The sequence below is a fragment of the Oryctolagus cuniculus genome, chromosome 1, assembly GCF_051225735.1.
Source record: "Oryctolagus cuniculus isolate XC-2025 breed Fujian yellow rabbit chromosome 1, ASM5122573v1, whole genome shotgun sequence".
Lineage (NCBI taxonomy): Eukaryota > Metazoa > Chordata > Mammalia > Lagomorpha > Leporidae > Oryctolagus > Oryctolagus cuniculus.
Window position 1 is genome coordinate 28,309,960 of NC_142867.1, and position 144,179 is coordinate 28,454,138.

The 144,179-nt window shown below is 37.3% G+C and overlaps 1 pseudogene; it reads left to right on the plus strand.

Annotated features, from left to right (window-relative positions):
* The first annotated feature begins 35,675 nt into the window (after positions 1-35,675).
* On the plus strand, positions 35,676-86,404 carry LOC127485806 (eukaryotic translation initiation factor 3 subunit H pseudogene; annotated as a pseudogene).
* The last annotated feature ends 57,775 nt before the right edge of the window (positions 86,405-144,179 follow it).

Sequence of the window (144,179 nt, forward strand, 5' to 3'; positions counted from 1 at the left end):
AAATGCCAGGACTCAAGAATTTCCTGGATATGTAAATTATATTACCATTTCAGTATGTTTGTTTTAAGTGGAATTTTGAAAACATATACTTGTTTAATCATATCTAAAACTTGAACAAATATATTATACAATCCAAATGTTCCAATTGGTGCCAACATTCAAATATCTGTGTAAAACGGAGAAGAATCAAATATGTCATGTCATTTAAGAAAGCCAAAGAACTGGTAAATAAGCAACGATGCACAAAAGCATTATATTTTTTCTCTCTATAGCAAAACAATTTGTTACATTCCTAGAAAAGGAAATGCATTTTTCTGATCAAATTCCTAATGCAATAAATCTTTCATCTGTCAACTTTCAAAGGAGCTTTGATGAAAAAGAAGTTTCTTTCCTTATAGCTTTAATTAAAGGTCAGTTCAGATTTTCATAAGCAACTCCTGAAGTTTTCTAATCTTGGTTTATGTATGAAGATCACAACTGCTGTGCTGTAATACCCACTGTTCTGAGCCTCGATCTGCACTGTGGTCTGCTCCACATAGCTGGGAATCTCTCCTTAACTCCAGGGCATCCCAGCGAGTGAAGAGCACACAGAACTGTTCAGAGAAAGCTAGACCATCTGCCATCTGTCTTTAGATGTTTTCTTTCATAAAATAAGAAGGAAAAATAATTGGTCACTAAATAGAAATATTTCACCTTTGGAAGTCCTAAGAAGAAAAGAAAAACAGGTTTTCGGTGAACTAAGTATACTCTTCACAATAAACTCAAGTCCCATTCTACTAAGGTTTGTTTTACTTTCTCAAATATACCCCGTTCGACTCCAGCTTTTGTCATTTACTTTCAGCTTACAGCACACTTTCCAGAACGTTGAGTTTAGCTTACTAAATCAGTTTCTTGGATATCTCAAGTGTTGGTCGGTTTGACCCAGCTGTGTCAGCTGCTACATCAAGCCTTGTAACGCAAAGGGGCCATTCATAAAGTCTCTTCAGGGTTCTGCTCAGAATGTTTGAGGTTCAGAATCATTGGCCCTATTTCAGTGCTAATAATTCTCCTGTGCACCAACTTTGCTAATTTATCATTACCCCTTTAATGCTAAACTTCCTTGTCTCAATTTGATCTTCTTTTCTTTTTATCTATGTTTCAGATAATCCACCCTAATCATGTACATATTGTCTGTTTTGTTTTATTTTGTTTTTAAAAATTGTATTTATTCCTTTGAGAGGTAGAGTTATAGACAATGAGAGGGGGAGACAGAGAGAGGTGTTCCATCCACTAGTTCACTCCCCAAATGGGCACAATAGCCAGAGCTGAGCCAATCTGAAGCCGGGAGCCAACGTCTTCCTCCAGGTCTCCCATGTGAGTGCAGGGGCCCAAGGACTTGGGCTATCTTCTATTGCTTTCCCAGGCCACAGCTGGATCAGAAGAGGAGCAGCCAGGGCTAGAACCGGCTCCCATATGGGATGCTGGCACCTCAGCTGAAGGGTTAACCCCCTGTGCCACAGTGCTGGCCCCCATATTGTTAAGTGGCTGATAATGGCTCCAAGAAAAATTCAGTATAGAAGTTTGGGCTTTGGGGCTGCAATCTGAATTGTCGTCAGAACATTTATCTCCCTGTCTCCATCTCTCATCAAAACCTGCCTGTGTGTTGATTTTATTCTCTTGTCAAAGCTCTCCATAGTGGGAATGGGAAAAGGGTTACCTATAATACATTAGAAACAGTAAACACAGGCGAAAAAAGAGTTTTTAAAAGTCATTTTGACAAAGGAGCAAGGAATTACCACATTTGTTTAGCTTTGGTAAGAGTTTCACTTCAGAAGTTATTACTGTGGTCATAATGGAGTCTTCCAACTTCCCAGTCTTGGTTACAGACGCTCTCAAGGGATGAGAGCATAAGAGTAGCCCCATTCTTATCGCAAGGATTAAATTGGGAAAGACGCTGAGGCAGGCCAAAGATATGATTAAGTTAAAGACAATGAGAGTCAGAGATTAATTTAGAGTACCTGAATGGGCTTAAAACAAGCAAAGGATGATTACAAAAGGGTATCAGGACAAAGATAATAATGGAAGCATTGGTTAGAAAGATGCCCTTCCTGGAAGAGTCCATGAGCCAGGGAACACAGGTGACCTTTGAACACTGGAGAGGGTAAGAACTGGTTTCTTTCTTTCTTTTTTTTTTTTTTTTTTTTTTTTTTGACAGGCAGAGTGGATAGTGAGAGAGAGAGAGAGAGAGAGAGAGAGAGAGAGAGAAAGGTCTTCCTTTTGCCGTTGGTTCACCCTCCAATGGCTGCCATGGCTGGTGTGCTGTGGCCGGCGCACTGCACTGATTGGAAGGCAGGAGCCAGGTGCTTCTCCTAGTCTCCTATGGGGTGCAGGGCCCAAGCACTTGGGCCATCCTCCACTGCCTTCCTGGGCCACAGCAGAGAGCTGGCCTGGAAGAGGGGCAACCGGGAAAGAATCCGGCTCCCCGACTGGGACTAGAACCAGGTGTGCCGGCACCGCTAGGTGGAGGATTAGCCTATCGAGCAGCGGCGCTGGCAAGAACTGGTTTCTTCCTAGAGCCTTCGGAAGGAAGGAAGTCCAACAAAGATCAGAATTCCAGCCAGTTGAAATTTATTTTGGACTTCTGTCAGATAGAAATGTAAGATTTTCAACTCCATTAAGTATGTAGTAGTTGATTACATGGTATTAAGAAATTAAAACATAGAATTCTTCCAAAAAATATTGGGCAGAAATAAACATATATTCATTAAATACTGATAGTGTTTTTTATGTTTCGACTGTCTCAAAAAGTATATTTAATTCAATGTTGCCATTAATATGAGTTAAATTTTGAACCCAATTAAAAGTTGACACTATGATCACAGCTTTATCCTTCAGAGAAATCTGGTCCACAATCCTGCATACATAAATGCTATTGAAATATACATGGAACTGACTTCATTTGATATCAGATAATCTCACCTACAGTGAAAATGACATTGATGCCTTTGTGCTGTTTTTAGCACTGTTGTGTACAAGAGTAGAACATGCATTATGAAAAATAAATCTGAGAAATATAGAAGTAGGTAGAAAGTGGAGTAAACCAGAGTTAGATGAAACAAGACTATGTCTCAAAAGCACGTAAGACCAGATCTCGGGAAAGAAGCTAGTACTCATGGTTGTGTAAGCATCCTTGGGTGGGATTCCTTACAGACAAGAATAAGATCTGAAATAGATTTAAGTGAATAGCAAAAAGTATACATAATTGGGTGGTGGCTTACAAGAAAAGTAATATGTCAGTGGTCCTTAATTTTGTTGCACTTATTTCAAAGCACACATTTCAGATGGTACACCATCACCCACAGATATTATGCTCCAGTGGGACCAATAGAACATGCATTTTAACAAGCATAGCAGCAGCTTTTGATCCTGATAATCACTGGATGACTTTTAAGAAATAGTGCTACGAGCAAAGGCAGGCAGTCAGAGAGGAGACAGGCAAGGCAGTGTGTATGAAACACAGAAATATATGTAAAAATCAGTGACCCAGATCAGCATTTCAAGCAGACTAGGCAATTGGGGATTTAAAAATTAAATGATGCTGCTGAGGCATTTGTGTTCTCCCTTAGCCCAATAAGTTGGGATTCTCTTTCCAACAAGGCAGAATCCAGCTATAAAGCAAAATCAAACTTCTCCTCAGGAACATATGATACGAAAATCTTTGCCAATGGTATGGCTCATGGCCTAGTTTCATCAGCATTACTTGAAAGCTTGTTAGAAATGTAGACCCTCAGGCCACATACAGATACACTGCACCAAATTTACACTTAAGGGAGAACTCAAATGGATCCACATGCTCACAAAAATTTAAGAAGTAATGATAAGCAGGCTAATCAACTCCTTCATTATTAAAACTCCAAAGTGTATCACCCAGGCTGCTGATTCCTGGTAGAGTCAGTGAATGAGGTATATAATAAAACAGGATATTGACAAGACCCATTAAAAATTTATCATCATTACAGATATTAAATATTAATCAGAATGGAGAACAGTATTTTAAAAAGAATAATAATTTCAAAATCATGTTCTCCATGCCCCAACCATTTCAAGAATGAATCATGGCTAGCGCCATGGCCCACTTGCCTAATCCTCTGCCAGCGGCACTGGTACCCTGGGTTCTAGTCCCGGTTGGGGCTCTGGTTCTGTCCTGGCTGCTCCTCTTCCACTCCAGCTCTCTGCTGTGGCCCAGGAAAGCAGTGGAGGATGGCCCAAGTGCTTGGGCCCTGCACCCGCATGGAAGACCAGGAGGAAGCACCTGGCTCCTGGCTTCGGATCGGCGCAGCGCACCTGCCATTTCAGCCATTTGGGGAGTGAACCAACCAAAGGAAGACTTTTCTCTCTGTCTCCCTCTCTCTCTCACTGTCTAACTCCGACTGTCAAAAAAAAAAAATGAATCAGAATGGATGAACTGAGTACTCAAACATCTACAGAGAATCTTTTTCTTTTAGTAATACTGTGAGCTAATGGCTTTAAGATAAATCAGCTTGTCCTTCATGACTTATTTGCATATAGTAATCCTGTAGTCCTAAAAGGAACCTTGATTCTCCTCTTGACTATAGAGGTTAGGTAACTTAAAATCTGAAATAATAGTATGTTGACCCCAAAATAAAATGGCAAAAGAGATATCAAGGTGTACCTTGGCTTGGATGTCATAAAGAATATATGAATGTGAAAAGTTAGACATCAAAACTCTAACCCCTGCCCCACATAGAATAAAATGGATCTCTGTAAACTGGTATAATAAAGCGGCTTTGCATTTTTTTAGGTATCTTTGGACCCACAGAAAGGTGTAACTGCCATGATGAAGAAAGTGGAATTAATTTCTTTGTTCCATTGTTTTATAAAATCTCCAAGTGATTCATGGCTTAAGGATGCTTAAGTACTGTGGAAAACTTGTTTCAATGTCTTGGTTATGAGATAAAAATAAATGTAACCTGAAATATTGCTAAAACAAATATGTTTCACTCTGTCTCATTTAGTGAGCACCGGAATAGGGGAAATTGTGCAAAGGATGAGCATACAAAGGTCAAAAGAAAACAGGACTCACTACAAAATGCCAGTAATTTAAGATAGGAAACAAATCTACATAGTCAAAAAAGTAAAAATCAGACTCTCAATAAACCAAATACTGAATAAAACATTCAAAAAAGAAAGAATTGAGAAAACAATCAGGAAAGCACTATTTTCTAAAAGAAAGATAAGGCTTTATTAATACAAGTTTTATAACATAATTCAAATTTCAAGAAGTAGAAAATGTAAAAGATGACATGTGAGAAATCCCTGAAGCATGGATGTCCCTGCCTGGAAAATGTATGGAGAAGCTAAGGGCAGGAACTTTGGTTAAGCTAACTCTGCTCATCCTTCATGACTTCCTTGTATACCATAATCTTGTAATTCTGAAGGAAGCAAAATTCTCATGTTGACTGTAAAAATCTGGCTACTTGAAATCTTCAAGAACTGGATGTTAACCTCATGAAAAGGTAAAAAGACCCATAGACATGCCAATTATATGATACATTACCAGTAATCACATCTGATCTGTTAAGAAATAATTAAAAACAAGAATTCTTAAAAATTAAAAGAAAAAACATTTGCAGGTAATAATGTGAATAGAGAGAAACTCTCATATACTCTTGGTGGGAATCTAAATTAATACAGCTATCATAGAAAAGAGGATGGAGGTTTCCCAAGGAACTATAAATAGAATTATCCTATGATCAATCAGTCTCAGTACTTGGTAAATGAAGGGTCTTCAAAACATTCATGGAAAATGTGCATTATCTTTTCATTCCATTTTTTCCATGAAATTTTTGAAGTCCTTTTGTACTTCTTTTTTAAATATTTATTTATTTATTCATTTTTAAAGAGTTATAGAGAGGAAGAGACAGATAGAGAGAGATCTTCCTTCCACTGGTTCACTCCCCAGATGGCTACAATGGCCAAAGCTGAGCCAGGCAGAAGCCAAGAGCCTGAGACTTATGCTGGTCTTCTAAATGGGTGTCAGGGACCATTCCTGGGCTGAATTACCCAGGCCATTAACTGGGAGCTGGATCAGAAGGGAGCAAGGGACAGGAAGATGGTGGTATAGCAGCAGGAGGTTCTGAGTCCTTTGGGGGAAAATGGATAGTTAGCAGAGGGGATACAAGCTGGTGGCAGAATCATGAAAAGTTCACAGAGTGGCTCAGGAGTCCACGAGAGACTACTCAGGTTCACACTGGGGGAACAAAAGGAGGGAGAGATGGCAAACATGCAGCAAAGAGAGATGCAGGGACCAAGTGAGAAGATAGGTGCTGCTGCCCCCAGCAAACCATGTGAGAGGTAGCAAGTGTATGGAGCTGAGCAGAGTGGCAAGCAAGGAAGCTTGGTGAATCATACTGCACTTGAAACTCCAAGCAGGAAGAAAGAGAAATTTTAGGGGAACGAGCGGAGAGGTTGGGCACACCATGTCCTTCTGTGTCTCACCCCCTTTCCCCAGCTGGACCTACAACTGCTGGGAAGAAGCCATATTGATTGTTTACATTTTTGAGTAAGCAGGAGACTACCGTGTCTGCCTCCTATGCACACACCTATCAATTACAGGGGCCACCTAACAATACTTCCCACCTGGGAACAAGGATCACATTTCCTCCCCACCAGGCAAGCTATACAACAAGGAGTAGTCCTAAACAGTGAAAACCCAAGCTCATTTCATGCACCAGTGAGAAGTGGCCTGGCCCCAGTAGGTGGAGCTTAGTGCTTCAAAGCCCTGGTACCTGCCCCCATCATGATCCAGAAGTAAACAGAGTTCCAGGAGGCAGAAGTGTATGCTTCCACTTGGAACACACAGACACACAGCAGCTCATAGCAGAGGGAAATCAATTTAAAAATAAAATCAACCAGAAATCAAGCAGAAATGCCAAAGGACAAAGGAAAAATACTGAGTCAAAATAAGGAAGACTTTATGAAATCACTAGAGGAGCAATACAAATCCTCAATAATAGAGGCTGAAGAAGGGATAGAGGATACACCAGAAAACAAATTTATAAAATTAATAGTCAGATTACTTAGAAGTAATTAGAAACAAATTCATCATCTAAATGAAAAGCACTCCCAAAAAATTGATATTTTAAAGAAAAAATATGAAATACCGGAAATGAAGAATTCAATAGTTGAAATTAAAAAATGCAGTGGAAAGCATTAGCAATAGAATAGATGAAACAGATGAATGAATATCAGAACTAGAAGGCAAACTTCTGGAAATAATACAGACCAAATACAAGAAGAAGAAATTAGAAAATCAAAAATCACAGTTGGAAAGTTACAAGAGTCTGTCAAACGACTAAACTTATGGATCCTAGCAATTCCAGAAGGTATGGAAAGAGAGAAGTGATTAGCAGGCCTTCTCAATGAAATAATAAAGGAGAATTTCCACAATATTTTACCCTGCAAAACTCTCATTTATGACTGAAGGAGAAATAAGGATCTTCCACAACAAGCAGAAATTGAAAAAATTTGAAAGTACTACAAAAAGATGCTCAAGGATGCACACACAGAAACACAGAAAGAAGAACATCACTACAAAAGAAGATAACTGGGCCTGAGCTCACTTGGTTAATCCTCCACCTGCGGTGCCAGCACCCCGGGTTCTAGTCCTGGTTGGGGTGCCGGATTCTGTCCCAGTTGCCCCTCTTCCAGTCCAGCTCTATGCTGTGGCCCAGGAGTGCAGTGGAGGATGACCCAAGTCATTGAGCCCTGCACCAGCATGGGAGACCAGGAGAAGCACCTGGCTCCTGCCTTAGGATCAGTATGCTGCGCTGGCCGCAGCGCGCTGGCCACGGCGGCCATTGGAGGGTGAACCAACAGCAAAAGGAAGACCTTTCTCTCTGTCTCTCTTTCTCTCACTGTCCACTCTGCCTGTCAAAAAATTAAAAAAAAATTAAAAAAGAAGATAATTGAAGAAAATGACCTTAAAAAGTACAAATGAAATGCAAAATACATAAGCAGGACTATTTAAGGAAACATGACAGGGCAAAGATGATATTTAACAATAGTCACAGCCAGCGCTGTGGCTCAATAGGCTAATCCTCCACCTGCAGCGCCGGCACCCCAGGTTCTAGTCCCGGTCGGGGCGCTGGATTCTGTCCTGGTTGCCCCTCTTCCAGTCCAGCTCTCTGCTATGGCCCGGAAGTGCAGTGGAGGATGGCCCAAGTGCTTGGGCCCTGCACCTGCATGGGAGACCAGGATAAGCACCTGGCTCCTGGCTTTGGATCAGCGCAATGCGCTGGCCACAGCATGCCGGCCATGGCGGCCATTGGAGGGTGAACCAACGGCAAAAGGAAGACCTTTCTCTCTGTCTCTTTTTCTCACTGTCCACTCTGCCTGTCAAAAATTAAAAAAAAAAAAAAAACAATAGTCACACTGAATGTAAATAGTCTCAGCTCCATTATTAAAAGAGCTGGCTGAATGGAATAAAAAAGTAAACCCATCGATTTACTGCCTACAAGAAATACACCTTACCAACAAAGACACTCATAAGACTGAAAATGTAAGGATGGGAAAAGATAATCCATGTGAACAGAAACCAAAAAAGAGCTGATATGATCATCCTAATATCAGACAGAATAGACTTCAACACAAAAACTAATAAAAGAGACAAAGAAGGACACTATATAATGAGTAAAGGATCAATTTAACAGGAAGATATAACTATTATAAATGCATATGCACATAATAACAGAGCAACTGGCATTTAAAATAATTACGGTATTTAAAAGGAGATATAGGCCGGCGCCGCTGCTCACTAGGCTAATCCTCTGCCTTGCAGCGCTGGCACACCAGGTTCTAGTCCTGGTTGGGGTGCCGGATTCTGTCCCGGTTGCCCCTCTTCCAGGCCAGCTCTCTGCTGTGGCCAGGGAGTGCAGTGGAGGATGGCCCAGGTGCTTGGGCCCTGTACCCCATGAGAGACCAGGAAAAGCACCTGGCTCCTGGTCCTGCCATCGGATCAGTGCGGTGCGCCGGCTGTAGCGCACCGGCCGCAGCAGCCTTTGGAGGGTGAACCAATGAAAAAAAGGAAGACTTTTTTCTCTGTCTCTCTCTCTCTCACTGTCCACTCTGCCTGTAAAAAAAAAAAAAGGGGGGGGGGAGATATATAGTAATCTCTATATAGTAATAGTAATGAGGGACTTCAATGCCCCACTTTCAGCAACGGACAAATCAAACAACAGAAAATCAACAAGGAAACAACAGAGCTAATTGACACCATAGACCAAATGGACCTAGCAGATATCTACAGAGACTTCCATGCTACAGCCACACAATAAACTTTTTTTCTTCAGTGGATGTGGATGGAACTTTCCCTAGGATTGACCTATGTTAGGCCATAAAGTAAGTCTCCATAAATTCAAAAAAATTGAAATCATACCATGCATCTTCTCAGACCACAGTGCAATGAAGCTGGAAATTAACAACTCAAGAATCTCTACATCATATGCAAACACATGGAGAATGAGCAGCATGTTTCAAATGAATAATGGGTCACAGAAGAAATCAAAAGAGAAATCAAAAAAATTCTGGAAACAAATAAAGGCTGCAATACAACATACGAAAATATGTGAGATACAGCAAAAGCAGTGTTAAGAGGAAAGCTTATAGTAACTGGTGCCTACATCAGGAAACTGGAAAGGCAACAAATAAATGAACTATCTATGCACCTCAAGGATCTAATAATACAACAGCAAACCAAACCCAAAACTAATAGAAGAAAAGAAATAATGAATATTAGAGAAGAAATCAACAAAACTGAAACCAAAAAGAATATAAAAGATCAGCAAAACAAAGAGCTGTTTTTTGAAAAAAAAAAAAAAGAAAATTGACACACCATTGGCCCAATTAACCAATAAAAGGAAAGAGAAGACCCAAATCAATAAAATTAGAGATGAAAAAGGAAATGTAACTATAACACCACAGAAAGAAAAAATCCCTTAAAAACCATTACAAAGAGCTATATGCCTACGTACTGGGAAACCCAGAAGAAATGGGCAGATTTCTGGACACATACAACCTACATAATTTGAGCCATGAAGACATAGAAAACATAAGCAGAACCATAGCCAAGTCAGAAATTGAATCAGTATTAAAGCCATCCCAACAAAGAAAAACCCAGGACTAAATGGTTTCACTGCTGAATTCTACCAGACATTTAAAGAAGAAATAACTACAATGCTTCTCAAATTATTTTAAAAAATTGAAGAGTAGGGAATATTCCCAAACTCTTTCTATGAAGCCAGCATCTTCATCCCTAAATCTGAAAAAGATGCAACAAAGAAAAATAACTACAGACCAATTTCCCTGATGAACAGACACAAAAATCCTCAAAAAAATTCTTGCCAATGAATTCCAACAACACATCAGAAAGATCATTCACCTGGACCAAGTGGGATACATCCCTGGTATACAGGGATGGTTCAACATTCACAAATCAATCAATGTGATTACACCACATTGACAAACTGAAGAACAAAAAACATACGATTATCTAAATAGATGAAGAGAAAGCATTTGATAAAATACAACACCCTTTCATGATGAAAACTCTAAGAAAATTGGGTATAGAAGGAGCATTCCTCAATACAATGAAGGCAATTTATCACAAACTCACAGCCAGCATCATATTGAATGGGGAAAAGTTGGAAGTATTCCCACTGAGATTTGGAACCAGGCAGGGGTGTCCACTCTCATCACTGCTATTCAATATAGACCTGGAAGTTTTAGCTAGAGGCATTAGGCAAAAAAAAAAAAAGAAATCAAAGGGATAGAAATTGGGAATGAGGAAGTTAAATTATCCCTATTTGCAGATGAAATAATTCTATATAGAGGGGATCCAAAAGACTCCACTAAGAGACTATTGGAATTCATAGAAGAGTTTGGTAAAATCGCATGATATAAATTCAATACACATAAATCAACAGCCATTGCATACACAAACATTGCCATGGCTGAGAAAGAACTTCTAAGATCAACGCCATTCACAATAGCTACAAAATATGAAATATCTTGGAATAAATTTAACCAAGGAAGTCAAAGATATCTACTATGAGAATTATAAAACATTAAAGAAAGAAATAGAATAAGATACAAAAAATGGAAAAAATCTGCCATGTTCATGGATTAGAAGAATCAATATCATCAAAATGTCCATTCTTCCAAAAGCAATTTACAGATTCAATGCTATACCAATCAAAATACCAAAGACATTCTTCTCAGATATAGAAGAAATGATGCTGAAATTCATATGGAGCCACAGGAGACCTCAAATAGCTAAAGCAAATCTTATACAACAAAAACAAAGCCAGAGGCAGCACAATACAAGATTTTATGACATACTACAAGGCAGTTATAATCAAAACAGCCTGATATTAGGACAAAAACAGATGGATAGATCACTGGAACAGAATAGATAGAGCAGAAATCAATGCAAACATCTGCAACCAAGTTATATTTGACCAAGGAGCCAAAACCAATACCTGGAGCAAGAACAGCCCCTTCAACAAATGGTGCTGGGAAAACTGGATTTCCATATGCACAAGTATGAAGCAAGGCCCCTACCTTATACCTTACACAAAAATCCACTCAGCATGGATTAAAGATCTCCATCTATAACCACACACCATCAGATTAATTGAAAAGATTGGGGAAACCCTGTGAGACATTGGCACAGGCAAAGAACTCCAGAGACACAGGCCAAAATTAACAAATGAAATTACTTCAAATTGAAAAGCTTATGTATCGCAAAAGAAACAATCAGGAAAGTGAAGAGGCAATCGATTGAATGGGAGAAATTATTTTAAAACTATTCAAATGATAAAGGATTGATAACCAGAATCTACAAAGAGATTAAGAATGTCCACAACAACAAAACAAAAAAACCATTAAGAGATAGGCAAAGGACTTAAACAGATATTTTTCAAAGAGGAAATCCAAATGTCCAACAGGTACATGAAGAAATGTTCAGGATCTCTAGCTGTCAGGGACTCAAATTAAAACAATGAGGTTTCACCACACTCCAGTTAGAATGGCTCTCATACAGAAATCAAGAAACAACAAATGCTGGAGAGGATGTGGGGAAAAGATACCCTAATCTACTGCTGGTGAGAAGGTAAACTGGTAAAGTCACGATGGAAGACAGTTTGGGGACACCTCAAAAATCGGAAAATAGACCTACCATTATTACCCAGCCATGCACTCCTGGGAATTTACCCAAGGGAAATAAATTCAGTAATGAAAAGAGCTATATGCACCTCCATGTTTATTGAAGATCAATTCACAATGGCTATGACATGGACTCAACCTAAATGCCCATGAAATGAGGACTGAATAACGAAATTATGGTATGTGCACACTATGGAATATTACACAGTGGTAAAAAATATATGAAATCCAGTCTTTGGAAACAAAATAGAGCAATCTGGAAAACTTCATACTTAGTGAAATAAGCCAGTACCAAAGGGAAAAATATTATATGTTCTCCCTGATGTGTGAGACTCAATAGCACACCTAAAATGAAAACTGTTAAAATGAAAGTGACACTTTGAGAAACAATGACTTGAACAGCCCTTGTCTTGATTGTCAAGGAACTGTTTTTTTATTTTTATATTTACTTTTTTTAGTTTTTAGTTCTTTTATTTTCTCTTCTTCATAGTATATGTTGAACTCCACTTAGCAGAGTTTATATATATATATATAAATATATATATATATATATACACACATATATATAATGTCAATTGAAAATAAATTTCAGTAAAAAATAAGAAGAGGAATAAGAGGGAGGAAGAAGTTTGTAATGGAAAGCTGTAAAATGCCATCTTAATTATTAAAGTCATTATATTAAGTGGTAAAGTGAACATATAGATAGGATTCAGTGTTAAAAAGACTGTATAAATATCATCCAGTACCTGTACAAATAATAGACAAAATTAAAAAGGAGGGAATGTCCAACATGGGAAGCAGTCCACAAGTAGACTCATAGAATGACAATCACTTTAAGTAACAATCTGACCTCAGTATCAGCCCTTTATGCATTTGGATGTGGCTGAAAAGCTCATGAGAACAATGCAGGCTTGGAAAGCCAATAAACTGTGGCAAAAAATATATTACATGAAGGATCTCTGTGAATGAGACTCCAGTGGAAAGAAATGCCATCAAAGAAGGATGTGCTTTTCTCTGAAGGGAGGAGAGAACTTCTACTTTGCTTATAGTTTTGTCTAAATGCTGATGGAGTTTGTGGTCACAAAAGGCTTCCATAGCCTTGGCAGCTCATGGAAAGAGCATCAGGTGATCATTGATGTCATAAATAAGAATGTTAATTGTTAAATTAACAACAGAACTCACTGTGCACTTACCCCTCATGTAGGATCTCTGTCCTTAATGAGTTGTACTATGATAATTAACTGCAAAATTTGTTCTCAACCAGTACTTTTTATGCTGTTTGTGTGTGTGTGTGTGTGCAAATTGTTAAAATCTTTACTTAGTACAGAGTTTGTCTTCTGTATATTAAGTTAATTAAAAATGAATCTTTTTTTTTTTTTTTTTTTGACAGGCAGAGTGGACAGTGAGAGAGAGAGACAGAAAGGTCTTCCTTTGCCGTTGGTTCACATTCCAATGGCCAGTGCACCGTGCTAATCCCATGGCAGGAGCTGGGTGCTTATCCTGGTCTCCCATGGGGTGCAGGGCCCAAGCACTTGGGCCATCCTCCACTGCACTCCCTGGCCACAGCAGAGAGCTTGCCTGGAAGAGGGGCGACCGGGACAGAATCCGGTGCCCCGACCGGGACTAGAATACCGTGTGCCAGCACCGCAAGGCGGAGGATTAGCCTATTGAGCCACAGCACCGGCCAAGAAATGAATCTTAATGAAGAATGGGATGGGAGAAGGAATAGATGCTGGGATGGGAGTAGGAGTGGGAGAGGGAGGGTGGGTATGGGGAAAAAACCACTATATTCCTAAAGAAGTACCCATGCAAATTATACTCATTAAGTAAAAATTTTAAAATAAAAATGGAGCAACCAGGACAAAAATTGGCACCCATTTGTGATGCTGGTATCATAGTTGGCAGCTTTATCTGTGCACCACAACTAGCCCCTTAACAGAATATTTCAAAATAGCCACAAGAGACTATTTTGAAGTTGTCTAATAGAAAAAAAAAGAAGTATGCCTAACATAACAGATTTTCCAATCATACTGATCTTATCATTGTACCCTGCATACTTTGAAAAATTTGTGTAAAATGAAATAAAAAGATAGTTTATTTTAGTGCAAAATTTTGTTACACATGAGTATGACATGTCTTCAGAAGTTTCTATGAGAAGTTATACATGGATTTCAAACTTTGCATCCCAGTAAACTTATGCTGAATCATATTTGTCCATGTGTGAAAATGTCACAATGTTCCTCATAAAAACAAATTATGATCTGTTAATTTAAAAAATTAAAAAACAAGATAAATAGCACAAAATCTCAGCAATTAGAAAATGTACAAGCCCACTAATGTTAAAGCTCATGTTCACAAAATACATGCACACAGATGTTTATAGCAGTCTGATTCATAATTGTAAAAATTTGGAAACAACCAAGATGTCCTTCAGTAGCTGAATGGATCAATAAATAATGGTGCATCCAGAGAATGGAATATTCTCCAGTGATAAAAATAAATGAGCTATCAAGCCATGGAAGCACATAGATAAAACTTGAATGTGTATTACTAAATGAAAGGAGCCAATCTGAAAAGGTTGTATACAGTAAGATTGCATTTGACATTCTGTAAAGGGCAAAAACATGGAGAGAGTGGTTTCCAGAAGTAGAGGGAGGGGATGACTAGGTTGAGCACAGAGAATTTTTCGCTGCACTGAAACTAATCTATGTGATGGTCTAATGGCATAAGTGTCATTATACATTTGATATAATCAATGAAATGTTCAAGATTGAAATGTAATATAAAATATGTGCATAGAGTGATCACAATGTGTCAACACAGGTTCTTCAGTTGCAACAAAAGTACCAGCAGTACTCAGGTGTAGAGATGCTGTTACTGCATGAGATTATGCAGGTATGATGATATGGGTTTGGCTCAATTTTGCTAAGATTATAAAATATCTCTATAAAAGTAAACTCTGTTAAAAATGTACAATTGCAACAAAAGGACAAAGATACTGAGCATTCACTATAACTCATGTTAAAACAAGAAACACATGTATACTCATACTCAGAAACTGATAATACTAAATGTTGGTAAGTACAGCAATAAGAATTTGTGTATATTGCTGATGGGTATAAATGATAATCTATTTTAAAAAGTTAGATTATTATTAAAGTTATGTGTGTATCTGTCTTATGACCCAAACATTAAAGTTTCAGGTATTTATCCAAAAGACATGAAAATATATTTTCTTAGAAAAATCATAGATGAAATTTGATAGCCAGAAAATGGAGAGAAGCTTGTTAACGGCTGAATTGTTTCCCCTACAGCCCCCCAAAAATTATATGTTGAAACTGCTACCTTCAGGTACTTCCAAATGTGAACTCTAATTAGAGACTGAGTCTTGAAAGATGAAGTTAAATTATGAGGCAAATGGGGTTGGTCCTAGCACAATGTGACTGGTGTTCCTATAAGAAGAGAGGATCAAAGTGCAGAGATGCTCAGGAAAAGATCAAATGAAGGAACAGATTGCCATTCAGAAGACGAGGACAGAGCCTACAAAAGACATGAACTCTGGCACTACTTTACCATTGACTAGCCTCCAGAATGTGAGAAAATTAATTTCTACAAGTTAAGGCATGCAGTTTGTGCTGTCATTGTGACCTACCTAAAACTTTAATTGAAATGCATTAGCAGGTGGTAGATTAAAAATTAAACAGATATCTATATAATGGAACATTATTAAATGATCAAAAAAAAGAATCAGAGTCAGCATTTTGGTGTAGCAGTCAAAGCAGCCACCTGTAATGTGGGCAGCCCATATGGGCACCAGCTTGTGATCTGGCTGCTCTGCTTACAACCCAGCTCCCTGCTAATGGCCTGGGAAAAGCAGTGGAAGACATTTCAAGTGGTTGGGGCTCTGTCACTCACATAGGAGACCTGGAAGAAGCTCCTGGCTCCTTGCTTGGGCCTGACTCTGCCCTGGCCATTGCAGCAGCTTGGGTAGTGAACCAGTGGATGGAAAATCTGGCTCTATCTCTCCCTCCATTTCTGTAACTCTGAAACTTCAAATAAATAAATAACTCTTGAGAAAAAAAAAAAAACAAAGAGAATGAGCCATTGTACATACAACATCAGAGATAAATGTATCTAAGTATTTTTCTTATGTGAAGAAAGCCAGATGTCCCTCTAAAAATAGAAGAATATGTTGTCTATTGTACCATTTACATAAAACTATAGAAAATACAAACTAACTTACAGTAATAGTAGACTGGTAGCAGGGGAGGTTGAAAAGGCAATGGGGAACAATGGAGGAACTACAAAGGGCACCAATTATACAGATATATTCATATGTCAGAATATCTCATTCTGAACCAAATGTGTACCATATCTAGTGTGTTTCAAGTATTTTAAATGAGAAAAAATAGTGTTATATTGCAAATGGTACATAGTAGTCTTTAAAGTTAATTCTTTTCAAGACATTTTAAATGTTACATTGTTATTGACAGCTGCATTTCATGTGTTTCATCCAGTATTTGTAAAGAGATAATTTCAGATATTTTTCTATAGTTTTCATATATTTCCTATATTTTTCAAAGATAAATTTGCTATACATTTCAGAGATATTTTCCTATAATTTATCCAGTTCACCTATATTTACTTGATATTCACTTTTCCCAAAGAATATGTATCACTAGAACTTCAGACAAATGAAGATAAAAACTATTTCCCATCTAGGTACTAGAAAACTCTTCTCTGTTTAAGATCAAGTAAGAATGGACCTCACTGAATGTTTCTATATACTTTTTTCCATCAGTTCTCAAAATATTGTACAAGACAATGTATTTTAACATGGTGAAAATATGGATACAGAGCAGAAGAAAATGGAGAAATCTACTTCTGTATTAGCAGAACTTGTAAGAAAGAAAAATTTTCAAAAATATGAAAGCTAGAAAAATGAGTCTAACATTTTTACCTCCAGAGAGCTCATTTTCCTTTGCAAACATTTTATGAACGTCGTAAAATTAGTTGACTTAAATGATTTTTCTTCTGGAAGATTATTACAAAGAGACTTACCAATCCACTTACCTGCTTCCATATCCCTGTGTCACAGACCTACCACGCTGTGTTTAAAATTGGCTTGCCATTGGTTTTGATATGGCCACTGGTGTCAACAGAGTATACTACAGTGGGAGGCAAACACTTATTTTAAGGATATTGTGAATGTAGTAAAATGCATACATTTAAAGTATTTGAAGAACTTGCAACTGATATTTGAAGCAAAGCAGAAGATTCTTGGTGTTTGATAATCCACACAAATATTAAAGTATTTATATGTGCTCTGCATGAAACTCTAAGAAGTTAACAATATGGGATTTTAGGGAATTTATAATAGTGTATAAAGTTGAGATAGAACACCCTTCAATATCTACTCCTATCTAATTTTCCATTGTTGTTTCTCATCCCTTTACCTTTTATATGCAGCATAAGTCAGAGACATAAGATGTGTCTGAATAAGTCATTTTTTGCATCCTAGAAAACACTCTCTTGTCTTTCCAGCATATATCTCTTATTACTCCTTTTATAGTTAATGTTTTTTATCTTTCAAATCACAAGTCTAATATCCTTTTTCTAGGGCATCCTAAATCTCCAGGTATATCCTGCCTAGACAGAATTAATCATCCATCTATTTGTATTTTCAAGAATATATTAAGCCATTTAAATTCAGCACATACCACTTAGAGTCTCTAGTGTATCAGAAGTCTGATTATTTTCTTTACAAATATGTCTTTTCCCACTAGATTGAAAACTTGTAGAGACTAATCAGTGTACATTCTTTTTGTCTTCATGATACATAGTACAGTGCCTGGGATTTATTAGCAATTAATGCTTATTAAATTTATCCATTTATGTATTCTTTCAAATATTGGTTATTTTTCACTGCACAGTATTCTGCTGATAGTTTATGCTTCTAATCACCAGGATTCTTTGTAAAATTTCTAAGTGACAATAATTTGGTTCCATGACGTATCTAAAAATTGTATATTCTTCATACGAGAACCAATATGAGAAAATTACATCTTTTGTTTACTTCGAGTTTGACTTCTACCTGTGGATACTTTCATAAACTTTCCACAATTTTAATGACGCTCTTGGCTTGTACAGAATCCTTACAGGGAATTGGTTTAGGGTTAAAGTCAGGGAAAAGTATGTTCATAGTCCAATTGTATGACTTTGTAGCATATCTTTTGTGTGTAAACATGTTTGCAAGTTGTTTTAGCTCTCTACATTTAATTTCATTCATCAGGAAAAAAAGAATATCTGATTCTTGCTTTATTGATGTGAGCATTAAATGAAATTTTATGTGAAGTACTGATATAGAAGCTGCATGTAAAAAGTATTTGAACACTTGAAAAGAAAGTATCTATTCACTATAATTGTTTCCACAACTTTGTGCTGACAGTGTTCAGGAGACCCAAGATTTTTTAAAAAAAAAAAAACATCTGTATTATTGATCAGCAATCTAGCCTAGTAGTAAAGACATCAGCATTCCACATTAGAGTATCTGGGTTTGATTCCTGGCTCCCAATTGGGAGACTGAGTTATGGCTCAAGTCATTGAGTTATTTCTACCCATAAGGAGATCTGAATTGTTTTATAATGTTTTACCTGCTTCTGGCTTCAACATGGTCCAACCTTGTTCACTGCAGGCATTTGGGAAGTAAATCAGCAAATGAGTCCTTTCTCTACCTGTCTTTCTTTCTCTCCCTTTCTCTCTTTTCCTACCTCCAAAATAAATAAAAAAATTTGAGAGTAAATAACATGTGATTTCTCAAGAAATGTATAGCTATAGTCCAGCTAGAAAACTAAAATGTGACCATAGTAAAACATTAAATAAAACTACAGGGTTTAATTATAAAATATATGAAACTATTTTAGAAAGTTCATGGAAAAATCAAATTGAAAGGTTCGTTTATTTTAATGTGCACAGATTTCAAAATACACATATAGTTTTTTCATGAATGCACTTTCCATGAACTTTGTGAAGAGCCTTTGTACATATATATTTAAAAATTTTTGCACAAAATAAGCATCTCATTTCATTCAATTTTCCCTGGGCTTTGTAAAGTACCTCCATACTTGCAGATTCAGAATATAGAACCAGTGAAGTTCACAGAAAGGAGAGAAAATTGTGAATTATAAGAAAGTTTGGGGCCGGCGCTGTGGCTCACTTGGTTAATCCTCTGCCTGTGGTGCCAGCATCCCATATGGGCGCCGGGTTCTAGTCCCGGTTGCAGCTCTTCCAGTCCAGCTCTCTGTTGTAGCTCGGGAAGACAGTGGAGGATGGCCCAAGTGCTTGGGCCCTGCACCCTCATGGGAGACCAGGAGGAAGCTCCTGGCTTCGGACTGGTGCAACGCCGGCCGTGGCAGCCATTTGTGGAGCGAACCAACGGAAGGAATACCATTCTCTCTGTCTCTCTCTCTCACTGTCTATAACTCTACCTGTCAAATAAAAAAAAAAAAAGAAATTTTCTTTATAATGAGATAGTACAAAAGAATGTTGTGTGTTTACCCACCTGGGAAATTTAACAGAAGGAGGAGAAAATAGGTTGAGTCTACTGAAATATTGTAACAAAATAAAACAACTCATAATATCGCTTCCTTTTTGTCTCTCTTAATCTACTGGTGATACTATGCTTTTAAGTGTAATAGAACAACCACACTCAATAAAGATATTATGTTATGTTGGTTTAAATCCAATTAATCCACATAGGTGAATATAACTACATCATTTGCAAAAGCATTTACTAGCTATGTTTTATCCATGCTCTGATACATTTCATGGAGAAAACCAGAATCTCTGATAAACATTAAAAAAAATAGATCACAGTTATTTTCATATTTTCTCAAATTTTAACTTATTAATACAAAAATAATGGAAATGTAAATGATTAGTTTTATTTTCCATTTATTATTCAAATATTTATAAATCAAACATGAAAAGTCTATGGAATTTACTGTAGACATTTCTTAGGAGATTCATGAAGAGCTTGGTCATTACTACATAAAAAAATCATATTGATCGGATTAAGGGAAAACTCATATGGAGTTAAATGCTAATGTAACTTATAATTGATACTACATATGTATTTCGGCTTATACTGAGTTCAACTAAACACATATATTTTCACAGATCTTGCCATCAAAGTTTGTTTGGACAGGTTAGAGTGGTCAATTAGTTCTCATTGTACTCCATTATTTCACTTTCTCTCTTCTAGTAAGTAGCTGTTTACTCATCATCATGTTTCATAGGAACTATATGATTGATAGAAAAGTTGACATTAAATATAAGACATACCCTTCCCTGGCTATTGTTTCTAAAAGCCCACCACCTCTAGGGAGAACACGCTTCCATGCAGAGAAGTATTTAATGATAAACACAGACCTATAGAAGAATTGGAGTAGAACAATGAATATTGTTCCAGGACATTGCTTCCAAGAGGGAATCCAACTATAGCCCGGAAGACAGTGTGGTAAACTTAGGGAGAGTTCCCAACCTCACTGTGACCCAAGAGTGGCACAGAAGCAACAGATCTAATAGACCTGAGCACCATCTACAAATAGGACAACCAAGTGGTATCTGCAGCACCAAAACAATAGCTCTTTACTTTCAGGATGCTGGAACCCTAAGAATATCCAGGCCAAGTTTTCCAAAAATCCAGAGGTGTAAAACTCAGAGTCAAAATTAGAGCCAAGACGTAAGTCTTTTACAAACCATTTTGTAACTGAAACCACTAGTTCCAAGGTTGGTCATTATGCACCCTTATAATAAAATGTTTTAGTACTTTTAGGGTTTCCTTAAGGAAATGTTGCCTTGAATATTGGTGTTCTATCATTTTACCCAGCAAACTGAAAGGAATTAGTGTCTACCTGCCACCTGCAAAGTTAACTTCTGAGTTTCATTTTAGAGAGATCAACAAAGATAATCAAAGGCTTTTTCACAGTTTACATGATAAATTCAGTCAGACAGTAAGTTATAAGGTTTAGACATTTTTCAAGAACAAACCATGAAACATGCAATTAATGAGTATGTGGTTTGGCATTAACAAATGCCAAAATGGCAACAAATGAGTGTAAAGCATTTCCTTAAAATTTCTACACACCAGTTACTGTGCAGTAGGTTACTATCGCAAATTAATCTCTGCAAGTATCCATGTTTATCTGTCAGGAACATTCTTCCCTTAGTTATTGGCCACTCCTTAACATTTTACACAGTGTACATTTTTAGTGAGGCCTTTCCTGGCTACCTTAGCTAGAAATTTAATACTCCCTGCCAATTCTTCCCATTTTCCTCTGTAATTATTTTTTTCTCTTTAGCACTCACTACTAACATATTATATATTTTATCCATCTTGTTTGCTGAGGTTGTACGATTCTGGAAGCAAGGATTTTGACTATTTTGAAGAATCCTGTAATCTCAAACCTAGAGCCACACAGTATAAAAGTTTAAGTAGACATTCTCTTGATGGAAAATGAGTTAATATTTGAATAACTCACAAAAGAAATGGCAGCTATTAATCCTCATTTTGCTAGATAAGAAAATCAAGGTTAATATAGATTCAGTAACTTACCCAAGGTCACATGGTGAACTAAAATTTGAATATGAATGCATTTGACTCTAATACTTCTCTATTAGCTGTGACAGTTTTTCATTCATTTGAATTAATGTTGTTTGAGCATGCATTTATGTACCAAATAAGGTGCTAATGAATAGGTGATAAGTGGGTGACCAAGACCCTATTTTCTACATTGAGCTTACACTCTACAGAAGGAAAGAATGAAGAAGGAATTTCAACAAAGAGAGAGGCAGATTGTGGTAGGATTAAATGTTTATTGATGCATAGCAAAGGGACGCTTATTCTAGACTTATAGGTATGGAAAGCTTCTTACATTTCACCTATGACTTGAAGGATCAATAACAGAATGGCCGGCACTGTGGCTGACTAGGCTAATCCTCTACCTGTGGTGCCGGCACCCCGGGTTCTAGTCCCAGTCCGGGCGTTGGATTCTGTCCCGGTTGCCCCTCTTCCAGGTCAGCTCTCTGCTGTGGCCAAGGAGTGCAGTGGAGGATGGCCCAGATCCTTGGTCCCTGCACCCACATGGGAGACCAGGAGGAAGCACCTGGCTCCTGGCTTCGGATCGGCGCAGCGCACAGGCCATAAGGCACCAGCTGTAGCGACCACTTGAGGGGTGAACCAACGGAAAAAGGAAGACCTTTCTCTCTGTCTCTCTCTCAATGCTTAACTCTGCCTGTCAAAAAAAAAAAAAAAAAAAAAGAATCAATAACAGAAAGGGAAGACAGAGAGATTGATGAAAATTCAAAAGGTGAAGAGAAGCAGGTGCAGTATCAATGATGAGCAAGTATAGCTAATGTATAGACGGGTCCATAACAATGACGACATGAACAGTTCAGTGGAGCTAAAAAAGTTTTGGGTTAGAGTGGTTAAAAAAAAAGATAAACTTCCAGTAATTAGGCTGTACTACAAGCAGAGTGCAGAAAAGAAAAAAAAAATTTGCTATAAGGAATTCATCCAATAGGACAAAGATGAATATTTAAAAGTGTATATATAGCAGTTTCTTGAATTGTTGATGTTTCAGTAACTACTCTATTTTCTACTTTAAAAATGAATAAACCACAAAATATCTTTAATTATACTCCTATTCATGGTTTATTAACTAGCTGGGGAGGCAGTTATTACATTTTAGAGAATATACTCCTTGATGAAGTTTTTTGGGGGGGAATCTTCTTTTCATATAAATTAGTTCTTTGAGAGAGTATATTAGTTATATACTACTGCAAGACAAAATGACCACAGAAATTTCAATAATGTCATAAAAGTGACAAAACCATGCACATTAATTATTGTATAGTTTCTTTGAATACAGAGGCTGGGAATGATTTGCATATGTCTTCAATTAACAATACAACCTCATGAGGTAGCTGTATCTCATCTGAGTTTCCACTAGGGAAAGATGTGTCTCATAACTCACACAGGTGTTGGCAGAATCCAACTCCTTGCACATTGCTTGACAGAGCGCTTCAGACTTTTGCTGCGTGTCCTATTTGTCCTCAGCTCCTGGTTGTGTGACCTTCACCATATGGTAGTTCACAACATGAATGTTTGCTCCTTTAAAAGCCAAGCATGAGAAAATCTTTCATGATGAACATTATAACTTTACCTAATGTGATTATATTCATGCTATCATGTACATCTCATCAACATTGCTATAACCTGTTGCTTATAAGCATTTACAAGCCCAACATACACTCAATAGGAGGCAAGGACACAAGGGCATGAACACAATGAGATAGGGATCTTATGATAGGAATCTTAAGGGGTTATATAAGAGTCTTCTGGAGTTTTCTTTGTTAAACCTCAATCTGATGATTAGTTAATTATTGGACTTCACTGAAGTGAGCATGTAGATAGTTTCATCAAAATTTAGAGGCTGCTTCCAAGACTCAGTATATCTCTGGAAAAAAAATCCTGATATACAAATGAAAGTGAAATGCTTGATTGATCTCTGGGATAAGGTTATCACCATTTCACAATTGGTTAGAATCACCCAAGTCCAAGAACAATTCCCATGATTTTACATCTTCTCTATTTGCAGCCTTCCTTCCTTGATAAATATAATTTCATAGTCAAGAAAGTGCTCTGCAGATCTGGAGACCAGCTGTGCTATGTAGCTATGTAAAAATTGCCAGTAAGAAGAGGTCAAAAGGGAGAGCAGGAAGCCAGCTTTTCCCAATTTACGTGAAACCTTTAACCCACAAAGACCTCATCGGCAATTGTTTTGTAAAAATGACATCCAAACAGTTGTAACTGCCAAGAGCTATTTTATTCTTGACATCAATTTCTGAAAACGTCACCTGTGAAAAGTTCAACAGTTAGCATTTCCTATTGTTTTCCATTTCCTTTGAGTACAGTTATAGCTCATGTGAAAAAAAAAAAAAAAAAGTGCCATTTGGAGAATAGAACAAATACTGATGACCCCTAGATGAGATACAGGGATGCAGGAGATGTAAGGGGGCATGACTGCAGACTTTGGAGTCAGGTGACCTGTGCACCAATTCAGGCCAACTGCGATTCCCAGAAAGGCAATTAACCTCTTGGACAACTGTGTCTGACGGGTGCAGTGAGAAAAATAGATGCTCACACCAGTGCTTTGATAGTTTTTGAGGAAAAAGTAAGACTTTAGCTAAAAGAAAGAGAAGGATCCTTGCTATATTCTCTAGATCTGATTATTTATTACTATTTTTTTTCAAATATGAGGGCATAAATGAATAAAAGCGTGAAAAGGGACTAAATATTTACAGAATTAAATCTAGTTACAAAATGATATTTTGAAGCCATTTCTCCAAGTCGATACAGTGATATGCTTAGAAAGCACATTAGTGTAAGTCAGGGAATCTGAAACTACTAAAATCTTCTGTGAGAACCACCTGGGTTTTTGCCAGGACACAGGTTACCAGATTCCATTTTCGGATGCTCTTTATTAGGAGGTTACAAGTGGGTCTTAGTAATCTGCATTTCTAGCCACTTTCTGCTGATGAAGTCTGACACAGCTTGTCACTAGACCACATTTACCCACAGACTTACCGAAAATGACAAGAATTCTCACCACTACTCCTTGGTTTCCTTCCGAGCCAAGGTACATTCCCAAAGCACCCTTATACGAACTGTGCCATCCACCTTGAACATTATCCCTGCCCTTCTCTTCCCCAGCTCACTTAGATCATCTTCCAGCTTTCACCTTAATGTCACTTTAGCTATTGAAATCCTTTCTACTGCCTCAGACTTGTTTAATTAGGTCTCTTTTATGCATTTTTGTAATGCCATGCACTCCTTCAGTATAATTACTGTAATTATAGTTAATTAATACACATGTAATTATATATGTACTGTTTCCTCTCCATGATTTCAGTGAGTCTAGAAACTATATATTTGGTTCACTAGAAGCAGGAAAAATGGTTTAAGCATAGTAGGTGCATCATAAATATTTGAGGAAGTAAGGAACAAAAGATTTGTAACAAAATGTTATTTTTGGCCGGTGCCGCGGCTCACTAGGCTAATCCTCCGCCTTGCGGCGCCGGCCCACCGGGTTCTAGTCCCGGTCGGGGCGCCGGATTCTGTCCCGGTTGCCCCTCTTCCAGGCCAGCTCTCTGCTGTGGCCCGGGAGTGCAGTGGAGGATGGCCCAAGTCATTGAGCCCTGCACCAGCATGGGAGACCAGGAGAAGCATCTGGCTCCTGGCTTCGTACTTGGGCCATCCTCCACTGCACTCCTGGGCCATAGTAGAGAGCTGGCCTGGAAGAGGGGCAACCAGGACAGAATCTGGTACCCCGACCGGGACTAGAATCCGGTGTGCTGATGCTGCAGGCAGAGGATTAGCCTATTGAGCCGTGGCACCGGCCATCTTTTAGGTTCTTTGGGGAATGAGTGCTCAATGCCACAGAACACTTTATGAAGGTAAAAGTAATGATATTTTTGGACAACTGAAAATGGCATCTGTGAAAATCCTGAATACAATATGTGAGAATCAAATAACATGATGTGTAAAGGAGCTGGCACCGGAGAGTAAACTACCAGTGCCATTTCCTTCCTTTTATATCTACTGACTGGCTGCAGACAACAGGCAAGTCATTTAACTACTTTCATCTTCACTGCTACAGTACTTACAAAAAGCATTTTAAATTAAATGACCTTTAACCTACTTCATAGTTCTTTAATATTATCATTTTATATGACAATATTCTTTTTCTTAGGAAAATAATCTATGGTATATTATACTTTGGCCAGTCATTTCTATACATTTCTAATTATTAGGTGCTGAGTCCATTACTAAATAGCAATATGTACATAACTAAAACATTCATCTGTATTTTTAAGTTTAGGAGATGATTTATTACTGACTAGGTATCTATAATTACAGAGTTTAGCATCCTTAATAGGTGGTATTTAATGACCAAACTTCATATATGATTTTCAGTTATAATTGGTTCCATAAAAATCAAAAAAAGAGGGAAATTTAAACCATAGAACTGCAGGATTAGAACAGACTAAAATTGTGTGCCCTTATCCTTTATTTCAGGAGACAGGAAGCATCTTAGGTAATGTTATTGAGGTTACACAGAAAGTAACAGAATCTTGGCTTTATTTCAGTTTTTTCCATTATATCATTAACTTAGAAGCCAAATAACTAATTGTTTGCATGACAGGATTGCGTTTTGAAAGATGCACAATGTGCCATGAATATCCTAAACAAAAGAGGAAGCAAAAATGGATGAATTAAAGCACTTTCATTTGAGAAATTGTCAAACTAGGAGAGTTAGCCAGACAAGCAAATGCAGATGCAATATGTGAGAAATGTGTAGGGAGGCAAGTATAGCCTTTTGTGAGAGCCTCAAGAGAAAGAATTAATTTACAGTGATAAAACCTCAAAGGTTTCCTCTTGGAAAGAAATTTGAGTTTGGAAAGTTTTATAAGAATCACCAAGGTAATAAATTCCTGAAGAAAGTAATGACAAGTATCCAATTTCCTGCTGTATAGACAGAAGAATATAAATGAAACATTTGTAGAAATAATATATTTTTTATTTTTTTAAAGATTTATTTTATTTATTTGAAAGCCAGAGTTACAGAGAGAGGTAGAGACAGAGAGAGAGGTCTTACATCCACTGGTTCCCTCCCATAGCTGCAACAGCCGGAGCTGAGCCAATCCGAAATCAGGAGCCAGGAGCCTCTTCCTGATCTCCTACCCGGGTGCAGGGGCCCAAGCACTTGGGCCATCTTCTACTGCTATCCCGGGCCATAGCAGAGAGCTGGATCAGAAGAGGAGCAGCCGGGACTAGAACTGGTACCCATATGGGATGCCAGCACTTCAGGCCAGGGCATTAACCCACTGTGCCAAAGCACCGGCCCCAAAATAATATATGTTTACATTATTAGTACTAAAATCTATTTTACCCTATCTTACTGTTCTTAATTTATGTTTACTGCTTTCCTAAACAAAAGAGATAAATGGCTAACAAATACTCAATTTAAACTTACTCTTTGAAAATAAATACATTATTTTCAGAACTCAAGCATTTTTCCCCTATTACAATAGAAGAAACATTAATACATTCTTTTTGGGAGAAGAAGAAAAATGTGTTAGTAATTCATTACCACCTCCCATTGCAATCTTTGGCCATCTCTGCATTACGTTATGTTCCGGAAACTTGACATCTACAGACTGCATCATGCTTTCTTGCTTGGAGTCTTCTAAGAGTTCAGACGCTAGGGGACTCTGGAAGGAGATCAAGTAAGAGGAGAAAACAGTAACTTGTCCTTTCCAACTCTACTTTGGCTACTAGTCCTCCACATTTGTCGCTTCCCCTGCCAGGCAGCCTCTCCAACTGGTTCTTGTTCTCACCAGCTTTCTAACCTGGTCCCTTCAGCTGTAGAGGTAGCTATGGATTATTTTTGGAACTAGTAAATGGATATCTCATTATCTTTTGCTTACATACTTGACTCTGACCTCACCTCTCCCACATGAAAATGTCATTTGTCTCATGTGTTTCTTGACGTTGACAAAGAGCATAGATGTGATAGGCACAATCATGAAATAGCTTAGAAGTCACTGACATTATTCAAAGGAGTGAATTTAATATTAATGTGAAACCATTTGTTGTGCTTTCCTCCAAATTTTCCAATGTAGGGATCCATGTGTCCAAAGGTTTCATCAGGTAGCTTCAGGCCTGGCCTAGGATTTGGTCTTTACTGTTGAGACCTTGCTCACAAAGATAGGTGGCTGATATCACTGACTTACTGTCTTTTCTAAAGTAGTACATCACGTCCATATGTAATTCAATGAATATAGCCTTTCACATCTGCTAAACATGAGTTTAGTTCCATCTGTGCTCCTGTATTGAAATACCCTAAACTGGGTAATTAAGAAATTTACTTCTAGGCCGGCACCGCGGCTCAATAGGCTAATCCTCCGCCTGTGGCACCAGCACACCGGGTTCTAGTCCCAGTCGGGGCACCGGATACTGTCCAAGTTGCTCCTCTTCCAGTCTAGCTCTCTGGTGTGGCCCAGGAGTGCAGTGGAGGATGGCCCAAGTGCTTGGGCCCTGCACCCACATGGGAGACCAGGAGAAGCACCTGGCTCCTGGTTTTGGATTAGCGCCATGTAACGGCTGCAGCCGGCCATTGTGGGGTGAACCAACAGAAAAAGGAAGACCTTTCTCTCTGTCTCTCACTGTCCACTCTGCCTGTCAAAAATAAAAAAAAAATGAAGAAAAAGAAATTTATTTCTTGTAGTACATAGTACTAGAGGCTTGGTAGTCCCAGATCAAAGTGCTGAGGCTAGTGTCTAACGAATCCCCAATCTCTGCTGCCAAATGGTGTCTTTACACCTGTGCCTTCACTTGGCAGAAGATACAGAATGGACAAAAGGGGACAAAATCATCCCCAAACCCTTTCCTAGGGGCACTAATTCCATCTGTCAGGGTATTGTCTTCATGGCCTAATAACCTCCTAAACATCCCAAAATTAAATACTCTTCAGGGAGTAAGTTCAACATGAATTTTGGCTAAGACACCAACATTCAAATCATAACAAACTGGGAGCTTGTATTTGTTCACTCATAGTTCCACTTACAAACAAAAACAAAAGCAATGACCACAAAAATACTTAAATTCGAAACACTTAGTCTTCTCATCCAAAGATCTAGTGCTGGCAGGATGCACCATGATCTGATTTGTCACAATTATAATTATATTGGTTACTGGAGAGCACTCCTAATGTACACTACTACTTAAGAACAAACCCTTTCTTTTTGTTTTTTTGTTTTTTTTTTTTGTTTTTTTTTTTTTTTTGGCCAGGCACAGAGTTAGACAGTGAGAGAGAGACAAAGAGAAAGGTCTTCCTTGTGTTGGTTCACTCTCCTAATGGCCGCTATGGCCAGTGCTGTGCCAATCCGAAGCCAGGAGCCGCAGAGGATTAGCCAAGTGAGCCACGGCGCCAGCCAACCAAACCCTTTCATAAGTAAGTTAAATTCCTTTATTCTGAAGTTAGTTTGCATATATATTTTAAAGAAATTAATGTTTTCAAATTTCCTCCAAGCAACTATTGATTATATAAAAATAGTACTATAAAATGCAGTAGTGCCATAAGATTGCCATAGCATTATCAGAATCTTAGTGGCCAAAAGCAACAGAAACTTATTCTCTCACATGTATAGGACCAGGTGTCTGAAATGAAAGCATTGCCAGTGTTATTTCCTTCTGGAGGCTCTGAGGAAGAATCTGTTCTTTGTCCCTCTCCCAGTTTCTGCCAGAAATACTTGGCTCTCCTTGGCTTTTATCTTCCTTATTATAGCCTTTGTTTCTATCATCACATGGTATTCTCCCATAAGTATCTCATTGTCTCAAATCTCATTTTCTATTCTTTTATAAAAACACTAGTAATTCCATTTAGGGCTAATTCTAAGTTCCAGGATGATCTGATCTTATGATCCTTACTTTAATTCATCTGCAAAAGCCTTATTTCAAAATAAATTCTCATTCATAGGTACTGAGGGTTAGGACTTGGCTACACATTTTGGAGGGACACTCTTCAACTCACTACATATAATTACACTACATGTGGTTGTATGCTATAATTTCCTCAGGAATCATACTGCTATAAATAATTGAGCCATTGAAATGATAGCCAGATTTGATTATGCTAGGAGACTATTTCCTGAGAATGCTAAAAACTTTCTCTTAGTGGAACAGATTTTTACCTCAATGCATGAACATCTGCTCCTGTCTTGTAAAATAATTTGTGCTTTTACAAATGGAAAATGATCATGAACTCAGACAGGTGGCTTTTCCTGTGGGAAAAGATTTGGAACTCCCTAAATTTCACTTTAAGACTCTATCGATGTTGAAGGATAGCACAGTTTGTCATTAGATTGACATATTGTCTTAGAAAAACACTATGTGTGGCAGTTTTGAGGTATATGGCTGTCCATTATTAGGTGTTCTACTTTTTTTGTGTTTCAGGTTATCAATCTTCTTCATTCAGAAGCCATCTATTTCCATTATAGAGCCATTCAATTTCTCTTGACTCCTATTTGCATCTACAGTTCTTTGATCTATATCTCAGTAAATGACTTTATCAACAACTAGCCCTCACACTGGTATGTTCACTATGATTCGCAGTGACATTAATTATTTATAAATGGATATTTACTCCACATTCTTCTTCAGTGAAGACAACAAGATGATAGATATGGTGATTGATTGACTTACACATTTGCATGTGTTAAAAACACAAAGGTGAGTCTCAAAAAATTTTAAGCTGGGGCCAGCAAATGTACCACAGTAGGTACATAGTAGATACATATAAAACAAAATTCAACTTAATAAATGTTTTGTGGGTCCAGTACATGTAATATTTGTAGGAAAGTTAATAAAATGTAACACCTTTGAAAAATATAGTGTGCACTGATTCATCATAAATCATATTTGAATATTTATCGTCAGCTTTATCTCAAGCAAATCACTTTTCCTTGTTGAAATCCAAGTTTTCCTAATTTTTAAAATAATGAGTTTGCATTAGGTGATTTCTGGAGTCTCTTAGTTTTTGATGGCTTATAGACAGATATTTGTCTATACGTTAGAAACGAAATTCAGATAGAAAATATTCAACCAGAACTTCTGATACCACTGACAATGTATATTTGCTTGGTCATGACTTGGAAGTATTATTCTAGTCTCATTGATACTTATAACCACTTGAGTCTCTCTTATCCCTCTAAAACCATCGTATTACTGAAGGGCTGGATTTGGGATTCTTTTTGTTATGAAAAGATAAATACCAGATCCTTTGGAATGTATAATATAAAATACATGGAAGCACAGTTTCAAACACCCCTTGATTATTTCATACTGAAAATGCCAGATGCCTTTACATACACAAAGTGAAATTTAATATTCTCTATGTATTTGTACAAGTCCTCACTTAATTGAGCATTAATTAACATATAAAATTAATTTGTGTTTGTTTTAGAATTAGCTGTAATTCCTGGTTTCACTTCTAAAGAAGTCCAAAGAACCATTCTTAAGATTTGCTTCCAATAAGAAATCTGGAATTAACTAATTATGGCATTGAATACATTGAAGGTAGAAACAGAAAACTACAAAAAACATGTGTCAGAATTGAAGCCCTAATCCTTTTCCTCCAGGTCTTTGTTTAATGGCTATCTGGTCCCAAGTTATCTCTTAATAGCTACAAACATTCTTAGAAAATTATTTTTGTTTCCTTTAAATTGTTTTATTTGCTTAAAAATCACTTAGAATTTATATAATTAAAATGTTGAAATGTAATTTAACTAATCATTTTTAGTGGGTAATGCAAAAACATGTCATATTCTTGAATTCCTAGAATTTATTTATTGAAATAAAAAGAAGCCAAAAAACTAGTTATACATAAGCAATAATCATTCAAGTGCTGTCTGGAGAAGAGGAACAGATAATGTTGTAGGCCTTAAGGAAAGAAGAGATGCATGTAGAGAAGACACCCATAATATATATATATATATATATATATATATATATGGGAAAAGTGACAGATGTTCTGGTAGTTGAAAAATGAGTATAGTTCAACAGACAACAATAAAAAAGTGGTGAAAACTTGCTATGAGTAGATATGATAGATGGGATGTGTTTTGGAAAGTGAGACTAAAAAGATAGATCATAATGAAGAAATAGATGGTCTTGAATGCTATGCTAAGCTCGAGAAAATTACTTCTGAGGCATTTTGAAAGTTATGTTGATTACGGAGGCCAATAGTTTTTGTAGCATTGGAAGTGGAAAGGAGGATAAATTCAGAAGAATACTGCAGAAGTGAAATCAGAAAGAAATAAAAATTGCAGTTGTACATCTTGTCACACACATTTGCATAATCATACATTGTACACTATTATTATTTCAAATAATGTTTTTCATCACTGAGTGCTTAATAAGCACTCATTAAGATTAATAAGTCAGACAAAAATGATATGCAAATCGCAAGTTTTCAGGTGCATTGCATAAATATAATTTTCCCTGCTGTGTAAGTGTTCTCAGTGCTTTCTAAAACTTTCATATTTAGGAGACACTTGTAATTTCTTCCCATTGTTGTTTAGTTTTTCTGCTGTATGATAGTTTCCCAGGACAGCCGTCTATTATTTCTCAAGAAATCTGTGCTTGGGAGTTCAAGATTTGGTGGAGTGTTTAATGGTGATGTCTTTCTATTTTCTATCATTGTTTAGGTTCTACATCTTGGGTCATCTTCTAAGATATCAACAGCATTAATAACTGACTTTCCCTCAGGGTTGATAAACAGTCCTTCCTTGTTGGGATAGGGAAGTAAATATTTTGAATATATATATATATATATATATATCTTATCATCACCTGCTAAAACAATTATTGAACTAGAAAATAAGAATTATTACTTCAATAAATTTCAGAAGTCAGTACTTTTAATATTTCCTTCTCAGTCTCCATTTTTGTTAAATTTTTGTCGTTGCTGAGTAACTGCTTGCTCTTATAGCAATAGTGAGGATGTCTTGCTATTACTAAATTGGAAATAACTAATGTGTTAGGCATCCTGAGACAGAATACTTCTTGTTTCTTCTTTTGGATTTCTGCTTGATAACATACACAACTCCTAAAACAGTACTTACACTGGGGGCATTTAAGAATACCTTAACAAATTGATTGAGCTTCAAATGCATGTTTTAGCAAAAATTGCTTTATGCAGCCGAGATCAGGGGTAAGGTTAAAGTGGGGTTTCCTATTTTCTTACACTGGAATTGAAAACACTGCAGCTGAAGCTCGGCCTGACTTACCCACTCAGTTATAGACGGAGGAGCCTTTGGACCACTATAGTATATAACAAGTTAACCTCTGTGGGGAAGTCTTGCCTGCTCTCCTTAATACAAAGAATCAGGAAGTTCAAAGGAACTGAAAAGGGAGAGACAGAACTCCTGCTGTGGCAGAGCACACACAGATCATGGTGATAGATAGTTCTTGCCCTAACAGAATCACAAATCTATATCCTAGTAAAATAAGATCTTATCCTGATTTAATGAAAACAATTAAATTAGTTATTCCTCCAGGGACTAAAGTATGCAGTGGAGGGAGCAGCTTCCTTCCCAGAACCCTCTTACCCCACAAGAAGATGAAAGCCTCATCCTTCTAGAAGATAAAACATGGAAAGCATGTGCTCATTTTCATATAATTAAGTAAAAGTTGATAAAATCTTTGACACATGATATGGGAAGATAAATTTCCACAGACCTCAGGTTTCTACCCAAGTATTAGCCAATTTTCCTCAGATTTCCCTTTTCAGAAATGATTGTGTGAGCAAATGACTTTGAGAAAATAGAGGCAATGATGTCTTCTCAGCAAATTTGGTTACAGTCCATGAAAGTAAAGATAGAAATGTCTCCTGGGGCCAGCGCTGTGATGTAGAGGGCAAAGCCACCACCCGCGATCCCTGCATTCCATATGGGCACAGTTTGTGTCCAAGATACTCCAGTTCCTATCCAGCTCCCTGCTTGTCACCTTGGAGGGGCAACAGAAGATGGTCCAAGAGCCTGGGCCCCAGCCACACACATGAGGTACCCACATGAAGCTCTTGGCTTCTGGCTTCAGCCTGTCCCAGCCCTGGCAATTGGAGCCATCTGGAAAGTGAACCAGTGGAAGGAAGATCTATCGCTGTCTCTCACTCTCTGTAACCCTTTCAAATATAATAAATGAATGTTATAAGCAGAGACCACTTCCTTGTTTTGTTGTTTTTAGCACAAATATTTCATTTCAATTAAAAATAAAAATGTTAAAAGTATTATGTCCTGTGCATAATTAGATAGCTGTACTTCCATATGACTGGTAGCAAGTCAGTTTGTTCACAGCATCACCAGAAACACATCAGCATTGTTGCATATATGTCATTGTGCTGACAATGACCCAATGCTGGCAATAAGAATTTTTCAGCTCCATTATAATCTTTCAAGATCAAAATCAAATGTGAAGTCAATCATTAACTGAAATGTCATAATTCAGTATGTGACTGTAGGAAGTTTTTCCACTGTTAGTGATGGTTCTCAGTAGAAACCCTGAATCTCAGAGAACATTTTTCATTATCTGCAGTTGGCCTTGGTTGTCCTGGCTGGATGGTGGTGGGTGTGCTTTTGGCAAGAAAGTGTACATGCCAGGAATGAAATATTCTACTAACCCCTGCTAAACATTCTGCATTGCTCAGGACAGACATCCACAAACAGAAATATTCAACCACAAATGCCAAGAGCGTCAAGGTTGAGAAGCCATGTGTACAGAAATATCAAAAAGCATTTCCCTTGTAATGAAATATCAAAAATGCTCAGTAACATCACTCCCAGGGGCAGTGAGTAGAACCCCAAACAGAGCAAGACATTTCCAAGAGTGTTGACATTTTTATCCCCTTCCTCTCCAGGACAGATTTCTGAATGTTCCAGATAGTAAGAATAAGATCATTCTCTCCACAGATTTGCTAGAAGCCCTTGTATAGGTTTAGGATTTTCTGATACCGAGGCTCCTCTCCTGCAAAGCAACCCCACTGCACCCGCACGTACAGACAAGATCCTGCTGTCATCACCTAGCACTTTGGGAATTAGGGAATAGAGGAAAAAGTATCAGGATGATACCTTGGCTAGTGTTTTGCTGTCAGTACTAAGCAGTGCTTTGTAAAAAAAAGATTCATTTTTTTATTCACTTTATATTTGTGAGAAAGAGAGAGAGGGAGAGAAAGAGATGGTGGTGAGGGGATATCTTCCATCCTCTGGATCACTCCCCAAAGGATCACAAAACCAGATCTGGGACAAGCTTTGAAGCCAGGACCAAGGAACTCAATCATAGCCTCCCACATGGGTGGCTGGGACCCCAGCACACAGACCATCTTCCACTACTTTCCCAGACCCATTAGCCAGGAACTGGATTGGAAACAGCAACTGAGACTCAAACTGGCACACTGATATCAGATGTCAATATAGCATCTACATCTCAAGTGGCAGCTTATCCTATTGTGCCATAATACGGGCCCCTACACTGTCATTTGCCCCTGAGCTAGAGATCTCAAATATTTATTCTGGTACCTATGAAACTCATGACTGTTTAAGTGTGTTGTCTTGTGAATAAGGTAAATTCAGATCATTTCAAGCTCTTGACATGACAGTTTAATGCATATCTCTGCAAATCCATGCAAAAGAAGCAAATACTGCTTTGAAAAAAGAAAATGAAGCTAATGTTTATTGCAAGCATATGTGAGGATATTAAAAACGTTAGTGGAACATGGAATTAAAATGTAAGTTCCTCGGTGGCCTTTTCGTGTAGTGGTTAAGAAGATTTAGGGATGTCCCACACCAGAGGGCCCAGTTTTGAGTTCCTCTCCCGATTCCAGCTTGCTGCTGACTCACAACCTGAAAAACAGCTACGTGTTGGTCACATGGTTGAGCCCCTGCCCGGACTGAATTCCCAGATCCGGTTTTGGCTTCTCTCAGCCTCGTCTTTTGCATGCAAATTTGTGGAGATGGCCAGCAGATGGTAAATATCTGTCTTTCTCTATATTTATCTGTCTCCATTGCTCTGCCTTTTAAGCAAATAAAATAAACACATTTAAGTCTTTTGTTTTAGAAGATAAATTTATTTTCATGGCTTTTTTGAAATCTCATGTAAGTTTTTTGTAATATGCAATTTTCATGAGTATTTTGAAAACTCCACCTGTTGATATAATATGGCTGTGTATCTGATTGTTCAACCTGTATAATAAAAGTTCTCTTAACCCATGAAGCACATAGAATATTTTTTTATCTTATGTAACTTGTCCAGGAATTTTCTTACAGTATTAATTTCCTTATGATACTAAGTTCTCTTATAAAAGGACTGAGAGATTATAGGTAGCATTATTTAACTAACCCTCAAGTCAAACTGAGTGTGAAATTCATCCACAATTTTTTAAAAGATTTATTTATTTATTTGAAAGAGTTACAGAGAGGCAGAGGCAAAGAGAGAGAAAGAGAGAGGTCTTTCATCCACTGGTTCACTCCCCAGATGGCCACAATGGCCAGAGCTGCAATAGGAGCCGAGAGCTTCTTCCAGGTCTCCCACGCGGGTGCAGGGGTCCAAGCACTTGCGGCATCTTCCACTGCTTTCCCAGGCTATAACAGAGAGTGGATCAGAAGTGGCACAGCTGGGACTCGAACTGGTGCCCATATGGGATGCCGGCACTACAGGTGGCAGCTTTACCCACTACGCCACAGAGGTGGCCCCCATCAATTTATAACAAAAAAGTTATGCTACTTTTGGGGATAAATGTCTGAAAGTCTGCATTATTTATGTTGGAAAAGAATAGTTAAAGCAGCCTTCCTTGATTAATTTCTCTCTCTCTCTCTCTCTCTCTCTCTCTCAATTATTAGGAATACTTTGAAAAAGAAAAAAGATAGTCTTGTCTAATATCCTTCCGATTATGATAACTGGATCTCCTGGTAAATAAGAGTGATGGTAGTTAATAAAAGGATACTTCTCTTTGAAAAATTCTTATTAAGATGTCACTGATTTAGAATTGCTTGTGGTGAACCAACCTAGAAGCTATGGTTCAGTGAATCACAACTACCCAAAGAATGTCATGTATTCTATATCACTATAGCTTATATTAATGACCTGAAAGCCCCCACTGTGTGAGGCATATGTCTGATTCTAATGAAGAATGAAAAGATTTAGATCTACCCTCAGTGTCTGAGACCTCCCCATATTGTGCCTGTTCTTCTTGGTTCCTTATGTCCCTGATGTTATAGCAAAGCTGGGTACTGGGTAAAAACTTCTGATGTTGTGTTACTTTTACTGGACAATCAGGTTTTTGTGTTAAGTCATAAGGTTACACTTATGCTAATTATATTATTATTATTATTTAGCAAAATGCAATGTCTAATTTGAAGGGTCTATTCTTGCAACTTGCAGAAAAATGTCATCATTGTTAACCAACTAATGAGTTGAAAAATGAATATTTACTCAGGTTACATACTTAAATTATTTCAATTTATGTTGTCTGTGTCTTCTACTTGCTATTTGCAACACTTGTGTCCTCTTTAACCATTATCCAGGGTCGTCTCTGAGACATTTCTGTACCACAATGATTCTTGCCTCTTTTTTTAATTTTTTATTTAGTAAATATAAATTTTCAAAGTACAGTTAATGGATTACAATGGCTCCCCCCCACACTCACACCTCTCCCATCTCCCACTCCCTCTCCCATTCTATTCACATCAAGATGCATTTTCAATTATCTTTATATACAGAAGATCAATTCAGTATATATTAAGTAAAGATTTCATCAGTTTGCACCCACACAGAAACACAAAGTGTAAAATACTGTTTCAGTACTAGTTATAGCATTACTTCACATTGGACAACACACTAAGGACAGATCCCACATGAGAAATAAGTACACAGTGACTCCTGTTGTTGACTTAACAATTTGACACTCTTGTTTATGGCATCAGTAATCTCCCTAGGCTCTAGTCATGAGTTGCCAAGGCTATGGAAGCCTTTTGAGTTCGCCGACTTCGATCTTGATTCTTGCCTCTTTTTACAGAGATCTACCATGCTTTCATACATTTGCATTGCTAGTTAGTGATAGAAACAAAGCTCCTTTTAAATCTATTGTTACTTCTCTACTACACTTGTGTTTTCTCTTTGTGGTTTAACCAGATTTTATTTATTAACTTAAATATCTCTTTTTTGAAAATAACAACATTTTTCTTTGTTAAGAATGCTAAATTAATTAGATACTTCATTAAAAGTACACTTTTTAAGTGGTTGTGGTAGTTTTGTTATCACTGAAATCTGAGAAATATAAATGATTTCTGATAGGCTCATTGAGGGCAGATAAAAAATTCCAGAATATATAATACCTGACTTGTTTTATATCTATCATCCATAACCATACATTTATCTAATCACATCCCTACTGGATGAATATTTGCAAAACTGCAAAATAGATTTAGATTTTGGAAAATAATATTGATTACCTCACCATTGAGATATGCCAGAAATACAAATAAGACATTATTAACATCCTAGATTTTCCCTTATACATTCATATACATTGTATTTGTCATATAGATAGTAGGTTGAAACTCATTTCTAAACCAATGAATTAAAAACATGTTGAATGAATAAGTTAAAATGAAAAGAGAGATCTCTTTTTACTTGTATGTGACTTGTTTCATATGGTTTTATCTCATTTGGGTACCAAGGGAATAACTGTAAATATAAGAACCTATGTGGTACTCAGTTCCTTTGATGAAATAAATAAATTGAAAATTAAACACTAGTAAATGAATGACTATAATTTGACAAGGGAAACAAATTGCTACACTGAGGTTCAGGAAAAGCAGGTTTGACCAAGTTTAAAAGTCATGAAATAGTGGGGCCGTTGCCTTGCAAAATCCCCTGAGAGAAATAGTACTGCAATTAAGCCTGAACCCTAAATTACTTGAGAAATTATTTAGAGGTTTTGCTAGACTAAGTGTAACAGGATAATATGCTCATTAAGTTATAGTCAATTATCATGAGTAACTCAGTATCACTTTAGAATCCAAACCAGTTGGTTGGATAATTCATTTCCAAGAGCCCACAGTGGCATAATCCTACTGCAGCCATCTGTATCATAAGATAAGTTGATTCCCAAGTTTATTACTGGAACACCATGGCAATGTCAGTAAATTTGCCACAGTGATTTCCCTGTGGTCACACATTTATTTAGCCAAACAAATGGTTGTGCTTGTGGTAGGTAGCAGCTGTTGTCAGTTATAGGATACAAAATCATTTGAAGCATCTTTTCTATGGTTCCAACTGGGAGGAAGAAGCAGTGGGAAAGGAGCCAAGAGATTTAAGCTTTGCAAGGAGCACCTTTGTGTTCCTTAAATACTCATGGGATTCCCATTATACCATTTCTCCAGATTTTTTCCAAATAGCACTAGGTTCCTATTGCTATCCATTTGGAGTAGTGCTTAGTGGCAAATTCAAACAGACATAATACCAGGGTTTTGCAAAAGGCTTACCTCAGTATGACTACCAGTTCATGCCAAAGGTAGCTCTCACTAATTCTCACTAATCCCACTCTGTCCCAGGAGTACAAAGTACAATCTGTATGTCAAATGGATATTTCTGGAGATAACTCTCTGACCTCACTGTAAGTGCTCAGTTATATCTAGCGTCATGAGCTACTGCTTATTGTCTTTTTTATTCATTTCTGTATTCATCATATCCAGCTTGTATGTTTGCTTCTGAATAAAGAAACTTCAGGCAGATAGTGTAGATTGACTGATACAATGCCTGGATTCTACTCTCTTCTTGTTTGCCCACTTATAATTAGGAGACTAGAAAGTTTATCTTACTGTTAGGAGTGGCTAAGTGATGTATTTCTGTTCAATAATATATAAACAGAAATAGGGCTCACCAAGATATTCCTCTTTCTTTTTGCTTAGGCTATAGCAGAGAACTGGATCAAAAGTGAAGCAGCCAGGACTCAAACCGGTGCCCAAAGGGGATGCCCACACTGCAGGCAGCATCTATACCTACTATGACCCAGCGGCAGCCCCCATAGGTACAGTTCTAAGAAGATAACCATACTTCCCACCCTCATTCTCCAAGTCTTCACCTTCCCTCCCTTTTCTTTTCATTAATTTTTGCAAAGTCATAATTTTAATCCACTGTATAATCACAGGTTTAATTCACCACTATCCATAAATCCCAAATGCTCTTTCCTTGACTTTTGTGTCTGTGGGGTCTCTGATGATCATGATCCCTCACGCCTCTTCTTCCTTCTATTATTTCTTTGCAGGATGCCTTTCTTTTGAGATGGTCTCCATGATGTCACTGTTGTGCCCAGATGTTGGATCCCCAAACGCCGCCAGAGACTCGAACACACGGAAATGCAAAAGCAAGGTTTATTTCGTAAGTACTAGCTGGGACAGGGACCCCGTCTAACCAACCGCGCAGCGGAGGGCAGAGGAAGGCCCTGAGCATGTCTCGGGGGAGCCTATTTTAAAGCAGGGTCATGTCATCGAGGGGTGCAGAGTAACAGTAGATTGGCTAGGGTCACCTCTGGTATTTCCTGATCGAGTGCGATTGTTTCTGATTGGTTCAGACCAGGGGATTTCCTTATATGGTGAACGCTAATGAGCTGTTCTGTTGTAAGTTTTGGTTTCCCCTGAGTGAGGCTGCTTTTACTGGAAGTTGGGCCTGCCTCCCCGAATGGAGGCACTTTTTCAAAATGTAGTTACTCTAGCCCTTCAGTCACCTTTGACTATCTTTCTTCTTTCATGGCATATTCTTCTGAAATTTTTGTATTCAAATGCCTTTAATGAGCTAGCACATTGGCAACCAATAAATCTCTAGGCCAGAGCTCTCCCCTGAGATGGCTACATGCAGTCTTGAGCTGGTCATTTTGTTTTCTATAGTGAAAAAGAAAACGTTTTGGCATTTGCTCATTTTTATTAATATTTCTTCTAAATTAGTTCTTGCAGGTGGTTATGAATCAGGTCCAATCTACAGGATTGCCCACTAGACATCACCACTTGGCTGCGATGGCTTCCAAGATCTGTGTCTCCCAACCTAACTTCCCATTATTGGTATCTTTTCCAGTCTGTCCTTTTTCGATGTTTAATGCTGCCTATCAGTTACTTGCTTCAGTCAGAATCCTGAATGCCATCCCTAATTTGTTCCTCACTTTCATCCTTCACACCTTATCAATTACCAAACCTGTTTTTACCTTGTTGTGTTTAATACCTCTCAATATCCCAGTGGCACTAGCTCAGCCTAAGGCACTGTCATCCCTCAGCAGAGCCCCAAAGGACTTCATACTGGTCTCTGGCTCAACCAATCCTGTATCCAGTTGTTTCTCCATGCAGTGACCAGAGGGTTTTTTCTATAATGTGGGTTTCACTGCATCATATTCTTATAGCCCTTCATTTGTCTTCTGGTACAACTTGAAAAAAGTTACAAATCATTCAGGATTCATATAAGGCACTTTATGCGTAGGTCCTTGCTAATCTCAGGAGTATGACTTCTTACCACACAGGTTACAAACAATATCATACTGTGGGGAGCAACTGGGACTAGACTAAGTTACTGGAATTAAGACTTATTCTATACATCTGCTCTCCCACAATATGCTGGGAGAGGAGGAAACAGCTTCTACACAGCTGCCTCCAGTTCAACCAATAAACAGCAGGACCTGCTCCTGATTGGAGGAGAGCAGCGTACTCGGCGTGTGGGTAGCAGAGTTGGGATTGGTGGAAGAGGACTATAAAGGAGGAGAGAGACAACATGCACCAGGAACATCTATCTGAAGGAACAACTGTGCAGCCCCCGAGAGAGCCGGCCGGCAGTGTGCCGCTCCCCCGTGGAAGTGGGGAAAGTGGCAGGGGGAACCGCCCTTCCACGGAGGTGGAAGGGACGGTAGCCAACCCGGGAAGAACCAGCAGCAAATCCGGGGAGGGCCGAGCAGACAAAAGAACAGCGCAGCGTCCTGTGTCGTTCCTCCACGAAGAGGGGGAGCGACATCATACACTTCAACAAAACTACTATTGCTCCTTCTATTGATTCTAACAAACTGTTCATGATCTTCCCATTTATAAGATTAATATTATTTTTTTAAGATTTTATGTATTTATTTATTTGAGAGAGAGAATTACGGACAGTGAGAGGGAGAGAGAGGTCTTCCATCTGCTGGTTCACTACCCCAATTGGCTGCAATGGCTGGAGTTGAGCCGATCCTAAGCCAGGAACCAGGAGCTTCCTCTAGGTCTCCCATGTGGGTGCAGGGCCCCAAGCACTAGGGCCATCTTCTACTGCTTTCCCAGGCCACAGCAGAGAGCTGGCTGGGAAGTGGAACAGCCAGGACTAGAACTGGCACTGCAGGCAGAAGATTAACCTATTGTGCCACAGAGCTGGCCCCAGATTAATATTATTAATGATAAACCCAGTACTTTGTGTTTTATGTAATATATACCAGGATCTATATTAATTTCCTTATAAATATGCTTATCTCTATAACCACCCTAATTTATTTTTTAAATTAAGATACAGAGTGTTCAACCAATGGCAGTAAGTATGTACATCAGAATTCAAACCCCAGAAAATTGACAACAGAAACTATGCTCCTAAACATCATACTTTATTATTTATCCATGGTCTACCTCTTCAACTCTTGGTTATCATGATAATTCCCTTCATTCAGGAAACTGTAAAAATGAAAATACTTGTAAGTATTCCTATAGAGCTTTAAACTAATTTTTACCCTTAGCATACTTTTTATGGACTTACTTATTTATTTCTTCATAGCCCTTTGGCTATCTTGCTCACTCATTATGGCTGTACCTAACAGGGTTTTCATCACATAACAAATGTACATATTTATTGAATGAATACAGGTTGAAAAGTGAGAAAGTATTGCTTGAAATCACTAAGGCTCAACAATGTCCAGACATACACTTTTAACTCAGTTTAAAATGGAAACCAAACACAAATACTGTTGAAACTCTTCAAAACCATCACTCATTACTTTTGATTGAGATATTGGATAAGAGATCGTAATCCAAGAATCACAACTAAGGAAAACACAAGATATGGACCTACATATTATTAATTGTTGAAAAAAATTAAGAATTTTTCCCAATTTTACAGATAAGAAAATTAAAATCAAGGTTAATAATGAGATATTTTGGTGCCAGTGCTGTGGTGCAGTGGATTAATGCCCTGGTCTGAAGCACCAGCATCCCATAAGGGCGCCAGTTCTAGTCATGGCTGCTCCTCTTCCAATCCAGCTCTCTGCTGTGGCCTGGGAAAACAGTAGAAGATATCTCAAATCCTTGGGCCCCTGAACCCACATGGGAGACCTGGAAGAAGCTCCTGGCTCCTGGCTTCAGATCAAATAAATAATAAATAAATCTTTAAAAAATAATGAGATCTTCTCAAACCTTTTATTAACTTAAATTTCTCATGAGATTAAGCTAGAGGATTCAAGAAAACTGTCTTTTAAAGATACAAAGACAAGGCTGGTATTTTTGTGAAATGGCTAAAGCCACCTACTGCAACACGGGCAACCCTTCAGAACAGGTTCACGTCCAGCAGCTCTTCTTCTGATCCAGCTCCCTGCTAATGGCCTAGAAAAAAATGGGGAAGGTGGCTCAACTCTTTGGGCTCCTGACACCCATGTGGGAGACCCAAATGAAGCACCTAGCTGCTGGTACAGGTCTGGCCCAACACACTGTTGTGGCCAATTGGGGAGTGAAACAGCAGATGGAAGGTCTCTCTATTTCTGTCTCTCTCAGTCTCTCCCTCCCTAATTCAGACTTACAAATAAATAAATCTTGTTTAAAAAGAAACAAAGACAATGAAAATTTGGATCTAAGCAATATACTCTTAAATCATTAGTTATTTAACATTTAACATTTAAAGGTAGAATTACTGCTTTAACTATAGGTATAGTAAGTAGAAGGGTATGAGATGTAAAAGTAAAGATGTATTATACAAATATTATGCAAATTTATATTGGGTCACTGTTTACTTTTTACATTTATGTTAATATAAATACACTCTCATAGTATCCCAATAAGGTAGTCTTTGCTGGTGGTTACCTCTTCAACCACTATAAAATACGGGTATTTCAACTGTTCTCAGGGGCCGGAGCCATGCTCACTTGGTTTATCCTCCCAGCATCCCATATGGGTGCTGAGTTCTAGTCCCGGTTGCACCTCTTCCAGTCCAGCTCTCTATTGTGGCCCAGGAAGGCAGTGGAGGATGGCCCAAGTGCTTGGGCCCATCCACCCGCAGGAGAAACCAGGAGGAATCACTTGGCTCCTGGCTTCAGATCGGCACAGGGTGCCAGCCATAGCGGCCATTTGGGGGGTGAACCAACTCAAGGAAGACCTTTCTCTCTGTTTCTCTCTCTCACTGTCTAACTCTATCTGTCAAATAAAAAAGAGTTTCTAAAAAAAAGTCAACTGTTCTCAAAGGGTTTTTATGAAAATTTTATGAAAAATTTATGGTAATTCTATAGAACATTAAAAAGTTTCTATCACTTAGGACATTCCCATTAAACATTAGATGAATAACAAACATAACACTGATTTTGAATTTTTAAACTTTCATTTTAATAATGAAATCTTTCTCTTTTTAGAAATTCAAAACCAAGCTATATTATGATGGAATTTGAAATTGCTTTCTGAACTCCATACCTACTTTCCCTGAAATCACAATTTTTAGTCACAATATTGTGATATGGGAAATGTAAACACCTCAAACAAACTTTGCATGCAAATCATGACATGAGAAATTAAGCTTTGAATTCTTCAACGGAAGTCATGAAATGAGAATTGATGGTAGCCTAGGTGAATCCTCCATCTTGTCTTTGAATGGGCCATTTATTATCATTATTTAAAATAAAAAATTCAATTGTCTCTCAGAAACTAAATTGGAGGTGTCTTCTAAAAAGCCAGTATTTTAGAAAAAATTGTTAATCCAGCATATGAACAATTTTATTATCTTCATTTCCTTCTGTCACCATTAAACAAAATGCTCAAAATAGCAATGTCTTCCCACACAGGCCTTCTTCTGGGCTCGGATTTGTTTATAGTGCTGGTCATTCTTCATTTGCTTTGACATCACAATTATCTTCCTAGTCACAAATTGTTATGGAACACAAGATGAAAAGCAAAAATATAAGCTTTCGTGACCTTATCATATAAAGGCAATGCAGAAGCCACCAAAACATGACCCGTGAGAAAGAGCAGACAGTTTTCTACACTGCGTTCCTGCACTGGCTACTCACAACTGCCACTGTGACAGAGGTCAGGCAAAGGTATGTGTGTCCCTTTCTCAACCACGAGCTACCAAGGCCCTTCCATCTTCTCAAGACAAAAGAGAGCATCATAAGCTTTGGTGTATGGGTTATAATACGCATTTACTTTTCCTTCATGTAAATACACTGCAGCTTTTGTCAGATGCCTCAACGTCATGTTTTTGTTCCTTTTACATTTGCATGTTACCACTGATATGAAAGTGACCACACACGTTCCAGAAAGATATTTCCAGAAAGATACCTAAAAATATATGTGAGGAAAAAATAACATTTAATCTCAGAGAAGTATGTGATATTGCATATAAGCTTCAGTTTAGAGCAAGACAGATTTTGTTACTGTTGGTACACAGAAAAATCCCCCATTCCCAGTAATGTTCCTCCTTACCCAAAGTCCCAATTACCAAAAGGAGTGAATGCATTGGATTGATAACAATGAAGAAATAAGGTGGCAGATAGAATTAAGATTGATAATCAGTTGACCTTGATGTAGCAAGACTTCTCTGGATTATCTGAGTGGGCCCAATGTAATCACAAGGATCTTCATAAGTTAAAGAAAGGAGAGTCCCTTTTAGAGTGATGCTGTATATAGAAACTCCACTGGTCATTGCTGGCTTTCTCGATAGAACAGAAAAACGCCAAGATGACTGAGCCCACCCTAGAATCTCCATAAATACATACATCCCTATGGACACCTTGATTTTACCCCAGTGAAACTCATTTCAAACTCCTGACCTCTGGAGCAGTAAGGCACTAACTGTGTGTTATTCTGGACTACTAAGTGTATAGTAATGGTTTATATCAACAATAGGAGACTACCACACCACTCCACTATCACTGCCAATTTTGTGATCTTCAGCAAGTTTTTAAACTCTTCAGACTCCAAAACAAGAAAATATTCTCAAATACATATTGTACAGATTCTGCAAATCATACTCCTGGAAGTATACTTCTGGAAGCACATAATATACCACAACATTTTTCATTGGTGTTATATAAATTAGTAGTCCTGGGTTCTAGTAGCATCTCTCTAACCTATCAGCTATGTGAGCTTAGAAATCATTTAAACTCTGCACGATGGTTTTTGTGTAAAATTACAAAAACAATCTTTTAAAAATTAATATAATATAGTATTTAGTGAGCACTTAGTATATTGAAGAAATAATAGATGAATAAGACACTTTCCCTGAAAAAAAATGATAGATTATGACACATATAACATCACATAAACAATTGATTAATTGGTAAGCAAATGGAGGGATTATTATTAGAAGCAATATTTCAAACCAGCTGATGGGAGTATGCTACTATATTTATTAGGGGATGTGCCTTTAGGCAACCATTTGGGAATGGTTTCTGCCAATGCCTGTTATATTTCTTCCCAGCTTCTACTGCGATTTTCTTGGGTAAGAATCCATTCTAATTTTGGTGAATTGTCTTTCTCTTATTGGAACAATAAAGTGTGGTTCTTGATGAAGGTGCCATCTCCTCCCCTAGAAAATGCATGACGCGTTAGTGGATTAAGGCTAGTCCAATCAACTCCTCCATGGAATTTGAATCTCAGATGGAGTGAGGACAGACTTGGAATTTGACTTGTCCAGGAGTGGTGGTCTGCAGATGCCTGACTGTTTTTGTTTTTTGTTATTTTGTGTCTTGTTCCCATATTTCACTTTACACCTGTGACCTATTTCAGATACTCCCAATAAATTATTTTACTATCTATATCACTGTTAGATGTATTTGGCTATTTTCACTAAAGAACTCTATAGGATATATCATCAAATAATGTTGTCAATGCAATCACTATTTTATGTAGAGAAACTCTCGACATGCTACCCTACCACAACCTGATTCTCTTTGAGAATAATAGCCAAATATCAGATTAAATAAGAGACACTGTTAAGAGCTCTGTAAATAATAATCCATTAAAATTTGTTTTATTTTGGTTCAAAATAAATGATAGTTTGAGTCAACACAAGGTGTATGTCCCATGAAAACTGGACTTGGATAGATCATTATATACAGAAATGAACAATCGGCACTTCAGATCTAATTTTATCCTTAAAGGGACACTTCCAATTAAATCTCCAAGGAGAATGTATTCATAGAAGTCCAAATCCAAATATAATAATAATACATAATCCAAATATGAAGTCATCCTTATTATTTCATAGAAATAATTTCATAGAAATTATCTCAGAAATAAATGCCTCATAGGAATGTGAAATGTCACATAATTAATAACATGGATGTTTTTGTAATCACAATAATGAAAGATTATTGATAAATGACAACCGATGTTGGCTTTTAATGTCAGAGAGAGATTTAACAAAATCATAAGAACTACTAACTGGCCAACGCCACGGCTCAATAGGCTAATCCTCCACCTGCGGCGCCATCACACCGGGTTCTAGTCCCGGTCAGGGTACCGGATTCTGTCCCAGTTGCCCCTCTTCCAGGCCAGCTCTCTGCTGTAGCCAGGGAGTGCAGTGGAGGATGGCTCAAGTCCTTGGGCCCTGCACCCCATGGGAGACCAGGATAAGTACCTGGCTCCTGCCATCAGATCAGCGCTGTGCGCTGGCTGCAGCACGCTGGCTGCAGTGCGCCGGCCACGGCGGCCATTGGAGGGTGAACCAACGGCAAAGGAAGACCTTTCTCTCTGTCTCTCTCTCTCACTGTCCACTCTGCCTGTCAAAAAAAAAAAAAAAAAAAGAACTACTAACCTTTGCAGAGACTGAAATTTTCTTGGAAAGATTAGTTTGACTTCTATAGAAGACAATTACAAGGAAAATATAGACCTTTTTCTATCTTGCAGGGTAAGAAAAGAACCAAATCCAAACAAAAACTGGATCCAACTTTGAAGTCCTGATAGCTGTTTACAAATAGTTCGATTGACATTTAATAAGATGAATGTAAGTCACATTCGAGTCATTGAATTTGACTTTCTTGCTCTGTGAGTTTAATCCACACTAAGGAAACTTGGTGAACTAGGTTTGGGTGTTTTTAGGTATCCCCTTGTTGTAAACTGATTCATGAATTCAACAAGTATTTACTGAGCATCCTTTATGGGTGAGGTGATAGTCCAACTGCAGGGAATGAGTGGTAAAGAAAACAAGAGTCCTACCCCATGGAGATTGCAGTCTAGTGTGGAGATAACCAAAACACATCAAATAAGCAGGCATAAAAATAATAATGATAACCGGTGTAAAGAAAAATAAAGAGAATAAAAGCCAACAGAGTACTTTGTACTGTTTTGTTTCAAAGATCATATAGTCAGTAGGTTTCTCCATGAAATGGACATTTAAGCACCAATATAAATGAGCTCTCTATGTGTATGTGGGAGAAATGTTCTAGTAGAATTCCAAATCTCTGAGACAGGAACTTGCTTGATTAGAAAATAATAGACACATCCCAGGACTGGTGGAAGGTTGGTTTCACTGCATTTCAATGATCAAGGAAAAGAATGATAAGCAATAGACTGAAGAGTGAACCAGATCATATATGGTAAGAAACTCATTTTATTCTAAGTGTCACAAGAAGCAACTGGAGTAAGGTTGACATTATTTGATCTATCATTTTATTTTATTTTTCAAATAATTTTGTCTTTTAATTCCATTTTTCATATTTTAATTATTTATTCAGTTTTATTAAATGGAAAAGCAAAGGGGTGAGGAGAGAGAGAAATATCCTCCATCCACTGGTTGATTCACTCCATAAATGGGCTGCGTTGGGCCAATACCAGGAGCTCTGACCTCTGTTTGGGTCTCTCACATGGATGCCAAGGACCAAAGTAGATGACCCTTAACCTGCTGCTTCCCAGGGTGTGCATTAACAGAACACTGGAATTGGAAGCAGAGCCAGGACTTGAACCCAAGCACTTCAGTATGGGGAATGGGTGTCCCAGGCCGCGTCTTAACCACTGTGCCAAATGCCTGCCCCAAGATCTATCATTTCCAAGAACATTTCTTAAGCCACACACTACCATGCCAAAGGGATAAAAAAGATATATAACAAAAACAGTACTGCTACTATAGCGATACTTTTATAAATATTAATGGAAAGAGTTGAAAATAATCAAAATCAAGCAGAGAAGAAAACAACTCCACATTCTAAAAAATTCTCCCTAAGCCCATTTATATATATTTTGCTTCTTTCCCTAACTGTGGTTACAACATCAAATATATTACATGCTTTTTCATGTACCCTTAAATAATTAAGTCCAGCACTGAATTTCAGTGCTGAAAGAGTATCGCCTTAGAACTTAAAATATTGAGTCAAACATAGTAATCTAATTTCAAAAATGAACTTAACAAATCTTATTTATCTTTATCTGTTAAAATAAGAGCACTATGGGGACATGGATTTTTGTCTTTTCTTCATTGCTACATTTATGAGACCTATTAACAACTCCAGGCACATAACAATGACTTAAAAACAAGTGTTGATAAATTAGATCATTTGGAGAGGAAATAGAGCTAAGAAGGGAGAAAGACTCTAGGGTACTTTGATATGATTGAGAAGAGAAGCCTCCATCAGAGACGGAGAAGTGAGAGCAAATAAGGTCAGAAGAAAATGAGCCAGAAAAGGAAGAGAGTGTGGCTACTTTTTAAATTAATTCCATTACAGAAATGTGTGTAGTGAGACCTGAGCATTGACTACTAAATTTGACAGGAATTACTTGATGGCCAAGGAAAGAATGCAAATCAGAAAAACTGAGGTCAATATTCTTTGTTAATATAGCCTTGAAAAACAGTAAACAGAGGATACGGCAGGGGGATGAAGGAAAGAGTTAAGAATCAGAAGATGTGGATTTGGGAACAGGGGAGGTTTAAAATGTAAGTAGTCAAAAATAGCAGATAGTTTTAAAAAGTTGGGGAAAATGATGCCAATAGATTTGATGTTTTATAGTTACCCATTGCAAGAACAATTTCCATTTCTCTCTTGTAGTGAGGACATTTTACATATCACGAGGCCAACAAGGATCTGGAGACCACATTTTCCTAAGATATCAGAAATGAATTAATATAGTAATAAGGAGACACGGGGCTGGTGCTGTGACGCAGTGGGTTAAAGACCCAGCCTGCAGCGCGGACATCCCATATGGGCTCCAGTTCGAGTCCTGGCTGCTCCCCTTCCGATCCAGCTCTCTGCTATAGTCTGGGAAAGCAGTAGAAGATGGCCCAAGTCCTTGGGTCCCTGCACCCACGTGGGAGACCTGGAAGAAGCTCCTGGCTCCTGGCTTCGGATCAGCTCAGCTCTGGCCATTGTGGTATTTGGGGAGTGAACCAACAGAATGGAAGACCTCTCTTTCTCTCTGGCTCTACCTCTCTCTGTATCTCTGTCTTTCAAATAAAATAAAAAAAAATTTAAAAAATAATGAGGCATAAATGAAGAGATATTATATCTATATATATGTATTTATATATATATAAAGAGGTAAGGAGCTACTAGAAAAAGAGAAAATACACATAAAGGAAATAAAATGAAACCTTTATCATGGGAGAAACATTTCCACATGGAATGGTCAAAGATAATGTCCTTTCAATTTATTGTTAAGAAAATGCTTGGGATTAGATAGTTGTGTTTGTTTTTATATGCTTTAAACATGATTTTTATAGGAAAAACTTATATGCCAAATTTATATCTCTTTAATATCTTTTATATAGTGGTCTTTTTTGTTTGATATGGATAAGATGATGTTTATTAGAAAATGTTACTGTAGTCTCCATTGCTCATACTTTTATTTTCTACAATTTTTTTTACCCAGAGACAATAGTGGGTAAAATACTGAACATACTATATGGAAATTCTGTAAGTAAACTGTTCTTAGTCTTTAAAAACTTTCTACTCTAAGTAGCATGATGAAACCTTGAACCAAACTTCTCTATCCCTCTGGCAATAGAAGTCATCTATTTGTTTAGTGTATCTACACCTTGTATGCTATTCATCAATAATTATTTCCTAGCCATCTCAATTATTAGATTGACTGGTATCATAGTATTTTTGTTCAAGTAACTGATTTTACTCACTAAGCTCCCACAGCATAGAGTAGTAATGATGGAAATATAGATATGCCGTTTCTCATAGTGTTCATTTCACTTTAACAGGTTTCCTTTTTTTTTTTTTTTTTGACAGGCAGAGTGGACAGTGAGAGAGAGAGACAGAGAGAAAGGTCTTCCTTTGCCGTTGGTTCACCCTCCAATGGCCGCCGCGGCCGGCGCGCCGCGCTGATCCGATGGCAGGAGCCAGGAGCCAGGTGCTTTTCCTGGTCTCCCATGGGGTGCAGGGCCAAAGCACCTGGGCCATCCTCCACTGCACTCCCTGGCCACAGCAGAGAGCTGGCCTGGAAGAGGGGCAACCGGGACAGAATCCGGCGTCCTAACCGGGACTAGAACCCGGTGTGCCGGTGCCGCTAGGCGGAAGATTAGCCTAGTGAGCCGCGGCGCCGGCCTCAGGTTTCCTTTTTGGTGCTCAGTTAGTTGTCACCTATCAAGGAAAACAAGTGGTATTTGTCCCTTTGGACAAATTATCATAATGTTTTCCAAATTCCTAACAGGGATCACTTTTCAGTTAAAATTTAAACACCTAAGGATAATTGTGTATTAATTACAGAGTTCAACCAATGGTACTAGAACAAAAAAAAATACTAAAATGGATAAAGTATCACATTGTACATCAGAACACTATGAAAAATGGTGACTTGATCAGACCTCACCCTGACTGTTGATGAGCAACTTGATATGTTATCCCTCTTAGTATTTTTTTGTTTGTTCTACTTAATACTTTTGGTTGAATACTGTAATCAATACACAATTATTCTTAAGTGCTGAAACTTAACTGAAAAGTGATTGCTGTTAAATATAAGAGTGGGAATAAGAGAGGGAAGAGATGTGCAATTCGGGACATGCTCAAGCTGACTTACCTCAAATGGTAGAGTTAGAAACATACCAGGGATTCCAATTCAATCCCATCAAGGTGGCATGTACCAATGCCATCTCACTAGTCCCAGTGATCAATTTCTGTTCACAATTGATCATAATGATAGGACTAAGAACCAAAGGGATCACATAAACAAGACTAGTACCTGCTAATACTAGCTGATAGAATCAAAAAGGGAGAGAATGATCCAACATGGGAAGTGAGATACACAGCAGACCCATAGAATGGCAGATGTCCTAAACAGCACTCTGGCCTCAGAATCAGCCCTTAAGGCATGCGGATCTGGCTGAAAATCCCATGAGAGTATTTCAGGCATGGAAAGCCAAGACACTCTGGGGGAAAAAAAAAAAAAAAAAACAACTAAATGAAAGATCTCTGCGAGTGAGATCCCAGTGGAAAGAACGGGTCATCAAAGCATCAAAGAAGGAGGTACCTTTCTCTGAAGGTAGGAGAGAACTTCCACTTTGACCATGGCCTTGTCTAAAAATTATCAGAGTCAGTGAACTCAGGGGGCTTCCATAGCCTTGGCAGCTCATGACAAGAACCTAGGTTGATTACTGATGCCATAAACAAGAGTATCAATTCGTTAAGTCAAGAACAGGAGTCACTGTGCACTTACTCCTCATGTAGGATCTTTGTCCTTAGTGTGCTGTACATTGAGATCTAATGCTATAACTAGTACTCAGACAGTATTTTTCACTTTATGTTTCTGTGTGGGAGCAAACTGTTGAAATCTTTACTTAATGTATGCTAAACTGATCTTCTGTATATAAAGAGAAACGAAAATGAATCTTGATGTGAATGGAAGGGGAGAGGGAGTGGGAAAGGGGAGGGTTGTGGGTGGGAGGGATGTTATGGGGGGGAAGCCATTGTAATCCATAAGCTGTACTTTGGAAATTTATATTCATTAAATAAAAGTTTAAAAAAAAAGGAAATATAGATATGCCAAAGAAAAGTACTGTGCTTCCTTTGAGTATCACCTCACAGCATCAGATAAAGGACGAATACAATAAAATAACATATATTAGAGAGAGAGACTAAATTCACTTGTCTCTTATTACAGTGTATTATCATTGCTCTATATTACTATTAGTTGTTGTTTATCTCTTAACTCTACTTAATGCAATGATTAAACCTTACCATATAGACACAGAGACACACACACACATATGAAAATACACAATATCCACTCACAAAATGTTCTGTACTGTTGAGAGATTCAGGCATCCACAGACATCCCTTGAGGAAAAGGTGGAGACTACTGTAATAATTTGCATTTTGCTGTGCTTTCACATGATTTCCCTTCTAAGCAGCTATTACAATGCTATAGATTTCTCCTTGCATTCATTTATCTTGGCCAAATCTTTAAAAAGTATTTGATGTGCACATTTCTCTACCTTTAGTTCTTTTCTTTATAAACCAATGGGTTAGCCATTCCATTATATTTTATTATCTGGAATAGTTGATGAATGAGAAAATACATAATTTAGACTTTTGTACTTGGAGATAAATTGATCATTTCAGCAAAATCTTGTCTGAAATAAACTGAAAATGCTTTTTTGTTTATAGATAGCACTCATCCTACTTTTTAGAAAGCAGATCCATTGAATACAATAATTAAAACACTGATGAGGAGTCAGTTCTGCCCCATCTTTAGCAAAGCTGCACATTGACTGTAAGTTCTGTTCTGCAAATAACCAGTAGCTATCCTTCACCGTAAGTGTGTTTGCTCCCATATTAATATGAAGCTAACACTCATACTTCTTTCATCCCACATATGTTTATAATATGGTTGTAGATGTGCTTATTGTCTCTTTAAAATACTTCCTCAGGGGCCAGCACTGTGGCTTAGTGGGTAAAGCCGCTGCCTGCAGTGCCAGCATCCCATATGGGAGCCAGTGCCAGTCCTGGCTGCTCCACTTCTGATCCAGCTCTCTGCTATGAACTGGGAAAGCAGTAGAGGATGGCCCAAGACCTTGCACCCCTGCACCCTCATGGGAGACCTGGAGGAAGCTCCTAGCTTCTGGCTCCGGATTGACACAGCTCCAGTCATTGCGGTCAATTGGAGAGTGAACCAGCAGATGGAAGACACCTCTTTCTCTCTCTCTTTCTCTCTCCCTCTCCCTCTCCCTCTCCCTCTCCCTCTCCCTCTCCCTCTGCCTCTGCCTCTGCCTCTGCCTCTCTGTAACTTTGCCTTCAAATAAATAAATAAATCTTTAAAAAATACTTCTTCGATATTGATATTGTGAAAAAGCATTAACTAGCATTTACATTTTCCTGAGACATAGGTGAAAAATGTTAGCAGTTCTCCAAGTACACAACCACGACTATGCCTTTATGTAGTCTACCTAGTGTGTACATTTTTCTAAGAGTTCTCATACTTTTGATGTCTTCTATATGTAGTTCAATTCTAATAATATGAAAGTGACATTAAAAAGAAAACACCACGCTAATAATAACAACATGAAAAGAATTTAGTATGGTATCTAAAACCAAATTATTTGGGTATGAATTGATTCTGCCACTAATGATCTATGTAACCATTTAGTAAACTGATTTTTCTTTGACTCAGTTTCTTTACTTGCAAAATAGGCATAGCAATGAAATTTATATCATTGGATTATTTGCAGAGTGAAAGGAGTTAATGTAAAATGCTTACAGGCACACCTAGAATGTATTAGTGATGAATAGTATGAGCTGTCATTGGTAGCTATCCTTTAGAGTGTACTTAACACGTCTCTAATAGCTGTATGTATATTATGGCATTGAGTTCTGCAAATATGGAATTGATTCTACAAATTCACAAAATGAGAGATTAAAATGGAGTCATTACAACTGATACAAAAGAAATACAGAAGATTGTGAGTTTTCTATGAACAATTATATGGCAACAAATTTGGTAACTTCAAAGAAATAGGACAAATCCCTTGACACATAGTCCTTGGAATGAATCCTGAAGAACTAGGATTTTTTTAAATTTATTTATTCATTTGAAAGGCAGAGTTACAAATAGAGAGAGAGAGAGAGAGAGAGAGGAAGATATTCCATCTTTGGTTCACTTCCCTAAATGGCTGCAATGGCCAGAACTGAGCTGATCCAAAGCCAGGAGCTTCTTCCAGGTCTCCCATGTGAGTGCTGGGGCCAAAAGACTTGGGCCATCTTCTGCTGTTTTCTCAGGTGCATTATTAGCAGGGAGCTAGTTTGGAAGTAGAGCAGCCAGGACTCAAAATGACACTCATATGGGACCCGCTACACCACAGAACTGGCCCCTAGAACCAGAATACTTATATAGACCAATAATGGATATTGGATTTCATCAGTAATAAAAATTTTTCATCAAAGAAAAACAAGACCAAAAGGTTTCACTGCTGATTTCAACCAACATTTAAAGAAGAATTAACGCCAATCCTTTAGAAATTATTCCAACAAACATAAAAGGAGGGAATTCTTCCACAGTAAGTTTCTGAGGCCGGCCATTACCTTGCTACCAAAATCATAACAAACTAAAAAAAGTTACAGGCCAATATCTTTGATGAAAACAGATGTAAAAATTCTCAGCAAAATGCTAGCAAAGTGAATCCAATGTACATCAAAAAGGTCATTCACCATGATCAAGTGAGATTCATCCTAGAGATGTTAGAATGGTTCATCTGCAAATCAATAAATGTGATTCACCATATCAACAGAATAAAGGACAAAAAACATGTAATCATCTCAATATATACAAAAACGTCATTTAATAAAATTCAGCATCACTTCATGCTAAAAATTCTGAATAAATTATTGACTGAATGTATTACAACATAACTAAATCTGTACATAAGAAACCAACAACTAATAACATATTGAATGGGGAAAACTGGAGGATTCCTCCCCAAGATATGGAACAAAGCAAGAGATATTAGTTTTAACCATTTTTATTCCATATCATGCTGTAAGTCCTAACTAGAATAAGTAGTCAAGAGGAAAAAAAACCACCCAAATTGTAAAGGAGAAAGTGAAAGTGTCACTGTTTGCAAATGACATGAATTTATATATACAAAACTACTTTTATTCTTTTTTTTTTTAATTTTTGACAGGCAGAGTGGACAGTGAGAGAGAGAGACAGAGAGAGAAAGGTCTTCCTTTGCCGTTGGTTCACCCTCCAATGGCCGCCGCTGCAGCCGGCGCACTGCGCTGATCCGAAGGCAGGAGCCAGGATCCAGGTGCTTTTCCTGGTCTCCCATGGGGTGCAGGGCCCAAGCACCTGGGCCATCCTCCACTGCACTCCCTGGCCATAGCAGAGAGCTGGCCTGGAAGAGGGGCAACCGGGACAGAATCCGGCGCCCCGACCGGGACTAGAACCCGGTGTGCCGGCGCCGCAAGGTGGAGGATTAGCCTATTGAGCCATGGCGCCGGCTCACTACTTTTATTCTTATTTTACAAAGAAACTGAGTCACAGTGACCAAACCACTTGCCTAAGGTCACACAGACTATAAGGTAGAACTAAGGTACTCATCCAAACCACTGGGCCACATATTCCATCCCACCTGATACAAGTGGTCAAATCAACTACAACAGAATAACTGAATTAGTCTTGTGAAGTCATAAATTAATTCTAGGATTTTATAAATTGTCATACAGATTAATATTTTTAGCGATTGTATTGAATATTAAGCTATGAATGCTGAAAAACTGTAGTGTTCCAGAAGCTGATTATTAGAACCCATTAAAAAATGGAAAGTGGTGATCCTAGAGTTGTCAACCATGTTTATTAACTTGCAAAATATTTACACTGTTACTTACATGTTTTTAATATTTCTCAGAGTAAATGCCTGAATGTTTTATATGTTTTTCATTATCTTTGAGAGACAGAGAAACATTGAGAAAATCTTCCATTTATTGGTCACTCTCTAAAGGTTTGCAATAGCCAGTACCTGTCAGGTTAAAGCCAGAGCCAGGAACTCAATCTGGGTCTCCACATGAATGGCAGGGATTTATTGTTCTGAGCCATCATTTGGTGCCTCCTAGGGTAAGCAGGAAGTTAGATCAGCGTGAAATAGCTATACTTAGAACCAGGCAATTTGATATGGGATATAGGCATCCCAAGCAGTGTATAAACTGCTGTGCCACATAAATGTTTTAGATGAGGACTCTTAAAGAATCAAAGAGAAGATATAGGCATTCACCATAGAAAGACATACATACACACACACACACACACACACAAACATACACACACACACACACACACACACACATATATATATATATAGTACAGAGTATCATTGTATGTATTTATGAGGAAACTCAATGTGAAGCAAGAAAATACAGATAAAGAGGAAATCAATAAGTGAAATGAATGAAAGTATTACCAAGGAGATGGAAATCATTAAGAACAATCAAATAAAAATTTGGAGATAAAATCTGATATCAATGAAATAAAAAATATGATTGGAAGCTTTAACAGCAAAATAGACAAAGAGGAGAAAAGATTGTTTGACCTCGAGGACAAGATTTTTGAAATAATCCAATCAGGCAATTATAAAGAGAAAAGAATTTAAAAGAATGAATAAAGGCTATGTGAAATATGAAATACCATTAAACATTCAAATATTCTTATTATAGGTATTACTGAAGGAGAAGGGAAGGGAAAAGTTGTTGAAAATAATAGTTGAAAATTTACCAGGTCTTGAGAGACATGCCACCAGATCAAGAAGCTAAAAACTCCCAGCAAATTCAACAACAACAAAAAAATCTTCTCCAAGGTATATGATAATCAAACTGCCAAAAGTTAAGGACAAGGAGAGAATCTTAAAGATATTAAGAGAAAAGCATCAAACTGCATATATAGGAAAACCAACTAGGTTAGCAGCAGACTTCTTAGCAGAAACCCTGCAGGTCAGAAGAGAGTTATATGATATAGACAAGTGTTGAGGAAAAAAAAAAAAAAACTTTCAACCAAGACTATTATATCCATTGAGACTATCATTTAAAGGGGAAGAATAAGGTCTTTTCCAGATAAACAAAAGCTGAAAGAATTCAGCACCACCAGACTTTCCTTATAAGAAATTCTGAAGGGAGCCCTGAATTAGAAGTAAACATTCTGAAGTGAGCCTGGCATTAGAAATTAAGCCACTGCCTGTGTTTCCAGCATCTTATATGGGCACTAGTTGATGTCCAGGCTGCTCAACTTCTCACCCAGTTCCCTGCTAATATACCTGGGAAAGCAGCAGAAGATGGCCCAACTTTTTGGGTTTCTGCACTCATGAGGGAGACCTTGATGAATTTAATGGCTCTGTCTTTGGCCTGGCCCAGCCCTGGACATTTTTTGTCTCCCTCTCCCTCTCTGTAACTCTGCCTTTCAAATAAATAAACAAATCTAAAAAAAATAAAAGAAGAAGTAAACATAAAACAAAGGATATCAACAAATTAATTTACAGAGCAGGTATTATCAGTATCCAATCAACAAAATGATGGGTGTTTGCTTTTATCTATCAATACTACAATGAAGATAAATGGATTAAATTCTCCAGTCAAAAGTCTTAGGTTGGTTGAACGGATTAAAATAAAACGAATCCCCAACATATGCTGCCTACAAGAAACTTATTTCACAAGCAAAATATTTGTAGACTGAAAATGAAAGACTGGAAAAAGATATACCAGGCAAATGGAAACCAAAATGAACAGGAGTAGCTATCCTCTTATCAGAAAAAAACAGATTTTGTGACCTTCATGATGTTCAGTCATATTCTATAGGTTAAGCAGCACTGACTGATAGCCTGTGAAAAGCACTATCTAGCACCCTTACTGTATCTTGTTTATAACTCTATGACTCAAAACAGAAAAACACAAAAAAGATTTACCTGAAAAATTAATAAATTATTCCAGAATAGCTGCTTCAAATGATTATTATTTTATTTTTCAAAGAAACAAGCAAGCAAACAAAAAGCTCCTTTTAACTATAACCTCATCATACAACTTTGGAAATTCTGAAGTTAAAATGTCATTTATGGGCCATGTTCTTGTTTTAGTATTAAATGATTTCCTAAAGAATATTTAAGGAATGCAACTTATTATCTGTGATTTTTGGAAAAACTGGCAAGGCTCACTGCTCCTGGTTTATTTTGGGAACTTAGTGAATGACTCCCCAAAGAAGTGAGCTACATTATTCCTGATATTACTCAACTCAGGGCCTGCTGCCTTCTGATGCAGATCCTTGCTACATTTTAATGATGAGTAAGGCTCTGTGAATTCCACAGGGTCTTACAATCAGCAGCATTTCAGAAATGCAACTTAGTGCATTCTCTGTGTAATAGACAAAGTTTTCCACATGTTCTAGGCAAAAAAAATCACCCTTGACATTTTAAGAAGTAAATGAGATTTTCAAATGATTGTCATACTTTACAAGAGACATATTTAAACAATAAAAGGCTTTATTCCACAATGTGAGAAATTTGTGTAAAAAATATAAAGAACAAGAATGTTGACAGGCTTTTTAAAAATATATATAAATTAATTTTGGTCTAAGTTGCCCATGCTTTGTCACTAGGAAACTCCAGCATCTTATCCATTGAAAAACTATTGTTAACCACTTAGTTCTTCTGTACTACAATAGTGTGAAAATAATGTCTATGTGCATATTTGTGGTATTGTGATATAATAAGTATTATATGGTTTGTCTTTGACCCTGGATCCTGAGAAATAGCTTATAAGTCCCTTGGAATCCTCAGAGGAATGAGTGGTTTTTGTGTGGTTATGAGAAGACTGGTGGCTGGGAGACTTGGGGTAATTTAAGGAGGGAGCTAGTTACTAGAAAAATCAAGGTATGATTCCAGGGTTGGTACTTTCAGCCCATCTCGCAAGATCTGAGAAGGGGAGACAGGCTAGAGCTTGAGCTGATCACCAGCGGCATGCCATTTCGTCAATCATGCGTGTGTAATGAAGCCAAGGATTGGCTTCACAGTGTTTCCTGATTGCTGAATACTTGAAGGTATCTGAAAGTGCCATGTCCTTTCCCTCGTACTTTGCCATACGCGTTTTTTCCACCTGGCTGTTCATTTGTGTTCCTTGTAATATCCTTCATAATACATCAGTGGACATAATTATGTATTTCTCTGAGTTCCCCATCATTGAACCCCATCAATTAACCAAACCGAAGGAGGGGGTAATAGGAACCCCAGTTAGTATTTGCTTAGTTATAAGTTTGGGAGACAGCCTCCTATTTGACGTTGGCATTTGGTGAGAAGGTTGGTCCATGGAAGTGAGCCCTCAACCTGGGAGATCTGAAGCACTCTTCAGGTCGATGGTGTCAGAATTTAATTGATGTATAAGACACCATATTGGTATCCTCTAGTGAATTGTTTGATGTGTGGGGAAAAAAAGAAAATCCTATAAATCTTGTCACATTGATTTTGTGTTATATTGAGTGAATGTGTAAGACTAGAAAAAACTCTGTGCTGTTTTCTGTCTCGGTTAATCATGTATTTATTTACTAAATTTAGTATAGTATTTTTAATCCTTGAAAGATATAGTGTGGTGCTTTAAGTTTCTCTGGCTTTCATGTGCCTTCAAGTGTTTACATGAAAATTCCAAATATGCAGCAAAACTAGAAGATTCATTAATTTTTATCAAAATGTGCATTGAATTTCCATTTACTATGCCAAAAAACTTACTTGAATCCTCCTGAGGAAATGTGACATATTAACAGGGATTGATGACTATCATAGAATCAGCAAGTGTACCTTAGCTAGGAGCATGGAAATGAAGCAGCAAAGAGAGCCACAGCTCCGGTCATCTGATTCAGGAGAATTTCAGCCTAGGATTAGACTCACATGAACTCTTTTCCTCCATCATTGGTATTAGTACTAGAATATGATTATCATGTGATTAATTACTATATTGATGACATTCATATTTAAGTATATTAATAATAGATTAACAATATTATGATTTATTTTCTCCTTCTAAAATATCTATTGACACACATTCATAAAAAGATCTTTACATAAAGGGAATATGTTAAATTGAGAACTCTGTGATCCCTATCTCTGTGAAAGAGCTGAGCAAATCTTAAGACTCTGTCACAATTTTCATGCTTTATCACTGACACAATTTAAAGACTATAACTTTTTCAAAAGCATTTATGACTGGCCAGCACCACGGCTCACTAGGCTAACCCTCTGCCTGCAGAGCCAGCAACCCAGGTTCTAGTCCCTGTCGGGGCACCAGATTCTGTCCCGGTTGCTTCTCTTCCAGTCCAGCTCTCTGCTGTGGCCTAGGAGTGCAGTGGAGGATGGCCCAAGTGCTTGGGCCCTGCACCTACATGGGCGACCAGGAGGAAGCTCCTGGCTCCTGGCTTCGGATCAGCACAGCGCGCCAGCCGCAACGCGCCAGCCGCAACGCACCGGCCATAGCGGCCACTTGGGTGGTGAACCGACAGAAAAAGGAAGACCTTTCTCTCTCTCTCTCTCTCACTGTCTAACTCTGCCTGTCAAAAAAAAAAAAAAAAAAAGCATTTATGACTAAAAACATGAGAAAATAATAAACTTCAATGAATTTTTTACTTTTTATTTAGAATACAGAGTTACAGAGAGAAAGGGGGAGAGATACAGAGACATCTTCCTTCTACTGGTTCATTCCTCAAATATTCACAAGGGCCAGGGCTGGGCCAGACTGAAGCTAGGAACCAGGAGTTTCTTCTGGGCTTCACACATGTGTGGCAGGGGCCCAAGCACTTGAGACATCTGCTGCTTTCCCAGGCACATTAACAGGGAATTGGATTGGAACTAGAGCAGCTGGGACTTGAACTGTCAGCCATTTGGTATTCTGGCATTGTAGGTGGCAGCTTAATTTACTATACCACAATGCTGGTCCCAGTATCAGTGATTTTTTTTTTTTTCTCTCTACATCCAGTGCAATTACTACCTATTGAAATAATCAAATGCAGCATTTTTGAAAACTTTTATCAGGTAGCTCAGTTAAAGTGTGAAGTACCTCCCTTCTACAATATTTATAATGCTATTCTGAAGGTGGTAGGACATACAAAAACATTGGGAACAATCTTAGGAGCTTTTTAAAATAGTAGTGACTTTTGGGTGAAAAATTTTCTTGTCCAGTTGATCACTGGGATAAAAACTATGCATAATTATGTCCTTCATACAGTTTTGTTAAGTCAGGGTACCTTGTACACTTATTTTATAGGCCTTCAAAGAATTAATTTTACCTTAAATTATCTAGCAATGGAAGAAAAGGGGAGAATATCTAATGTTTCAGTACCTACCATTCAAAAAAGTGAAAGTGAGCTAATTTTTTTCTCCTGTAGAATTTGAAGCAGGAGACCATAGCAATTATGAGCTTTCTATCCTTGGACAAATGAATCTCTCAGATTCAATTTTTCAATTTGTAGACTAGTAGGAACCATAACCTATATCTCATAAATTAATGGTAAGAAATAAATAACAGCCTAAATGAAAAGAGCTGGTGGAGTAGTTGTGACATAGTAAATACTTAATATTACTGATCATTGGTATTAGGCGTGTCTATTCTGACATTGAATTTTGGCTCCTAAGAATAAGCAGTGGTCTCCAGATCTTTGCCAGTCACTCTATTTAACCTTTCTAACAGGTAATGAAATTAGCAACCTGGAATGTATTCAGTGCCATTATTTGCTAGGGAATAGAACAGCAGTGGTAGCTGGGGACATAAACTCTGAAACATGATTTTGAGTTTCAGCCCCAGCCCTGCTACTTAGTGGCTCTGTTTACAACTCTGATGCCTCAGTTTCCTCGCCTATGTAATAGAGATAACAAAATCATCTATCATTCATAGTGAAGGATTATAAATATCACTGTTTGAAAGACCGTTTGAACAGTGACTAGCATTTTGTAAACATAACTTAAGGGTTTGGTAAATAAATACAAGAAAGTGCAATATTTTACAAATCTTTTCTCATAGCAAATATTTTATGTCTATGTTTCAAACCTATTCAATATATAAACTCAGGTATATATTACATGAGTTTGAATTAGACTAGGAACTTAGTTTGAGGCTAGCCTAAATCATATGTTTTCATGCATAAAAGTACAACTGTAAAGCCCAAAGTAGAATCACTAGAACTGATCTGGTTCTGAGGACTGTTGCCTGGGTTAGTATTGACACCCCATTGAATGCCTTAGGGACTTGCTCATCAAAAGCAACCCCATTATGTTTCTTTGGTGAAAATAGTTTCACTTTTTATTTATATAAGAAATAAAAGAAGCAAAGGGAAGCCTGTTTTCTTCCTTTCAATAAGCTTTCATCAAAAACCTGATTAAATCTTCCTTTCCCATAATCAGAAAATGTAATCTGAGTACCTATTCAGACCTAGAAGAGAGAATCGCATCTTCACACAGCTTTTCTGTTAAGAGATTGCATTCACCTCAGGCCACGGAGTCCTTGCTGCTGACAAATCTGTGTCTGCTTTTCGTGGTTTTTAATTCTCATACTGAAAAAAGAAAAAAAAAGAAGGAAAGAAGGAAACCTTAGATATATATATATATATTTTATTTTATTTAATGAACATAAATTTCCAAAGTACACCTTATGGATTATAATAGCTCCCCCCCCCCATAACTTCCCTCCCACCCACAACACTCCCCTCTCCCACTCCCTCTCCCCTTCCATTCACATCAAGATTCATTTTCAATTCTCTTTATATACAGAAGATCAATTTAGCATATATTAAGTAAAGATTTCAACAGTTTGCACCCACACAGAAACACAAAGTGTAAAATACTATTTGAGTACTAGTTATAGCATTAATTAAACACCTAAGAGTAATTGTGTAGTTCAACCAATAGTTTTAAGTAGAACATAAAAAATACTAAAAGGGTAAAGTATTAAGTTCTTTTTTTTCTTTTTCTTTTTTTTGTTTGTTATATAGTTATTTTTTATTTAATAAATGTGAATTTACAAAGTGCAACTTTTGTATTGTTGTGGCTCCCCCCCAACCTCCCTCCGTCCCGTGGCCCTCCCCTCTTCCACTCCTTCTCCCATCCCGCCCTTCATCGAGTTTCATTTTCAATTACCTTCATATACTGAAAATCAACTTAGTACATACTAAGCAAGGATTTCAACGGCTGCACTCACACAACCGCACAAGGTATAGGGTATTGTTCGACTAGTAGTGTTGTTTTTAGGTTTCATAGTAGAACACATTAAGGACAGAGATCCTAAGTGGGGAGCATTTACCCAGTGACTCCCGTTGTTGATTTAACAATTGGCACTCTTATTTATGATGTCAGCAATCACCAGAGACTCTTGCTATGAGCTGTCTAGGCTATGGAAGCCCCTTGAGTTCAGCGACTCTGAACTTGTTTAGTCAAGGTCGTATCACAGTGGAGGTTCCTTCCTCCCTTCAGAGAAAGGCACCTCTCTCCTTGATGGCCTGTTCCTTCTGCTGGGGTCTTATTCACCAGGATCTTTCATTTAGATTTTTTTTTTTTTTTTTTTTTTTGTCACCGTGTCATGGCTTTCCATGCCTGTGAGACTCTCATGGACCTTTTAGCCAGATCCGAATGTCCCAAGGGTTGATTCTGAGGCAGGAGTGCTGCCATTCTGAGTCTGCTGTGTGTCCTGGGAAACCTTAGACTTTTATTAACAATTTTTATTGTTCTGTTACTGATATAATTTAAGACTTTATTGTGGGGGACGCTGAATCCGCAGAGGCCTAGAGGAACTTCCTGAGCCTGCCTTGAATTTGAAAACCTGACTTTAAGTTTCAAATCCCTGGTAGCAAACACCCCAGCCCCAGGGCACTTCTGCCTAAGGATCCTTAAGGTGGTAAATAGGAGTGGCTAAGACCCTTTTGCATCACAACACCCCACCCCTTGCCCGCATCTGCTCAACGGCTCTGTACCTCAGCTATATATACACCTTTTACAATAAAGTGAGACCCTGCTTTGACTGGGCTCCACCCCCACCCCCCCACCCCACTCCACTCCCGCTTTAGGGAAGGCTGAGTGGCGGGTGGTGCACTTTCCCCTCCTCGGTCAAGGCAAGCTGCAGGCAGCCTGCCTAATTCTCCGGCGGTGGCGAGGAACAGTCATCGCACTTTATATTATTTATATAACCATTTACTAAATTCTCATTTCAAATCATATAAGAATATTTTCAATTTTAAAGATACAGTATGATAAAATACTGAGGGAAAATAATGATTTTTAATTTTTTTGAATCCATCATTATTCAAGTTTCTAAGCTACAAAATCTTTCTAATAAGTAGTACACTATACTTATATGAGGTGGGTTAACTAAGTAATAGTGCTTTAAGAAAAACTTTGTGTATTTGTGCAATGTGGGTATACTTCATAGAACAAGATTGTCCTATATTAATGAAATAAATTTGTATTCTGGAATACTTGTTATTAATCTGTTTTTTCTTATCCCAAATCACAAGTTTCTTTAAAACTCTGGAGATATTTAAGAATCATTACTTTTACAAAAGACAAAATGTTGATTGAGAATTGAAAGTTACCTTTGGCTTCTAAATAATATCTAAAACTATGGTTTCTTTGCATTTCCCATAGTAAAAGAAAGAAAGAGACAGAGGAAGAATGCAGATGATTAGGATGACGTATGTGTCAGAGATAATAATAACACTCTTAAGGTGGACTGCTAAATCTGGAGGAATAACCCTTAAAAAGTAGATCCATTTCAGGAGCCTTTCTGTGGTCTCTTGTTTCCTTTCATCATTTATGACATACTCTATCCAAAACTTTAACTGACAAGATATATTAGCATCGAATCCTCAAAAAGAAACTTTTTTTTAAACTAGTAACTTCTCTGAACTAGTCAGACTGCCAAAACTACTTTTTTTTTAATTTTCAAAATCCATGGTCCTAATCTCAGTGCCAGCATCCTCCTTCATCTATAAATTGTTTATCACTTAGTCAACATCGTATTTTTCTTCTGTAAGGCAGTTTTACTGAGGCTTAACATTTGATGTCACTAAGTGAAAGTGATACATGACTCATACCAAAATGGAAAAAGCCAATCTCTGGGTTCCATTTTAAATAAATAGAGCTTACAACCCCTTTGCGAGATGAATAAGCTCTTTTGCTTTATTGGCTTTTGACAAAGTTGTATATACAACACGGATTAGCTGATGCAGCAGAAATTTTGCAGTTTAGTAGTTCTAAGATATTATATTGCACTTGCTAACATACACACAGCATCTACTATTCTTTGATGAAATTAAATATGCCTTGTAATTCTCAATGGGATGCTGCAAGAGGTACTTCTATGGGCAGATGTTCTTTCAGAATAATTTTACCTAGCTAAACGTTGATGAAGTACTTTTATTTCATCATGATTCTTCATTATGAAGATATCTCTTGTATAAACAGGCACTATTTTTTCCAACCTAAATCATTCAGTAGCTCTATAACTTGGTATTTGCATCTACAGTGAAGAAATTGAGAACTAGATCATGCCGAATAGGTGTTTAGATGATGTTTAGAAGAGCAACATTTTATCTTTATAATGTAATACTAAAACTAAAAGCAAATCACAAATTCTATGCAAAGTGTGGTGATGTTAAAACATGTCTTCAAGTCCTTAACACCAAGAAAGAAAATGTACACCCACCCTTTTGAATACAGATGAGCTTATGACTACTATAATCAATAGAATAGGAAAGAAGTAATGACATTGGACTTCCCAGACCAGAAAAGGCCATGTTCCTGAAACACCTTATAAGAAGTTAGACTACACTGACATTGCCACAACAGAAAATTCCTTCAACGTCCTCTGACTACAGTCTCAGCAAAGTCCAGACAACATCACAGACAGGCTAGTTAGTGAAGAATCCTTCTTGGGTATTAATCCTCCAGCCCAGCTTGTTCTAGCTCCTTGCTGTTCATGTCTCCCTAACAAAGGACCCAACCAGATACAGTGAAACGTAAAAAAGGGAACTCTCTGTGTTCTTTCTCAATTTCACTTTTATTTTTTTTAATTTTTTTTTTTATTTGACAAAGTAGACAGTGAGAGAGACAGAGAGAAAGGTCTTCCTTCCGTTGGTTCACTCCCCAAGTGGCAGCTACAGCCAGCTCTGTGCCAATCCGAGCCAGGAGCCAAGTGCTTCTTCCTCGTCTCCCATGGGGTGCAGGGCCCAAGCACCCGGGCCATCCTCCACTGCCCTCCCAGGCCACAGCAGAGAGCTGGACTGGAAGAGGAGCAGCTGGGACTAGAACCCGGCTCCCATATGGGATGCCAGAGCCACAGGTGGAGGATTAACCATGTGAGCCACGGCGCCAACCCCCTCAATTTCACTTTTAAAAAAAATATGTATGTATGTATGTATTTAGAGAGATCTCCCACGTATTGGCACATCCCCAAATGCCTGTGAAGCCGGAGGCTTTGCCAAGACTAAAGCCAAGAGTGAAGAACCCAACCCCAAATAGGTGTTAGGGATCCAACTATACGTGAGCTATCAGGTGTTATCTCCCAGGTTATACATTAGCTGGAAGCTGGAACAGAGCCAAGACTCAAACCTAGCCACTCTGATATGGGATACAGACATCCCAAACACTATCTTATTTGTTAAAACAGACACCTCTTCTTGAATTTCTTTTTTTTTCTAAAAATAAAATTATTTATTTAAAGGAAGAAGGGAGAATTGAGAGAGAGAGAGAGAATCTCCCATCGGCTGGTTCACTCCCCAAATGCCTCTTGTGAAGGTTGGGGTTGACCTGAGACTAAAGCTGGGAGACAAGAACTCAATCCATATCTCCCATGTGGTTGGCAGAAAGGCACTTACTTGAACTATTACTGTTGCCTCCCAAGGTCTGCATTAACGTGAAGCTGGGGTCAGGAACCAAAGGTGACTTTCAAATCCAGACACTTTGATATGGAATATGTGTGTCAGAATGGACATCTTGACCACTAGGCCAATCGTCTGCCCCAGTCTAATTCCTAAACAACAGGATTTTTATGCATAATAAAATGATTGCTTTATGGGCTTTATGGGCTTGAGGATGATTGCTACTTTTGAGAAATTTTGGAAGAAAATTACAAACAAGACATTTAAAAATATTACAATTAATAAATTATATTAAAAGCAAAGTTTGATGAATATCACTATCACATCAATTATTTTACTATTTAAAGATGGAGATTATGCCTTCAATCTACTATTTTCTGTAGTTCCTACAAATTTATAATTTTGCTATTTAAGGAGTAACACTCCTTAATCTACACTCCATTAATCTTATTACTAAAAGATTAATCATGCATTAAATTAAGCAATCATGAGATTTATGTTAATTTTGAAATAATAAATAAATGATTAGATCTTTTTTGAAATATGTATAGGGCTAGAATGTGGAGGAATTAAGAGGAGACAAATAGAGAAAAATATATTGTTAATTTTTTTCCTTCTCAACCTTACATCAACTGATATTATGTTAAATCGGCAATGTATGTCTCCAGTAATTGTTATTTTATTTTATTTTATTTTTTAAAGACCTATTTATTTTACTTGAAAGTCAGAGTTACACAAAGAGAGAAGGAGAGGCAGAGAGAGAGAGAGGTCTTCCATCTGCTGGTTCACTCTCCAATTAGCCGCAACGGCCAGAGCTGTGCTGATCTGAAGCCAGGAGCCAGGAGCCTCTTCCAGATCTCCCACCTGGGTGCAAGGACCCAAGAACTTGGGCCGTCTTCTATTGCCTTCCCAGGCCAGAGCAGAGAGCTGGATCAGAAGCGGAGCAGCTGGGTCTCAAACCGGCGCCTTTTTACATGGGATGCCGACATTGCAGGCGGTGGCTTTACCCACAGCACCGGCCCCTCTAGTAATTGTTTTAAACAACACATGCAAATGATTTTATAATAAAAATTATTCATATTGTACATCAGTTACATGCACTTAACGTGCATATTCTTATTATAGTCCCGTAGCCCTGATGAAAAATGCTTTGCCAAACCAAACCCGTGTCAAATCTAATTTCACTTGAGTTTCTTATGAAATTAATTTTAATGCCTAATCATGCAGTATTCATGCTAACAAAACCCATATTGAAGTTAATGACACAGGTGTCTCCAAAGAATGTCTAAAATTTTATTCTACTCGAGCAGCAATAGTTCAAAGATTTGGGCTTCAGTAATTTCCTCTTCACCAATTTTTATAAGAAAATAAAGGATAATAGAGTCTCTGTGTTAAGTAAGAGTTTATGATTGTCTTGCACATTCTATGTGCTTGGATAAATGCATGCAAAGTCCTTCTCTGCCCACTAGTCTCTAACAACAAATGACCTTGTTTTTCTGTTTAATTGTTTAATTAATTTTTATATTAGGATTTTATTTTAATAGACATTTAGAAATTGTGCATATTATGGATTGCTACATGATGTTTTGATACATGTATGCACTATGAAATTTCAAGCCAGGGTAAGCACCTGTTTCTTTGAACATTTATTATTACTGTGTTTAAAAGAAGAGACATTCAAGCCGGCACAGTGGCTCACTTGGTTAATCCTCTGCCTGCGATGCTGACATCCCATTTGGGTGCCGGGTTCTAATCTTGGTTACTCTTCTTCCAGTCCAGCTCTCTGCTGTAGCCCAGAAAGACAGTGGAGGATGGCCCAAGTGCTTGGGCCCCTGCACTCACATGGGAGATCAGGAAGAAGCACCTGGCTCCTGGCTTCAGATCAGAGCAGTCCATCCCCAACAATTGCAGCCATTTGGAGAGTGAACCATCAGACGAAAGATCTCTCTCTGTGTGTCTTTCTCCCTCTCTCTCTCTGTAACTCTGCTTTTCAAATAAATAAATATTTTTTAAAAAGTTGTGATGTCCTTCAAATGTAATGAAATATCAATCCATAAAAGGAATTAAAATACAACCATGGTAAAAGCAAACCTGAAATAAATCCAAAAAAAGTACATACTAAAAAGAGCTACATGAGTAAACAAAGAATCTTATCAGTTAGATATCTTCAAAGATTAAATGACTAATGAAAAAATGTTAAAATATTTTGAGCTTACAACATATGCGAAAGTAAAATATATCACAATCATAATATAAATATTTGTAGAGGAGAAATAAAAACACATGAAGTGTCCAGCGCCATGGCTCAATAGGCTAATCCTCCGCCTTGCGGCGCCGGCACACCAGGTTCTAGTCCCGGTCCGGGCACCGGATTCTGTCCCGATTGCCCCTCTTCCAGGCCAGCTCTCTGCTATGGCCCGGGAGTGCAGTGGAGGATGGCCCGAATACTTGGGCCCTGCACCCCATGGGAGACCAGGAGAAGCACCTGGCTCCTGCCTTTGGATAGGAGCGATGCGCCTGCCGCAGCGCACCAGCCGCGGCGGCCATTGGAGGGTGAACCAATGGCAAAGGAAAACCTTTCTCTCTGTCTCTCTCTCTCACTGTCAAAAAAAAAAAAAAAAAAAAAAAAAAAAAAACATGAAGTGCTAGCAATGTCCCTTACATGCATTAATGACATATGGTATAGCACTCCCCACCCCTCAAAAGAGAAATCTAAAATTACACAACAAAGAGCTAAAGCCAATGTTAGGGGCTGATTGTGTTCTCCAATGTTCTCGCTTCAACTCCCAGGACCTTAGAACATGGCTGGTCGTTATGCTACGTGAAATAAGCCATGCACAGAAACACGAATGCCACATAATCTCACTCATATGTGAAGGTTTTTTTTTTTTTTTTTTTAAGGTAATCTCATAGAAGTTAAAGTATAATTGGGATTACCAGAGACTGAGAAAGGATGGGGTAGGTAAGGAAGGCTGAGGAAAAGCTGAATTAATAGTGCTAAGATACAGCCACATAGAAATAACAAGGCTTGGGGTTTGATTGCACCAAGAACTCTAGCTACTGACTATAGATAATGTTAATGTCTGTATATTTCTCTATTTGAAAAAACAAAAAAATAGAAAGTCTAAATATGATCGGAGTTGGCGAACTCAAGAGGCTTCCATAGCCTTGGCAGCTCACGACAAGCGCCTAGGGTGATTACTGACTTCATAAATAAAAGTGTCAATTGTTAAATCAACAACAGGAGTCACTGTGCACTTACTCCCCATGTAGGATCTCTGTCCTTAATGTGTTGTACTATGTGAATTAACAGCAAAACTAGTACTCAAATAGTAATTATACTTTGTGTTTCTGTGTGGGTGCAAACTGTTGAAATCTTTACTTCGTATATACTAAATTGATCTTCTTCTCTGTATAAAGATAATTAAAAATGAATCTTGATGTGAATGGGATGGGAGAGGTAGTGGGAGATGTGATGGTTGCAGGTGGGCGGGAGGTTATGGGGGGAAAAAGCCAATATAAGTCAAAAGTTGTACTTTGGAAATTTAAATTTATTAAATAAAAGTTTAAACAAATTTTGAAAACTATGAGAGTACTCTGGTGATGATGCCCTAAGTGATACTAAGAAGCAATTCAATGTAGGAAACTTTTCATTGGAGACATACAATTTTTTTTCTTTTGAAGGTATTGTTTTTTTTTTTTTTTATTTTATTTAAAGTATACAAGTTTCATGTATTTCATTTATTCAGACTTAGGAACATAGTGACAATTCCCACCCTACCCTCCCTCCTGCCCATGCTCCAAGACCCTCTTCCTCCTTCCTCTCCTATTCCCACCCCTAATTTTTACAAAGTTCTATTTTTAGTTTACTTTATACCCATAAGATTAACTCTACAGTAAGTAAAGAGTTCAGCACATATAGTATGAACAATAAACCATAAATACTGCTGAGGATGTGAAGAAAAAGGTACCTTAATCCACTGTTGGTAGGAATGTTACTGGAAAAATAGAATTTTGAGTGTCTTACCATAAATAAATATTTGAGGTCTATTGGGCATGACACATTATCCCAAATGGATATGACACAATATATACATGCTTGGAAACATCATATAGTAGCATATTATTATGAATATTTTAATATGTCTGTCAAAAACTTTAGAAAATTGTTTTAAGGAATACTGTGTTTCGAGAAACAACGAGCTCTAAAAGAGGTTATTAAATTAAAATGAAGTCAATATTGCTGGGACCCCTGTGCAATCTGAGTGGTGTCCTTATAAGAAAAAGAAGTGGCAGAACCAGCCGGCTCAGCCAGAAACAGCTCTAAACAGAGGCAGCAGGTATTTGCATACCAGGGAAAACCACTCAGAAAAAAATCAACTCTGCTGACACCTTCATCTTCCACTTCTCAGGCCATGAGTAAATAAATTTCTATTGCTTAAACCATCAAATCTGTTAAGACAGATTCAACAAACTAACACATTTCTATTGTTAAACCTTGGTTTATCTTGCATAAGCCTGCAGTTTGTTATAGCAATCCTACCCAGCCAATTAATACTACTAATAAGCCAACAGGAGATAAATCTGAAACATAACTATTCAAAAGAAAGCTAAACATGTGTCAAAGGAAGCAAAGATGGGATGAGACAAATATAAAAATCACAGCAATCTGGTACATTTAAACACAGCCATATCAATAATCACATTGTCAGCCAACTTGTCCTGATGGATATTTACAGAAATCCCCATCAAAGAATAGCAGAATACTCACTCTTTAGTATTTCAAATGGATCATTTATCACCTTGATACACGTTTCTCTTCATAAATCAAATCTTTGATAAATTTATGTTGTTCAACTAATATGGACCGTGTTTTCTGATCACAGTTAAATCAGAAAGCAGTATCTGGAATATATATGAAAGATAATTATTTAGAAACTAACTTACATTAAAATAACCCCTGCTTCAAAGAATATCTCAAAAATATTCTAAATTTAATTAAACTGGAAACACAGTGTGTCCATGACATTAAGCTAATGCAACAGTTAGAGGAAAATTGATTGCACTAAAATTTATATTAGCATATAGTAATGTTTCAAATAAAAAATGAAAAAAATGAAAAGCAAATAAACACAAAATAAGGGGAATAAAATAATTTAATAGCAGAAAGCTAAAAATCATCAATTAATTAAAAGTGTTCTCTATGAAAAGAATAAAATGGATAAAAGTTGAGCTTTCAGGCCAGGAATAAGTGACAAGTATCAAAATGTTAATATCTCTGGTGGGAAAGTTCACATGAGATGCAGGAATTTCATAAAAGACACAAATTACTTGATCTTAATTATCCTCCACTTATTAAAATATAAATATGTAGTTGGTATACAGAAACTCAAGTATTAGATTGCTACATAAATCAATTGTAATTATTATTTTAGCACGAGATAACAATGATTTTGTGCAAACTCTTCCAAAAATGGAGGGAGAGAGAATTGTTCCCACCTCCAGGTATCAGGCCTTCATTGCCTTAATACATATTATAGGTAATCTACATTTTAATATTCCACATGAACATGAATTAAAAAATTAAGGCCAATATTTTATTAAATGAAACTCAACAAAATAACAAAATTACTACATTATGAACAAGAACATATGAACAAATATATTTATATATTTATATATAATATAAAAACAGTACATAAAATACATTATGAACGATATATATGAATATATATTAACAAAAATACTGCATTAACTGTCAGTGCTATGGTACAGTGCATTAAAGCCCCAGCCTGCAGTGCCAGTATCCCATATGGGTGCTGGTTTGAGCACCAGCTGTCCACTTCTGATCCAGTTCTCTGCTATGGCCTGGGAAAGCAATGGAAGATGGCCCAAGTTCTTCTCCATGTGGGAGACCCAGAAGAAGCTCTTGGCTCCTGCTTTCAGATCAGCTCAGCTCTGGCCGTTGTGGTATCTGGGAGTGAACTAGTAGTTGGAAGACCTCTCTCTGGGTCTACCTTTCTCTGTAACCCTGTCTTTCAAATAAAATAAATAAATAAATAAAAATACTACATTATATCCCAAGAATGTAACATTTGTTTAGCATTATATAATGAATCATTGTCATTCACCATATTAACAGAATAAAAACTGAAAAATATAATTTTGTTAATAAAAGCAAAATAAAACATTTGATCTAAACCCGAATCCAATTTCTGCTGACAACTCCAGGCAAACCAAGCATAAAAGAGAACATCCTCTACTTAATAAAGTGAATCCATGAAAACCCTACAGCTAGTGCCTTATGGAATAGTAAAAGGCAATAGGGAAAAAACTCTCATTACTTATAAACTCAGTGTGCTGCACTACAATCTTTAATATAGAAAGACTTTCATCAAGGCTATGTCCTCAGTACTTAGAACTCCTGGTATATAACAGGACCCTGTTGATGTTCTTGAATGAAAGAGTACATGAATAAATATTACCGTCAATTCTACAAATATAGTAGATTATAGATTGTCACAAAACAAATAATTTAGAAAGTTGTAAGAAATAAAGAAATGATTCATTCAAAGTAATTATAATTCAAGTGTATGCCTGTTGGGATCTTTTTGACATATGTATTGATTTCACATGATATATGTTGATGAATATAAGAAAGATTACATAACTTTTAAAAGCATGTGGTAAATAAAACAATAGTAAATAAATGTGTTCTTAAATCTTTCAGTGATACATTATTTATTAAGTAAGCAATGATACCTGATAGGAACAATAAGAAAAATTTTAGGAAGAGTAGCTCAAGCAAAAGTTGTCATCAAAATGTAGTCTTGTAATTTTTGTTTCATTGAGAGACACTACCATTAAAATGATACCAGTGGCTTTCAAATGAGTCGTACTTAATGACACATTTATTTTAGTATTTAGATTTATTTGTAACCAAGAAGGTAATACTGTTCAGAATTTTCATCTATTTACTCATTAATGTAAGTATGTATATCTATTTTTATAGAGCGGTTGGGGAAGTCAAACTCCTAGAATTAATATTTCAGATAAATAAGTAAAACACCTTATTTTTTCTAACAAAGATTAATATCTTATTAAACAAGGCTACAGCAGCACATATGGCTTACTAATTTATTTAGTTGACTAAATGAGCACAACTCAACACTACAAACATGTGTTACCACTCCAATAGAGCAAATACAAATATCCATCCTCAACCGCACTTGATTAAGATATATACACTTATTTTGCTATAACTGATATTAATATTTATAATATACCCCCATAGGAGTTCAGAGTTCCTGACCATTTCCCATATGGTTACATCTAATTTGAGGGGAGATTTTAAAATATGAAAGTATGTGGTATGGAGTGGATGGAGACAAATTCAGTTTTCAGATTCCTCTTCCCAGTTTAAGAAAATTGACATTGGCATTCAGGTGACATCTGAGCCAGTTTTCCTGCCTAGCAGGAGTCTACTCATTCCACAGTAATGGAACTTAAAGGATCTATAAATAGAACATCTACAGGTCTTATACCACGTGTGCAAAACAAAGCCTTCCTCTCTGGATCTGAATCCCAGTCCCACTACTTACTATCTGTGTAACCTTGGGCATTCCAATTAACTTGAGTGTTTCTCAACTTCCTTATGTGAAAAAATGGGGATAACAGTAAGGATTGAAATGTGCTAGTATTTCAGCACTTGCAAGTTTCTGACACTTAGATGTCTAAGTGTTATAAGTAGATGTCATCCCCATTTCTACATGAATTTGCAACAAAAAGGGGATAGAGAGGTGTCACTCATATGGAAGACAAGATATCACCTTTATTACTGTTGAATAAACCTTATACGCAGAGTCAATTGTGTTTCCTACTAATCAGTCTCTGCTTGTAATATGCTGTGCTGGAAAACCATCACTCGCCCCCATTGCACCCCACCCATACAGTTAAACACAAAAGGGTTTGCCCTTGTAAAGCTTAGTGACTGAAAAATAATATAAAATATGGGCTTCCAAGGAGCAGGACAAGTTAATTTGATACACGGAGACTCAGCTCCTTCTTCCAATTTGACAAACGGAATTAAGTTACTCTTCCCAGCAGGAGAATAGGAGCCTTAGACTGGTCAGATGAGACAAAATGAGAGAAAGCATTTGGTCTTGAGGAATAAAAGCCATTGTTCCCCAGCTGCACCGAATGACTAACTTCAACACAGATACTTCTTTCAGTCCTATGTCATGTGAGAGTCCCCAGGATGTTTTGAATATTGGGTTTGTTCACAAGCCTCCTCTACTCCCAAAACACCCATCTTTCTGAACATTATGACTCCTTACTCCAGGAATGAGCTACAAAGTCAGGGACAAAAGCAGAGACAACCATTCAAATGTCAGAGATTCTTAAACTATTATAGAAGAGACATAAAATTTCCTCATTATCATTGTCTTCTTCACAAGGCAATAAATTCAACCAATACAAAGCTCAAAAAAGCAAAATTTGGCTATATCCACTTCTGAGACATCAAATTCCAGATAGTTCGGCTTGAAAGAAGGAGGGACAAGAGTTGATAAGAGATTACAGGAAACTAGTTGTTAGAATTTCAAAGCACTGTCCACCAGGGCGGTGCTTAACCATGTGGAAATGCCTGGCTTTGATGTGTGGCTCTGCTCCTGACTCCAGCACCCTGCTAACGCAGACCCTGGGAGGCAGCAGTGATGATTCTTTGGGTTCCTAACATCCACAGGAGACAGACCTGGATTAAATCCCCAGCTGGGGGCCTTTGTGGAAGAGAGAACCAGCAGGTGGAGCTCTTTCTTTTGTCTGCTTTTTTTTTTTTTCTTAACTCTCAAATAGGTAATATTTTTTTTCAAAATACTCTCCATAATATTGTACATGTGTCATTATCTGAATGTGATAAAATTGGAGCTCCTAGTTTGAAATCAAATAGAAAGCAAAACTTTGACTTGTTTGAAATTTGTGCAAAAAATGAAATTCTTAAAATCCTGCAATATATAAAAAAGTATTTGAGAAAAAAATTGGCTAAAAAATACAAATTTAAGACAATTGAGGAGGCTGTTTATTGGTTCCCTTCAAATTAAAAACCAATTAAGCAATCACGAATGGTCAGGAAATTTTGTTCCAAACTTGAATCCACATTCTAGAATTTAAATCAACTGAGTTAAAACTACCCTTCCTTTAGAAGACTAGCTGCCTTACAAACAAGGGCTGGAAAGCTCTTTATACCTGCAGCTATGTTTCTGCATGAATCAATCATTTTAAATATTAAACTTCTTTTAGGTAAAGTGAGAGCGAAATTGGAGGGGATTCTGCAAATCCTTTTAGAGATTAGGAATGTATTTATTTTATGATAGAACATAGGTACCCCTCTTACAATGGAATACAACACTGTGTTTTGTAAATGATAAAATGAAAACTTGACGTCACTTGGATCCAGCAGGGATCATACAAGAACAGCACTAAAAATAGCTGACACACTCAAACCTTGTTTACCTAGCATCAGACACTAATCAAAGGTCTGCATGTATTAATTTGCATAATTCTTAAAAGAAGATATCGCTTTAACCTCTGCTTCACTAATGAGTAGCTACAGGATAGAACAGAAGCATTTTCTGAATCACACACTTAGGATTTGGTGACAGAGCGTGAGATCCAGAAGCTATGCTGCTGAACATTCTAACAAAGACTGTACATTTTACCATGAAATTATAGAATTTTCATAATTTATCACCTATCAAAAATAATACATAGATTCTATCTGTAGCTCTTTTGACAAAAACTATATGGCTTTTGATTTTTTAGCTCTAATATATTTTTGTAGATTTTGTTAATACTCAATAAACCATATTTAATAAATTCAAACACTGGAGATATAATAACACAGTTGAATTCTTTTTCTCAATGTATGGTTCACACTTTGACTTTAATGTGTGAAAATGTTTCTAGGAAATCAGCCTTGAAAATATATAAAATGAATCTAAGACTTTCTGACTGCTTCTAGTAGATTTTTTTTTCAAATTTCCATGCTATATTTATTTTAGAAAAATTAGTTCAAAAGTCACAAATAGCAAAAATTATACAAACTAGTCAAAATTAAAACTTACCAAATCACAAAACTCACCCATCTCTGACACGCCTTTATCTCTAGTAGAACGGGTATGTTAATCTATTGTACATGAAGCAAATTACCAACAGTACAATGTCTAAATTGTAGTTGTCAAAATGACCACATTCCCCCTACAGGCCTCAGGGGAGACACATGGACAGGCATTTTCCAGTAGATGGAAGCCACTTGATTTCTTTGGTGTGGGGCCCCTTCTTATCTCTTCAAAATTGGCAGCAGAACATCTAATGCTCTATCATCATATTGCCCTTTTGTCTCTAATGCTTATGCCTCTATCTCCCTCTTATAAAGAATCTTGTGATTATATTGGATTGACACAAATAATCCAAGAGAATTTCTCCATCTCAAAATCAATAATTTAATCACATCTGCAAGATCCCTGTTGCCATTTAAGGTCAAATATTCATAGGCTCTAAGGATTCCATCGGGAGTGGGGTTATTCAATGGGTAACAAGAAACATCTTGTACTAAGTGTAAGATGGTGGTATCTTTGCATTGAAGCTTAGAAAAATTTTAGTTGCTGACCATCCTGGACAGATACTTCTAATTATCAAAACTACAAGAGCATTGAAGAAAAAGTGCCCCATTTTAAAAGGTGAAATATTTATGCAATCTGAAGCGAAAGCAGAGTATTAAAACTATCCCATTTTAAAGACAAAATACTGAACTCCCTAGAGATTTTGTCTTATAGAATATTAATCAAATTGATATCTGATGTCATAAATTCATTTCTTGGTCTCTTGACTATCAAATGTTTTCCTACTGTTGCTTTTTCTGCCATAGCAAACTTCTCATCTCAGATATTTTGACCACTATATTACCTCTTTCCAAAAAGAAAAAAAAAATTAATCACTCATAAATGGACAAGAAATAGACATGCTTTTCAGAGATATAGAATTACTGTTAGAATCAATCATTTGACAGATGTTTAGATAAGAAACTGATCATATCACTGATTTTTGGCAAAGTAACTAATGTATGAGCAGCTTGAAATAGAAAATAATAAAAGCAACTTACTCACTTTCATCTTTCTATCATCTGGATAGACTAGTTAGTAGGAAGTTTTTCAGGGTTTGCTTAGGTCTTTGGAGTTTGTAATTGATACGAAAGCCACAATGAATTCTCCTATTGAAAATAAAAGCAAAAACATGTGAATCATTACAAAGAATATTATAATTATCACAATGACTGAATAAAAAAAATTTGCATAGATTTCAAATGAACTTCGGAAGAAAACTTTAAACAAAGGTTTATATGAATATATTTAGAAACATTTTTTCAAGTAATTTGGATACAATTTTAATAACTAACCATCACTTAACATGGGTAATATACTTTTTTAAATATTTATTTCATTTATTTGAAAGACAGAGTTACAGAGAGAGATAGAGACAGAGAGAGAGGTCTTCCACCAGCTGGTTCACTCCCCAGATGGCCGCAACAGCCGGAGCTGTGCCAATCAGAAGCTAAGAGCTAGGAGCTTCTTCCAGGTCTCCCACTTGGGTGCAGGGTCCCAAAGACCTGCGCCATCTTCGACTGCTATCCCACGCCATAGCAGAGAGCTGGATTGGAAGAGGAGCAGCTGGGACCAGAACAGGCTCCCATATGGGATGCCAGTGCTTCAGGCCAGGGCATTAACCTGCTGCGCCATAGCACCGGCTCCGGGTAATACACTTTGAATCTTAGATTCTTTGTTGTAAAATGTGCAATCAATTATATTTATTTATTAAAAACAAGAAAAGATTTTGAATTCCTCCATATTAATATGATTATCCAGTCTCAAAAGATTTAGGGATATAGTGTAATTTCACTCTCCAGATAAAATATTTACTGTAGAAAGTATAGTTAAACAGCATAATTGAATCATAAATACTTCTTTGATTCTAATCATATGCCTATTTTCCTAGAAATAGAAGTTTTGAATTCAAACATAAATTATAATTAGTATTAGCCTATAAAATCAATGTCATAATGCATTAGTTGTGATGCAATATTGTGTGTTACAGAATAGTGATAACGCATATTACTATCAATTTATTGTAATATTAAGAAAATGTTATTGGTAATATTACTACTTAAAATATGCATCTATTAAATTTCTTATGTTTAATGATTTTCTTTTTTTTTACCATGTAATCTCACTCCCTTTTTTAGAAAGCTTTTATTTAATAAATATAAATTTCATAGGTACAATTTGTGGATTATAGCAGTTCTTCCCCTCCCGTACCCACCCTCCCACCCCCAAACCATCCCACCTCTTACTACCTCTCCCATCCCATTCTTCATTAAGATTCATTTTTTTTTTTTAAATTTTTTGACAGGCAGAGTGAACAGTGAGAGAGAGAAAGAGAGAAAGGTCTTCCTTTGCCGTTGGTTCACCCTCCAATGGCTGCCACGGCTGGCACGCTGCGGCCTACACACCGCGCTGATCCGATGGCAGGGCCAGGTACTTCTCCTGGTCTCACATGGGGTGCAGGGCCCAAGCACTTGGGCCATCCTCCACTGCACTCCCTGGCCACAGCAGAGAGCTGGCCTGGAAGAGGGGCAACCGGGACAGAATCCGGTGCCCTGACCGGGACTAGAACCCGGTGTGCCGGTGCTGCAAGGCGGAGGATTAGCCTATTGAGCCGCGGCTTCAGCCAAAGATTCATTTTTAATTATCTTTATATACAGAAGGTCAACTCTATACTAAGTTTGCACCCACACAAAGTATAACATACTGTTTGAAGACAAGTTTTACCATTAATTCTCATAGTACAACTCATTAAGGACAGAGGTCCTGCATGTGGAGCAAGTGCACAGTGACTCCTGTTGTTAATTTAACAATTGACACTCTTATTTATGACGTCAGTGATCACCCAAGGCTCTTGTCATGCAAGCCTTTTGGGTTCACAGACTCCGTCACTATTTAGATGAAGACATAAGAAGAGTGGAAGTTCTCTCCTCCCTTCAGAGAAAAGTACTTCCTTCTTTGATGTCCCCTTCTTTCCACTAGGCTGTTTAATGATTTTCATTTCAACACTATCAACTAGGTAATAGGTATTATTGCTTTACACCTACAGATGTAGAACTGAGGTGCAGAAAAGAATTTTTTTCTTATCAGAAATCACAGTTTTCCAAGAGGTAGAAGACAATTTTTTGTCGCTCCCCCTCTTTGTGGAGGAATGACACAGGACCCTGAGTTGTTCTTTCGTCTCTCGGCCCTCCTCGGGTTTGCTGCTGGTTCTTCCCGGGTTGGCTACCATCCCTTCCACCTCCGTGGAAGGGCGGTTCCCCCTGCCACTTTCCCCACTTCCGCGGGGGAGCGGCACACCGCCGGCCGGCTCTCTCGGGGGCTGCACAGGTGTTCCTCTTAGATGTTCCTGGTGCATGTTGTCTCTCTCCTCCTTTATAGTCCTCTTCCACCAATCCCAACTCTGCTACCCACACGCCAAGTACGCTGCTCTCCTCCAATCAGGAGCAGGATCAGCTCCTGCAGGTCATCACTCAAGTTGGCGAGAGGCAGCTGCGTAGAACTTGTTACTCCCTTCTCAGCGCCATATTGTGGGAGAGCAGATGCATAGAATAAGTCTTAATTCCAGTAACTTAGTCTAGTCTGAGTTGCTCCCCACAATCTTTCATAGTGATTTTAAAAAGAATTTTTTTCAATCAGAGATGGGATCATAGTCCCGTACACTATAATTTCTCATTCATAAGTGAGGATTGAGAAAATTCCCTAATAAAAGAATGATCACAAATGGAAAAATCACTTTGAAATGTGAATGGAGAACTACTGCTTTTTCCTAAGGTAGACATACAACAAAGCTTTTTTGAAAACTGAGACTGTTTATTAGCTTGCAAAGTATACATTAGTCACATGCACATTTTTTACTTTCTGAATTATTAAATTAATAAGCTGTGATTAAAGCAATTTATAATGAATTGCAGTTAGATTCCACATCTTCTTATAGGTAAATTGGTGGTTTTTGTTTTGTTTTGTTTTTTTGCTTTCTGATCAACGGGATATCATGACTCATGGATTTCTGATTAATGATCTTGTTAATAAACCGATCTACATGCATGCTTCTGGGCATCTCCTAAAGAAAGATTTTGAGAAAGCTAGCAGAAGAGAAAAGCAGATTTTGAATAATGCATGGATTTGTTCCCTTCTATCTCCCTGCCTTTTGCTTGTAATGATATGTTTTGATAGCTGTAAATAGCAGGGATTTGCAGATGAAAGATACTACCTGCCTAATGTTATTTTACTATTCCAGGGATTTGATAAACCATTAAATCACACCAATAGCAAAATCAGTAAATGCTGCTTAACCTTAAGCTGTGAAATGGTAATAATTACATAGTGGTTTTACTGGAGATGATAAATGTTTTTGCAAAATTGTGACTACATTAATAGTTTTTAATTATAACATATTGCAGTGAGACATGTGGGATTTATAGGAATAGATGTTAGAGAAACATTACTTGTTAATGAGGGGCTGTAGTGTTTGCCAAAGTGTATCTGTTTGATCTTCTGAGTTTTGCAATCATTCAGAAAATTTTCAGGTTGATATTTCCCTGATAGTCTTCAGATTTTGACGGATTCCTTCCACTTGGAACTGATAATAATACTATCATCAAATGAGATCTAGTCAACATCCTAAGCATTTTTGTATGTATTCACTCTATTATTCTATTTGATTTTCAGAAATGCACAACATAATAATTATTACGATTATGGCCAATATGTAAACAATACCTTTAATTAGAATAGGTTTCTTAAAGGCTGTTTCACAAAACCACGGATTCAAGTTAATCTAAAAACATACTTCCTGGAGCTGGCACTGTGGCGCAGTGGTCTAAAGCCCTGGCCTACAGAGCCAGCATCCCATATGGATGCCAGTTCAAGTCTCAGCTGCTCCACTTCTGATCCAGCTCTCTGCTAATGTGCCTGGGAAAACAGAGGAGGATGCCCCAAGTCCTTTAGCCCCTGCACCCATGTGGCTTAGCTCCAGCCATTGCAGCCATTTAGGAAGTGAACCCACGGATGGAAGATCTCTCTCTCTCTCTCTCTCTCTCTCAAGTAAATAAAATAAATCTTTAAAAAATAAATTTATAAAATAAAATAAAAACATACTTCCTTGCCATAAGTTAGCCTTTGTGTCTAGTGTAGTGGTGAGGCTTCAAAGTCTAAAGATGTAAACTTAGTTTTTCAAGATCAAAGCATGCTTATTCCATGGCTATGATTAGATTCACAATTTTTTTTTAATTTCTCACGCAGTTGAGTCTTATCCTCTACACAGTTATCTAATGCTGTGTAACAAGTTATCACAATATTAGTGACTTAGAGAAATATGCATGTTTTATCTCACTGTTTCCATGGATCAGGAATCCAGTCTCAGGCTAGCTGGATCTTCTGCTCCTGCACCTCCCACACTCTTGCAGTTAAGTTGTCCACCAGAGGAGCAGTCTCATCTCAACTCATGACTGGAGAAAAATGTTTCCAGGATCATGTGGTTGAAGGCAGAACCCAGCACCATTGTTGTATTCTCTTGGTAAGAAGTAGGTAAGAGGCCCGGCAAAGGGGAGGGGCGTATACCAGCTTGAAGGTTTCAGAAGGTGGAGATAATTGGAGATCACCTTTAGAGCCTGTGAACTATAGTCTCCTTATTGGAGTCATTGGAAAATGGCAGATCTTCACTTGAGTTAAAGGCATCATCCTGGTTTTCACTGCCTAGATAAATCAACTATCTGAGACTCTGAAGAATATGGAGTACATGGATGGATTCTTGGCTGCTTGATGCTTATATTTCTAATGAACTATGCTTCTGCTCATTTCACTAACTTCTGAAATCATATTAACAACCTTCAACTCCCTCTTGGACTTAGGTATCCTCTTCTCATCAACCAAATTTCAGAACTTAGGGTAGATTTTTCACAGAAATTTTGTACCAGTCTTACAGTACTAAGAGGCCTGTGTGAACTGACTTTACACAAGAACTGTTAGACTTTCCAACATTTCACTTATAGTTAAAATTTTAATTCACTGAAGTCTGTTACTTTTGATCATATGTCTTCATTTTAGATTACCATTTCCATGATGATGATGTATTCCCTGCTGTCAGCATAGGGCTCAGTGTACATTAGGATTCAATCATTATCATTGACTAAATTGATGAACAAATTCTTCATGGAGTTGAAACTAAAATTCACTATTGATCTCCTATTCCATCTTATTCAGTTTTATTCATCTCTAACATCATAAAATAAATCTTACAAACTCAATATATGGACTTTGTTATTCTCACCAATTCTGACTCCTTTCTGCTTTTATATCCTCTGGTTCTCACAAGTTAAAATCTTTCCCCAAGCGACCAGTGGTATGTGTACTGGGTAAAGCCACCACCTGCAACACCCATATGGACCCTGGTTTGTGTTCTGGCTGCTCCACCTCTGATCCAGCATTCTGCTAATGGTCAGGAAAAAGCAACAGAGGATGGCTCATGTTTTGGGTCTCTGCCACCCATTTAGGAGATCCCAAATGAAGCTCCTTGCTCCTGGCTTTGGCCTGGCCCAACCATGGCCTGCCATTTGGCCATCCCGGGAGTATCTCAGTGGATGGAAGACCAATTTCTTCTCTCTCTCTTCCTCTCTCTTGCACTCTCACTCTTGCTCTCCCCCTGTAACTCTGACTTTCAAATGAAATAAATAAATCTTTTAAGAAAAAAGTCTCTCCCCAAGGACTAAATGAAAATACGCCACTCAGAAGAAACATTCTAATTTGTTTGAAGAGTTTTGTCATTAAGAAACTATTTTCTATTTTTAACTATTTTATTTCTTATAGTTTTATAGCAAAGTGGTTTTAAAAGAAAATAATTTCCCCAAAATAGCAAATATTAAAAAAATTTTATTGATTTCTAGAAAAAATAGTTTATTATGTACTAACTCTACCTTTGTTAGAAAAAGGACAATTTTGCCAATTGGTTGACATGGAAACAAGAAAAACAGATATCTTGATTTAAAGCTACCTTAGTTACCAGGTAACCATAAGTTGATAGAAACTTAAAGGGCATAAGATAGAAAGAGGAAGAAACTAGATTTTGTGAGATAAGAATATTGTCCTCAATTATTTTGCACGTAAATTATAAGCAGTTTAATATTAAACTGGTTGGGGCTAGCACTGTGGCATAGCAAGTAAAGCTGCTGCCTGCAGTGCCAGCATCCCATATGGGTGCCAGTTTGAGTCCCACTGCTCCACTTCCTAACCAGCTCTCTGCTATGGCCTGTGATAGCAGTGAAAGATGGCCCAAGTTCTTGGGCCCCTGCACCCACATGGGAGACGCAGAAGTTGTTCCTGGCTCCTGGCTTTGGATCAGTGTAGCTCCAGCCATTGTGGCCAATTGGGGAGTGAATCAGCAAATGGAAGACCTCTCTCTCTGCCTCTCCTTCTCTCTCTGAATAACTCTTTCAAATAAATAAATAAATCTTTTTTAAAAATTAAACTGGTCAATTGAAGTCATCATCACTAAACATGGGCTAAAAATAGTGAAAGAAATATGAGTAAACTGCATTTCTTCCTGTCTAGATAGAAAGGTGGCATGTGGCAAGTAAGGCACTAGCTCTAAGACCAATTCTTGTAGCTCCACCACCAGTGTGGTAGGGAAAGGAAAAGCCAAATGTGGCTCTGGAGATTCAGCCATGAAGGAAGTGCAAACATTTGGTTTGGTGGTATTAAAGGTAATCAGATTTTACCAGGACGAAGGACAAGGAACTGAAGTTGGTTACTGAGTGTTTTTGAACCTGGTTATAGAAAATGAGCTTGAAATAACCAACTGTTTTTCTTTCCTCCAGCTCATATGGAATGATGGTGAGCATTCACCATGTAAATGTTGATCTTCTCCACATAGGCTGATGCCAGTTCACACGCTGTAGCTTATTAGTTAGCTTGGGTCTTGTGGATTTTCACTTCTGTTGCCAACATGACATTGGGGAATCTGTCATTTCATTTACAGCTCAATAACTGTTCAGGAATCTCTGTAGCTAATAGTACACAGACTGGCATCTATACTGATGGAAGTTATAAAGAGAAGGATTTCCCCCTGAAACATCAAAAAAAGGAGAATGTTACCGTTGAACATATGTTTGAAGAATGCCTATTGTAATGAACAATTCTCATCTTCTCAATGTTTTAACATGGGAGCTTGAGAAGAAACCACGTGTAGCAAATCAATATGAATTACTCAGTGTTGACAAAAGAAATAACTTGGAGAAGAATCTGCAGTTGCTGATGGACAGAATGGAAAAATGAGCCAAGAGATAGTTAAATATGACACACACAAGAGGATTTTGAAAATTTCATGGATGTCAGAAATTGAAAATTAAGTTTATTTTGCTGTAAAAATTTTTCAAATTCATGCATAATTTCTTTGGTAACATGCATTTTCCTTGACCTTTTTGCAAACCCCTGAAGTCAACATGTTGAAGGACAATTAATCTAATTTTCTCTAATAGAAATTAAGGTTTAAAAAGCCACATTAAGACTTCAGATCATCTGGAGTGCTTACACTTCAAATGATAGTGCTTTTTTTGTTAAGCAAGAATTCTGTCCTGCCTGGTTCCCACACATCAGAGGACCCAACTCCTTGGAAAACTTTCTCAAAATTTTCCAAGTCTGTCTCTAGTTCTTCTATTTAAGCTGAATGATCCAGTGCAAAACCAGAACTGTGTGAGTCCTAGTCACCATTTTATCTCTGGAAGGCTCTCCCCTATCCTCTCTTCCCTTCAACATCATTAAATGCTTGGACGAATTCAGCACTCACAAGGATGAGGTCATCTTGGGACCCTATAGCCATAGGGATCTAGGAGGGTGGACTGATGATTGAAATACTTTTTTTTTTTTTTTTTTTTGGTGAGACTGCATGAAATTGGGCTTTTAGAATGGTACGGCCATGATGACTTTATATGACTTTCACTTATATTGGACCCAATATGAAATCAGGACTATATGTTACCAATTATCCATTGGAGTTTGTGCTTGAGCTATCAGAGTAGACCCATGTATCAACCCTTGCTGGTCAGTTAATGCCACCTGTCAATGTTGGCACTAATTCAGTGGTAGTATGATGCATTTATATGCTGCTACAGAAGCCATCATCACATTCCTGAAGGTTAAAGGATATACTCAAGTAAATACTGCCATGGTAGCTGCAACTTATCTCCTCTGATAGTTTCATAAGATTCCAAGTAATGTCATCTCTTAATTTCAGATGAGAAAGTTCGCTTTGTGGGTCAGTCTAGGGCACACCAGAAGAAGGAGGGATATTTTTGAAACAATATGACTACTTTTCTCAATCTACCCAAGTTTTTTAACTGTCTTCCACCTGATGGTGATATGTGGAGACTGGCAAAAGTTCACATTCTAAGATACAATGATTAGGGCATATGCTCCTCTACAGAAGACATAGGTAAAATATGCATCCTTCAAAATTTATGTTTAAAAATCTCCAATTGCTAAATATAAGAACAGAAAATACATTATTACTTATATTTTCCTATGTGGTCTGGATAAAACCGGCATTTCTCAGGGCTGGCACTATGGCATTGGATTAAGTCACTGTCTGCAGGGATGATGATATCCCATAAGGGCACAGGTTTGCATCCTGAATGGTCCACTTCCAATCCAGCTCTCTACTGCTGTGCCTGGGAAGGCAGCAGATGGCCCAAGTTCTTGGGCCCCTTCAACCACATGGGTGACCCAGAAGAAGCTCCTGGATCCTAGCTTCAGCTTGTAATAGCTCTGGCCATTTAGGGAGCAAACCAGCATAAGGGAGATAACTCTCTCTTTCTCTCTCTCTTTGTAATTCTGCTTTTCAAATAAATAAATAAATAAAATATTTAAAAAATATAATCATTTCACTTCTTGTTACATCCAAAAGAAACAACCTTCAATAGAATCACTGGATGCCTGTGCCCAGAAGAGACAGGGGATTGATGCAGCTGGTGTGATGTAAGTGGTATTAATGCAAAGCAAAGGCAACAAGATCAGTGCTGCTTCAATGAAAACAATTCCCCCTACTTCTGTTCCCCCAGCAGATTGCTACAATCATCAATCTACTTTATCTTGATGCATGTTGGCAATTAGATTAAAAGAAAATAGTATACATTAAAGGTGAGAAAATTAAACTAATACAATCAATGCACTCTTTTAAAAATACTTATTTGCTTCTTTTCATCTAACTGAGAGGCACAGCAAGAGAAGGGAATCGGAGGAATCAAGAGTGACATCTTCCAGTGACTGGTTCACTCTCCACCTGCCCTTAACAGTTCCAGGCAGGATATGGAACTCTATCTGTGTCGCTCACGTGAGTGGCAGGGACACAAGCTCTTGAATCATCACCTGCTGCCTCCCAGGATGCCTTAGCTGGGAGCCAGCACTCAAACCAGGCACTCCAGTATGGGATGTCGCTGTCCTGAGCTATGGCTTGACTATCTGAGATACAATGCCTTCCCACATAGAAACTGTTCTTTACAAGGAAAACATCACTGGTTTTGCCAACAATGACGTTCTGTTATATTCTTGCATCAATGAACTTTCATTCTTCCATTCCTTTTTAGTTATAGTTTTCTTTATCTAGAAAGATAATGTAACTCCCATTCATTTTTCAAGGCCAATCTAAAATTACCAATTTGTCCAATCATTGTATTAATCAGGAGAGTATTTGTTGTAATGGCAGATAAATTCCTACATCACAAGCTTCTTTTTCAAGGTCATAAAGTCCAATCAGATAGGTTGTATACATTTATCTTGTAGATACACGATCTGGGGCACACAGCTTCCAAGAGGTTCATTACAAGGAAATGCAGGGATGTAGGAAACACAAGTGTTGTTAACGTCAACCTGAAGGTAAAACATGTCACTTCTACTCAAAGTCTTCTGGCAGAGATAATCAGCCAGCCAGGAGAGTGTGGCAAGTTAGATAGTTTTTGATAACTCCTACTTCTAATGAAAATAAATAAAATATAAATATATATGTGAAATCTTTGAGGGCATCTTTTGGTTTTTAACATTGCTCAAACCATACTACTTATGAAAATGCCATAAATCTTTGTGATCCTTACTTTATTTAAATGTCTTATATGTAATAGATAATAGGTATCTACCCTTAAATAAGGTATAGAATTGTCCTTCAAGTAATTCAGCCAAAAAATGTGGTATATATATGCACATAGTAATTATATATATAATAAATATGTTGCAATTTTACCACTTTATTTTAAATGTAAACACTTCCATTTTTTTTTAAGATTTATTTATTTATTTGAAAGTCAGAGTTACACAGAGAGAAGAGAGGCAGAGAGAGAGGTCTTCCATCCGATGGTTCACCCCCCCAACTGACCACAATGGCTGGAGCTGCGCTGATCCAAAGCCAGGAGCCAGGAACTTCTTCCCTGTCTCCCATGCGGGGGCATGGGCCTGAGGACTTGGGCCATCCTCCATTGCTTTCCCAGGCCACAGCAGAGAGCTGGATCAGAAGTGGAGCAGCCGGGTCTTGAACCAGCACCTACGTGGGATGCTGGCGCTTCAGGCTAGGGAGTTAATCCGCTGCGCCACAGTGCCAGTCCCAACACTTCCATTATTCAGTCCATAGAAATAACATATTTTTAAGGAGGCTGCATTCTATCAATGATGAGTCAGAGAGAAAGTAGCCACCTCCAACTCTGGTTACTCTGGCTTATTCAACATACAGTCATCAAAGCAGTTGCCCAAAAGTACAGCCATGTCCAGTCTCCATCAGGACAATGGTCTACAGACATTAGATGGGGTTACCAGTTAGTCTCTCTGCAGCAGGCAGAGTATCGGGCATCAATAGCCCAAGGGTAAGAAAATCCAAGAATGTGCTTTCTTTTTTTGCTGTACAGTGGTAGTTTAGTCTGACTGGCTTCCCACTATCATAAACATATTATCTGAGTCTTGATATCCAGTTTGCTATTCCTGAACCTTGTCTCTGAGTTCCTCCTATGAAAACACATATAATAATAACAATAGAAGAAACACACAAGAGAGTAATGCAAACTCTTTTCACGTGTGAACTAATTTAACCCTTATGAAAAGTTTATAAAATGCAGTGTTTTTTTAAATTTGAAAAATATTTATTTGACAGAGAAACAAAAAGAGAGATAGAGAAAAAATTTCCACCTTTTATTCATTCTCTAAATCCTCACAATACCCAGGTCTGGGCCAGGGTGAAGCTGGGATCTGGGAATTCAATCCTGGTCATCAGGGGACCCAATTACTTGAACTATCACCAGTGCATCCCAGAGTCTGCATACCCAGAAAAAAGGAAAGCACAAACCAGAACTGGGAACCAAACTCAGGGAGGCTAATGGGGCAGCGGCATCTTGACTATGAGGCTAAGCACATTCCAAACACAGAAAGTTTTATAATTTGCTTGCGGTCAGATAGCTATTCAGATTAGGATTAAAATTCTAGTGGTCTAGTTTTACAGTCAATTCTCTTAACCACTTTAAACTAGTCATCTGGGACAGGGCAGTTATCATTGAGAACTATACTACCCCTGGGCTCTCATAATCTCCAATGCATCTGGATTTCAGTGTCTGTGCTGAAACCATGATTTCCACAACCCTCTTGGAGAATGAGTATTCACGGCTCAAGCTACAAAGGTACAGGAATCTAGCTAGAGGCTGGAGAGCATCAGTTTACACAGCTCACAATTTCAGTCCTTTTGCTTACAGACAACATGGTGTTCAAATCCTAGGCTTTTCATTTGCTACTTTTATGAACTTCAGCAAACTCATTTGCCTTTCCATGCCTCATATTTTCTGGGTGAAAAAAATGAAACAGTACCAGTTAACCAGAGTTTCAAAGCCAATGAATGATACCAGGTATAGAAAGCATAAATAATTTCTCAAAAATATGTAGGTAGTTTTCCCTGTGTCTTACATTTTTATATGAAATATAAATTTCAAATATTCAAACATTGGTACCACATCATTATATCATATCTAATTTTTAGTAGAAATTGTGTTGGTTCTTGTTTATATTAATATTTTCAGGATATTTTGCAAATTAATCAGTGGACTGTTGCACTCAAAATTCCATCTTCACTCCCATATTTTTTCTGAATGTGTTTCTTTCCCCCTTGCGAATGAAAATACAACATTAAATTCTATCACAGCCTGAGTCTTTCTCACCTTTGAACTTGGCATCTGAGGTTTCTTCTAGAAATATGGATTCTGCAAAGGGCAGTTTTATTACTCGTCTTGAGTAAGCAAGGATTAGAGAGATAATCAAAGGTCACAGCTAAAGCTGTGCTGAATTACTTTTCCAGACTCTCAGAACACAAGCAAACAAGTTCTTCCCAGTGTGTCTGTGGAACCAGACTTCCTGCAGAAGGAGTGCACTGTCTGCTTTCGGGCTGCGTATCTCCACTCCTTTCACAACTGAAAGAAAGTCTGCTTCTGTGCATATGAAAATCATTTGTGTTTTTTTAAAGAGGAAAGACATCTACTTTGTCTCATGTATTTATTGTCCCCTAAATTCTGTGAAGTAGATTCGGTTGTTGGCTCATTAATCCTGATAGCCACTGTGCCAGCCACTAGAATTTCCCAAAGATCAGCCCTCACTGTCACACATTTTCCTGTCTTAGAACTGCTTGTCAGGAAGAAGCGAAAGTTTGACAGGAACCCATGTAGGAACTTGCTTCTTGTTTGCTAAAGCCTCTAAACTCATTTACTCCGTAAAGACTTCAAATGAACAACATATATTAGGAGCCAGTATTTGGCGCATATTTAACATGTCTCTCGGGAAGCCCAAATCCAATATTGGGTTCCCTGAGTTGGAGTCCCAACACCACTTCTGCTTAATGTTCACTCTGGGAGACAGCAGATGAAGCTCAAATACTTGGTTCCCTGCCAGTCATATTGCAGAACTAATGAGTTCTGGGTTCCTGGCTTTAGCCTGTCCCAGTTAAGCTATTGTGGTCATTTGAGAGTGAACCATGCTCAGTCTCTCTGCCTGCCTTTCAAATAAATAAATGAAAATAATAAATACTTTTAAAAATAGGATACTCTACATTAATTAAACACAGCTCTTCTGTCCATTTATATTTCAGCCTGTTACAAAACTTTCACAGAAAATCGCAATCAACCACCTAATATTTTCTTCTTCTTCCTGAGAATTTCCACTTCCAGCTGGGAGGACTGTACATTTAGCTCTACTCAAAACACAATTATTGCAGTGGGAAGGAAGAATTCATTTATAAAAGACAATCTCCAGCAGGTAGCACTGGACTGCTTGGGGAAGGCTGCCCCAGGGGGTGGTATCCGTAGATGCTGACAATCAGATAAAAGACTTCCAAAAGGTTAAGCAAATCTGATGAAGCAAAATTCTGTTGCCCAGACTTATTTGGCTATGAACGTGATTACCGGGCCTGTTAGAGATTATAGACCTGCCTAGCAGGTGCTTACAAAGTCAAAGTTCTTTGTATTAATCCAGACAACCAGCTATTATGAACCGAAACTTTAGTTTGAGGAGGAAACACAATGCACTTAGCTTGAATTAAAGGTACACTTCATGCTTCCCTTTCTTTTTCTTTTAAACTTGAGATTCTTTTATTTCCTCTAAGAATTTTGGGTGACATAAAGGAGGAAATAAGCAGTATTTTAAAAAAAACACAAATGGGCAACTTTTGGAATAAAGGAGAGAATTTCTCTTCTGAGAAAGTGAAAATATAAATCATTCAAATTGGCATTCTAAGGAGCTTCAGGAAGAATAATAATATGGCTATTCTTTTTTTCTAAAATTCTATTCATTATTCTATCACAGGAGAAGTACTAATATCTTTAGAGAGTGTTTTGTACGTGTTACTTTGTTCAGTTATTTCAATTCTGCCAGGCATTTTATTTTTCTCTTTAAATCAATGTGAAGAGTAGGGATTAGAAAAATGAAAACAACTTGTCAGAGCTCACACAGATAATTGGTACTTGAGCCCAGACTTGACATCAGGTCTGCTGGTGTGGAAGATGTGAACCAGACTTCCGAGCCACGGGTGCTCTGCCACAGCCGTGGAGCTGCCCACGGAAAGAACCACACTAGAACATAAGCCCCACAGAAACACTGCTACAGGCAGTAATTGTCTTCGCTGGTGTAAGCACAAGGCCTGCATAAACGTCTGGCCCACAGTGGGTGCTCACTAATTGATTTCTGAAGAATAAATAAATGAATACATAAATGAATTTAAAAGAAGGAAATGATGTGTTAGTAATTAAACTATCCTTGATACTGCCTTTTAATTTTTACCCATTTATTTTCTTACAGATGAGAATTGAAGAACTTAAAAACCAAATGGAGGGTACCGAACTAGAGACAAGCAGATGATTCCATGCTTATCTCAGACCTCTTATTTTTTTAAAGATTTATTTATCTGTTTGAAAGGCAGAGTTACAGAGAGAGAGAGAAGAGAGACAGAGAGGGGGGTCTTCTTCCACTCTCCAGATGAACACAACAGCCCAGCTCTGGGCCATGCCAAAGCCAGGAGCCAGGAGCTCCTCCCAGTCTTGGCCCAGCCCTTGGCCCAGCTCCACTGCTCTCCCAGGTGCATTAGCAGGGAACTGGATAGGAAGTAGAGCAGCCAGAGGATGCTGGCATCAGGCAGCTTTACACACTAAGCCAAAATGCCAGCCCCTATCTCAGCCCACATAATTGATAACTTCTAATGCTGATAACTAAATAGGGCTCCTTCCTTTTTTGTACCAAATTAGAATATAAGTAAGTGATTGAGACATCATCAAAGGGATAGAACACTGTTGAAAGACCTTGTGATCCTCATAATCGCAGTAAAGTTATCAAGATTTTGTATCTGCATTCCTCTATACAGGGAGACCCTAAAGAAGCTCTTCATCTTACCTTGTGAAACTCAGGAACCTTATACTGTAAAATGAGATAGCAAAAATAAAACCAGGGACAATAAAAGGGAAGTATTGATTTCAAGTATTTGTACATGTTGTAGTAATGAAATACATCACCTATCAATCAATATGTGATATAGCATTTAGCAGCACTGAGTAGGAAGGATCATTATTAGGGCGATCATCCCATGGTGTGGCTCACTTCACTGAAGGGGGAGTGTAGAATGAATGCCGTTGAACAAAGGGAAGGCAGAACCAAGATGGAGACTGAGGAAGAACAAATGGCACGAACACTGGTCAGGCTCAGGCTGCTTCTATGGATACAGACCACAGTGCAAAACAGACAAAGATCTTTTATAAAATGGTTTGAATATCCACTCTTACATAGAACATTTTAAAATGAACAAGTACATTTTCCAATTTTTTTCTTTGCAAACTGCAAAAGTACATTATGTCTTCCTTTGAGAATAAATAAGCAGAACTATTCTCAATGCTATATCCATAAAATAGATCAGACAATCTGAAGCAACTATAGAATTAACATCTTACAAGGATTAAGTTGAAGGAAATAAAATTCAGCATTAATATATTTTAAAAAATGCATAAGTGTCTATTTTCTGTAAAATATATAATTTAATACATATAGTTCTGGAGAAAGAAATGCTATTTTAGTACTTCTGATAATGGCACATATGTGTATAAAACCAGGATATATTATTCAATTTTATATCCTTTACTTAATGAAAATTATGCAGAAAAAAGTGTGAGCAGTAGTATTGTGGCATAGCACACTAAGGTGCCGCCTATGATGCTGGCATCCCATATGGGTGCCAGCACATATCCTGGCTGCTCCACTTCGGATGCAGCTCCCACGCAATAGGCTGGGGAAAGCACCAAAGGTATCCTAAGTGTTTGGGCTCTTGCCACCCATGTGGGAGACCCAGATGAAGCTCCTGGATTCTGGCATTAACCTGCCTCTGCCGTCCCTGGTCATTCCAGCCATCTGGGAATGAACCAGCAGATGAAAAGATTCTCTCTCTCTCTCTCTCTCTCTCTCCTATGTAACTCTGAATTTCAAATAAATAAGTAATGTTTTTAAAAAGAGAGCAAATATTCAAAACTCCTTTTGATATTTTTCTGTGTTGGTTTGTTTTAATGTTTGTGTTAAGGTTACATTTACTATTTGGAAGGAGAATGAGATAAGGAGATAAAAATGTCAACAAGTATACATGTTTTCCTTAACAAAATAAATTACTACCTTCATGACCCAGGTAACAGAAAATGTTGAGTAATCCAAACTGTCTTAGAACATAATCACCAGGAAAACAAGATGAAATCAATCCTACGGCATCAATACTTACTTCATGAGTTATACTGACTTGTAATCATCCATAGTAAATCTCTGTTCCTTTCTGTTACGTGACATGATAGAAACAACTATATTTTTAGGTTAAGGAATTCATATTTCAAGAGTGGTTTATTCAACAACCATCTCTTACATTTGGTTAAATCATGGAATCAGTTTCTAGAATTATTGAGTAGGGGAAATAATGCTTTGCAAGTTTTGTTCAAAGGAAAATACAAAGTATTCCATGAAGGTTTCATAGTACAAATAAATGAATTCTAATATATGACACAAAGAAATCATTCCTCCAGTTCTTTGGGAACAAAAGAAGTTTCCATGAAGAAGGTAGAATTAAGCAGCAAAAATTACCGTCAAATTGACTTCATTGCATAATTACAGACAATATACTCTGCTCTTCTAAAACCAACATAAATGAGGTGAGAGATAAACAGAAGTCTCATGGAATTTTGTATTTTTACTTTACAAAAGCTGGCATAACAAATCAAATTTACTAGTTGAACAAATTCAATGAAATGTGTTACAAAAATATATTACAAAAGCTAATTTAATGATTTATAGTGCAGAGAAAGGAATCAGCCAGACAACAGTTTAAATTTTAGCTCTGTCATTTCCAAGTTGAGTGACTCTAAGTTACTTAACTACTATGATTCCTGTCATTGGCTTTCTCAAACCACTTTTCCAATACATTTTGGTCTTGTTATAAATATTAAAGTGGAAAATACAACTAAAGCAACTAGTACTGTCTTCAATATAATCAGCACTGAGTGTTAGTACTCTATCTTCCATTTGCTGTTTTTGTCTTTTTTATGTTAAATACTTGTTTATATGAAATTTGAGGATATAGGGCAGGCTGAATTCTCTATTGATTTTATGCATTATGGTTTAAAGACAAATTAATACGCCTTACTAGCTGGCATCCCTTACCAAAGTGTTGCCTTGAGTCATGGCTGTTCTGCTTCCAATCTGGCTTCCTGTCAATATGCCTGGGAAGGCAGCAGAGGATGGCCCAAAAACTTGGGACACTGCCATTCATGTAGGAAATCAAGATGGAGCTCCTGGCTCCCAGCTTTAGTCTGATCCATACTTGACTATTGTGGTCATTTGAGGAGTAAATCAACAAATGGAAAATTTCTCTTTCTCTCTTTCTCCATCTCTCTCTCTCTCTTTCTCTCTCTCTCTCTCTCTCTCTCTCTGTGTCTCTCTCCTTCCCTCCCTCCTTCCCTTTCTCTCCCTCCTCCTCCTTCTTTCTCTATCACTCTGATTTTCAAATAAATAAATCAATAAATTTTATTTAAAGTTTAAAAAATAATGTTGATTTTCAAAGGGTATCATTGCTTCAACTCACACGAGTTGTTATTCCTCAGTAGAGTTTTGAGTTATCAACTAACATGAATTGGCTACCCAGAAATTTCATTCCTACCAAAAATTTGACAAATTCTTAATTTTTTGAAATTACCACTATTGGTGATGAGTTTCTGCTTTATTAAGCACCATAAATAATGTCTAGTATATTTCTTGTAGCCCTCTCTTTTTGTGATTTGTATTGTTGGCTTAAGAGTTTCATTTATTTAGTATTTTTCAATCATTTGTAATCATTTTGTTTTATGATACTCAAAGAGTCACTCATTTGCCATTCTGAGTTTCTTCTAGTGAGTACTGTCTTTTTCTTTTAGGTTGATCCCCTATTTATTGCAAGCTTTTTGGCTTTTGGAACAGCACAATTGTTGTACTTAACAGTATTACTTAGCAGTGAGCACACAATGATTACTTTATATATTCATGTAACATAGAGCAATATATGTTTAGCATAATAATGTCAAATGGACACTTCACTTACTTCAGAATTGTGATAGAAATCATTTATGGGATAGGATAAAGAAAAATAGAGTTGTAATATGAAGAAAATATAATTTTAAAAAGTGACATTAATAGAAATATACATTTATATATAAACATACATATGTTTTATCAAGGTCACTAAACTAAGCAATTATTTAGAATTAGAAAGCTTATTCCGATATTCTACTAGAAACAACTGAAAGAGACAAGTTGATAATTCCATTTCATCCCTTTGGCTGAATTCAAGTAGCATTTCCTAAATTTCAGAGCAATTTCATTGCAACTATTGGCACATACTACCTTGACTAAAATAAACATTGTAGTGAGCAATCATAAATAACTCCAAAATAAACACCCCTATTTTCTCTGAACTATGAAAACTGGACAATACAGGAAGTCAAACTAAGAGAATTTATTAAGAATGACTAGGGAAAATAACTCAAAGCATGGTGGGGGATTCTTCATTTTCACTGTTGCTTACTCAGTATCCATTACTTGATAGCAAGAAGTTGGCACATAAATAAGTGTTTAGATAATCATGCAAATGCACATTTATTTTTTATAGTAGGCAAGATTTGTAACTAGAAAATCAGATTTTTCTTCTGCTACAGTAACTCTGCATTCAAACAGTCTCTTAAAGATTGAGACATAGAGTGAAGCACTTTATTTCCTGAGAAAAATAATCTGCTTCGCATCTCTCTACTTTCAAGTGCAAACTATGCTTTATTACTCCATAGGGTCTGCTTCACTGGGAAAAGCTAATACTTCTGAAAGAGTGGCTCTCTGTTTTTAGAATTTGTTTTAGAATAGACAGAGTATAGTACTTGAGTTAAATTCCTCTCAGTTGCACTCATGGCTATAGTCCCATCACCTTTATAAACTGATGAACTTAGAATTAAATAAAACCTAACTTATATTTACCACTCCATAGCACTGAGCTAACATACTTCCCCACATACAGGAGAAATTGTATAGAAATTTAGGTGAATTTTCAATAGATGCTTAGAACACATAACATAGTGGTCAATGTGGGTAATCACCAAACAAACAAAGGATCCCCCTGCAAAGGGCTAAAGATTTATCAGGAGATGGGGCACAAACAACCACAACTGGAGTTGTATGCGGAGGTGCTCTGCAGAGAACATAAACAAAGGGTATGGTAATACTGAATGAAACAACAACATGTTCTCTGGGGAACAGAAAACTAAGAAATCTTCCTGAAGTCTTCTAAGGCTTCCCATGGATGGCATCTGGAATGAGCCTTAAATTCTATTTAAAACTGTCTTGTCAGCTGAACACAGAGTACATCTCAGAATTTTAAACTGATGATTAGCCTTGCCATACAGACATGGATTTGGTATTCTAGGAAGTTTTTCAAAATATAACATAGAGCAAAGGCTTACTTCCAGTTTTAGACACTTTTTAATTTATTGTATGCATCTTCTCATTTCTTTTTTACAAATAAAATAAAGAACTTGTAATGTCTCCTAATGGTGCTTAACAGATTATTCCTAATGATAGCAATATTTTTACAAAGAAGTAGCACTGTAATAATGTTCCCTCTTTCCCCTACTACAAGCATTAGGACAGACTAACTGCTACTAAAGGAAATACAGACCACCACATGGTCTTCTATGCTTTAAACTTAATATAACCAATAATTACAAAAAACATGACATAATCAACTCTCAGGAAGTGTGTTTGGCTTTTTAATTCATGAGCAGTAGTTTATCCTTTGATCTTTAATAACTTAATGAGGAAATCTAACAAATCTAATATTGATTGGGTTCTTATCCAAATATATCCAGGTTTTTCCCTATCTGGTACAAGAATTACCCTTCCCTGTGTTTTTTGTTCTTTTGCTTTGTTTTGTTTTGGATCTGGAATTTGCAGTGTATCTGATTTAAACTAAATAAATGCTGGACCATTTAATTGAAGAGACAGACCTTCCAGAGCTCTCTTCTTTTTGTGACAGTAACCAATAATAGTTGAGATGCTTGTTACTTATTTTCCTGAATGAAATACTAAACCAAATAGACATGGACAGATGGCTTAAGAAATACACTTTCATTGTCACAATTTTGTGATTGCTTTCTTTCCACAGACTAATCTATTTGGACAGATAAGACATTGACACACAGAGGAAGATATTTGGGTTTTCAAATCCTGAGAGCTGTACCATTCGTCAGATTCATGACACAAGAGTACAAGGGCAAGCAGATGGCTTCATTCACTTCACCAGCTTCAAATTCAGGGGCCCTGATATGGACCCCTAATTTCACGTCTTTGACATTCATCTTGCATTGACATGATCCAGATTTTGAATTCAACCTGCAATCAGGTTTGTTTTATTAAGTTTTTGACACAGAAAGTCAAGATTCAATACAAGAGTTTGTCTCGTGTGTACGTGTGTGCACATACACATTCGTTTTGTATATGCATAGATGTATGGAATTTTTGACTCCTTTTAAAAACCAGGAAATGTACTAATCTGGGCCATCATCCACCCATTGTGAAATCTACAGAGACAGATTCTCTGCCATGCTATGGTATCCCTGACAATGATGTGTTGAAATCTAGTTGCCATTCGTCATCCTACTTGAGCTGCTGTTTTTCCTGTAGAGTCAAGGAAACAGTGAAATATTTCTTACACTCATTTCTCTGCACAATGCTGAAAAATAAAGGAGAGATCAGGAAGGCCACATACTTCAATAACAGTAAGAGGGACTATATTTCTTTGTGGCAGTAAAAACAATATTATATATCTGGAATACTTAATTCATTTTTTCGTTGCTTACTAAGGCCCAGAGCATATTAAAAGTATCTACCTTGTTCTGTATCATTTTTTGTATCTGTTTGATGGTATCCCAGAGGAGCTACAATTTATCTACATCAAAGTAGAATTGATTTTATTTCAAATCAAAATAAAATATAAGTACAAATCATGCAACACAACTGAGAAATATAATGAAACTATATTATATTCTTGGATATCACAAATATTAGATATTATAGACAAGTGGTTAAGAATATGTATGATTAAACCAAATAATCTATTTGAATTCTGATTCTGCTAGGAATTAACTTTATGACTTTGTCAAGTTTTTTAGCCTTTTTGTGCCTTGAAACCCCAACTAAAACTACAAGTGGAGATACTAATAGTGCCTACTTTAGAGTGTGTTATGAGGACTACATGAGTTAATAGCAGTAATGATCATAAAACAGTGTGGCAATAAACATTAGATACACGTTTACCAGATACAAACTCTGTTTCTACAGTTTTGGAGTAATCACCCTTTTGCCAAAAAAATCCTATAGCAATTACTAATTTGCTAAATAAATTTATCTCTACTATTGAGTTCATCATCTTTAGAAGTAATTATTTATGAATCTGTACCTCTAGCAAGAAATGACTTCTGAGGAATTCCTTAATTTATTTCTCCTCTGTACCTTCAGCAATGCCAGAAACAAAATAGATAATGAGAAAGCATTTGTTTAACAAAAATCTCAAGATGGAATGCTAATCAGATTTTTGAGTGCCAAAAACCATGTATGTGGGGGAGGTGGTGGTCATTAGAAGCCACTTCGTTAACACCTTCCTATAAAGACTGAAGAATTGGAGAAAATGTTGAATATATAAAAAAAATTCACTGAGTTTCCCAATAATAAATCCTATAGGAATTGCTCTCAATTAATTGAATTATCATGACACTCACAATGAATTGAAGATCTGGAGTATCTCAGTTATAATAAGATTCTCATCAAGAATTTGCCATATCTCAGACATACACAAATGCACATACACACACACACTCCAAAAGTATTTAATTTTGCTTGTTAGCTTCACTAGCATAAACAGTGGTGAAAATAATAGCAACAATTACCCACGTAAGTAGTTAATTGCCACCTGTAAATTATTTGCAAATACAACGTAATACATAAATTCTTAATAATAGTAATTAGCAGGCCTAATGATTATAAAAGAAAAAAAATCTCTTCAGCTTGACTTATTTCTGCCATTTTAACCTTCTTCTGCAGTTGTTATTGGCTAAACAAATGACAATTTACAAAACACAGTAGTTGGGCAATTTAAGAAGCATTCCTCATTTACATATTTAGAGATGATTTTAAACCACAATCTAGTCTCATGTAAATATTATGTTCATAATTACTTTTTTTGAGAGAGATCACATTTGCTGGTTTTATTCTCAAAATATCCACATGGTAAAAGGCGGGTGATGGGTGAATAAAACCAGGAGCCACAAACTCAGTCCTGGTTACCCATGGGGTGGCAGGAATCCATCTACTTGAGCCATCACCACTGCTTCCCAGGATCCATATAAGCAGGAAGCTGGAATTAGAAGCCAATGTTAGGAACTGAATCATGTCATGGGATGCAAGTGCCTTTACTAGTATCTTAACTACTGGGAAAAATACCAGCCCATGTGCACAACTCTTAACCTGTATACTGTTTACTGGAAATTTTATATGTGTCACTTAAGTTTACTTCACTAGATAAAGGTAAGTTTACTTCACTAGATACAGAAATTTATTTGGCTAAGTATCATTCTACAAATAGAGCAAACCACAAGAAAATGATACATCACAAAAACTATAACTGATACTTAGATATCAAAACTGTTTAAGTCACTGGAAACTTTCTGCATAAAATTTCCTAAGAGTCATGTGAATACTGTTATAATGTCAGAGTGGAAAATGAGGGATGACATACTATCATACAAGAAGCAATTCAGGCCAGCGCCACGGCTCAATAGGCTAATCCTCCGCCTGTGGCACTGGCACACCGGGTTCTAGTCCTGGTTGGGGCACCGGATTCTGTCCCAGTTGCCCCTCTTCCAGTCCAGCTCTCTACTGTGGCCCGGGAGTGCAGTGGAGGATGGCCCCAGTGCTTGGGCTCTGCACCTGCATGGGAGACCAGGAGGAAGCACCTGGCTCCTGGCTTTGGATCAGCGCGGTGCACTGGCCGCAGTGTGCTGGCCGCAGCAGTCATTGGGGGGTGAACCAACGGAAAAAGGAAGACTTTTCTCTCTGTTTCTCTCACTGTCCACTCTGCCTGGCAAAAGAAAAAGAAAAAGAAAAAGAAGCAATTCAACAGAATCAGATTAGAATTCAATCTTTGAAAGACTCCAAAAATTTAATATTCTAACTCCCTCTATTATTGGCATCTGCCAATGTTGTAGGTGCAGAATCAAAAGAACAGACTTTTGTATTCAAACCCTAGCACTACCATTTTCTTATCTCATGGCCTTACACAAAATATTTGTCTTGTCTTCACCTCATCAATTTCTTCATCTGTAAAACTAACTAAATCTTTCTTTGAGTGATACTGTTGTTATGAAAGTAAATAAACTTCAATTGCTTAAATGCATATTGGACAAATATCTGAGTATTCAAGGTGTGTGCACATTTGTTCATATGATGTATTTCAAAATATGATGAAAAGAAGAGGAGGATCGAGGGCAAGGTCATCAGCAAACTTGTAGAGATACCGTTTCAGTTTGGCAGTAATTTTGCAACAAAAGTAATTTAACCATATCACTTCAACTAGTTTCAAAACGTTTTTGGTCTTTGATTTTCCAAATACCCTCCATTACTTTCCTCCACTCCCTCAATTGGGATGCTTCATTAAACAGTAACAAATTAATTATCTGGTTTAGGGAAAATAAAAATACATTGAAGGTTATATAAAATCCACTTGTCACTTGCTCCTTTAGTTTCAACACTGTACCACAGAGAAATAAAATTTCTTTGACCAAATTTCTCAGTGTACAAGAATATCATAGTTCAGATTTTTTTAAGCAAGAATGGAAGGAGTGTAGAATTTATAGTAGGAAAAATTTGTTTTGAATTCAAATTTCCCTATTTCTTGGTGTGTGGTTTTGAGTGAATTTCTTCAAATTTATAATACTCAAGTTACTTATGTAAATAAAAATTATAATATTTACTTTATTGAACTATGGTGATAAAATTGTCAGACTCAAATAAGTGTAGGTAAAACACTGCTTATTTTTTAAATTAAATATCATCTATGACTATGTTATTATATCTTTAAGGTACTTATCTTAATTATTCCAATATCTCAAGATATATGTTAACATTTTGTAAACCAATAATTTTCCCAATTGAAAAAAACATTGAAGAGTATGTTTTATTGGCAATGAATTTCTAGAGCAGTACTCTTGAAAAATGTGGACCATGGACTATCAGTAGTATCAGAATCCTGAACACTTGTTGGAAATGAAAAACTCTGTAGCCCACCCACACCTACTGAATCAGAATTTGTGGGTATGGAGCTCAGGATTCTGCATTTTAACAACATCTCTGCATTATCTCTCTGCATATTAAATTTTGAGAAACATGGACATAACAGAATGAAATATGTCCTCTTATCTCCGTCTCCAATGACTATGCCAGTCTAGATAACAAATAGATACTCCATTTCTCTAAAGGGACAGAGAGTAAATTTTGGGTTTTGTGGGTTACATAGTCTCCAACACAAATTCATCTCTGCCTGTGAAATATAAAAACAACAATAGATAATACATTAATCAATGAATGAGACAGTGTTCCAGTAAAACCTTACTTATACAAATGGGAATCAGGTTAGAGTTCACTGACTTGAAATTTAATAGGTTTGTGCAGTGCACAGCTTATATAAATCTCATAGAATTAGGTATAGATGGGATTATGAGAGTAAGTCCCTCACAATGGGGAGTAGTGCCCTTATGAGAAAAAGAAGACAAAGACTTTTCTATCACACCCCACACATATAAAATGAGGAAAGGTCAATTAAATACACAACAAGAAGGAGGATCTCAGATAGAACATTTGGAATAGTGGGTAGTAGGCCCATTAACCATGTCAGAGCTCCTAGGTTTGAGTCCTTATTCCACACCCAATTGACCTTCTTGGTAATAAAGATCCTGGGAGGCAACAGATAATGGCTCAAGTAGTTTCGTTCCTGACATTCGTATATGAGACATGCATTGTTTTTCTGTGGTTCCCATTTTAATCCTAACAATACCTTGGCCTTTGTGGACATTTAACAGTGAGATTTCTGTCTATCTCTCTTATTCTCTGTTTCTCTGCCTCTCAAAGAAAAATAAACGAATGCAAAAATTCTCAATGCACTTTTTTTAAAAAAAGGTGACTGTTAATAAGCCAGTAAATGGATGCTTATCAGTCAAACAGAATAGAAACCCCAGAAATGAATCCATGCATTTACAACTAAATAAACTTTGACAAACTAGCTAAAATCATTCCCAGAAAAAGGACAGTCTATTCAATAAATGGTATTCAGAAAATTGGATCTTTGCCTGCAGTAGTATGAAACAAGACCCTACCTAATATCTAATTAAAAAAAAATCAACTGACAGCATATTCAGTTCTAATCCTAAGAACTGAAATCATCAAATTACTAGAGGAAAACAAAGGGGAAACATTGCAAGACATTGACATAGGCGAAGATTTCCTGGATACTGATCCCAAAAGCAGAGGCAATAAAAGCAAAAATAGATAAATAGGATTACATGAAGCTAGGAAGCTTCTGCACAACAAAGGAAGCACTCAATTAAGTGAAGAGGCAACCAACCCAATGGGAGGAAATATTTCCAAACTACATCTGTTAAAGAATTAACACCCAGGATATATATGGAGTTCAAGAAACTTCACAATAACAAAACAAACAATCCAGTTAAGAAATGGGCAAATGTCATGAACAGTCATTTTTCAAAGGATGAAGTACAAATGGCCAATAGACACATGAAAATAGTCTCAGGATCACTAGCTATCAGGGAAATGCAAAAAAAAAAAAAAAAAAAAAGCACAATGAGATTTCGCCTCACCCTGGTTAGAATGTCTATCATCCAAAAACTAAAAAATAACTGCTGGTGAGGATGTGCAGAAAAAGATGTATTAATGCTCTGTTGGTAGGAATGTAAAATAGAATGACCATTGTGGAAGACAGTCTGGAGAGTCCTCAGAAATCTGAAAATAGATCTACCATAAGAACCAGCCATCCCACAATTAGAAATGTACCCAAATAAATGAAATCAATATATGAGAGAATTATCTGCACCCCATGTTTATTGCAACTTAATTCACAATAGCTGAGATATTGAATCAACCCAAATATCCATCAGCTGAAGACTGGATAAAGAAAATGTGATACAAATGCACAATGGAATACTACTCAGTCATGGAAAATTGTGAAATTCTGTCTTTTGGAAATAAAATAGATACAACTGGATATTATTATGCTTAGCGAAATAAGCCAGATCAAAAAAGACAAATATAATATGTTTTATCTGATTGGTTGTAGCTAATATATAGAATATAAAATGTCTATATTAAACTTAAGATAAATCTTGCATTTTGATGGTTAACTATAAACTTTGTCTGTAGTCTATCTAGCTTTTACTTGCAGAGCTCTTTGTTTAGAGGGGCATTGAAGTTGTGATTATAAAGTAAATTAAAACTATTTTGGCACAGAAAAATTAAAAGAAAAAAATTCCAAAACCAAAAAAAAATGAAGAAATACCTGTGTGTATCAATAATGCTACAAATGTATTCATGTCAAACTTTGTTTTATTCATTGGTCAAACCAATGGTTGAAAATGTTATACTGGCCGGCGCCGCGGCTCACTAGGCTAATCCTCAGCCTGCAGCGCTGGCACACCAGGTTCTAGTCCTGGTCAGGGCACCAGATTCTGTCCCGGTTGCTCCTCTTCCAGGCCAGCTCTCTGCTGTGGCCAGGGAGTGCAGTGGAGGATGGCCCAAGCACTTGGGTCCTGCACCTCATGGGAGACCAGGAGAAGCACCTGGCTCCTGCTTTCGGATAGGTGCGGTATGCCGGCCATGGCAGCCATTGGAGGGTGAACCAACGACAAAAGGAAGACCTTTCTCTCTGTCTCTCTCTCTCACTGTCCACTCTGCCTGTGAAAAAAATGTTATACTGGTATAGCTTAAATGACTTGTGATTATTTTAAAATTTGCTGTATATGGGTGAAATGGTCATCTTTACATTTGATTATTATTCATTGCCCTCACTTATATTAACATTGAGCTAGGGTCTTTCTAGTTTTTACTTCATCTCTTTATTTACTGGAGAATTAAGTCCCTGACTGCAATGTTAATTAAAAATATGTTATCTCAAAAAACTAAAAACAAGAAAGAAGAAAATAAGAACAACTGCTAACTGCAATGACTCTGTTCTCTTTATTTTAATATTACTTTAACATGAAAATAATAAAATATTAGTGAGAAAAAAAAAACAAATTTATTAGCACATTGATTTTGCACTTCATAAGCACCAGAATTGGGAGAAATAAATGTATACTGTTTAAGCCAACCAGTCTATGATGTTATGTAACAGACTGAACAGATTAGCCAATCTGCTGCACTGGCCACAATTGTTTCTGTGGTCAAAACATAAACTCTTCAACAGTCCCTAGTAGATGAATTGTGGAAAGATTTTTTTTCCTGTTTTCCCAAGCACCATTCCTTTGGTTTGTAGTGGTCTATTAGCCAATCATTAAATGTTTGTTTACTCTTCCTCATGACCAGCTGTGCAATTAACTGTGAGAGCATTCAAAATCAAGGAGAATTGAATGACTTGTGTAAAAATAACACCAATAGAGCTGTTGGTGGATTCAGTGACTTTTATGTAGCAAATGGAATCAGTATGTATTCCGTTCCCTGAAAAATTCTAACTTGCTGGGTTGCATCTTCTCTTTTCTCAAAAAAAGAGTACAAGGAAGCATAAATAGTTCCACCTTTTCACTGCAAAAAGATAGTTGCCAAAGGAGAGAGAGTAGAAGACTTTGCACTGAAACAGTAAGTCAGCTTTAAGTAATATTGCTGACATTTTAGATGAGAAAAATGCCAGTACTAATTAATTAAGATAAAATTCTCAGGGACATCATAAAATATGTTTCATTTTCCTAGGATTTAACTTAGTTCCTGGAAAAGAATTACTACAGGAAAATGACCATTCATCCTACATTCAATATCTATATCTACCTTAACTTGGCAGGCAGGTGTGAGGTCATCCCAGGTCTCACACCTAGTGGTGGCTTTGGAGAGAGCCAATGCTCCGTGATGCTTATTAAGTAAAATTACTGATTCCCTAACTCAAAATGCCATAAGCTAAACTAGTATTTCATAAGGGTAAATACAGATATTCATTTGGAAGTTTTTAAATAATTATTCTACTACGTATTTTAGTACTTGGGAGCCATAAGGTAGAGCAAGTGATTTCAACCTAAAATTTAAAAGCAGTTAATTCATAGCTGCAATATTATATTTAACTGTTCTCTCAGTAAACATATATTTGAAAAAAGAGGAATAAAAATGAATATAATTTTCAAAAATGCTTGATACATATATAAACAAATATTTATAATATAGCATCATAAGCTGTTCTGAGAATAAAGGAGTGTTTCATTATCACTTAGCAGAGATTGTACAAAGTTTCAGCAAAATGCTTTTTTCCATAATATATGGTTAGTGCCTGATTATAAGAACAAGATATTTCAGTGAGTAAAAGAGGCAAAAGAAGGAGATATAAAAATTTTCACCTTCATAAAGGTGACATTCTAGGGTCTGAAGAAGCAGACTATGTACAATTAACACAAGAAAGAAATAAATTATGCAATTCGACATAAAAGACTTTCATTATTGAGGAAAAGACCAAGACAAGGGAAATAAGGCATATATTTCTGCCAGGGCTGAAGTAAGGTGTCATGAGCCATGATGATTAAGACACAAAGTGTGAATGACCATCCATTCAATAGTTTACTGAATGATAAAAAGATTGTTAGTTGTCTTAGTTAATTCCTATTTCTATAACTAAATAGCCCAGCCCAGGTAATTTAAAAATACAAATTTGTCATAGCTTTAGGGGCTGGCCACAGATTGTGTGTCCTGTGAAGGCTTACTGTCTATTTACAAGATGGTACCCTTTGTTGCTTCCTCCAACAAGTATGAATAATGTTTCCTCAAATGATGAAAGGAGCAGGGGACTCAGGAATCTCTCTGAAGACTTTTTAATGGGGACATTAATGCCATTTACAAGATTGGAGCCATCACGATTTTAACACTTTCCCAAAAGCCTCACCTTAATCGATGTGAGATTAAGTTTCTACATAAATAATGGAGAAACAGAAGTATTCAAATAATAGCACTAATGTAGCATTAAACAAAATTGTTTGTGCAACTCCTCATAGGACTTCTGTAAAAGCATATTTTGAATCTGAATGTTATTCAAGTCATAGGATATTACAAGTAGTAGGATTGATACAAATAGAAGTAATAGTTCTAATTTTAAGGGTACTGATTGACACACTGCTGGGATCCACAGTCAACTTGCTAATGCTATAGTAAAATAGCATATCTTACTAGTTCTAATGAAGGTAGAAGTCCAGGTGGTTCATTATTGCCTAGTGTTATGATATCTGCAATTGGTAATAGTAATCTTTATGAACCTAAAATGTCTGATTTTTCATAGTTGTATATAGCCTAAAGTAGAATCAACAAATGTTATCTGAAGGATAAGGTGGTAAATATTTTAGACTTTTCAGACCATATACCATCTGTCAAACTGCACAACTCTGCCCCATTTTAAAATGTAAAAAAAAAAAAAAAAGCAAACAACAACAAAAAAAACCTCACAGACTATACAAAACAAGTGGATTCTTAGGCTCATCCTATGAGTTACAACTTATTGTTCGTAAAATCTGACCTTTAGGTTTTCATTCAATCAGTGTTATCAAAGCTATGACAAATATGTGCAGGACAGTAAGTAGCAGAAGGTTGAGTCCAAACGTGCTCTTAAAATGCCAAACTGGAGAGACAGGCAGGCTAAGCTGCCACTCGGGATGTGTACATCACATATCTTTGTGCTGGGGATTGAGTCCAGCACCTGCTTCATATGGAGCCTCCTGTTTTTGAAGGCAGCAGATAACTCAACTGCTTGAGAACATGATACCCAAATGGGAGGCCCAGATGAATTTCTTGGCTTCTGGCTTCCGCCTGGGCCAGCCCTGGCTATTGAAGGCATTTGGAAAGTCAACCAGCAGACGGAAGATCTCTCTCTCTCTCTCTCTCTCTTTCTCTCTCTCTCCGTCACTATGCCTGTCCTAGAAATAAAAAGGAAAAAATAAACATTTTAAAAGGATGATTAGTTGGAATAGATGCTTTGGATTCATCATTTAATTTATATGTAATTATCTGGCTCTGAAACATTAATGAGTACTATTCTTGGGACAAGATTTATATTTATTAACTAAATTTAGATGATTCTATCTATTCAATTTATGATGCTTTTACTAAAGTAAGTCTTGCCTCTTTTGTCCTTTTGTATTTCAGAAACTATAGTATAGATTGTAACCACCTGGTCCAGTTTAAATACAGCTCTCACATGATTTCATTTGTATCAGAAAAAAAAAACTTTAATAGCTGTTGCAATTAGAATGTCCTGATCTAACACTGAGCTCATACAGCTTATTGTCAATATGAATTATAGAATAGGATTGTGTTGCAATGCCAGGATAACTTGTTCTATGGATCAAAGTTTTCAGTCAATTAATGCCATTATGTACTTTGTTTGGTCATTCAGACCTTGTTCTGGGTTCTGAGGTCACCCTAAGCAAAATTACAAGTTTAGGTCTTGGTTTTTTTTGGTCCCTTAGGGTAATTAATTTTCATATTGAACTAATAGATTAAGCTTCACATCTTATAAATGCATCACCTGTTTTCCACAGGAAGGTCAGTTTCACTGTTCGGAAGTACAAAGAGTAAAACTCTGGTGCGACCACTCAGTTCCTTCTTTAGAGAGAAAGCAATTATGTTACCTTGCTACAGAGATGGAGGGAATGGTTGGTGATCATAAGTCGTGATTATATTTTGAGATATGGAGGTGACACTTGAACAAAGGTTTGGAAGGAGTGCGCTTGCCAGATGATAGCATGGAAAATGTATTCTAGGCGATGTTCTTATACAAGAACAACCCAGAAAACAGCATGGCTGATGGAAATGAGCTGAGGCGTGAAAGGAGATCACAGGGGACCAGATCAGGAGTACTTGATGGATGATGTCTTATCGACATTTAGAAGAACTTGTCAATTGGTAAACATGATTTTAATAAAAAGAGCACTTATTTACACTGAACTTTGAGTTTGAAACACTACAAAAAGCACTATCTTTAGCCAGAGGTACACCAATATGCCCCTGGTGGCTGTCACTCTGAACTTTTGGCCAAAACACAAATTATGGATAGATCTCCCTGACCCCATTTAGAACCTACCTCTAGAACTCAAGTATAAACCTTGGCATTGCACCATGCCCCAGAGGCATATATCCAAGAAAAATGCCTTCAATCAAAAACAAACAAAAAAATCTTCCAGAAGATATAGAAACAAGAATCCCCTAATGCACAAAAATCAATGTAGAAACAAAAGAAACATGAACAAGGTAGAAAAAATGATTCTCAAAGGAAACACAAGAATACATTAACATTGGACCATAAAGAAGGGGAAATTGAGGAAATACCTGAAAAAGAATTCAAAAGAATGACTGTAAGTTTACTCAAAATGATAGAGAAGGAGTTAGATGAAATAAGGAAATCAGTACATGACAAGGATAAGAAATTCTGCAAAGAGATAGATACTGAAGAAAATCCAAACAGAAATATTAGAAATGAAGTATTCAATAAATCAAATGAAAAATGCAGTTGAAATCCTTAGCAACAGAATCAGAATAAAGAATATTTGATCCAGAATACAAACCTTTTGAATTGATTCAGACAAAAGTAGAAGAAAATATTAGTAAGAACACAGAAGTTTTCAGAAACTATAGAATACTGCCAAGCAACCAATTATACAAGTTTAGAAGTTCCTGAAAGAATGGAAAAGAAATATGGCCTAGAAAGTTTTTCAGTGAAATAATTGCAGAAAATGTCTCTAATTTGGAAAAAGATGTGGACAAATACAGGAAATACATAGAGCCCTAAATAGACCTTATCTAAAAATATCCACACACAACACAACACATCATAGTCAAGCATTCAAAAGTGTAATATGAAGATAATACTCTAAAATGAGCAAGAACAAAAGTCCAGATTAATTTTAAAGAAATTCCCATCAGATTGAAAACAGATTTAACAGAAATCCTAAAGGCCCAGAGAGAATGCAGAGATGTAGTCCAAGTCTTAAAAGAAAAGAACAAAAAAATGGCCAACACGGAATAACTACCCATCAGAGTTTTCATCCATAAATAAAGTTGAGGGTGCAAGGCCTGTGAGGCTCAGACCATGGAGAACCTTGGTGCATGAATCCTCAGGATCTGGCCGTGACCCTGGCCCTGGGTGTCATTGCCCACCCTCACTGGGGTCTTCATGTCACGCATTTGTAGGACATTGGGGAGCACTGCCGCTTAGGCCACTGACATTCTGCTGGGTTACCTTGAGTGAGAACGGCTTTGTTACGACTGGGTAAAGTTACAAATCTGAAGCTGCTTTTAACGCTGCAAGGTCACAGGATTAAACAGTATGAAAATAAGAACAACTAGGTTACTTATACAACCAAACTCTGCACCAATGCCTGGAAAACAGCAGCAGGACTGGTAAATGAAAAGTACCCGTATTTGTAAACTCCTAGAAGTTTTTATGTTTTTTCCATACATGGCAGTCCATGTTGCCCAAAGCAATTTACAGATTGAGTGTGACCCCAATCAAAATACCAAAGATGTTTTTCCTTGATCTGGAAAAAAATAACCTAAATTCGTATGGAATCAAAAGGAACTCAGAATAGCTAAAGCAGTCCTAAACAATAAAATGAAGCTGGAGATACCACACTACCAGATTTAAAGACGTATTATAGGGTAGTTATAATAAAAACAGTCCAGTACTGCTACAAAAATAGACATGTGGACCAATGGAATAGATTAGAGATCCCAGAAATTAATCCACACATATACAACTAACTAGTCTTTGTATATGTGCTGCCGAAGCAAGCACTACTAACTAGTCTTTGACAAATGAGCTAAATCATTCCTTAGAGAAAGGACAGGTTTCTTCAACAAATGGTGTTGGGAAAATGGGATCTCGGCATGCAGTATGAAACAAAGCCCCTACCTCATACCCTATACAAAAATCAACTCACAGTGAATCAGGTATCTAAATCTAGGACCTGAAAACATCAAATTACTAGAGAAAAACATAGGGGAAACATTGTAAGACAGGTGCAGGCAAGGACTTCTTGACTAAGATCCCAGAAGCACAGGCAATAAAGACAAAAATGGACAAATCAGATTACATCAGGCTAAGAAGTTTCTGCACAGCAAAGGAAACACTGAACAAATTAAAGAGGCAACAGATAGAATGCGAGAAAATATTTGCAAGCTACACATCTGATAATGCATTAATATCCAGGATGTATAAGGAGATCAAGAAACTCAGCAAAAACAAACCAAACAATCCAGTTAACAAATGGATTAAATCTACTAATAGGCATTTTTTGGAGGATGGAATACAAATGGCCAGTAGACATATAAAAAGATATTCAGAATCACTAGAAATCATGGAAATGCAAATAAAAAACACAATGAAATTTCACCTCACCCCAGTTAGAATGGCTATCACACAAAATTAATAAATTCTGTCGAGGATGTGAAGAAAAGGTACCCTAATACATGGTTGGTGGGAAGGTAAACTAGTACAACCATTATGGAAGACAGAATGGAGATTTCTCAGAAATCTGAAAATAGATCTGCCATATGACCGAGCCATGCCAGTACTGGGAATTTATACAAAGGAAATGAAATTAGCATATGAAATAGTGACTGTACCCCATGTTGGTAATAGCTAAACTCACAATAGCTAAGATATGTAATCTATCTATCAACTGATGACTGAATGAAGAAACTGAATGAAGAAAATGATGGAATACTACTTATCTATAGAAAAGAATGAAATCCTATCTTTTGCAACAAAATGGATGAAATTCGAGACCCTTATGTTCAGTGAAATAAGCCTGTCCCCAAAAGACAAATATCATGATTTTCCTGATTTGTAGTAACTAGTATACAAAGTAAAAAAAAAAAAAAATACTGCAAATGAGAGAAATTGATATTTTGAGATCTGATCATTGTTTATAATCAATGTGGGAGACCCAGAGGAAGCTCCTGGCACCTGACTTTGGATTGTTCCAGCCTGGGCTGTTGCAGCCATCTGGAGAGTGAACCAGCGGATGGAAGATCGATCTCTCTCCATCTGTCTCTGTATCTCTATGTGTGTGTGTGTGTGTGTTTGTGTGTGTGTTTGTCTGTCTGTCTATCTGTCTCTGTCTCTCCTCCTCTCTCTGTAACTCAGACTTTCAAATAAATCAATTAAATAAATCTTTAAAAAATGAAAAAAAAAACTAATAAGATTGTGTTAAGCTAGGAAGCTTCTGCACAGCAAAGGGAACAATTAACCAAGTAAGTAGGGAACCAATAAAATGGGAGAAAATATTTGCAATTATGCATCTGATAAAAAATTAATGAGGGGGTCATACATTGTGGCACCATGGGTTAAAGCCTTGGCCTGCAGTGCTGGCATCCCATATGGACATCCGTTCAAGTCCCAGATGCTCCACTTCTGATCCAGCTCCCTGCTAATGGCCTGAGGAAGCAGTAGAAGATGGCCCAAGTGGTTAGTCCTCTGTACTCACTTTTAGACCCAGAAGAAGCTCCTGGCTCGTGGCTTTGGATTAGCTCAGCTCTGGCCACTGCAGCCATTTCGGGAGTGAACAAGCAGATGGAAGAACTTTCTCTCTCTCTCTCTCTCTCTCTCTCTCTCTCTGTAAATCTCTCAAATAGATAAAATGAATCTTTAAAAAAAGATTGCTACCTGAAAAAGAGAAAAGAATGAGGAAAGTAGACATGATGATAGTCAAGATTTCTTTTTTAAACTTTTATTTAATGAATATAAATTTCCAAAGTACAGCTTATGCATTACAATGGCTTCCCCCCCATAACGTCCCTCCCACCCGCAACCCTCTCCTTTCCCACTCCCTCTCCCCTTCCATTCACATCAAGATTCATTTTCCATTTCTCTTATATACAGAAGATCAGTTTAGCATACATTAAGTAAAGATTTCAACAGTTTGCTCCCACACAGAAACATAAAGTGAAAAATACTGTTTGAGTACTAGTTATAGCATTAAATCTCAATGTACGGCACACTAAGGACAAAGATCCTACATGAGGAGTAAGTGCACAGTGACTCCTGTTGTTGACTTAACAATTTGACACTCTTGTTTATGACATCAGTAATCACCCTAGGCTCTTGTCATGAGCTGCCAAGGCTATGGAAGCCCCCTGAGTTCACTGACTCTGATCATATTTAGACAAGGCCATGGTCAAAGTGGAAGTTCTCTCCTCCCTTCAGAGAAAGGTACCTCCTTCTTTGATGACCCATTCTTTCCACTGGGATCTCACTCGTGGAGATCTTTCATTTAGTTTTTTTTTTTTTTTTCCCCAGAGTGTCTTGGCTTTCCATGCCTGAAATACTCTCATGGGCTTTTCAGCCGGATCCGCATGCCTTAAGGGCTGATTCTGAGGCCAGAGTGCTGTTTAGGACATCTGCCATTCTATGGGTCTGTGTGTATCTCACTTCCCATGTTGGATCATTCTCTCCCTTTTTTATTCTATCAGCTAGTATTTGCAGCCACTATTCTTGTTTATGTGATCCCTTTGACTCTTAGTCCTATCATTATGATCAATTATGAACAGAAATTGATCACTGGGACTAGTGAGATGGCATTGGTACATGCCACCTTGATGGGATTGAATTGGAATCCCCTGGTATGTTTCTAACTCTACCATTTGAGGTAAGTCATCTTGAGCATTTCCCAAATTGCACATCTCTTCCCTCTCCTATTCCCACTCTTATATTTAACAGCGATCACTTTTCAGTTAAGTTTCAGCACTTACATAATCAGAATTTTTCATTTAAAAATAGTATATGGTCTTAGTAGTAATTTTCAACAAGCTACAAGAGCAGCAAAATGTACATGAGAAAAAATAATTTCCACATTGTTAAGCTATTTTGAATATCAACTTGGGCAAGAACTTCAGGGCTGTGTTTCACATGATTTTTCAAGGCAAGAAAGTCTTTGGCTTAAACTTAAAATCAAACTCCTGGAATGGATATCACTATATAGAAGAACTCCATTACAGATTAGATCTTAGTGAACTTGTAATTCAGTAAATATTAATATTCCTAAATGTCTCTATATGAAATGCCTGATGTTTGTATACCTTAAATAAATAAAACGTTTCTAAGTAAAAAAAAAAAATCTACCAGTTCTGGACACTGATCCAGGGAGGGCTGGAGTCCACAGTGACACCTAAAATTGATTAATTATGGGATGTACTCTATCGAATACTATACAGCAGTCAAAAACAATGAAACCCGGTCATTTGCAACAAGATGGAGGAATTTGGAAAACATCATGCTGAGTGAATTAAGCCAGTCCCAAAGGGACAAATATCATATGTTCTCCCTGATCGGCGACAACTAACTGAGCACCAAAGGGGAAACTTGTTGAAGTGAAATGGACGCTATGAGAAACAGTGACTTGATCAGCTCTTGTCCTGATGGTTGATGTACAATGTAATACTTTATCCATTTTAGTATTTTTTTTTGTTCTAGTACCATTGGTTGAACTCTGTAATTAATACACAATTATCCTTAGGTGTTTAAATTTTAACTGAAAAGTGATCCCTGTTAGGAATTTGGAAAACATTATGCTGAGTGAAATAAGCCAATTCCAAAGGGACAAATACCACTTGTTTTCCTTGATAGGTGACAACTAACTGAGCACCAAAAAGGAAACCTGTTAAAGTGAAATGAACACTATGAGAAACGGTGACTTGATCAGCCCTCACCCTGACTGTTGATGAGCAACTTGATATGTTATCCCTCTTAGTATTTTTTTCGTTTGTTCTACTTAATACTTTTGGTTGAATACTGTAATCAGTACACAATTCTTCTTAAGTGCTGAAACTTAACTGAAAAGTGATAGTCAAGATTTTAAAAAAAAAGAATATCAGAATATTTAAGGAGCTCAAATACTCCACAAAACAAACAGTTCAGTTAAGAAATGGGCAAAGGATGTAAACACATTTTTCATAGGATGAAATATGAATGGCCAATGATCACTTAAAAATGTTCAGGAGCACTATCTTTTAGGGAAATGCAATTGACAACCACAATGAGATATCACTTCACAAAAGCCTGGCTTTCATCTACAAATTAAAAAATAAATGCTGGTGAGGCTATGGAGAAAACAATACCCTAATACACAATTTGTGGGAATAGAAACTGGTACAACTATTTTGGAAGACAGTGTTGAGAAACCTCAGGAAACTAAAAATAGATCTACCACAAAACCCAACCATCCCACTCCAGCAAATATATACACAAAGGAAATGAAATCAGCATATTAGATAGTTACCTGCACTTCCACGTTTATAGCAAATCAATTAACAATAATTAAGACATGGAATCACTGTAGATGTCCATCCACTGAAGACTGTACAAAAAAAAAGTGGGACACATGATGCAATATTTGTTGGCCATAAAAAAGAATGACATTAGCATCAAAATGAATAGAGCTGGAGATCATTATGCTAAGTGAAATAAGCCAATCTAAAAAGACAAATATCACATATGTCCTCATATTTGTCATAGTTATATAGAGTATAAAAATTTTGAGGATGTCATATCAATTGATATAAGTATCATTAAACACGTCCAAAATTATAAATAGCACTTTACTGAATCATACCCTTTAAATGTTCAAAAAGAAATGGAGAGGCAGGGAATAGTGAGGACTCTTGCAATACTAGTAATATTTTGTTATTAATTTGAGCATTGCATTTGAGTGTGACCAAAAAAAATCATTTGTTCATTTGTGTGTAATTCTTTGTATGTATACTGTATTGCATCAAAATTTTAAAACATTGTAATTAATTAATTTCAATTATTTGTGAGCCAGGGTAATCTCCCAATTCCCCTTTGTTGGTTCATACATCCATTTATCTGCAGTATCTTGGGCTGTGGGCTGTTTTTTGCATTTTTTGCAATTGTTTGCATTTCTAATCTCTCAAGGATATCTGTCCTTTCATTAACTGATATCCAGCTTTGTGTGTACATATGTGTGTGTGTGTTCATGCATGTGTGTTTAGTGGTTATTTCATTTATCTCTTGAACTAGAGTTCAAAAGTATTGTTAAGAATATTGAAGGAAGTAATGAATTATATATAATGTTCAATATGTAAAAATCATCAGAACAAAATCAGATTTTTCATTCATTCATATGTAGTACATTATTCTTATTTATGAATATTGAGTAGGATTATTTTCACAAGAAACTAATCAAAAATTAAAAGTATTGTTACACATGTTTTGAAAGGACATTTTATCCCTTGGGCTGCTTTTTAATCTGTATTTCTTCAATGGCCTTAATTTTTCTCACGTGTATTTGTGGTTAAAAAATATTCTCATCATTCATGATATCATTAGAAAGATAATCTGGTATGTTTGCAATAGGATTCCTGATTTGAGTTTTTTTATTCAATAAATTTATATTTATTTAGGAAATTATTTCTAAAAGGACATTTTATCTACCAGGGATGTAGTGGGACAGTTTCTTGTAGTTAGAGATACTGTAATTCAGATCTCAGCCTAACAATCTGTTTACAGATTTTAGAGAAGTTTCCTAACCTCTCTGTAACTCAATTAACTTATTTGTGAATTTCAGTTAGCAAAATACATCCATCTCAAAGTTTTCAAGATTGAGTGAGAGAGCTATACACAGGGCAGTTATTCCAGCATTGTAGCTATTTCATGTATTGATCAAAATGTTTACAATGTTTAACTCTTCTAATGGTTTATTTTTATTATATGTGCATTTCAATCCTCTTGAGTGAATTTTTCATTTAGCTTATTGAATTTCTTGGTTGGGTTGAGTTCTATGTAAATCATCAGTAACTGTGAAAATAAAAAAAAATATAATCCCAATTTCAACTCCACTAGCTTAAATATCTCTTGTATATCAATAATAGACATTCCTGCTCTTTCCCATTTTACCATGATGATCGTATTGGACACTTTTGAATAAAAATGAATAATAAAATCACAATATAATAGTTCGAAAGGTTCATATCCTGTTGTCATTATACTGCTGATTCTATTCTTAGGAAAATGATGACTATCAGCAAATGCTCCTTTTGTGACTCCATAGCAACTATGCTGGAAAAATGAAATCTTTAGGAAGTAATTATTGCTATTATGACATACATGTAGATAAAATTAGCAGTCTGAATTTTCAGAGAATGGCACAGAATCGTGTGATAAAATAGCCATTTAAAGCATTTTGACAATATAAGCCCTAAATTTAAAATTCTTTGAGCTTTTTGATTTCTGAAATTACTAAGAAGATTTATATGTAGGTATAAAATAAGTTAATAAATAGCTAAGTTGACATTTTAAAAGCGATAGAATTACTTTAAACAGAAATAATGTTATTTAGTTGAATGTGAAATATTTGGATAATTAAAATTCATGATAAAAAAGTCCAAATTCACTTGACTAATCCTCTGCCTGCGGCACTGGCACCCTGGGTTCTAGTCCCAGTTGGGGTGCTGGATTCTGTCCCAGTAGCTCCTCTTCCAGTCCAGCTCTCTGCTATGGCGCGGGAAGGCAGTGGAGGATGGCTCAAGTGCTTGGGCCCTGCACCCACATGGGAGACCAGGAGGAAGCACCTAGCTCCTGGCTTCAGATGGGTGCAGAGCGCCGGCCATAGCAGCCATCTGGAGGGTGAACCAATGGAAAAAAGGAAGACCTTTTTCTCTGTCTCTCTCTCTCTCACTGTCTAACTCTGCCTGTCAAAAATAAAATAAAATAAAATAAAATAGTCCAAACTCTTTTGTAGTTACATAGCTATGAAAAATAAGTCAAGTAATGAATGTTCAAGGGACCACTGTTGGGAAGAATGAACTAACATTTGACTAAATAATCAAAATATTTGTTTTGTATACCAACTAAATGAAAAGATATTTATTCCAATTACAACTGTCATTCAATAAAAATACATTCATTGGTTTAGCAAATTCTATTTGATAAGGTAAATAAAGATCAAGGAAATAAATATATTAACCCTAGACCAGCAGTCCAAACAAGAAAGAAAAGGGTAAGGAGAAGTTTATTAACGTTAAAAATGAATATGATGGCAATCCCTATCAATAGCTCAACATTGCTTCTGTTAAATATATCATAGATAGGACAATATTAAAGTAAAATCCTGATGGCTCACACTCCGATTTCTAGAATGTTGCACAGCATTTTATGGGACAATTATAAGAAAAATCAATAAGCCCTACTACAATCTATAATTATGATGATAAAGCAAGTTGACAACATACTCTTCAGCAAAATTTTTCATATATTTAGGACAATATACATGTATCCTTTCTTTGATATGCTCATATGCTTTACCTATTTCCTTATTGAACCTTTGTATTTTCTTTATGAAGTTTTAAGAGTTATAAGTGCTATGACAATTTTCATGTGTTACATTATTTAAAGTTTATAACTCATAATTGCAATTTGGATATTTATGTAAATGTTAAGCTCACTAACTGCAATATTTATTATATTATAAATTGTTATTCCATTACTTACTTAATCTGACATACTTTAAGAATTTGTATGAGTTATAACTACTTTCTAACTTATAACATTAGGGTTTTTTGAACTATAATTTTTAGAAGCACATCTTAAATTTTATGATGGATAAACTAAAAATCTAGGATTTTTCCCAGATGATTCTAAAAATTGAGGCTTCAGGGCAAACTTGAGAGATAGGCAAATAGAAATCACCACTCTTGGGATAAGCTTATATGAAACAGAACCTGCTGAAGCCATAAACTGGCAGAACAAATGGGAATTTGGATTGATGACCAAGGCTGAGTGTGGACTAATTTTGAGAATAAGAAACTGAAGAGAATGCAAATTTAAGAGGATACCACACTTTTGTCTTATGGGACCTTACTTCTTATGTTGAAAAGTCAAGAAAAATCCCATTTTGGCTCTAACAGGTAGATGGAAAAGGAATCATTGTATAATATGCCCAGAGATTTCTCTATGAAAAAAAAAAAAAAAAAAAACCAGAAAAACTATGGGGGCTGGCGCTGTGGCGCAGCAGGTTAAAGCCCTGGCCTGAAGCACCAGCATCACGTATGGGCGCTGGTTCAATACCCAGCTGCTCCACTTCTGATCCAGCTATCTGCTATGGCCTGGGAAAGCAGTAGAAGACGCCCCAAGTCCTTGAGCCTCTGCACCTGCATGGGAGACTTGGAAAAAGCTCCTGGCTCCTGGCTTCGGATTGGCACAGCTCCGGCTGTTGCGGCCAATTGGGGAGTGAACTAGTGGATGGAGGACCTTTCTCTCTCTCTCTCTCTGCCTCTCCTCTCTCTGTGTAACTCTAACTTTCAAATAAATAAATCCAAATCTTTAAAAAAGAAGAAAGAAAAACTATATCAGAGCCTTATCTTAATTTTAAGAAGGACATCTATGCAACTATAGCTCTGACATTTTCTGACTCACCCAAAGTGAGAACACTTGTGACATTGTCCATCCAGGAACACAAATTATAATAGACTGAGATTTCATTGAGCCATTGTAAATGCTCTCTTTTCCCATGTTTAAAAGCAGATTAACAGAGATCCAATACAGCAGCAGTAGACTTCTCTTGGAAGAACTTCAAGACATAGACTCTACTTGAGAAGGAACACATAGGTGAGCCATAGTCAAAATGAGATACTAGGGAAAGTTTAAGTTTCTGGTACCTACAACTACAGCAAACATTAAATACCACCTCTTGACTTTTGTCCAGATTAATATATACCCTCACACTATGGGATGCCTTACCTCAAATCTCAATACCCAACATAAAAGATATTGCTTTCACTGAAGGAAAAAATCTAAAGCACACAGAAAGGCAGGAAAAATTAAAATCTGAAGAGAGAAAGCAAACCTCAGAGCTAGATTCAAGTATGATCCAGAGTTTTCTAGAAAATCTGGAAGGGAAAGAAAAAGTAGGACACTGGCATATAGCTATTGCACATTTTTAACAACTCTAAAACTCTTTTCCCTTCAGTTCCTAATAATAGGTATTATTCATGTTTGAACAAAAAATGAGACATGCTAAAATGGACAAAGCAATCATAAGAAACAAAATTAGCATCAGTGTAGCATTCTGATGCACATAGGATTGATCTGACATGGCACTTAAAATCACTTTAATTAATATACTGCTACTAGAAAAACATAAAAGATTTGAAAGTGTCTGTATCAAATAAGTAGAAATTATATGAATCAAAAGGAAATGGTAAATATCAAAGATTGAAGAACGCCCATGATTAAATCATCATTGAGCCAGATATCTCCAAGGAAAGAGTCAGTGAGAAACAGTGACTTGATCAGCCCTTGTCCTGACTGTTGATGTACAATGTAATACTTTATGCATTTTAGTATTTTTTTTTGTTCTAGTACTATTGGTTGAACTCTGTAATTAACACACAATTATTCTTAGGTGTTCAAATTTTAACTGAAAAGTGACCCCATAAGAATGGGAATAAGAGAGGGAAGAGATGTACAATTTGGGACATGCTCAATCGGACTTGCCCCAAATGGTGGAGTTAGAAACGTGCCAGGGGATTCCAATACAATCCCATCAAGGTGGCATGTACCAATGCCATCTCACTAGTCAAAGTGATCAATTTCAGTTCACAATTGATCACACTGATAGGTCTAAGAGTCAAAGGGATCACACAAACAAGACTAGTGTCTGCTAATACTAACTGATAGAATAAAAAAGGGAGAGAACAATCCATCATGGGAAGCGTGATACACAGCAGACTCATAGAATGGCAGATGTCCTAAACAGCGCTCTGGCCTCCGAATCAGCCCTTAAGGCATTCAGATCTGGCTGAAGAGCCCATGAGAGTATTTTAGGCATGGAAAGCCAAGACACTCTGGCAAATAAATAAATAAATAAATAAGAGATCTCTGCGAGTGAGATCCCAGTGGAAAGGATAGGGCAGAAGGAGGTACCTTTCTCTGAAGGGAGGAGAGAACTTCCACTTTGACTATGACCCTGTCTGAATAAGATCGAAGTCAGCAAACTCAAAAGGCTTCCATAGCCTTGGCAACTCATGACTAGAGCCTAGGGAGATTACTGATGCCATAAACAAGAGTGTCAAATTGTTAAGTCAACAACAGGAGTCACTGTGTACTTACTTCTCATGTGGGATCTCTGTCCTTAATGTGTTGTCCAATGTGATTTAATGCTATAACTAGTACTCAAACAGTATTTTACCCTTTGTGTTTCTGTGTGGGTGCAAACTGATGAAATCTTTACTTAATATATACTAAATCAATCTTCTGTATATAAAGATAATTGAAAATGAATCTTGATGTGAATGGAATGGGAGAGGGAGCGGGAGATGGGAGGGGTGCAAGTGGAAGGGAAATTATGGAGGGGGAGCCATTGTAATCCATAAACTGTACTTTGGAAATTTATATTTACTAAGTAAAAGGTAAAAAAAAAAAGGTATAGAAAAGTAAATCCCAAACTTAAACACAGAAAAATGAATGAGAAAAAATATCCAGCTTCTTTTTTTTTTTTTTTTTTTTTTTGACAGGCAGAGTGGACAGTGAGAGAGAGAAACAGAGAGAAAGGTCTTCCTTTGTCGTTGGTTCACCCTCCAATGGCCGCCGCGGCCGGCGCGCTGCGGCCAGTGCACCGAGCTGATTCGATGGCAGGAGCCAGGAGCCAGGAGCCAGGTGCTTTTCCTAGTCTCCCATGGGGTGCAGGGCCCAAGCACCTGGGCCATCCTCCACTGCACTCCCTGGCCACAGCAGAGGGCTGGCCTGGAAGAGGGGCAACCGGGACAGAATCTGGTGCCCCGACAGGGACTAGAATCCGGTGTGCCGGCGCCGCTAGGCGGAGGATTAGCCTAGTGAGCCACGGCGCTGGCCTTGGCTTTCTTTCACTTGAATCAGAATAGTTTCAGAGCAGAGGCACATTACCAGGTGCCATTTATCAAGTGCATTTAAGAACAAATATATCATGATGTTATAACATGATAGTTGGATTATAATATAACAGTTGGATTATCCCCACATAATAGGGATAACATAGTAGTTGAGGAAAACAATAGACAGATGGAAATGCTGGGAAGGAAGAGGTTGGAGAAAGAGATACCTGGGGGGAATAAGAATATTGTAAATCTCCTGTATATTCCTGGGAATCAAATCAGAAAACATGTATATTTCCATCAAGCTATATGGATAATCAAAAAAAATTTCAAGCGATCTTGAATTTTCAACTTCTGCTAAAAATCAGTGTCTCTGCAAGTAGAAAGTGAGAGCTAAGGCATATTTGTAAACTGCTTGCAAACCATTGAAAGGTTACTTCAACACAAAGACAGTCTACAAATGCTGCAAGAGTTTTATTTGTTTGGTTTAGTTTGGTTTTGTTCTAGTTCTTTAGGGAAATCTGTGTCAAGTCACTAGCTGACAAATAAACTAAGAAAATAAAGACTTCAATGATTTCACATAACAAGAAATTCATACTCTACATAATTATTTGAGAAAATTCAATTTTCTAGCAAGCAAGAATATTTCAAACCAATAAGGAAATGAATTTAAGGAAGTATGGAAAATCTACAAATATGTAGAACTTACAAGACGCATTCTTAAAAAACTAGTGGGTCATAGAACAAGTCAGAAGGAAAATTAGAAAATAATAAAATTAAAACAAAGACACAACATGACAAAATTTACAAGGTATGGCAACAGCTGTGTAAAGAGTAAATTTAAACTCTAAATGCTCATATTAAAGAAGAAAAAAGGAAAATTCCCAAAGCCTGAAGTTCAGATCTTTATAAAGAACAGAATCACATAAAGAAGAAAAATAAAAAATATTTTTTTATTTTTACCCTAGCTGATCTAAAGATAACTTTATCTAAAGTAATGATATTAACAATGCATTGATTATTGTACATAAGCAAGTGAAAGAAAAAATACAACGATGTCATAAAAAAGAGGAAGAAGAGATTGGGAACATTCATTTGTGATTTTACTGCACTGAATGCAAAATGATTTAGTGTTATTTAAAGGTGAATGCATATTAGCTTAAATGTACAATGAAAGCTGGCATTTTGCCTCCTGTTTAAGATGCTTCTTGAGATGCCAGACTCCCATATTGGAGTGCCTGGGTTCGATATGCACTTCGCTTCTGACTCCAGATTACAGCTGATGTGAAACCTAGGAGAGAGTGTTGATGGATCAAGCAGTTGAGTTCCTGCCACCAATGGTTCTCAGTTTCATCACCAGCAGGGTTCCTTGCAAACATTTAAGGAGTTAAACAATGGCTAACACACATACTCTCTCAGATATATATATATATATATATATATATATATATATATATATATGTATATATATAGTGCAAGCAGTTGGGTAACTAAAAATTAATGCCAATCTAATGGAGGGGTATTCTATGCTAATGGATTAGAAAAGTCAATATTTTTTAAATGTCAATTGTTCTTAACTTAATATATAAAAGATTTCATGTAATACCAATCAAAATCCCTGCAGTTCATCTTGTAAGAATAATCATAAGATTTTTATGTAAAAACAAAGATCAAGGCTAGACAACAAAATACTAAAGCAGAGTTGGAGAACTGAATCTTCTTGACTTCAAGACTTATAATAAAACCACAGAAATCAGTTGATCATTGTTGTAATGAAATAACAGACATATAGATGAATAGAACAGAACAGATAGCCCTGACAAAAATCATATAATTGCAAATAATTTTTTACACAAAACAGAGATAATTCAATAGAAAAAACAGTCTTTTTTTTACAATGATGACACAGTTTCAGTCTATTTTACAATCATAAACTTAATCCTCCACTAAGTAAAAAATTCAAAAAATAGTAAGAAGAATAAAACACTGTTTCTCAACAGTAGACAAAAGCCATAAACAATAATCAACTCTCAAAATGTCAACTTTTCTCATATACAATACATTTTTCTATGCTATTAGTTATCACAATTCAGGGAAAACATATGGTATTTGTCTTTTGGGACTGGCTTATCTCAATAAGTAAAATGGCTCCAGTTGCATCCCTATTGTTGTAAATGATAATATTTTGATCTTTTTTATGGCTGAGTCATATTCCACAGTGTATATATACCACATTTTCTTTATATATTCATTGATTTAAAGACATATGAGTTGATTTCAACTCTTAGCTATTGTAGATTGAGCTGTAATAAACACGGGTACAAATAATACTTTAATATGCTGATTTCATTTTGTTTGGGTAAATTCCCAAGAGTGGACTGGCTAGATGATATGGTAGATGCATTTTTAGACTTCTGAGAAATATCCTTACACTCTTCCACAATGGCTGTACTAGTTTAAATTCCCACTAACAGTGTATTAGGATACCTTTTTCCCCCACATCCTCACCAGCTTTTATTTTTTTGATTTCTGCACGAGAGCCATTGTAATTAGGGTAAGGTGAAACCTAATTGCAGTTTTTATTTACATTTCCTTTATGGCTAGTGATCTTAAGCATTTTTCCAGTTTTCTGTTGGCAATTTTAATTTCTTCTTTTAAAAAAATGCCTGTTCAAGTCTGTTGCCCATTTCTTATCTGAGTTGTTTGTTTTGTTGTTGTTGAGTTTCTTGAGCTGTTTCTTGATGCTGGATATTAATCCTAAGTTAGCTGCATAGTTTGCAAATATTTCCCCCCATTCTGCTGACTGCCTCTTCAATTTGCTGTTTCTTTTGCAGTGCAGAAGCTTCTCAGCTTAATGCAATCCCATTTGTCAATTTTAGCTTTGATTGCCTGTGCTTCTGGGGTCTTTTCCAAAATGTCTTTGCCTATGCCAATGTCTTACAGAGTTTCCCCCTTGTTTTCCTCTAAGAATTTGATGGTATCAGGTTTAGATTTAGATCCGTGATCCATTTTGAGTTGACTTTTATATAAAGTGTAAGATAGGGGTCTTTTTTCACACTTATACTTGGGGAGATCCAATTTTCCCAGCACCAGCTTTTGAAGAGACTATCTTCCTCCAGGTATTGATTTCAGTTCATTGTCAAAGATAAGTTGGTTGTACATGCATGGATTGATTTCTGGAGTTTCTATTCTGTTCCATTGGTTTATACATCAGTTTTTGTGCTAGTACCAGACTGTTTTGATTATAACTGCCTTATAGAATGTCTTGGAATCTGGTATTGTGATGCCTCCTGCTTTGTTTTTGTTTGACGTTGCTTCAGTTATTTGGCATCTCTTACAATTCCATATGAATTTTAGCAGTTTTTTCTAGATCTAAGTAGTTTGGAAATTTTGATGATATTACACAAAATTAGTAGGGGGAGAAATAATTAAAATTACAGAAGAAGTAATATTGAAACAAAAAAGCAATACAAATAACTAATGAAGTAACAAGCCATTTTTTAAATTTATTTGACAGGTAGAGTTACAGACAGTGAGAGAGACAGAGAGAAAAATCCTCCATCCGATGGTTCACTCCCCAAATGGCTGCAATGGCCAGAACTATGCCACTCTGAAGCCAGGAGCCAGGTGCCTCCTCCTGGTCTCCCATGTGGGTGCAGGGGCCCAAGCACTTGGGCCATCCTCCACTGCCCTCCCGGGCCACAGCAGAGAGCTGGACTGGAAGAGGAGCAACCGTGACTAGAACCCTGCACCCATATGGGATGCCAGCGCTGCAGGCAGAGATTAAGCTAGTGCGCCACTGTGCCTGCCCCATGAGCCATTTTTTTAAAAAAAACCAACACAATTAATACACCATTGATCCTACTAAACAAAAAAAAAAAAAAAAAGAGGGTGAAGATTCAAATCAATAAAATCAGGAATGAAAAAGGAGATGTAATAATGGATGCCATAGAAATAAAAAGACTCAGGAATTACTGCAAAGGGCTATATGCCAACAAATTACAAAGTCTAGAAGAAATGGATAGAATCCTGGACACATACAATCTACCAAGATTGAGTCTTCAAGACATAGAAAACCTAACCAACCAATAAACAAGACAAAGATTGAATCAGAAATAAAGACCCTCCCAATGTAAAGAAGCCCAGGACTGGATGGTTTCACTGCTGAATTCTAATAGACTTTTAATGAAGAACTAATTCCAATTCTTCTCAAACTATTCCAAACAATTGAAAGGGAGAAAATCCTCCCAAACTCTTTCTATTGGGCCAGGATCATCTTAATTCCAAAACCAGATAAAGATACAATAAAGACAACTATATACCAATATCCCTGATGAATAGAGATGTAAAATCCCACAACAAAATTCTGGGTGATCAAATCCAACAACGTATCAGAAAGATCACTGACCTTAAGTGGGAATTATTCTTGGTATGCAGGGATGATTTCACTTACACAGATCATCACAACAACAATCCAAGGAATAAAAAACATATGATTATTTCAATAGATGCAGAGAAAGCATTTGATAAAATACAACATTCTTTCATGATAAAATGTCTTAAGCAAATTGGATATAGAAGAAAACACTGGCTTTTTTTTAATAGTAATGCTGTAAAAATGTATTTATGTGCAAAAAAAGAATGAAACACACACTTTAGCTCTTCCCCAAAATGAATGCAAAATGTTCACACTTCAGTATAAATCCATCATATACTAAATGCATGTGTATCATTTGTTCAGCTTTTAATTGATAATCTGTTGAAATAATCAATGTATTTTTTCTCCCCATTTCAATTGTTACATTTATATGGTATTTTCTTCATATCTACTAGTGTAAAACTTTTTCAGTTTTAAATATATTATAGTTTTATTTCACAATCTCATAAATATTAATAAACTCTCAAGGACAATTTGTAAAGAATTTTTAAGAGACAATATCCACCATTGAGAGACTGGAGGGAGTATTTTGTAATTACAAATCAATATTAATGCTGGTGAATTTTATCATTAATTAACAAGTTACTTAACATTGTGCTTCAATCAACTCATCTTTAAAAATATATTTAGTGATATACTTGCTTCATAATAATATCTACCTCATAAGTTTGCTTTTAGTTTAAATTAGTAGACAATAGAAAGAACCTAGAAAAGTACTTGTTATGTAGCAATCACTGGAAAGTATATAAATAAAAAGGAAATGTTGTAAATACAATAGAAAGAAGGTGACAGATGGAATTATATTACAGAGCAGGCAATAAGTGACAGACTCTGAAGTTCTGGTGGAGGATGGATGTCTTCTTGTGAAAGATAATAAAATACAAAGAATTTGGATTACATGATGAGAATGTAGAAACATTTTATGACTGCAGGTAGGAAATCAGATGAGGAAGTTTGGCTGCAAAAATAGATACAGGAAATAGTTTCTGGTAAAAGATGTTAGGAGAGTGCAGAGGCTTAAAATAGCGGCTGTGGAGAATAAGAAATACCCAAGCTCCAGAGTTTCTCACAGTGTTGCCTCGCGATTAAGAACAGACAATAGGATGGATTTCCAATTCTTCACTCTGCTTTAATAAGATCTCATACCCTTGGGCAGATAACTTTGCAAAGCCCTCCCATGATGTGTGGTACCTAATACCTTGCCCCATTAATATTGAGCCTACCTGGTGATGTCATGTTGCTTTGGTTAATGAAATGTTTGGAAATGTAAGGCAAGGAAGCAGTCTGGCTGCCCACTGGCTTGGTTGTTAAATTACTTCCTTTCACTATAAGAAGAACAAGACTTAAGCAATCACTAATCCGAGGAGGATGAACCCTGCAGAGCACCTCTGAATTCAACTGAGAGCCTGAAGCCAGATTTAGCTGCTGCACTGTGAGAAGCAGACCCAGCCACCCTACAGCTGAGCCCACACATGGAACAGCGAAATCACAGTCAACTTGAAAACTTGTAAATCTTAAAAATGAGTAATTATGAAACAACTGTGCTTTAAGGTGGTTTCTTAGGCCGGATTATGGCAGCAATAACTAGTATTTTATTCAACAGTGTTTATGAGACATAGTGTGGGAAAGAAAATAGAATGAGAAAACATTAATGAAGTGATTTGAGTTTGCAATTTTATTGAATGAGGGACATTGAGTAAACTGGGAAGAGAACTATTAAAATCATAAATAATTCTCTTTACATTTTAACACAAGAAAAGTTTCCTGTTCTGTCAATTTTCACTGAATTATCTTATCCAAAGGAAAATATATAACTTCATAATTTTAAAAATTAATTGACATAAATTAACCCATATATATCTTTCAGAATTGCTGTTGTGATACTTGAATCTGACAATGGCATTATTAATGAACATCTTTGAAGTATCAAATTGATTTAAGTTAACATCTATAAACTGCACTGCATGCCACTCCTTTAATTTGGACATTCTGACACAATTTATGTTACTGTCCTACTGAACGCTATTGACTTTTACTTTTGCTGTTCATTCTCCATGGCAAAGCATTACCCATATAAACACACACACACACACACACACACACACACACTGAAGCTCTTAATTCAAATATTACCAACTTACTGAACACATAGAGCCAGGATATATTAGTGTGGTCATACTTTTTACATGTAAGAATGAAACTGACATTTTATGACTTGATTATTGTCTATAGCTCTTGTCTGTATTTGTGTGAAAAAGTGGTCTTTCTGCTTTTTGTTTGTTGAATCAAACAATGATTAATGGTTTATTAAGTCTGTGATTATAAATTGAAATATATAATTGCAGAAAGAAAAGAAAAAAACTAAGAAAAGAAGGAGGATGAATTGAGGGAAGGGAGTGTGGTTGTTTTCTTTTTTTTTAACTTTTATTTAATGAATATAAATTTCCAAAGTACAGTTTATGGATTACAATGGCTTCCCCCCCATAACGTCCCTCCCATCCGCAACCCTCCCCTTTCCCACTCCCTCTCCCCTTCCATTCACATCAAGATTCATTTTCAATTCTCTTTATATACAGAAGATCAGTTTAGCATATATGAAGTAAAGATTTCAACAGTTTGCACCCACATAGAAACACAAAGTGAAAAATACTGTTTGAGTACTAGTTATAGCATTAAATCACAATGTACAGCACATTAAGGACAGAGATCCTACATGAGGAGTAAGTGCACAGTGACTCCTGTTGTTGACTTAACAAATTGACACTCTTGTTTATGGCATCAGTAATCACCCCAGGCTCTTGTCATGAGTCGCCAAGGCTATGGAAGCCCCTTGAGTTCACCGACTCTGATCATATTTAGACAAGGCGTAGTCAGAGTGGTTGTTTTCTTAAAGTTGTGTCTATGAAATGGATACAACATGAAATCTGTTCTCCTTTTATGAATATTTTTTAAAATGGAAAATGCATATTATGAAAAAACATGCATGAATTTAAAAATATTGCCATAAAATAAATGTTTTGCTTTCGAATAAAAAATGATGATTTTTTTCCTAATTGTTTCATAAACATTCACAGCCTTAAACTCTCTGAGTGCTCCTTCATTCATTATGCAGGCATATCTATAAGACTTTCTGCTGCTTTATGACAAACTTGTGCACAGAAGGTTAATGCTGGCCCAACTGGGGGCATGCGGATGCTTCTTCATCTCTGGAACCAGCATCTCCAATCTTGTTGATCATATCTATGCTGGACTCTTTGTTAAAATCTTTATTTTCACACTGCAGGCAGTCTGATAAATACCACTAATGTGCACTCTTATGTGAGCATATGAGCGTGTAAGCATCAGTCTACCCATGAAATTGTTTGCTCTTTAAGCATGAGAGTATCTTCTAATTGTCTTTTAATTTATTTTTATTTATTTATTTTATGATTTGAAAGGCAGAGAGACAGGGAGTGAGAGAGAGAAGAAGGGATCTCATCTACTGGTTCACTCTCCAAATGATTGCAATAGCCAGGAGCAGGCAAGGCTGACACCAGAAGCCAGAACTCAATCCAAGTCCTCCACACAGGTGGCAGGGACTCAAGTACTTGAGCCCTTATTTGCTGCCTTTCAGGGCATGCATTAGTAGGGAGCTGGAACAACAAGCAGAGGTGGGACTCCAACCCAGCACTCCGATAGAGGATGCAGACATCCTAATCAATGTCTCAAATGCAAGGCCAAATATGCCCCCTTTCCTAGTCTTTTTGTCCCAAATACTGAGTAAAAGTTAATTTTAAAAATATATACTAAAAATGAAAACAAAAGACTCCAAGAAAATTTATTCTTAATTACCAACAGAACAAATGAAAATTTGAGAATATTGACACATATAAATTTAGAATTATTTCCACTTGATTCTGAGTCTGTAAATTAACCTAACAGAAAATATTGTTTTTTTTTTTTTTTTCTACTTTGCAGTCTTATTGAAAGGTCAGTCTGTGGTCCATTTCAATTTGGAAATAAGTTGGTTTAATATATGTTCTACATTTCTTCCTAAGAAGCAAGAAAGTTTCAGAGAGCAGTGCCTTTGAAAAATGGCAAGAGGTCATGGATAATTGCTATTCTCTTTCTCTCAATCCTTGAGTTTAGGTAGGGACCATTTGACTGAGTCAGCTACTGCATACTGTCCTCTTGTATACTTTTTGGAAGTTGCCTTGTTTAGAGAAATATGTAGACCTCGCCTAGTGTCTGAACCCTTTGGGAAAACCATTTGAACGATCTAGTTCACACTGAATAACTGACAATTCCAAGCCACTGACTCAGGGTAAAGCATATGCTTCAAATTCAAATAAACTCTAGTGTCCTTCAGCTGTCCGAAAACGGCCACCCCAAATGACTGCTTTGTGTATAATTCCCATTTTATTATCTAGTCATATTAAAGAGTTTACAGATTTACATATTGAAGCTTCAGCCTCAGGCTTCAGTGAGTTATTGCTGTGTCATGGCTCATATCCTTTCTTTAATACTGTGTTTCTAGAGACACAACCAATCAAGTCACAAGCTGTATGTCACTGCTGTCACTATTCAAGGGACTCAGAATCCAGGGGTCAGATTTGTTTCTGAAGGACTTCTGCTACATATAGATCCTTAGGGCATCATCAGTCACTGTTCATTTTATAGACTTTTTGTTATAATATTTCAGCATAATTAACAACATTTTCCTGAATCATACTCTTATTGTTTCCTTTTGCTTTTACTGAATGAAACTAAGATCTGGAAGGAGAAAAAATGCAGGATGTATATGATGGAAAAACTGAACAATAAGAGATTTTTATAAAGTTAAATCTTTCTCTTTTTCACACACACACACACACACACACACACCCCGTTTTCAATGACACATTATCATTTCTTTAACCTGTTTTGTGTTTTCAATTAATTCATCACTCTTTTGCTCTGGGAAGCAGAATGCATATATGTTTGGAGGGGAGTGTCTGTGTGTTAAGGGTATGATATGTATAGAAGCCAAAAGTGAAGAGTTCTTAAGAAATTGAGATTACAGAACAGAATGAACTTTGAATATAAATATTCAGGGAATGGTATAATTATACAAATGAAATATTAAAATGAGCAACCAAAAGCAAATATACCCTAATATAGAAAATCAATTTGAACAAATGGCATGTGGAAGAAAGGATCATGTTCACAGTAATGGAGTAGAGGCAAAGAAGTAAAGCCAGCATTCCATTTGGGAGACAGTTCGAGACCCAGCGGCTCCATTTCTGATCCAGCTCCCTGCTAATACATCTGGGAAAGCAGTGAAGAATGATCCAAAGTGCTTGGGGCCCTGAAACCACATGGAAGGTCTGGAAGAAGTTCTAGGTTCCTGGTTCTGTCTGGCACAGCCCTAGCTCTTATGGCTGTTTGGGGAGTAAACTAACAGATGGAAAATCTTTCTAACTCCCTCCCTCCTCTCTCTCTCTCTCTCTCTCTCTCTCTCTCTCTAACTTTGCCTTTCAGACAAATAAAAACAAATCTTTAAAAAAAATGAAGCAAAGAAGTATGTGTCCCTCTTTTTTCCTCCTAGAAAGAAAAAACACAAGAAAACTATAAAAACATGATTACTATTAAACTGCATGGTGAGGCAAGTTTCTCTCTCTCTCTCTCTCTCTCTCTCTCTCTCTCTTTTTCTGTGTAGTATTTCATATATTCACAAGAGAGAATATCTGGAGTGGATTAACAGACCATGTATGGATGTTAAATGAACACCAACACAGGTTTATTTTATACATGTGAAGCAAATCTGTCTCATAACAATTCATTAACCTCTCCTTAATAATGCCAGTAAATACAGATCAGCCTTATGCCTTTATCTATTCTCCTACACAACATTGGTGAAATTGTATCATTTTGATAAGAGAAAACATTTAGTTTGAAAATCAAGTGTGGACAAGCTGTTTCCAGACTTTGCAAGCTTTTTCTATGTAAGCAATCTTTAAAACATTTATTCCAAAGAACTAAAGGCAAATTTATCTCATTTTAAATTTATTTGTTTTCATCTACTCAAAAGGGAGGGGAGGAGAGAGAAGAGAGAGCAAGAGCGTGCGTGTGTGTGCACGCGCGCACGCGCGCGCGCGCGCGCGCGCGCGAGAGAGAGAGAGAGAGAGAGAGAAAGAGAGAGATGGTTCACCTTTTTATTCACCATCAAATGCCTGAAACAGGAAATGGGCTAGACCAGAGCCAGGAGCCTGAAATTCTAACTGAGGCTCTCGCATGGATGTCAGAATCCCAAGCACTTGAACCATCACCTCCTATCTCAAGAATTCATTAGCATGAATACAAACTGGAAATCGAGAAGCCAGTACTCAAACTAGGCACTCCAACAAGGAATGAGGATCACAACCCCCATCTCCTAACTAAGAAAACTTATTGAGATGTTGATACTGAGATGTTGAAGAAACAAGTGTAATGATATACTTGTCTTTTCAACTTTTTAAAAAGTTCATTAGGACTTTTACAAAATGTTATTAACTGGGGGTTTGTGTTGTAGCATAGCAGGGTAAGCTGCTGCCTGTGATGCAGCATCCCATGTGGGCACCTATTAGAGTCCTGCTGCTCCACTTCTGAACCAGCTCCCTGGTAATGTGTCTGAGAAAGCAGCAGATGGCCCAAGTTCTTGGGCCCCTGCCATCCATGTGGGAGATCCAGACGAAGTTCCAGAATCAGCCTGGCCCAGCCCTGGCTATTGTGGCCATTTGGGAGAGTGAACAACTGGTTGGAAGATCTTTCTCTCTTTCTCTCTCTAACTATGCCTTTCAAATAAACAAATAAACAAACAAAAAAGGAATTAAGAATTATTGGCTGAAAATGGTTTTAATATTTCTCAAACAGAAAATTATGGGTACATCTTGTATCACACACAGCAACCACCCAAAACAAGTTCTCTAAAGCTAAAAGAGCAGTAGACAACGGTGGTGACTTGTATTTATCAGAGAGATAATCTACCTACAGTTACTATGACACAGATAGAGTTTTTAGATGTTTTCATTCCAGTAAGATTGGAGACTGTCTCAGACAAGGATAGAGAGAGGGTACCATATATTTCCTTGCATTGCATTCTTCTGCACTGTCATATATCACATCAATCACTGTACTTGTCAATAAATCTAGGTGCCTGGTCAGATTGTTTTCTCTACCTTCAGTTAAAAAAAAAAAACAAAACACTGATTTGTCATCCCTACTTAGGCTATTTTTTTTTTAATGTTTAAGGGTAGAAGTAGCAGAAAATAAGTGTTTGACATTAACTCATGATGAATAATGAAAAATTTCGTCCATTTTTTTTCTCTCCAGTGCTCCAAAAAAAGAACAAATAATAAAAAATGTCAGGACAAAATAGCTACCATTTCATAAGGATCGAATATGTACCAAACACCAGGCTAAATCTTTTACTGTCCTTACCTTGTTTAATCATAACATTACATATCTGACATAGAAGTTGCTGTATCAAAATAGCAGTGAAGGGGCCAGCGCTGTGTTGCAGGGGGTTAACACCCTGGCCTGAAACGCCGGCCTCCCATATGGGCACTGGTTAGAGACCTGGCTGCTTAACTTCCAGTCCAGCTCTCTGCTGTGGCCTGGGAAAGCAGCAGAGGATGGCTCAAGACCTTGGGCCCCTGCACCCTTATGGGAGACCCAGAAGAAGCTCCTGGCTCCCGGCTTCAGATCGGCACAGCTCCTGCCATTGCGGCCATTTGGGAGTGAAACATAGGATGGAAGACCTCCCTTTCTCTCTCTCTCTCTCTCTCTCTCTCTCTCTCTCTGTCTCTGCCTCTCCTCTCTCTGTGGAACTCTGACTTTCAAATAAATAAATATTTAAAAAAAATAGCAGTGAAGGAAAGACTTAGGGCCTTTTCAAAGCAAAGTAACATGCTGACGATGACTGAAATATTCACACCAAATATTTGATATCGGGTTGCTCTACCCCTTAAGCTGATGATTTTAGCAAGTAGATGGAATTGCCACCAAGTCCAGTCTTGAGAGTCAGACTGCTCCTGTTTGAGAAACTTGCATTGCAATGACCTCATTGTGTAGCACTTGAAAGGAGTACTTTCTCATTAATTAAGGAAAATTCCCTTTTGGCAAGAGCAGTCTCCATTGTAATGAAAGCACAGCGCAGTTCTCCAATTTAATCTAGATGCCTTTCAGCTCTCAGGGCTAAGACGGAGGCAGCTCTGAGTCATTCCTTATTGCCACAGTCAGTCACTGGAACAATCATCAAATGTGGACAGTCACATTCTTTACTACAGCCTGCTAGAGCAAAAATAGTGCCTCTTTTCCCCTTCAACCTCAGCTGATCCGATTATTCATCAGTTGCTACTCACTTTAGAATAGTGATGACAGCTTGAAATCTACCAAAAAGATAATGAAGGTCCATATGTTATTTTTTTACCACTTTCAAAGTCTTATGGAAATTCTCCAAATATCTGCATTAATGCTGTATAGATTAATGCAGACATTAGGTGCCCTTGATTTTGATATGATTAGATCAAGTCAATGTGGTAATTATAAGGCCAGCACGAAAACACATCAAACACCTGAATTATGGGAAAGGTTTATTGTCCGGTGGGGGAAGCCCAACAAGTTGGGGGAGAGGGTGAAAGAGCAAGAGAGAAGAATCAGGAGAGAGAGCAAGTGTGCTAGAAGTAGGTCCTGATAAGCCTTTGGTGGGGGGAGGGGAGGGTGTAGGAACAGAAAATCCCATTAGGATGGGATTGGAGCTGATACCTGTGGTTGGGTCATTTGGTCACCTGGCTTCCAGAAATGGCAGTGGTGTCCAGGGTGTAAATCACACCACAGATAAGACTGCACCATTTTGCTAACAGTAATTGCCAAACATAACCCCAAAACTGTATATATTACCCCTAACCATATCTGGCATGCAGACAATTTCCTACTGCATTCAATTTTCACATTCCTGCCTTAAAATGTCTCTGTTCCATATTGTTGCAGATGATCTCCATGCCTGTCTCATATAAAAGATGGACGATCATGCTGACAAGGCAGCCAAAAGAAAGCAGGATTTATTCAAGTTGGAAACCTCCTACTGAAGCAACCAGGAGTGGGGGGTTCCAAGAAAGGACTATCTGAAGGGCTGGTGATACTGAGGTTTTTAAGCATAAGCTTGGGGAAGAAGCTGTCAATCAACAAGGAGGGGACAAACCCATCCAAAGACCCGATTTACATGATAATCTTTTTACCCCAATGGCTTGCTCAAGATAAAACAAAAGAGCTATTGGAAGGGTGGGATACCTAATTTGCTTTACAGTAACCTTGGAGCTCAAAAGGGTAGAATCACTGTTATGGGGAAATGATAGTGGAAAAATTATTATTACTTCAGTTTCTTTTCTCACATGGAAGAAGAATTTTCAAGCTGACAAGCAGGAGATTTAACAAGCAAGATTTATTTAGAGTCAAAGACTTCCAGCCAGAATGGCATGGAGAGGGGGCTTCCAAGAGAGGAAAAAACCAAAAGTTCTCACTGGTAGTCAGGTTTTTAAGCATAATTTTTGGAAAAAAAAAAAAAAAGACTTGACAATCAGATTGCCTTCAGTAACAAGGCAGGGACAAAACCCATCAAAAGAACTGATCTACAATCCTTTGTCCCATCTGGTTTGCTCTTGATAAAACAAGAGACATCACAAGGGTGGGATACCTAACTTGTTTCCACAATAAACTGAGGTAAGTCAGCTTGAGCATGTCCCGAATTGCACATCTCTTCCCTCTCTTATTCCCACTCTTACATTTAACAGCGATCATTTTTCAGTTAAGTTTCAGCACTTAAGAAGAATTGTATATTGATTACAGTATTCAACCAAAAGTATTAAGTAGAACAAACAAACAAACAAAAAAATACTAAGAGGGATAACGTATCAAGTTGCTCAAGCTGACTTACCTCAAACGGTAGAGTTAGAAACATACCAGGGGATTCCAATTCAATCCCATCAAGGTGGCATGTACCAATGCCATCTCACTAGTCCCAGTGATCAATTTCTGTTCACAATTGATCATAATGATAGGACTAAGAACCAAAGGGATCACATAAACAAGAATAGTGTCTGCAAATACTAGCTGATAGAATAAAAAAGGGAGACAATGATCCAACATGGGAAGCAAGATACACAGCAGACCCATAGAATGGCAGATGTCTTAAACAGCACTCTGGCCTCAGAATCAGCCCTTAAGGCATGCAGATCCAGCTGAAAAGCCCATGAGAGTATTTCAGGCATGGAAAGCCAAGACACTCTGGGGGAAAAAAAAAAAACCTAAATGAAAGATCTCCACGAGTGAGATCCCAGTGGAAAGAATGGGTCATCAAAGAAGGAGGTACCTTTCTCTGAAGGGAGGAGAGAACTTCCACTTTGACCATGGCCTTGTCTAAATATGATCAGAGTCAGTGAACTCAGGGGGCTTCCATAGCCTTGGCAGCTCATGACAAGAGCCTAGGGTGATTACTGAGGCCATAAACAAGAGTGTCAAATTGTTAAGTCAACAACAGGAGTCACTGTGCACTTACTCCTCATGTAGGAGCTTTGTCCTTAGTGTGCTGTACATTGAGATTTAATGCTATAACTAGTACTCAAATGGTATTTTTCCCTTTAAGTTTCTGTGTGGGAGCAAACTGTTGAAATCTTTACTTAATGTATGCTAAACTGATCTTCTGTATATAAAGAGAAACGAAAATGAATCTTGATGTGAATGGAAGGGGAGAGGGAGTGGGAAAGGGGAGGGTTGCGGGTGGGAGGGAAGTTATGGGGGGGAAGCCATTGTAATCCATAAGCTGTACTTTGTAAATTTATATTCATTAAATAAAAGTTTGAAAGCAAACAAACAAACAAACAAACAACCTGAGAGCTCAGAAGGATGGAGTCACCACTTCCTTGCTATTCTCATGATAAGATTGGAAGCTCCCCAAGCGTGGGAAAGAAGGCACTTCTGCACTTTTGACATTACTAAGGATAACCTTTGGGGGAACATTTTCCATTCTGTTTCCAGACTGCCTATTAAACCACCTGACTCCTTATGAAATTGGCAAAGACTCCCTAAAATTCACACTGAAATGTGGCCCCTTAAAGTTCCCCAGCAGTGCTATCTGAGGTGCCACATGTGCTACCGGAATTTTGGGGCCATACGATTTCACCACGGGCTTATTACTAATTCCCCAAAATAAAAAGCCCAAGAGGGTTCTTGCCTAATATTTAGAGAAGAATTCTAAATACCGGTACAGATAAATGAGGCAGCATGCTAAGTTTAAGCTTTTATTTAGTGAGAAAAATGCATAGAAGAGTGAGAGCTTTATTTAAGAGAGAGAGGTAAATAGGGGTTCATACCGAGCACCAGGAACCAGCCACGCGGATGAGCATCTAGGCCTGTATCTGGGACAGGAAGCCTAAAGCACATGGCCCAAAGGCCATGTGCCCTGGAGGCATGGGGCTACAGCAAGCCCCTCCTGAAAAGAGGCCAGGGAAGAAGAGCAGGGCTAGGCCACACTGTGTCTGGCTTTTAACCCACTTCCAAAGGGGAGTGGTTAATTAACCTGATTTGCTGGTGGGCACCCAGGTGTGGCCAGGTAGGGGCATGATGTCACACAGGCGCGTGGCTAAGGCATGGTCTTCCAGCTCACAAACCTAATGGATTTTAACCTATCTGCCTGCCTACTGTATTTGCATCACCATTCCCTTGCTATTCTTATGGTAAAATTGGTAGATTCCTAAGGAAATAGGGCAAGCATTTTTGATCTTGCTAAAAATAACTTTTGGGGGGAAGAAAGCATCTTGCACTCTCAGTTTCCACTGAGACCACCCTGACTGCCATCTTGATACCGATTTGCCTATTAATATTTCATACTAATAAACTGTGTGGGTTCTTGCCAAGAATTCAGAGAATTTTGAATACTGGCTCAAACAAACCATGCAGCATGGTAAGTTTTTAAGCTTTTTATTTAGTGAGATAAATGAATAGGAGAGTGGGGCTTTAAGGGAGAAGGAAAAGTCTGGAAATTAAGGTGGGGTCCATACTGAGCAGAGAGCAGGCCAAAAGCCACAAGCACTTAGCAGGAGCAGCAAAGCAATGGTGAAGAGAGCATGGGCGGCCCTAAGGCTGTTGGGTAGGAAGTCAGAAATTGAGCCTATGTGTGTATGAGAGAGACCTGAAGGCCAGCACCCATTGCAGAAGCTCCAGAAGCCCAGCATCTTGCACTTCAAAGTCCTGTCCGGATCCTGATGACCTTCCAGGAGGTCCTGCCCCTTCTACCTGGCCTGATAAACATTCTTCCTCTAAAAGGGGGCGATGCCAGCCAGGCTTCCCCTGTCTGATAATTTCAGTGGGAAAATCTCAGAAAGGAATTTTTCGTATTTACACCCAACAAGTCCTTTGTTTTGAAGGAGAAAGAGATGGGGAGAGAAAAGGCGGGAAGGCAAGACCCATCCCCTTAAAAACCCCAGCCTAAATGTGAAGAACTGCGCACTCTCTCTCAGGTTTTATCTGGAGAGGTGCCCATTCATTCTTACGGATGTCCCTACCCTAATAAACCTTGCTATTTTGCTTTCCACTGCTCTCTGTCTCACACCTAAATTCTTTATTGTGTGAAGACAAGGGCCCTTTGCTTCTCTAATAACAAGGCCATGTGCCCCGAAGGTTTGGGGCAACAAGGACATCCAGGGCAGTGAGGGAGAATAAGGGCCGGGCCCACAGTGTTCCAAGTCTTTTATTTACTTCCAAAGGGGAGTGGTCATGTAGCCTGATTGGTAGGTGGGCATACAAGTGGGGTCAGGTAGGGGATGCGACCACACAGGGGTGTGGTGAGTGTGTGGTCTTCTAGCTCACAGATCTAATTAATTTTGTCCTAGCTGCCTGCCTACATCAATCTGACTCCTCACAGTATGATACTGTCATTTGTACTATAACTATTTGCAGAAAATGAACCAAAAAATGCTTATAGCAATGGCTTTCATGTGCAGGCCAACTTATTAATATATTGTAGTAATATATTTGGTAGAAAAACATAACAAAACCCAAGGTACTGGGATCCCAAACTCCCGTCTGAAAGTCCGTGTTTGGATTGACATGGTACTATCTGATTCTTTCCTTGTTACAGCTTGTGGAACAAAAAATGACAGTAGGAGATGGCAGCATTTCATTAGCATATATTACATCACAGGGACTGTGTAACTCTATAATTAGTAAATCATTTATTCCCTAAAATAATTTCTTGATGGGGGTACTACATTGTATCTGGATTAGGGCAACAAGTAAGTAAGACACAGGGTCATATTTTTACCAGTGAAATAGTGGTAGAGTTCTTTGTCTCACATGGAAGAAGAATTTCCAAGTGACCAAGGCAGAGAGAAAAGTAGGTTAATAGGCAGTCAGAGTGATCTTGGTAGAAATTTAGAGTGCAAAATTCTTTCTTCCCCCAAATGTTATCTTTAGTAAGGTCCAAAGTGCCTGCCCCGCTCCCTGGGAGTTTCCAATCTCATCATGAGAATAGGAAGGGAGTGGTAACACCACCCTTCTGGGCTCCAAGTTTATGATAATTTCACTGTAAAACAAGTTAGGTATCCCTAACTTCTGATGATGGCTCTTTTGTTTTATCATGAACAAGGTGGACAGGGTTGGGTTTGTCCCTGCCTTGTACTGATTGACAGTTTCTTCCCCAAAATTGTGCTTAAAAATACCAGGCCCTTTGGGTTTTTGCCTCTCGGAGCCCCCTCCAGGCCACTGTGGTTGGAATTCTCTGACTTAAATAAATCTTGCTTTTCTCTTTACCTTGTACACTTGGAATTTCTTCCACGTGAGACAAAAAACTGAGGTAATCTTTTCTGCACTGCCTTTTCACTCATAAGAGTAACATGAGATTCGAGTCCAACAGAACCCAAATACTTGCTGATATTTTTCCTATTCACCCTAAGAGGAAGGAACACTTAGGCTGAACCTACATCACCCCAGAGTTAATAACTCAATACATTTTCAGTTGTGAAGAATTAGAGCAAATTAAAAGCTCTAGAGAGAAAGAACTAAGAGCAGGCTTCTACTGTCTGCCAGTAAATCCACTGAGGGAGGTGGTTTTTATAACTTTCCAGGATTCCTTTGTGGTATTACATGTGACATTTTTTCTGAATAGTCTACTCAATACTGCCACTCCCTTGAAAGTGTGGTACAGGAGACAAAAGTTTGAGATGGAAAAGATAGGGGCCTGAAACCAACCTGTATTACCTAACAGTTATATGTACTCAAGGAAATTACAGTTCCCTGAAATGAGTGGTAACTTTCTCCAAAATAATTATAATTATATTACATATATTATATTTATTATATTATATTATCCAAATAGATAAATCTCTAATCTTTGGTGATTGTCTAATATGCCTTCAAAATTGATCATAGGGTATTATGAAATTATCTTCTCATAATTTTATCACCTTCTTCTTTCAATCTCTACATACTGAAAACTATTAGATTTATTTATGCCAGATGCTCCTAATTATTTCCTATAAAACTATTTTGCATCTGTCATTAGATCATTACCTTTGTTTTTTGAGTTTTAAGAGTAACTCTGACTTTCAAATAAATAAATACATTTTAAAAAGTCTTTCTTAGAGGGGCCGGTGCTGTGGTGTAGTGGGCTACAGCATTGACATCCCATATGGGTGCCACTTTATGTTCTAGCTGCATCACTTCTGATCCATCAAAAACACTGTAAGATGTTCTATGTACTTGGTTCCCTGCACACATGTAGGAGACCCAGAATAAATTCCTGGCTCCTGGGTACACATCAGCCCAGATCCGATCATTGTAGCCATTTGAGGAGTGAACCAGGGGATGGAAGACCTCTCTCTCTGTCTCCTACTCTCTCTGCCTGTAGTTCTTTTGGAAGGTGTCCAGTGCATAACAAACCTTACCAGGCAAATGAATCAATTACTTCACAAGTTTTTATTGGGATTCTGCTCCCGGGCGAGGTTCACTGGTCCCAAAAGAGAGGGGGCTGGGGAAATCACGTGTAAGAGTTTGGGAGGTCTCCTTTTATAGATACAGGTCTTGGGGGTTAAAGGTTGAGGCAGGTCTGATCCTCATTGGCTGACCTTTAGGCACCCGTGGGGACCTTGACAAGAACTTTTCGTCCCTGGAAGTGCGGGTAGGGACTCTCCATTCCTGGAAGTGTGGGCCTTCTCTCCTGTGGATCCTAACGCTACCAGCTACCTCTCAAATAAATAATAAATCTATTTAAAACATCCTTCTTAAACAAAAGTCATTAGTTATTGATTGATAAACCAAAAATACATTTTCCAGAAATGCTGATGCAAATACAAAATACAACCAAGAGATTCTTACATTTTAATAGGAGGACAACTTCCAAGTTATAACTTGAGAAAATTCCATAAGCCACATATCCTTTAGAATTACCAACAAAAGTTTATAAATATAAGAGTTTTTATAGCTCAAATTGAAAATTCAGGCCTTGAGAAATGCTAGGGACAGTTGCAGCAAAGATAAGGGCATAAAATGTTTAACCACTGTGTTCCATGTGAAAATTATTCAGAGTACAATGAAAGTTCTCAAGAAATGAAGATTTCACATAAATGGAAAGCAAAGTCAAGAAGGTGACAGCTCAGTTAGACAGAAAACTATTATACTAGAGAATAATAAAATGACATAGAGTAAAATTATAATACTGACTTTACTATCTATTATCTTACAAAATTCCTTTTGTTTGTAAGAGTTACTTTAAGACATCTCCTATTAAATGTGATAGTTTACTGGATTCTTTAGTAGCATAATGTAGAAAACAATTTCAATAACCTATTCATACTTTCATTTTTGCTCCACCAAACTTCCTAACTCCAAACACCAGAAATCTGTAAAATTTTTCTGCTAAAATCCTTATTTTTTCTATGATTTCATTTTCTGTTTTACTTGTGCAACTTAGGGAAAGGTTGATTAATGAGTACTAAGTTGTAGTAAGACAGGAGAAGGAAGCTCTGGTGTTCTACTGCACTGTAGAAGTATAAATGCACTGTGCATTTTTCAAGAAAGCTAGAATTAAGTATTTTGAATGCTTTCAAAATCTTTAAGAAATGATAAGTGTTTGAGAAGATACATGCACTTACCCTGATTTGAACATTATTCAATGTTTACATGTGAAATATATAAATATTTACAATTTTTATATTTCAAAGTAAAAATAAATTAAAATTGAAAACATGTAGCAAGGAAGAAGCCTTAAACTTAAAATCTATCTAGCTATCTAGCCAGCTAGCTCTCTATCATCTATCTAAGAGGCATTGAGAGAGACAATGACAGAGAAAGAAAGAAAACTCTGATCCACTGGCTCATTCCCCAAATGCCTACAACACAGCTCAAAGCCAGGAATCAGTAAGTTAGTGCAGGTATCCCAACTATATGGTAAGAATCCAACTACTTGAGCCTTCCTGACTGACTGCCAGGAT